The sequence below is a fragment of the Rattus rattus genome, chromosome 14 (genome assembly GCF_011064425.1).
Source record: "Rattus rattus isolate New Zealand chromosome 14, Rrattus_CSIRO_v1, whole genome shotgun sequence".
Lineage (NCBI taxonomy): Eukaryota > Metazoa > Chordata > Mammalia > Rodentia > Muridae > Rattus > Rattus rattus.
In genome coordinates this window covers 62368290-62512468 of record NC_046167.1, presented here as the reverse complement: position 1 = coordinate 62512468, position 144179 = coordinate 62368290, and the positions used below count along the sequence as shown (strand labels likewise).

Here is a 144179-nt window from a genome sequence, read left to right as displayed (position 1 = left end):
CACACTTATTTGATTTTGTTATCATTTTAATGTTTTTTTAAAAGATTTATTTATTGGGGTTGGGGATTTAGCTCAGTGGTAGAGCACTTGCCTAGCAAGCGCAAGGCTCTGGGTTCAGTCCCCAGCTCCAAAAAAAAAGAAAAGAAAAAAAAATTTATTTATTTACTTCATGTCTGGGAGTACACGGTCTCTGTCTTCAGTCACACCGGAAGAGGGCCTCAGATCCCCATTACAGATGGTTGTGACCCAGGTGGTTGCTGGGAATTGAACTCAGGACCTTTGGAAGAGCAGTCAGTGTTCTTAATCGCAGAGCCATCTCTCCAGCCCCATTTTAAATATTTTGGGCCTGGTTCTCTCTGGAGTAGAAAAGGCTATGGCTCTTAAGTTCCTTCCTATGGTGCCTGAAGAATCATTTCGCACACGGGCACACACACACATACACACACACACACACACACACACGCACAATGCACATACACATATATGCATATATACATGTACATAATATGTACACATGCACACATACACACATGCATATATACATGCACATGTGTACACATGCACACATACACACATACATATATACATGCACATGTGTACACATGCACACATATACATGTGCACATATATACATGCATCTATACATACATATACATACAAATACAACATACACAATTATGCACACAGAGCACCCTGAGATTTTCTGGATTTGGTTTTGTTCTATCTTCTGGGCTGGGAGTGACCTTGTTCTCCTTGTCTGACTGCTGCTCTAATAAAACACCACGACCAAAAGCAACTTATTTCATCTTAAAGTTTGCAGTCTGTCATGGAGGAAAGTCAGGGCAGGCACTCAAGCAGGAGCCTGGAGACAGAAACTGAATCAGAGGATGTGGGGGGAATGCTGTGTTCTGGCTCGTACAGTCTGCTTTCGTAGAGAATCCAGGACCAGCTGCCCAGGGGTGGCAGCCTCAAGAGTGGGCGGGCCCTTCTGTGTCAATCACTAATCTGGAAGATGCCCAGTAGTCACTCATAGGCCAGTCTGATGGAGGCATTCTCTCAACTGAGGTTCTCTCTTCTCAAATGACCCCAGCTTGTGTTGAGCTGACAAAAGAACCAGCAGAGAGCACGCTAGAAAAGTATGATACTTTCCGGGTATACCCGTAGCCTTTATCTGCCTTATCACCTTCCATGCAAACACATTTTTTACAGTACTTCTGATCATAATATGTGAGAGAGTAACATACAAGGAGAAAGAAAGGTCTGCGTTGGCTCATGGCGTCAGAGAGTTCAGTTCATGGTACTGGGCTCTTACTGAGCCAAGGCCACAGAAACACGTGCAGGAGTCGGTTGAGCTCCTGGTGACTAAAGGAAAGAAGGAGGGAGGAGCCAAGACACTGAGGCCACCCCAGGACACACCCCCCCAGTGATTCACTTCCCTCAGTAACGCTCTATTCAAGCTTCGCCCCATTGTCCAAATCTTATTTTAACCGTCGTCTTTGCCAAAAAATTTTAAATGACAAAATTCCTTTTAGTGCGTGTGCATGTGTGGTGGGTAGGCAGGATGTGTGCGTGGTGGTGGCGGTGGGTGCGGGGGCGCGGGTAGATATACCTTCATCGAAAGTTAGAGGACCACTTAACAGGTGTCAGTTCTCTCCTTCCATCCTGTGAAATCTGAGGTTCGAACTCAGGTCGTCAGTTTTGGCAGCAAGCACCTTCACCGGATGTGCTATCTCCCAGGCCCACACAGCCCGAATTTTAAACCATCCCCTCAAAATAGCGTTTGCATCAGGGAGCCAAGCGGTCAACACCTGAGCCGATGGGGAACAGTTGACTCTCAAATCATAACTCCGCCTTTTGTGTATTTCTCTGACAATCTTGGATGGTTCTTGAGGGTCCATCATGATCTTTCTCCTTTTGTCTCCTCCCAACGTGATGTGCGTCAGTTCACTCCTTCCTTAAAAAAAAACACCAGGGGTTGGGGATTTAGCTCAGTGGTAGAGCGCTTGCCTAGCAAGCGCAAGGCCCTGGGTTCGGTCCCCAGCTCGAAAAAAAAAAAAAAAAAGACCAAGTAAGGTGACAACTAATGTTTAGACCTCAAAATTGTAACACAGAGCTAAACAGGAAGCAAAGAAACATCCGGGATGCATGTTTTTAATGTGCCTGAAGACGTTCATGTTACGGCAGGCACTGTATATCAACCCTATTATGAGAAACGAATCACCTAGTTTTGCTCCTCCCAAGAGCCAGGCAGGGATGCTAATTATTACAAAATGACCAGTTTGACTGGGTTTCCATCTCTCCGGGCCTTTCCCGTAGGCCTGGGCTCAGAGAGGCGAGTCTCAAGATAGGTCAAGTGAAGGATTCAGAATAAATACTGTGAATTAAGTCCACGAAGGTGATAACCAGGGCGACAGGGTGAGTGTCCTCCAGAAGGAAGCAGGCACACCACACGGAGAAGGGGGCGGGGAGGGGGGAGTGGCAATGTGGTTTTCTGTGAGGAAACAATGGCAATCGAATAAAGAGGCAGCAGCCAGGGGATCCCTCAGATTGGAACTGTGTCAGCAGAGAGGCCTGAGTTTTGTGAGCCTTGCCTCTCTCTGCCCTCACCACAGCTGAGTCTTGTCATCAGCAATCCCCCCACAACACTAAAGAAGCCTCACGAGGTGAAGCTTCGCAGCTGGCGATGCTACAGCAGGCTGGCCTCACTACCCTGGCTCTCTGGGGAGTCACATTCCTGTGTCTAGCGTTAGGCTAGATTACCTCTGTCTTTGTATCGGTTCCCTTTGTAGTTTTCCAAAAGGAAGGCTGTGATTATAATCATTGTTTACCAAATCCGTCCGCTTTGTTGGAAGAAAGGAGGATTCCTCTACCATCCTCTCAAATCCATTCCCCTTGTTTATAGGAGGATAATCTTGCTACGGAGCCCTGGCTGTTCTTGAATTTGCAATCTTCCAGCCTTAGCCTTCTACATGCTGAGACTACAGGTACACCCCGCCATGCTAGGCTCGAATTCCTTTATCTTGGCGTATATTATAATATTTATGCGTGGGCAGTACTCCCTTGAGTAAAGCCCTTATCCATTAAAGTTATTAAACACGTCAACAGTGCTTCTCCTGTGCCAGGCGCGGTCTCTCCTGACCTGTGTACAACTTATTTAATTAGGGCAGAAAACTCTGCACGCAGAAGAGGAGCCTACAGTCACACAGTTGGGAATGGTGTCCTCAACTTCATAGAGTTCTTTTGTTTGGGTATGAGTGTGTGGGTGTGTACAGGATGTTTGTGGGTGCTGCAGCCCATATGCCACGGTACACAAAGTTTGGAGGTCAGAGTTGATCCTCACAGTGTCGGAAGCTAGATGGCCTGTGAACTTCCAGGTAGGAGCCCAAAGTTTGCAGGTAAGTGCACTACTGTGTCTAGCTTTTTAGTTTGGCTTCTGGAAATTCAAACTCAGACCGCCATATTTCTACAGCAAGAGCATTGCCCACTGAGCCATCTCCCCAGTCCTAGATGTATAAGATTTTCAGCCATAAGTGTTGATCCTGCCTCTACCTGCTTAACATACCCATTATACAGATGGAAGGATTGGGGCAAGAAAGGACTCAGAGAAACTCTGCTGGTTAAGGGTTTGATCGATATTTTAATAACTATATAGTAGGAGTCAAAGTTTGATTTTAAAAAATGAAACCTAATTAATTCATCTTACTTGCAAGGGTAGGTGTTTTAGGAGGGGGCTAGAATTTATACCACTTTAAAAAGTGTATGAATTGTAAAATTATTCCTAGGAAAATTCATCCTAGCACATTAAACTAGATTCCAATTAGTTAAGTACTTCCAGATTGACTCTGAAGAGGCACTGTCATGTTCTTAATAAATGTTGATGTCTCACTTATAATCGGGAACAATCGCGTATTAAGATCCTTAAAAGTGAAGAAGAGCTGTCTTTGTTTAGGTTGTCAAGTATGTTCCTTTACAAGTTGTCTTAGTCAAAGTTCTAGTGCTGTGAAGAGACACTCTAACCGCAGACAACTCTTATAAAGAAAAGCATTTAATTAGGGTTTACAATTCAGAGATTTAGTCCATTGTCATCCTGGTGGGAAGCATGGCGACACACATGTGTTGGAGGTAGCTGAGAGTTTTACATCCAGATTGGCTGGCAGCAGGAAAAAAGAGAGAGTATAACTAGTCCTAGCTGGAGCTTCTGAAACCTCAAAGCCCACCCCTACTGACACATTTCCTTCAATAGGCCACAGCCACACCAACGAGACCACACCCACCCCAACAAGGCCACACCCACTCCAACAAGACCACACCTACTCCAGCAAGGCCACGCCTACTCGAACAAGGCTACCTCTCCTTAAGCATTCAAATACTTAAATCTATGGGGGCCATTCTTATTCGACTACCCCAACAGGCCTATGGACTAGCTTGGCAATTGTTTGCTAAGCAGTTTCTTCTTAAATTAACCAAAGATGTCACCACATTACAAATGAGTGTAAAACAATTTAGAGTCCAGGTCAACTCACCAAGGTTTTATTGTCCTATAAAAGGCAAAATCAGGAAAGTTTTCCAAAGGAGCCGTAGGAGAAAAACATGGCAAAATTTTGACAGAATTCAAATTCAGGATAACACAGGGTATGAAGCCTAATTTGACTTAGCATGCCCGAGGCTTTAGGGTCAACTCCCAAATATCACAAAAATTTTAAAAAATAGGTTACTAGACAAATCTGGCCCATGGCTAATTTAAGACAGATTTTCCTTGGGTCTAATTTCTATAATTAACTGTTAAAAAAAGTCTAGAGACTTCCAAGTTAGCTTTTCTATTAAACGCGTGCACTATTGTCACGCAGCTGACATTTGCTGCGTAGTGGGGTAGGTTTTGACCTTCTTAGTCTTTACTGTACCCATGACTCACCTGGGAAGCTAATGATTCTTATTCTAAGGTCTAGGCTGGAGTGGGAGAATCTGGAAATCTAAAGTGCACCCGTGTGGAGGTGGGATTTCTGAGCCGAGGCACTGGAGCCAGGATGGAAATCCCAGCTTCATATTTACAAGATCTGGGTCTTGGGACAAGGCACGGAGGCCCTGTGTGCCTTTGGCTTCCTAGTCTGCAGCCTGAAGAGGTAGAAAGGTGTGTATCGCTGGGGAGTCTGAAACAAATGCTTAAAAAATGCTAACCAGTTCAAGCAGGGGAAAGAGCACCCCTATATTTTTCCTTGAGCACCCCTTCCCCATTTACAATAGTGGCCCCCTCCCCCACTTTTTCAGACGCAGAGACTGAAGATCAGAGAAACACAGTGATGTGTCTGTTGTTATTTAAGCAGCAAAAGGTGAGCTGCGGTGGGACTGACCTAGGTCCCCTGCACATTTGCCACCGCTGTGTAGCTTGGTCTCCTGGGACTCCTAACAGTGGGAGCAGGGGCTGCCTCTGACTCTGTTGCCTGCCTTTCGGACCCTTTCCTCCTACTGGGTTGCCTTGTCCTGCCTTGATAGGAGAGGAGGTGCCTAGTCTTACTGCAATTTGATATCCCATGGTTGGTTGATATCCTTGGGAGGCCTCCCCTTTAATGAGAGAAAGGGAGTGGATTGAGAGGGAGGGGGAAGGAGGAGGGATAGAGGGGTCGGACTGGGAGGAGAGGAGGGAGGGAAGCTGTGGTCAGGGTCTAAAAGGTAATTAATTAATTAGTCATTTAATTATTAATTAATTAATTAATTAAAAAGTAAGCTATAGATAGGTTCATGGCCCTTCCTTTCCTTTATACTCCGACAGGAAAAGGCAGTTCTTAGCATCCCTCAGCAATGTTAGTGTAGAACTTATGGGCGTAAAGAACTTAAAGGCAAGCTGAAGATTCAGATGAATGCCCAGAAGCAGAAAGAGTTTTCACTACATTGTATATATGGGTGGAGGGGCTGGCTCAGGGGGTAAAGGTGCTTGCCGCCAAGCCTGAGAACCAGAGTTCAATCCCCGGAACCTGCATAACTGAACGAGAGATCCAACTTCCACAAGTTGTACTCTGACCTGCATATGTGCAACTGTGGCGTGTGCGTGTCTACGTGCACACAGAGACATACTCCGCAGTACGTAAATAAATAAACGTGAAAAGGAAATCCTTAAAATATCATACCTCTTTTGAGAAAAAGCTTGTTTTGCTTTTAGCTCAATGTGCAGATCTGTTGACCAGTCTCTCTCTGCAGATTGGACCCAGGGCCTCACACACCCTTGCATGTGAACAAGTTCACCACTACCAAGCTGCAGCCCCAGCCCTCCACTCTCATCCCAGGATGGTATGAATTTTGTAGGGTGGTAGTGAACAAACAATACATGAGGAGAAACTCCAGGGCTCTTCTTTCTAGAGGCTAGCCCTGTGCCCAGCACCAGAGTACATCCCAGTAGTACTTCAAGGGAACAAGAGAATTCAGGGGCAACCTCAGCAAAGCCCCTAAAACAGAGAACAAAAGTGAATATAGAGGTCTGATAGTCCCTGGAAAACCAACCAGACAAACGCCCAAGCATGTACACACGTGTCCAATTATTTATAGAACGGGACTCAAATGATCTATTAAAAAAAACAGCAAAAACAATAACAAAAACAACTGTAATCTATGATGGGGTAAAACCCTCTAAAAATGGCCATGATGGCAAGATCTAAAAAATAATTCCCCTTTCCATCTCCTCCGTATGAGGTCTCTTTTGTCTCCTCTTGTTTTTGCCAGAAAGAAAGAGCACTGTGTACGTTTCTCATCACCCTGCCGCACGTGCTTGAGTTCAGGATCATGTTCATAGCTCACGTGTTCTTCTGGCAGCCTGCAAGCATTCCTCCCTGCTTCCATCCCTTAAAGGAGCCAGACGCAGCGGAGTGGAACAGCAACTGTCACACTGGCAGCAGGTGACGGATGTACCGTGGGCGGCGACTGTGTGATGTTGCTCCGCGGAGCTGTTTGGAGGATGTCCGATCAGGGTGATTAGGGAACACTTGACTGTAGGGCAGGGCCCAAAGTCACGATCTTATTTGTAACTGGGAACGCCAAGGAGAGGGGAAAGGATTCTAAGAAAATACACTGGGGGTGGGGGTGGGGTGGGAGTGGAGGTGGGGTGGGGGTGGGGTAGGGGAGAGATGACTCAGTGGGTAGCAGCGCTGGCTGCTCTTCCAGAGGGACCTGGGTTCAATCCCCAGCACCTACATGGCAGCTCACAACTGTCTGTAACTCCAGTTCTAGAAAATCTGATGCCCTCCCACAAATGCATATAACATAAAATTATATTTATAACACACTGATCCAAATATCAAGATTTCCCACCCTGGATGCTTGTTAGTGATTCAGGGCAAGGTATTTAATGCTTCTTCCACCTTGATTAGTATCTAACTTCTCAGGCCTGGTGGCACACACCCAGCACTTTGGAGGTAAGAGGATCAGGAGTTTGAGGCCAGCCTCAGCTATGTAGCGAGGCTACATGAGGCCAATAACGGCAACAGCTAGAACGGAAAACAACCTGTATAAATATCCAACCTCTATATAGTTACTTAGAGATTTTGGTATTTGACACACATCTGATTTGTTATTATAAATAGCGTTGACATTCAAAGCGCGTGTAGCGTCATACACTGAATAGCTCAAAGATCTGCAAGGGGCAACATTCTTAAGGGCTTTCCTACCATCGCAGGGCTTACGGTAGGAAATTGATCCCAATGTACTATTGCAGCACGTGGCGTGACCTCGTTAAACTCAATTCTGTAGCAGAAGACCCTCTAAGCCTCCAACGCTTCTCCTTCAGATTTATTTCCTTTAAAAGATTTTGTTTTTAATTCCGTGGATGTGTGGGTATGGCATACGCCTGTGTGTGCTTGTGAGTGCACATGCCTGTGGGACCCAGCAGGGGGCATCAGATCCCCTGGAGCTGGACTTAGTGGCAGTGGGAGCCTGCGTGCTGGGAACCGAACTTGGGTGTAACGCAAGAGTGATACATGTTCTTAACCACTGAACCGTCTCTCCAGCTTCTGCCTAGTTGGTTTTGTTCTTCGAGATAGAGATGGTCTAATGTGACTCAGGGTAGGCTTGAGCTTGCTATGAAGCACCTGATGACCTTGAATTCCTGACCCTCTTGACTCTACTTCCGAAGCGCTGGGATTGCAGACATGCACAGTCATACTTGGTATCTCCCTGTGGTTTATAAAGTCATTGTGCATCCATGTTCAGTGAAAGTCTCTAATTTAGGGTTAGCATGATGTGCAGGAGACAGAAAAATCTCTAAGTGAAGCTATCCCTCTGTGTTTGCACGCATTCCATTTTAATGGGTGTCATGTATTACACATGTGTCTGTGGTCAGTTGTTCTGGAGAGATCACGATTGATCTTTAATTGCAGTTATTAAACATCCCCATGATATGTTTACCCTCCACACAGTGAGCTTAGCAAGAGAACAAAACATGAACTGGCTAGTGGCCACCCTTCTGGAAGTATTCCTACGCTCTGTTCTAGAGACTGGCTGGTGCCTGTCACCCAACACATGCTGGAAAGTCACTGGGATGCACATCTTCAAGGAAGTTCTATTTACTCCAGGAGAAAGAAAGGGCATACATGAGAAAGTTACTGATCAACAGCAAGCCATATGGAATCAAGAGCTAGAAGGTGGGTGGGTGCAAAGATGTTTGAATTGTAAAGAGGACCCTGGAGCTAGCTGGGAAGAAAAAGGAGTCTCAGAAGCTGGCCCGCGGATGAAGTGCAGTTCTGAAATAACTTAATACAAAAAAATGGGGAAATTGGGCATTTGACACTAAATATGCAAAAGCCTGACCAAGGTATGGAGGAGGGGCAAGGATGGGGACCCACCCCACCCCCTCTTCCTGGCTGCTTCTTTTTTTTTTTTTTCTTTCTTTCTTTCTGGAGCTGAGGATGGAACCCAGGGCCTTGCCCTTGCTAGGCAAGCGCTCTACCACTGAGCTAAATCCCCAAACCCCGGCTGCTTCTTATATAAGGCTTCATCCTTCAATTCCAGTTAGTGAGCTGTAAATTCGTCGACTGGCCATTCACACTTCGCACCATCTGCTGAGGGAATGTTTGATACTCGCTATCATCTTTGGGGGAGGGAAGGGAACTGTAGTACTTACTACAGAGAAATGAAAGACGGTCTTGTTACTTTTTTTCTCCTAGCCCTTCCCTTTCTTCCTTGAGCGACTGGGCTGGAAAGTATTAGAAGGAGCAGAGTGGGGTGAACGTCTTCCTTGCACGGCCAGAGAGTGAGCCTCAGTGAATGGAAGCCATAAAGGTTAGGTGGGGCCTGCGTGTCAAGCAAGGCCTGGCATGAGGGACCATTTCCCATAAGGTGGAAGGCATAGGCACGTATGAAGTGCATGAGTCAGAGCCCAAGTCAGACGACAGAGACCTCCTTACATGGAATGTATTGGTCCAGTTTGCTGTCAGGGAATACTCAAGGCTGGGAAATTGTAAAGAAAAGACATTTACTTAGCTCATGGTCCTGGAAGTTTAAGTACCTGGTTTTGACTTTTTTGTTCAATTCTGGGGTCGTTTTCTGGCTCTGCCCCAATATGGCATATATATATATATATATATATATATATATATATATATATATATATATATATATATATATATATATGGGGAGTACATACAGAAAGCCAGCTTTTCTCTTCAGACTAGAACCCACTCTCTGGGGAACAAATCAGGATGCCATGATAATTACACTAATATGCCCTAAGGGCATAAACCTAGTGACCTACTGACCTTTTACAAGACCCCCACCTCTCCCTAAAACCACCACATTGAGAGAGATGAGGCTTCCAACGCATGGTCCTTTGGGGAACATGTTTAGACCACATTCAAAGCAAGGAACAGGCATCAAAAGCCTGGGAAGAGACTTTCTTAGCTGTGTGACTCCCACTGTTGAAGAACAGCAAAACACTTTTAAAATTTATTTTATGTATATGAGTACATTGTTACTCTCTTCAGACACACCAGAAGAGGACATCAGATCACATCATCGATGGTTGGGAGCCATCATGTGGTTGCTGGGATTTGAACGCAGGACCATCTAGAAGAACAGTCGGTGTTTTTAACCACTGAGCCATCTCTCCAGCCCCCACAGCAAAAATTTAAGACTCCTACCTCTGTTTCAATCCTTCAAAAGTTGATAGTATCGATTTTTTTTTTTAACGCACAAATGTACAAACCTTCAGCACTGCTTTTGGAAAGAAAATGGGAGTATTTATTTTGAGTGTACCGTACACCAGACTTCACGAGAGCTTCTTTGCTGTAGGAAGGGAAATCCACAGCTTTCCAGACAACCTCTAGCATGTCAGGAATTGAATGGACCAGAATTCTCTGTTCCAAACTGTAAACAGTCTAGCCTCACACAAATCCATTGTGCAAACTCTAGCAATTGCTTGCTCTGTGTTCTGAGGTGGGAAGGTACTGCCAGATAGACCCACATTCAGAGTTTGGTAATCATGACCAGCTTCCAAAGCACACATCATTGGTGTTTTGTTTTGTTTTGTTTTGTTTTTGTTGTCGTTGTTGGTTTGGTTTGGTTTTGAGAATCAATAGTAATGACCTTTCTGTTGTGTAAAGCATGATGACCCCACCAGCTTACGGAAGGAAGAGTTTATTTGGGCTTACAGCTCCAGTTTAAGAGTCCATAATGGCAGAGCAGAAGGCATGGCCGGCAAAACGGGAAGCTGAGAACTTCACTTTGTGAACCACAAACCCAAAACACAGAGAGTGAACTAGGGACACGGTGAAGCTTAAGCGCTCAAAGCCCACTCCTAAGAAATATACTTCCTCCCATGCCCTTTCATACAGAGCCGCCAACTGGAGACCTAGGGGAGGCCTTTCTTACTCAAATCACCCTACAGCAAGCTCAGGGTCTCACACACCCAAGGCAAGCACTATGCCTCCGGACTTGCAATCTTTGTAAGAACAACAACAACAACAAATAACAACTTTTTTTTTTATTTTATGAGTATGGGTCTTGTGCCTGCATGTATGTTTTACGTGCCCAGTGCCTATGGATACCAGAAAAGGGAATCGGCATCTCTGAGATGAGTTTCAGACATGTTACAGAGCCACCTGTAGGTGCCAGGAATTGAACTCGGGTCTTCTGGGAGAACAGCCAGTGTGCTAACCTCTGTGCAATTTTGAAAGTCCCTCTTTTTAACATTTTATTATTTATCTAATTATTATCAATAATTGTTTGGTTTGGGATATTTGTTTTGTTTTTCAAGACAGGGTTTCCTCGGCTGTCCTGGAACTCACTGTGAAGATCAGGTTAGCCTTGAACTCAGAGGTCCACCTGGTCTGGCTCCCAAGTGCTGAGATTAAAGGGATGTATCATCACTGTCTGCCCTTGATGTTTAGTCAGGTTTTCGAGTATGTCAGGCTGGCTTTGAGCTTGCTGCGTAACTGGGGCTGATGTTGACTCCTGGTACCTAACAAGTTCTGGGCTCTCAGGCATTTACCACTACGCCTAGTAGTAGGCAGTAACAGGGATTGAACTCAGGGCTTTTTTTTTTTTTTTCTTTTTTCTTTTTTTTTTTTTTTGTGCTGGGGGCCGAACCCAGGGCCTTGCACTTGCTAGGCAATCGCTCTACCACTGAGCTAAATCCCCAACCCCTGAACTCAGGGCTTTATGTAGGCTAGACAAACACTACCAATGGAGCTGCATTTTTCATCCCATATGATTTATTGATTGACATATAATTTACATATTAATCTATTCAATTTATTTTTAGTGTATTCAAGAGGTTATACCGCCATCGACACAATGCATTTACAGACTTTCACCACTGGGAAAAGAAATTTCCACGTCTTCTTGCTTCCATTCTTTCTTCTTCCAGCGCTTGGCAACCACAGATCTACTTTCCATCTCTAGAGGCTGCCTTCCCTGGAGATTTCAAACATGTGAAGATCATGTGCGCTCTCAGGGCAAGCGCCCTTTGAAAATAGCACCGTGTTTTCAAAGTTTTTCCATGTTGCGATGTTGGTCAGAGCTTCATTCCTTGATATTGATGTATGTTGTTCTGCTGTGTGGCTGTACATTTGATTTACCCATTCTACCATGGACAGGCATTGTGGTTGCCTCCTTTTGGGGTTACCGAGAGAATGCTGGCTGTGAATATGTACAAGATGATATGTGGGCATATGCTTTTCTCTTGGGCAGATACCCAGGAGTAGATTGAGTCATATGTGAGTCTATGGTTTAAGCCTTTGAGAAACTGGCTTACTGTTTCCACACCAGCCATATATGTAATGGGGACGGATTTCTTCACATCCGCTCAAACACTTGCTCTGGGACCTTATGTAATCTTGCTTCATAATCAAATCATGAAAAGAATCATTTTCGGGATGAAAAAGGAAGAACCCTCTGTGAGTTAGAAAGAGCTAGAATCAAGTTTTATGAAACAAGCTTCTTCACCTTACCAGGAAGAGCTTAAGGAGCAGTACAGGAGGAACCCACTCTTACAAGGGGCTTTGGTGTTAGTCAGTTGCCCCTGTGACTCAGACGTCCCTGGGTGGGGCAGGGAGTGTCCCCAGATCCTCCATTCTGGTTCTTCAGGATGGGGCAGCATGCCTGGCGAATACGGTGCTTTGTTTTATCCAAAGTAGGTAGAGACAAGCAACAACAGCTTTGGGCTCCTTGGTGACCCAGGCAAACAGAAGACAGATCCAGGACATCTGTAATTGGTTGGCATTTCCAGCCCTGGGGATTCAGAGCCTTTGGGCTACCCACTGGTGACCCATTGGCCAGCCCTGCCTTACACAGGTGTTCTGTTTGTCCTGTAAAGTATTATAAGCACTCCGATTTATGATTTCCTGCCCGCTGGTCTGTTAATTATTCGATACCTGGCTGAGTTCACTCTCGTACCGTGGTTGTCTGGAGTATTTGCATTTGCAATTCTTGTCTGAGAGGATGCCTTAGCCGCACTGTTAGAGCTTCAGCAGTTATTAAATAGGAGAGCACGGCCTCCAGCAAAGCAAGCCCACACGGGTCTGCATCGCAGCAACAAGAAGAAGCATCCTTGTTTAGCATACTTAGAAAACAATAAGCCATGTGACTTGTACCTACCGAGTCACTACAGGACTGAGACAAGCCACCGAGACACAGACAGACCTGTGCGAGGCCGACAGAATTGAACAAAACATACAGAGACCTCAGACCCAAACAGAGTCAGGGTGGAGAGTGTGGGCATGGCCTAGCTGTCCTCGTTCCTCTCTGTGAATAAACAGAATGACCAAAAGCCAGCTGGGGAAGGAGAGTGTTTATCTGGCTGGTACTTCTCGTTACAGTTGAGGGAGGTCAAAGCAGGAACCTGGAGGCGAGAACTGAAGCAGAGACCACAGAAGAATGCTGCTTACTGGCTCGCTCCTCGACTGAGGTTTCTTATACAGATTTTTGCCTTTCTTATACAGGTTGACTAGCCTAAAGAACAGGCCTAAAGCTCACAGGAAGCTGGGTCATCCTACATCAACTACAAGTCAAGAAAATGCCCCCACAGACATGCCCACAGTCTATGCCATTTGACAATTCCTCAGATGAGATTCTCTCTTGTCAGGGGTGTCAAGCTGACAAACAAGATAAGCCGTCACACAAAGCTATGAACCTGGGCTCCTTTAAACCTGGCTTTTAAAAGCTGGTTACTGTATGAGAAATGTGAAGATATTTGCTGGCTGTATCTCCCTGATAGGAGTTGTAAGTCTCAGGAAATCCCCATTCTGTTCAGTAATATCTGTGTCTTTTTTTTTTATTTCTTTTTACTCCTCTCTCAGATATTTATCAATCATCTCTTTGAGATGAAATTAGAAAGTAGCTACAGAATCTTTAAAGAAAAAAAAAAGTTGGAAGAAGGAGACATTGTATCCCTTTGGAGCCCTCGGTGCTCTGAGCAGTACCCATCTGAAGGCTTCTGGGAGTGTTGGTTGCCAATGGCTCCTTAGCCACACATGCAGGGATGCTGTGCCACCCATGGGAGCGATATGGCTTGCAGCTAATGAGTAATTAGTACAGGTTATAAGGGTTTGGGCTCTTACTCAGGGAGACGGGGCAATTATGTGATGTATGTGTGCTCATGAGCTCCCTGAGGGAGGCTAAAGGCAGACTTCCTGAGTGTATGTCTGTCTGGCTACACTGCTCCACACACCGTAGTCTCCTGCTTTCTTCCCCTTCAGATGAATTTGGGGAGCCTCTCTCAAGCACTTCTATCAGATATGCCACGGCAGATCCTGGTGTTCTAGAAAACTGATCTGGAACACCCGGTAGCCCATGATGCTATCCTGAGGAGGTTGAGTGGGTAAGCGGGTAGATGTGCTGTGAAGCACCTAACATCTCAAAGTCTGAGCTTCGGAGCCATGGCAACCTTCTAAGGGTGTCCTGAAAGATAATTTATGGCCTTTAGGCTTCTGCTAGTAGGACATCCCCGCTCATATTTCAATCAGAAAATTACTTTCCCACTAGCCCAGATACTTATATAACCTGCCTCTGTACTAAAGTGTGGAGGAGGGGAGAGAGAGGGAGGGAGGGAGGGGGAATGGGAGGATAGCATGAGACAAGGACTGTTGATCTGCCTTATTAAGTTTCATCATTTAAGTAGCACACTGTGCTCTGTGTCTTACAGGAAGGTACATTTAAATTAAAGCCATTACAACTACAACTCTTTTCATCTTAATGGTTTTTCAGGACAGGGTTTCTCTGTGTAGCCCTGGCTGTCTTGGAACTCACTCTGTAGACCAGGCTGGCCTCAAATCTGCCTGCCTCTGCCTCTAGAATGTTGGGATTAAAGGCGTGAGCCACCACCGCCAGGCTAAAGGCATCACAATCCTGATGGGGGAAATATGGTTATTATTTCACCTTACCTTCCGCAACACATAGTGTGCTTGGTGTTCTCACGAAGTTGTGCACATGCACACCTCTCCCCAGTGTATACAGCACAAGGTGTGCTTGTCTGTATTCTGGCTGCCTTAACAGATTACTGTAATGGAAGTTTACACTACCCTAGTTCAAAAGGCTGGGCATCCAAAATCAAGACGTCACAAAGATGCATGTACTTGCTCCAGCTCCGTAGGAAGAATCCATTCTTTGCTTCCTCTGGGTTAGGTGGGCAGAACATTTATTGGCTGTGGTCACATCTCTCTCTCTGCACCACCTTGCTGTGATTTCCTCTGTGTATGTGGTGGCTTACATGAGACTGGCCCCCATGGGGCCATATATTTGGATGCTTGCTCGGAAGTTGGTGGAACTGTTTTGGGAAGGATCAGGAGGTGTGGCCTCATTGGAGTCAGCATGTCACTTGGGGAGGTGGGGTAAGTTTTAAGGTTTCAAAAGCTAATGTCATCCCCAGTTAGCTGTCTCTGCTTCTTGATTGTGGATTAGATGTCAGTGCCCAGCTCTGGTCCAGGGCTATGTCTGTCTGCTTTGCTGCTATGCTCTCCATTGTGATGGTCATGGACCCCACCCTCTGGAACTGAGAGCCCCAGATTAAGTGGTTTCTTTTATAAGTTGCCTTGGTCATAGGGTTTTGCCACCGCAATAGAACAGTGACTAAGACAATGTATATCTTCTATTTTTCAGTCTCAGATTCCCTTCTGCCTCATTCGCAACAACCCCTGAGTCTGCAGGATTGTCCCTTTTCAAGATCTGTGGCACGAGCACATCCACCAGGCCCCCTTTTCACAGGTTCTAGGCATTTGCTATGCACATCTTTGTGGGGGAACACTTCAAAGTGTGCTTGTGTGTGCCTATGATGATGCGAAGAGAAAAAGATCTGCGTGTTTGAAGAATATAACCAGGAAAGTATGCTGTAGAGGGAGCTCTGGGTGAAGCAGATGGGGTATCAGCATAAGTGTTTAGATCCCGAGAACCCAGGTAAAAGCTGGGCAGGCCTGGTAGCCACATATGACCCTACCACTCTGGAGTCAGATATAGGACATGCCTGGGTAAGCTGGTTACTTAGGTTAGTTGAATTAGCTGAGCTCCACGTTCTGTGAGCAGCCTGCCTCAATAAAGAGTGAGGAAGCTCAACTTCAGACTTTCACATGGAAGCACATGTATGCACACACACACACACACACACAGAGAGAGAGAGAGAGAGAGAGAGAGAGAGAGAGAGAGAGAGAGAGAGAGAGAGAGAGAGTCACATCAACACACACAGAATTGCATCAACCCACAAATACATACACACAAAGGAAAGAAAAACGAATAGTATAGCTGGGAAAGAAGGTGGCGCTCCTATAAATCCAGCACTTGAGAGGTGGAAGCAGGGGGATTCCCAAGTTTCAGTCCAAGCTAGGCTTCACAGGGAGGGTGTGCTGGTTAGTCTCATGTCAACTTGACACGCAGGCCAGAGTTATCTGAATGAAGGGAACCTCGATTGAAAAGATGCCCCCATACGTGTGGTTTTAAGAAACAAAATCCCAAATGTTTGATTTACCAAATGAAGACTCGGGAGCCAGACGCTGTGGTGAAAGCCTCTGGCTCAGAGAGGCAGAGAAAGCACCCAGCTGACCTCTCAGCCAATGTCCCAGAAGGAAAAAGCTGCTCCTCCTCCTCCTCCTCCTCCTCCTCCTCCTCCTCCTCCTCCTCCTCCTCCTCCTCCTCCTCCTCCTCCTCCTCCTCCTCCTCCTCCTCCTCCTCTTCCTACTCCCTCTCCTCCGTCTCCTCCTCCTCCTCCTCCTTCTCCACACTGTCTTAAATACCCTTCAACTAAAAGTCCCGTCTTTCTCTGTCCTGGGTTATCTCATGATCACTCCCTCTCAACTGGTTGCTTGCTCCTCCTCTTGACCTGTGGTTGACTTTATTTAGCTCTTGTTTACAGAAAGTTCTTGGGATAAAGGTGTGTGCCAGGGTTCAGACACACAAGAATAGGTTTTTCCAATTCACAATCTTGGGTTGCACAATATGATCAAATAACCGGCAACACGTAAGATCCAGCTATAAGGCATTTTCTTAATTAGAAATTGATTGGGGAAGGCCCAGCCCATTGTGGGTGGTGCCATCCCTGGGCTGTTGGTTCTGGGTTCTATAAGAGAGCAAGCTGAGCAAGCCTTAGGGAGCAAGTCAGTCAGCAGCACCCCTCCAGGGCTTCTGGGTCAGTTTCTGCCTCCAGGAGCCTGCCCTTCTTGAATTCCTGTCCTGACTTCCTTTGGGGATGGTGAGTGATATGGAAGCAGAAGGCAAATAAACCCTTTCCTCCCCAAATTGCTTTTTAGCCATGGTGTTTTATTGTAGCAATGAAACCCTAACTAAAACAGAGGGTGTTCCAAACAAAACCATAGAATACAATATCCTCAAACCAAAACCAAAACCAAAAAGCTACAAAACCCCCCAAATTTAACCAGGGCAGTATGAGCACATATGTACTCACACTGAACGGCTGTATTCACACTAACTTTTGAAGCAATTCAGAATGTCCTGACTTCATTTTGCGAGTGCAAAGCTCTGAGTACAGAGGATGCTACTCTGCATGGAAGCATGCCCCTGGTTGTTGAGTTAACTAGCCAGCCATTCAACACTCAGTGCCAACATGCCTCTGTAGCAGGCTGCACCCATTACACTGACTGTGATGGTGTGTATATGCTCGGCCCAGAATGGCACTATTAGAAAGTGTGGCCCTGTTGGATGAGGTGTGTCACGGTGGGTGTGGGCTTTAAGACCCTCATCCTAGCTGCCTGGAAGTGAGTCTTCCACTAGCAGCCTTCAGATGAAGATGTAGAACTCTCAGCTCCTGCTGCACCATGCCTGTCTAGATGCTGCCTTAATGATACTGGACTGAACCCCTAAACCTGTAAGCCAGCCCCAAATAAATGTTGTCCTTTCTAAGAGTTGTCTTGGTCATGGTATCTGCTCACAGCAGTAAAACCCTAACTTACCCTGACCAAATTTTATCGGGTAGCACAGGACTCAGTGTGACTGGGGTTTCTCACGAATATCAAAGCCCTGTATGGAGCAAATTTACCCATCACACATATTACCTATGGTTAGTTTCCATGTGGACAATGTCTAAGTGTGTATTTGAGGGACTACTGGTAACTAGTAACACTACAGCAAGTACTGCCAGCCTTGATATAACTGGTGTCCATTTCTAAGTTAAATACCTGTAGCCGAAGAAGAAAAATGACTGATGTATCTGAAAGACCTTCATCATTTTAAAGATACAGATGTTTTAACATCTTTGAAATACTAAGGTTTAGAACATCTTCCACATTGCCGTTCAGATTTCTCCTTGTGACTCTTCGAAGACGCTTAAAGAAAACAAACACAAATATTAAAACCTTACCAAGCATATAGAACCCGTAATGAAAGAAATGATTTCTGAAATGGTTTCACTAAATCACTTCAAATTGTGGTACTTCAAGCGCAAGCTAATGTTGTGCCTTCTTTGAAAGCAACCTGACTTTAAATAAAAAAGAAAATATCCTTCAGCTTCAGCTATCTCTAGCTGTAAACAACATACAAAGAAACTTGGAAAACTTAATTCCCGTTACTCAAAATAATAGGTTAGGTTGGAGAATCCCCTTTCCTGTGATATCAGCCTGACGCTCATGCATTTTGGGTTGTTTTGAGGTGGGTTAATAAGTAGCCCAAACTGGCCTTGAACTGGATGCCCGCTTGTCTCAGCCTCCCAAGTACTAAGATGATAGACAGCTACCACTGCCTGGCTTCCCTGACGCTGCCTTTGTTAGAGCACTTTCCATACTGTGAGAGGCTGATCATGTAAATAACATTCTCTCCCACAAATCACACGCTTCTTAATGACAAGAATGGTAAGTTTAAGAAAAAAAAAATGGTGTTTGGGCCATTGGTGGCATGTAAACCCCTGCACTCGAGAGGCTAAGGCAGAAGGTCCTGGTAAGTTAAAGGCGGTTTAGTTCCAGGATCTGAGCTACAGAGGGAGATCCTGCTGAAAACCGCAAAGCAAAGTCAAAGCAAAACAATGCATTATCCCACTAGGGTCTAGAATTGTTTGTCAGTGGTAGAGCATGTACCAAGCCTTGGGTTCAATTTCCGGTGGACTCCGATCCGTGTGCTGCCTAGCAGTGTATTTCATTCAGTTGGCTCTGGAGAGTTGATGAAAGGCATGCAGGCCGGTTTTTGGGCCAACCCACAGTGGGTAGGCAAGTTATAGCCCCATGATATCTGGCACTTTGGAGAGCTATTTATCATTGCCCTAAAGGACCATCATTTTCTCCTCTATTTTCCTACACTGTCTATTTTTGGCTCCTATGTCCCTTTTCCTGTGTCATCCTTCCTAACTCTGCCTTTGGCTGCCCGCATAAGGGAGCACAGGCTTAACTATAGCACCTCCAAGGATGGCAGGCGCCTTTCCCTGGGGCTCAGACTTTCTGGGTCAGCCTTCCTTGTCTACCATTTCATCGTGAACTTGACCTTTGATCCAGAAGCAGTGAGGAAGGAGACGAGTTCTTGCTTTCTGTTTTCTGTTGCTGCTCCATTTTGAATGCATCCTGCATGTCAGTTAGCAGCAATAAAAAATATAGACATCTGTGTGGAAAAGTGGGTGTGACCTTTTCTTTGGAAAGAGAAAAAGATTAAGAGGGAAATCAGGAGGTTGAGACTGTATGAACTTGTCAAGTCATTAATGAAGATTATCTCATCCAAAATTGTAATTTTTTCTCCAAACTCTTCAAGAGCATATGAATGAAATATGCAGCTTCCTCTAAAATAACTGGTTTTCCACATGGATTTTGTTTCAGAAAAACAGTGGCTTGTAACCATTAAAAAAATAAATAAAAACAACCCATGAATCTGAAATAGCACATTTGTACTGCCCATATGATTGTAGGACTTTTTTTGCCCTGAACCCTGGACCTGGGGAACACTGTCCTTGGGCGTGTGACAATCACCAGCAGTGCCACCCTTGTGTTCTGTCCAAGTTGTCTTGGCAATTCAGACACAGAACCATCCCTCTTCAGAACTTGGTCTATCTGTCCCTGGACTAGAAGCATGGGTTCCTCCAGAAAGAGCATCAGCTGACTCTCAGTCTATCTTTCTTACCACCTGGGGCACTGACTGGCATCAGCTTCACTTGTAATCCCCTTCTCCCCCTTACTCCCATACCCAGCACAGCATTCTATATGTGTAACAGTTGTATAATAAACACCAACCAAAAACTAAGCCCGGCTTGGACCTCTTCTTGCTGTAGTTTCCTACCCTGGGATAACTATTGGCATTCATTTTGATTTGTTACCAGCTAGCTGCAGAAATATACAAGGACTCTTTAGGTGTGCTGTGAGGTCATCCAGGATAGAGGTGCAGTATATATTGTGGGTAACTAATTGATCTTCTTGACATCTGACATCCCTAGTGACCTTGTCTTGCATAATGGACTAGAGCGATTATCACCAACCACATCCTGTAGTGCCCAGTTTGTTGTACATTTTGGTTAAAAAAACCAAAAAGGTTCTATTGACATACAACGATATCCGTTTGCTTATATGATGTCAGTGACTAATTTCATCCACAGGACCTAACATATCAAGTACATAGCTTATTGCACAAGGCTTGTCAATCTCTGATTTAGAATCCGTATTTGATAAAGTTGGAGCAAGTGCAGTCTCCTGGAGTTAAAGGAACTTGTCACAAATGTCAGATTCTATTGTAAATGGCCACATATGTCTAAGTCACTCTGCTTTAATGTGACGAGCTGGCTTAGTGGTTTACTTTTATAGACATCACGGCAAAAGTGACATGGCGTCACCTCCATGGCTAGGCTATAAAACACCATGAGCTTTGTCTTGGTGCTCTCATCTTCTTGACTTGCACACTTTGGTGAAACCAGCTGCCATTTTGAAGAGGCCCACTCTGAGGGCACTTCTGGCCAATAGCTAGCAATGCCCTAGAGTCCTTACAGCTCCCAGGAGAACTGAATCCTGCCAACAACCACATATGCAATCTTAGGAGCAGATCCTTCCCCAATCAAATCTTAAAACGATTCACAGTCAAAGCTGGCACAGTTTGAATGGCTGAGATAGAGTCTGAAGCAAAGGATACAGGGAAAGTGTGGTGGGTTGATTGAGAATAGCTTCGATACATTCATTTGTTTGAATGCTTTAGTGGAACTGTTTGAGAAGGATTAGGAGGTGTGGTTTTGTTAGAGACGGTGTATCTCTGGGGTTGGACTTTGAAGTTTCAAAAGCTCACAGCAGGCCCAGTCTTTCTGTCTCTCTTTGTGTCTCTGTCTCTCTCTGTCTCTCTGATGGGAACTTTCAGATCAAGTTGTGAGCTCTCAGCTATTTTTCCAGCACAACACCTAACTGTCTGCTGTCGTGCTTCCTGTAAAACTGTGAGCCAGCATCCAATTAAGTGCCTTTATATAAGGTGCCATGGTGTTTCTTCACAGCAATATAATAGTAACTAAGACAGAAGAAACTTGGTCCACAGATGTGTTTAATAATAAATTTTAAGTCACTAGATTTGGGAGTATTTGTTATGCAGCAACTGAGAACTAATACAAACCCTAGCCCATATATAAATCTTAACACAAATTTTGTGACAATTTTCAGCACATAGAAAGAGATTATCATGGATATACATGAAGCTGGCCAGTGTCTGGACCTCTTTCTCGATATTGAAGACCCTCTATGCCAAGGGCTCCTTCCCACTAGGATAGAATGCTCTTGACTACTCCATGTCAGGCGATAGTCAGAAAAATGAGATTTCAGATACTCAGGGAATATTATTTGGAAGATGAATTCTGAGGACTCCAGGCACTGCAGGGCTATCCTGAGCCGAAAGCACCAATCAGTTGGCCTCTCTGTAGCACTCGGTTTAATCTGTCAGTCTCTGCCTATCGGTCGTCATTGGCATAGGCATAGCATGAATGGTTTCCAACTTTGACATATGGATGAGTGGTGTGGAGATCAGAAGTCAGAGAACAGAGGGGCTGGCGTAAAGGTGACATTCGGGGGCGACTTCTGTGCCATTCAGGGCCCGGGCCTACGTTTTTAACCTTTGTTTTTCTGGTTGTCCAGATTTCAGTCCATTCTGAGAACCATCCAATAATGTCCATTAGGGTCTCTGTCTGCTGAGGACAGCCAGATTTGGCTCTTACCATTCGTCGCTGAGAAAGTCAGTAGATGTGGACGAATAGAAATATTGTAATATAATATTGTAATGATAAAGATGGAAAATTCTAGACCCAGGAGGAGTGAACAAGTTCATGGCTAATGGATTTTTACACATTGTCTATGTACAATTATGATATTTTGTAATAATTTATTTTTAATTATACATTTTAATTGTCTATCATTGAAACATTTTTTATGACCTCCTTTCATGTCGTTAGGTAATGATTTGGACAGTGCTATAATTATTGGAGAGCCTCTTTTCATTTAGGACATCATAGTCATTTTTCCGTGTCGGTAAAAACCACATTTTTAAAAGGCCATAAAATCTTTGTTTCAGTGTGTGCCCATGCCAGCAGCCTCTAGGGAGTGTGTCTGAAGCAGGGCCTGAGACCCACTGGCTAGCTTGAAAGGGGTGGGGAATGGTGCCTTTATCTAATTGCTTGGCTCTCCTTTGGCAATTCCACTGCCAGAAAGAGAGGCTTTTAGAAAAATAAATTGCACATATACGCAGTACGTGCTTCTGTAACCATAGTCCCATTAAGAAGCATGTGGATAATTTCGTCAACTAGTCTCTTCATGTTGGGTATTTAATTTACTTCCATACGTTCGCTGACCATTAATATTTCCACACTTCCCTTTTGTTGCTTGGCTTTTACTTTTCATTGTCCGCTTATTTAGCAAGGGTGTGTAGGCATCTGTGTGTGTGCTCCCAAATATAGAGAGGCCAGAGTCAGCTTCAGGTGTTTTTCTTCAGAACAGGAAACAGGACCTCTTACTGTCCTGGAATGAACCTGGTAGGCTCAATTTGCTTGTTATCGAGCCCCGGAGACCCTCTTGTCTCTGCCTCTCCACTGGGATTACAAGTATGGGCCAGCGCACCGCCCTTTTTATATAGGTTTGGGACTTGAACTCAGGTTTTCATGTTGTGCAGCAAACACTTTACCAACTGAGGCATCTCCCGAGTCTGACTTTTAGTTTTTGAACAGAGAAGTCAAAAGGTATGGTTATCTTATCCACCAAAGTGATATCCCCAAATGTCCTCTGCCTCCGCTGATGTGGGAAAGTGCCGTTTTAACAATGTCCTCTCACAGTTCATTAATCTTTTGACAATGACTGGAGGACAACCAGTGTCTCCAAGAAAAAGCTTTTGACAAGGATTCAGACGATTCTACTCCCTCAACAATGCCTAGGATATGTAAAAAGTCCTAAGTGTCCTGACAGAAAAATAGTATGCTTCATGAATAAAATCTTATTGACTCCGTTAGGGATGTTTGATGAGGCTTGGAGCCCATGTAGCCCATCTTGCCTACCAACATGTAGAAGAACATGGCTTCCACTGAACCCCCTTTATTTTACTGTAAATGGAAGTTTTAGTGTGTTTTACATTCAATGGCATCATGTAAACATGCTGTGATTTGTAGAAAAAATTTAGAGCAGAGGTTAAAATTATGGCACCTTTTCATTATTATTAATGAACAAAGGAGTATCTAGTGTGGGTAATTTAAGGTGGAAATTAGGCAGAATGCTACTTCTGGCCAGGTGCTATGGCCATGGGAGTCTTTCATTAAATCACCATTGACCGATTCGCTTCAAAAACAAAGTAACTAGTTCTCTGTTCAACCAACCATTCCATGCTTATATGGTCCAATAATAGCCAGTGTATCACCTCGGGAAGCAAACAAGGTGTCAGAACCTGAAGCCTGACTTTCGCCGGGCTAAGGAAAGGGTAAGCTAAACAAAGGGAAGTGTCGAAAACAGAATAGTAATGCTATGTGGGGTCAGAGAGCAACACTTGGCAAATTGTGCCACATGAGTTGACCAAGCACTCTACTGAGAATTGCAAAGTAGGAAGTCCCATTTGTTTAAAACTCTGCTGACCTCAGTAAGTACTTCCATGTTTTTTTAAAAAAAATGGGCATAATTCTCTGCTACCTAACAAAGAGGCCTATGGTGAGAATTAATGAGCTTATAAAATGTTTTGACGTCCCCAGAAGCCCTTCCTAAATGCACACACAGTTCGCGTCCCTGCCCTTTGACGATCTGCCAGTCTTGATTGATATTCCTAACGTGGCTGTTCCCCCGTTAAGTTCACTCGGACTCCTCATAAATTAATTAATTAACGAGAGGGTCACTATTTAAAGCCGGAGACTTCGCCTTCAGAAATGGTTTCCAAGGGCCCTTTATTGACCCGCTTGCGTTAGAGGCGTTAGGAACCCCGGGCTCAGCTCCCGGAGGCGCAGCAGGGCTCGATTGCTCTCGCCTGGGCGCGACGCGGGCTCCCGGCGGCTGAGGGGACGGCGCGACAAGACGCGCCAGGCCGCCGGTCGGCGCAGCTAGGATCCCGCAGCCACCGGAGGCCCGCGCCCGAGCCCGCGCCCGCGCCGTAGAGCCCCAGGCCGCCGACAAGCCCGTCCGCGCGCGCGCACCCGGCCCGCCCCTCGCGCCGCGGCCCGCCTCCTCGCCTGGCGCCGCCCGCGCGCAGCGTCTCGCGCCGCCCGCTCGCCCGCCGGGAAACAGCCGCGAGCAGCGGCCGCCGCGGCCGCTCGCACCCCTTGCAGCCTCTCCGCTTCATCGCGTCGCCCAGGGCCGCGCGCCCTCCCGCCCGCCTGCCCGCGCCCCTCGCCGTCCCACCGCATCGCTCCGGGTCGCGTGCCCGCCAGCGCCTGGCCAACGCTCCCTCGCGCCCTCCCCGTCTGCCCGCCCGCGGCCGGTCTCCTCAACCGCCGCGCTCCGCCGGGCCGCGCGGCCCGCCGCCTGCTTCCGGGGCGGGCGGACTCTGGGCGCCTGGTGCCGGCGGCCGCAGCGACAGCGCCCCCGGGAAGCGCAGGAGGAAGCAGGGACGATTGGAGGTGCCGCAGGCTGAGTCGCGGCCGGGATGTCCGGGCAGCCGCCGCCGCCGCCGCCGCAACAGCAGCCGCCGCCGCCGCCCGCCGCCGGGGCCCCGGGCTCCGGAGTCGCCCTGCCCGCGCCCGCGGCCGCTAGCGCCGGTTCCTCCCCGGCTGGCTCGCCTGGTGGAGGCTTGGGGCCGCAGCGGCCGCCCTGCTGCTCCACCCGCCGCCGCCGCCGCCGCCTCCCCGGCCACCGCCGCGCCGCCGCCCCCGCCTCGGCGGCCGCCCCCCGCCACCGCGCCTCCCGGCCTGGCCGTGGGCCCCGGCTCGGTCGCAGGCGTCCCGGTCCCGGGCCTGGCGGCGGGCAGCAGCGCCGCTGCCCCCTTCCCGCACGGCGACTCGGCCCTCAACGAGCAAGAGAAGGAGCTGCAGCGGCGGCTAAAGCGCCTCTATCCGGCTGTGGATGAGCAGGAGACGCCGCTGCCCCGGTCCTGGAGCCCGAAGGACAAGTTCAGCTACATCGGCCTCTCGCAGAACAACCTGCGGGTGCACTACAAAGGTACGGGGCGCGGGGTCCCGCGGAGAGATCCGACGGTGCGGGGCGAGGCTCTGGGCGAGGGAACGTGAGAGTGGGGTCCCAGGTGGGAAGGAGCTGGACGCTTTGAGGGAATCCGGGATGACCAGACACATCGCACCTTCTGATTTCCTCGAGATAAATCTATGGGCTGGAGTTGGGTTACATTGTTCTCCAGGTGGAGGGTCAGGCCATCTCCTCTTACGCAGCAGGGGTGAGAGGCACGATTCCGAGGTACAGTTTCTAATTAAGGGAGAGCAGAGATACACAGGAGGGGGAGGGAGGCGTGATCGGTGGAGGATTTGTCCCAAATTAGGCCAGAGATTGTCTAGGGGGACAAAAGGACAAGGGGCCCAAGTTGGTCATCATTGCACCTTACTGAAAGCAACTGGGAGGTTGGGAGGGGAACCTCAGGATTCCCTGTTTTCTTCGGGGAGCAGAAACCCTCCCCCCTCCGCATTGGAAATGCCCTGTGTTTCCGGGTTGGTGTTACATGAAGTTTTGTTGAAAACAAGGGTTTTAAAACATACCAATTAGCATTTTGAAGAAAACTAGCTTATATTTTGCACCTGCAGTTAACAAAGTTAACCACCTTAGGCCTCTGCTTTCTCCCATCCCCACTTTTTCCTAGGTTAAAACAAAGCTTTAAGCAAACTGTTTGTATAGAAGGTTATAAATGGCAGTAAGGGGGTTTTGAATTGTCGCTCAGATTAATGGCGTGCGTCAAGTTTAGTTGTGTGGAGAGGGTAAAGAAAAATGCAGTGGTATCAGTTTGAACACATTCTGTGTTTTAGGCCCTAAATCTAAAGCAGGCGAGCTTTTACATTCCTAGCAGGCTCTTTTTGATTGGCTCTAAAGGAAGGGTCTTCGGATCCTAATGACATGTCTGTCGAGGATATAAACAGCCTTGCCGTAAGATTCTGAAAGAATTCAGAACAGGGTTTGCGAAGAATCTTGACAAATCGGCTACTATTTAATTGGAAACGCATATGGCAACAGAAATCTGCTGAATGATTTGGCTGCAAAGAATCTACACAAAGATGGGCCTTGTGGAACATTCCTTTTTCTTCTTGCCATAGATCCAAAGAAGCACTTACTCTTTTGAACGCTATGTTCCTTGATGTGAGTGGCCGAAAATTTCAAAATACTGATTTTTTTTTCTTTTAGTTAGGACATTTTGTTGATTTCGTTGTGGATTATTACTTAATTTTGTTTTTAAATTTGTGTGAACAGTGAGTGCTATGTTATGAAGTGTTCTCTTCTGTTTTGGCTGCCAGAATGCTTTTGTTAGATTTGACAAAACTTTATCATTTTAACTTTGTGGTTTATAGTAAATAAAAAGCTTGTAAGACGGAGACTGCTTGTGGGGAGATTAGTGAACAAAGACCCCTAGCTTTCCTGAGTGCTAGCAGTCTCTGGTGATGTTAGGTATGTTACAGGGGAGGGCCTCAGCCTCTTCTGAGTGATGCGGGAGTTGAACTGGATACCCGGTAAGGGATTTTCGCTTATTTAGTTAATACACCTTGATGAGTTGTGTTTACTTCTTTTATGTAAAAGTAATCATCTGGGCCAGAGACAGATGCATGCCTGTGTGTGTTTGCCTCGGATGTTACGATAGTGTTGTCGCAGTTATTCTCTCTGTTGGCCTTTTTATTACTCTGTTGTGTAACGTTGAGATTCACTTTCTGGAAACATCGCTGTTTCATAAACATGGAGCATGAGCTCTGGAAGGACAGATCGGTGGTTGTCATCCCTTTCCCCATCTTTCTTTCCTCTTTGTCTCCCTTCCCCATGTTACAAAGACAGTGTCTCTTTTCCAAACCTTCATCTAGCTTTGTCATTTTAAAGTCTGTTTTCTGTTGCTGCTGGTTTTACTGTGTGTCTTTTGAGAGGACACCAGATACACTGGGCAACTTTGACTCTGTAGCAAAAAGGAAGTGCTTTGGTAGTGATAATAAAACTTAAAAGTCACAGATAAGGGTAGATGTTTTGTGTAATGTATCCTTGTACTGTGTTGGTTTAAGTTGAAAAGTTACCATTCTGTTTGCATCTTTTGTATTAAAGATTTTTGTTCATACTTGTTTCACAAGAATTATGATCCTTTATTTCTTTTCCTCTGAACACATTCTGTGTTTAAAATGTTTTTCTAAATTGGAAGCAGCTTCTTTAGCGATTTGAAGGTACCATGTTAACATTGATAGATACCTAGATAAAATGGATTGAGTTGTAGAAGAGTCACTGTGTGTGTGTAGAACAGTGTGTGTTAAGTTCTTTTTACATTTTGTGTGTGTGTGTGTGTGTGTGTGTGTGTGTGTGTGTGTTTTCCTGTCTGTGTGACATGGTACAGGCGTGGGGCTCAGAGGTCAACTGTGGGAGTGGGTTTTCTCTTAATTCCATGTGGGTCCTAGGGATCCAATTCAGGTTATCAGGCTTGTTGGCTGATGTCCTTACTACCTTGCTGGCCTTAAGTTAAATTTTTGATGCTTTTTTTTTTTTTTTTTACAAACTTTTACTGAAACACTTGGGATAGCTCTCTTATTTTAAAAATTGTCTATTGATTGGTTTTTAAAGTGACAGGTTTAGACTTAACAATAATTTTATTTTTGAATATTAAAGAATGAATTTAATGAATATGGCATTGGGTTTGGTGAGCCTAAATGTCAATAACTGATTTTATCCCCCCCTTCCCCTACCCCCAACCCCCTTCACTCACTCACTATTAGGATGCTTTACAGAGACAAACAGATCTGACACAAGTAGATGTGTTAAGTAGGAAGGTATGTCTAACCTGAAGATTAGATTTTTCAAGTCCCAACTTAGCTAGGTTTGAAAATTACTTTTGTGGGGCTTAAGAGACAGCTCATCTGCTCAGAGTACTTGCTTACAGAGGACTTGGGGTTAATTCCTAGCACCCACATGGTAGCTCACAACCCTCCGTAACTACAGTTCCAAGGAATCTGATGCCGTCTTGTCATCTCCTTTGGGCACTAGGAACACCTACATGCATATAGGGAAAACACTTCTACACAAAAAATAAATAGATTTTTAAAAAATAAATCTAATTTTGGCTATCTCTAAATTTTGTGGTCATTGCTTCATTCTTACTACATCTTTCCATCGTGTGAGTTACTCTCACATTTCTGAAAGACATTTGAAATGAGAGGTGTTTCCCACTAGGGGAAAAGGTAACTGCTATTCAGTAATGCTTCAGAAAAGTTGGGACTTTGATACTTCTGCCTTAGAATGCTTAGGACAAATGCCAGAGAATTGAAGCTTGGTAGCCCAAGGAAGTGATGAATGGTGAACTACCTTTTTTAATTGAAGCATCCTTAATAAGATCTTAATAAGTAGATAGTGTTTTTAGTGGGAGTGGGGTCAGGGGAGGTATGTGTATGCCTGAGTGCAGTGCCCTGGTGTCCAGAAGAGGGCATTGGATCCCGTGCAGCTGGCGTTACTAGCAGTTGTGACCCACTTGGTATGGGTGCTAAGAACCAAATTCAGCTCCCTTCAATTCCCAGCAGTTACTAGTAAATATAATTACTGAAAAGTTCTGTAGTTTTTTTCCTTATTACATTTTTTATTTATGTGTGTGCATGCAGGCTTATGTGTGGTTGTGTGTTATAAACATGTACATGTGGAGATAAGGGAGCAACTTCAGAAGTTGGTTTTCTTTCACCTTGTTGGTCCTAGGGGATTGAAGTCATTAGCAGCGCTCCTATCCAGAGTGAGCCATTTCACTGACCTGAAGTCTGAACGAGTATTTTAACAAACCTTTGCTTACAAGGAGGAAGGTCTGATAAGGATGGCAAGGGTGCTGAGAAGATGGCTCAGTGGTCAAGTGTTCACTCTCCAGGCATGAGGGGAGGAGCTCAGATCACCATCACCCACTGTGTGTCAGTGTGTGTCAGTGTGTGTCCGAAACTCCTGGGGGTGTGGGGGTGTGACTGGGGACGGGGGAGGCTGGCCAGAATGAACACAGGTGCATCATGGGGAGTTGTCAGCCAGAGAGCAGCCAGTTCCAGGTTCAGTGAGATCATAAAATAAGACTAAAAAGTGATTGAGGAAGACACCTCATTTCCTACATGCACACACATGCACTTACACTCAGATATCACTGTATAGATATAAAAGGGCAATTTTAAGAGTTAAAAATTTTTATTTGTTAAAAATCAAAGAATTTATACTGGGCATGGTGGTAAATACCTGTAATCTCAGGTAGAGAGATAGAGATTGGGAGGTAGAGGTGGGAGTTGTAGGCCAGCCTAGCCTTCAGAGTAAGATCTTGTATTAGAACAAGAAAATGAAAGAAATTAAATGTTTTCCCTTGGATTTTGATATTGGCTTTGATTATATTTAATAATTATACTAAAAAAAAACCCGAAGTGGCAATAGTGATAACTGAACAGGTGCTGTGGGTAGAAAGTTCTGGTAAGTTTGTGTGCCTTGTTTACTCAACCGTTCTCTCACTTAATCTTTCTTAACATATTTCTGGTACTGGTTTTTGGCCTTAAAGATGATTAAAATACTGTCTTTGACCTCATAGAAAATCAAAGAACATAAAATGGAGTAGTTAGAACAATGTTAGAGGGTACAGAGGAAGTTGGAGGCTAACCCTGGAAAGGGTTACTTATAGTGCGTCTCCCTTTCCTAACCTTTAATACAGTACTCATGTTATTGTGACTCCAACCAGAAGTTTATTTTAATTGCTACTTCATAATTGTAATTTTGCTCATCTTAAAATAGTAATATAAATATCCATTTTCCGATGGTCTTAGGTGACCCCTGTGAAAGGGTAGTTTGGCCCCCAAAGGTTGAGAGCCTATAGTTTCTTGGAGAAGTTAAGCTTATTGGTTAAGCTTAAAAGAGAAGTAAGGTGTAGGGTTGGGAGAAGGAAAATTAAGAATATGGGGGAGGCAGTCATTATTCTAAGTGTTTGGAGCTGTAAGCATGAAGGGATCTTATTGAATGAACGTTTATTAAGCGTAGACCTTATTCTGTTGGAGCTGGAGAAGTGTCAGAAGATTTCAACTAGGAAGTACCTGGCTCATTTTTATTTCTGTCAGACCACACAACTGATTGAAAGATAGATTCCAGTTTATCAGACCAAAAGAAAAAGAAAAGAGCCAATTCTTTTTAGAAAAAAGTTGCTTTAAAGATTGTAACTTGGACAGTGGAAGGGGTAGAGAAAAGCAGACATATCTGTAAGATTTTAAAGGTGATGCTGAGATCTGAGGAATAATGAGAGAAACCAAGGAGCGTTAGGTTCCTAACTCTATGAGTTCTTAAAACTAAGCCTTGAATCAAATAGATTTTGGAAGATGTTAGCACAGTTTCAGTATCCCCGAGGATAAGTAAAAATGGGAACCTTTTGTTTCTGGGACAGGCTCTCACAGTGTAGTCTTGGCTGGCTTGGAACTTGCTATGTAGACCAGGCTGGGCTTGAACTCAGAGATCCACCTGCTTCTCAGCCTTCTGAATGTTGGAATCAAAGGTGTGTGCCCCCATGCCAACCCTCAGAAATGTGAATCGTAATCTTCATTCTTTATAGAAACCAGGAGATGCCTAAGGTGGGGCAAGAAAGCCTTACAGAAGGAGCAGAATAAGTGTTTGGGATCAAGGTTCTTTAAGTGATCTCAGCAGTGGAAATTCACAAGGCTGTGCCTATTCTGTAGCTGACAGTCGGCTACAGTTGCAGATTTTGAGTCTTTCTCCTATGACTAGTTTATCTTCTCTGAAGTCCTGGGGGGAAGTACGGTGTCTCCTCAGTTTATTGACTAGAGCTTTTTCTGGGTGTTGCTGTGTGAGTTGGTGATCTTCAGATGGGGTGCTAGTTACTTTTCTCATCACTGTGACAAAAATAACTGACAGAAGCAACATGGGGGAGGATTGGTTTATTTCTGTTCACTCTTTTAAGAGGGTACACAGTCCTCTGTAGCGGGGAAGGCATAGTGGGGTTCATGGTGGCATCTGGAGCATGAGGCTGTTGCTTATATCACTGTGGATCAGGAAGCAGTTAGGCTGGAAGGAGAGCGTGGCGGTGACCTCTGACTCACCCCCAGCCACTCCACTGGTTCCAGCTCAGTGTTCCCACAGCCTTCCCAGATAGATCTAACAGCTAGGACCAATTTCAGACATAAGTACCTGTGAGGGAGAGGTCACAAAACCATAACACCTGTGTTGATTTAGTTTGGCGTGAGGGTGGCTACGAAATGCAAAGTACTGTGGAAGCAACATAGGCTCAGCCCGTTTTTCTTAGGGAAAGGTATGTATGTCACCTGAGGCCTGCGAAGAGGGGTCTCTGTTAGCACAGCTTTAGGACTCCCCTCGAGGTGGTAGTTGAACTGAGAGAGTTTGAGTGTGGAGGAGGAAGAGCTGTGGCGGAGGCAGCACACTTCCTGCATCATTAAGAGGCGCACGGGGCCCAAGAAGACATGGTTTTGAGGACCATGAGTGGGAAGGAGTAGTGCCAAGGGAGCTGAGGAAGTGGGAAGGGAGGGAGAGGCTGCTCATGCAGTGTGTGTAGCTGGATAGGCCAGGGAAGTTTGCCACTGGGTTTGGAATGAGGCCATTGTAGCCTTAGGGAGAGGACTTTGTACTCGACAATGGAAGTAAAACCCAAGTGTCAGGGATTAAAAGCATAAGTGGAAGAAGGGGTTCAAGTGGAGAGGATATGGAAAAATGTTCTCTATTTTTAATGATGGATAGTTGGTTACATTTCAACTGAGGACTAGATTCTGATATCATCAGGGTAGGTGCAAAGCCCACATAATCAAGACTTCTCTTAAAATCTTAAAGCACTGTGATAACAGTTATGTCATTTCTTTTTTTTCTTTTTTTTTTTTAAAGATTTATTTATTTATCATATACAAGTACACTGTAGCTGTCTTCAGATACACCAGAAGAGGGCATCAGATCCCATTACAGATGGTTGTGATCCACCATGTGGTTGCTGGGAATTGAACTCAGGACCTCTGGAAGAGCAGTCGGTGCTCTTAACCTCTGAGCCATCTCTCCAGCCCAGTTATGTCATTTCTAAGTCAATCTTAATTTAGTTTGTGGGTAAAACTGAAGTGATGTTAACGTTGGTATGAGACCATGATTTTAGTTCACTACCAACCTTAATACAACTGACAATGGTAATGGTTTATAACACAGAGGCACAGAACTTTGTGAGAAAAATGTGTTCATTGTGAGAACGTCATAAAAGTTGAGGTGAAATTAAAGCAACATTGAAGATATTTCTCTTGAGGGCTGATGGGGTAAATGTGTTTTTGGAGTACAGGTCTTGGAGATGAGAGTTCCTTCTCTCACTTTCTTAGAGTAGTGGAAGACATAGACTGCTGTGGACACAGGTCACTTTGGAGTAGCACAGTGGAGAACTGACTATGACCACATCTAATGGCCTCCATTTTTCTTCACAGAATAGGCTCACTGAACTTAAAAGCTTACTGTCAATGAAGATGATGCGGGTGAGCCTTTTAGAATAATTGAAACAGGTTGACTGAAGATGTCTGAACATGTTATAGGTAGCCCTGGGAAAGGGGCAGGTGATGTTCTGAGTTCACAGTGTGATCGTTTGCCACATCGTTAGACTCTTCAGTAGAGGGGAAGATGGCTATGATCCTGAGGGAAGGCCCTGGCCCTGGCTTTGCTTGTAGGGGTGGTGGAAGGATAGGCTTATGAAGGGCATTTGAGGCCTTGTAAGAGATTCTCACATAAGCTTGTTCTCGAAGAGGGGAAAAATCCTAAGGAAAGATTCAGAGAGTTAGATAAAGTTTAAAAGTGAAGTCTTAGCGCTTGCCTAGGAAGTGCAAGGTCCTGGGTTCGGTCCCCAGCCCCCCCAAAAAAAAAAAGAAAAAAAATGAAGTCTTGTGTAAGAAGACAACAGGCATTTCCGCTCCAGTGCCTCAGATGCATTGTTGAGAAAACCCCGTTTTCCACACAGCTGTGTGTTAAAAATAACAGGACTCTGGAAGCCTGGGGCTGGGGTAGTTCCTTGGGAGTGTGGAACTTTGTATCACTGCAGCAGAGCAGGCAGCTATCACAGTCCCAATGACCTACAGGCCTACTTCAGTCCCACTGGCATCTATGCCAGTACTGCATGTGGCTGACTGCAGCCTTAGATCCTGCTTCCTGCTTCAAGGTGTAAGTGATTGACCTGTTTAATTGAAATGAAAAACCTTTATTTTCAAAAAAAGGGAACTACATCTGTATTGGAGTGGCTAAACTGTAACGATATAACCTGACAGTGTGCTCATTGCTGGTGAGGATACAGAACAACAGGAACTCAAATTATTGTTAATGGGGATACAGAATGATACAGCCACTTTTGAAATGGTTTGGCAGTTTCTGACAAAGCCAAATATATTTTTACCTTTCTCCCCAGCAGCTGTATCCCCAAGTATGCCCTTACTTACACCTCACAGAAGCTTGCATCTGAACTAGTTTTGTCCCTCCAAATTGGGCATTGGAGGCAAGACTGTAACTGAGCTATACCTCCACCCTGCTCATCAGTGTCTGCAACAGATTTATGTGGTCTTTAAAACCTGGTAGCAACCAAGATACCTTTCGGTAATTGGTGATGGGATCAAGACGTAAGTTTGATTTCATAGGGTATTGTCAGTGACTAATGAAATGAGCCATCAGGTCACGCAGACGTGTGGATTTGAGCTACATAATTAATTCTGAGTGAAGGCAGCCTGTCTAAAGGACCAAGGAGAAAGGGCAGAACTGTAGAGACAGTAAAGGAGAGTGGGCATTCAAGGAATGAGATGAACTAGATTAAGAGTGGAGGGTGTTTTTAGGACAGTGAAAATACCTCGTTTGGTGCTGTAGATGTGGATACACGGTACTGTGTCTTAGGCAAACCATAGAATACCAAGACTCGTGATGAACACATATCATTTAGGAGACAGGCAAAAAGGCCAGGGAGAATGCAGAATGTGATTTACTTTTTATTCGAGTTTCGATGCGTTCTGGATAAATGGCTTACCTCTGTGCTTTATCTCTAGCCTGTTTTAATTTTTGTTTTGAGACAAGGTCTATATAAGTTGCCCAAGTAGTACTTGATTTTGCAAGCCTCTTCTTTCAATACCCTGAGTAGCCAGGGTGACAGGCCAACACCACAACGCCCAGTTTGACAAAATAGTCTAGGTTCTTTTTACCCCCTTTCATTTTCCTTCCCCATCTTCCTTCTCCGCCATTCACATCTCTCCTGTTCTTTCTGATAGGGCAGTGGTTCTCAACCTGTGGATTACAACCCCTTTGGGGATCGAACAATTCTTTCACAGGGGTTGCATATCAGATATATCTACATTATAATTTATAACTGTAGCAAAATTAGAGCTGTGAAGTAGAAATGAAATAATTTTATGGTTGAAGGTTACCATGACATGAGGAAATTGTATTAAAGGGTCACAACTTTGGAAAGGTTAAGAACTACTGTGATAGGGTCTCATATAGCCCAGGCTGGCCTTGAACTCATTATGTAGCTAAAAACAACTTTGAATTCCTGATTCTCTGTCTCTACCTCCTAAATGCTGGAATTGCAGAGGTAAAACACTACCTGGCTTGATAAAATAATCTTAACTGGATAACACATGTTTGAATAACCTTAGGGAAAGGGGAGAAAGTGTTGACCTCAGCAACTTTGGAAATTAAATGGAGTCTTAAATAAAAGCAAAGCAAAACTCAACCTATATCCTGAACTCTAGTTGATAAAAGTCTCTCCTGAGGGATTGTGGGCTAATTTTCTTATGCTAATTCTCACACTTTTAGTTTTTCATAATGTTGTACATGTGTGCTGGAAGTGAGATGGGTGAATTTTTACTCACAGAGGAAACCTTATTAGCCTCTCTAACCTGTGGCCCTTGCCATATTGCCCTTATGGTGATGACTTAACATGGTAGCATGCTTAGTAGTTCCCGAAATGCTGTACTCCATAGGGATATACCTCATAAGATTCCCCGGTATTCTCTTCAAGACCTTTGTTGTATAGTGCTAAGCCTTTAAAATTTTATCAGTTATTGAGAAAAGCTGTGTTATAGACTATGCTAGCACCATTCCCATATTTAGTGCAAGTGAACTAATTAGTATTTAAGAAATGTATTTTATTGTAGCTGAACAGGCCTGGTTAGTTAGAATTTAGTATTTCTGAAGTGGAATAGTTGCAGATAGGTGACAAAATCTAGAGTGGGGGCCTGGGAAGGTGTGCTTTAATTTGGAGTAGAAAGCTCATGATAATCACAAATAAGTACTAGCATGCTAGCGTCATATAAGAGAGACATGTTTCTAGAAGAGTGTATAAAAACGAGGTTAGACCAAGTCAGGTCAGAATTTAGCTGATGTTGGAGGCAGACAAGCTTGAGCCAAGGTCTAAAGTGTAAATGTCACTTTTAGGTCCTCAGATGAAGGGATGAGATGAGAGCTTTACCCAAGCTATGCAGATACACAGCTTGGGCTGAGGCCAGAACATTTCTTTCTCTGTTCTAATTATTCTGAGGCCTAAGCCATGAAGTTCCTAGCCTCTCTGTAATATGATCTTTCAAAATGACTGACTGATTCAATCTGCCTTCTCTTGGCTTCTGACTGAATTGCTCTGCTTGGTTTCATACTAACTTGGCAATGTGTTCTAATCTTCTGGCTTCTCATTCTCTGGCTTGTTCTGTCTTCACTTGTGTCTAGCTTGTTCTCTCTGCAACCTGTCTCTGTAAAATTGTCTACATAAATCCGAAATCTTTCTCTGATTTGTCACTTTGTCTACCCTTCAATTAGGCATCACTTTAAAACATGACTGCTTCCTTTTAACCTTGCTTTCATTGTTAGGGATTAAAGATCTGTACTAAGGGTGTGTCTGTATTCCAGCCAAATCATACTATAATCCATGACGTGTCTGGCCAGATTTTAGAGACCTACAAGGTGTTTGGATGTGATCCCTTGCCAGAGCTGGATTAAAGTTCCTCTATAGTAAAGTGTGAGGAGGACCTGAGCAGCCTAAGGAAGGACAGCTTTCCAGTTGCAGCAGCAGCACACCACACTGGGACTAGAACAGGCTCACATGACTGAGCAGAACAGGAAAAGGAGCATTCAGAGGCAGGGCCCCAAAGATTTGCAACAGTATGTCTTTTAGGCTAATGGGGGAAGCTTTGGAGGGAGTGTTTCAGAGGTATCCCTTAAGGGATTGTGTGAGAAAGGCTGACTTACGATTTCCAGAAAGGCTGGCTGGATGTTGAGGAGTGGGCATTTTCAACTTTCAGTTAAATTGAATCAACAGATTGTTGAATATAGTCTAACAAGAGATAGTTTTGCTAGTTTTAGAGTTTTCAAGTAATGATTTTTTTGTAGCGTTATATAAACATTTAATTAGCATCAAGGGTTTATAAAGTAGCAATAAGATAATTTTTTTCATGGTTGAGGGTCACCAATGACTAAATAGCATTTTTCAAAGGTTGTCACAAATATCTCATTCTTTTTTTTTTTAGAGGAACTGGAATTGGCCTGGGCAGTGTTCTCAAATCCTGTTTGGAATGCAAATGCTTTACCACTGAGTGTGTGTGTGTGTGTGTGTGTGTACTTCCAGGGGTCAACCTATTTACAACTGTTTTAACAGCATTTAATTTAAAAGTAATGAATCAATTTTTATGGTTTTAAATTTTTGAGAACCATTGGCCTAGAGCACTGGGCAAGTTAAGCAAATGCTTTACCACTGAGCTGTACTTCCCAGGAAACCCTGTAACTTTTAAATTTAATAATGAATCAAATCATTTTAATTTTCACACTTACAGAACTTTAATGTTTTAGAAAAGCATAATAAATGATTTTTAAAAGATTTAAGATTATGAAGACCTTACAGGTATTTTGCAAAGTGAAAACATATATGGGATTTTAATTTGTATGGATTTAGTATGAGTCTACCAATTTGGAACAAATCATATCATCTCTCTGAAAGTTTCATTTTAAAAATTGATGATAGATAATGTTTAATGAGAAAATTCCATTCAAAAGTACCTGCCACTTTGAGAAGTTGTATACCTTCCAGTATTCGTTCTCATTTTCTCCTGCCTCGAAGTAGGAAGAATAGATGGGGATAGGGATGGAGTGATTCCCAGAATTCAGCTTTCCATGTCCATAATCTTTAATGTGGGGTCAGAAGTCTTGCTGAGCTTCTTGGATTTAAAATGCAGTACATATCCTGGTTTTAGAACCCCAAGTCATCAGGGTTCTAAAATGAACATGGTTTCTCTCACTTTGTTTTCTCAGTTGTAAAGTGAGGCTGCATAGTAATTCTTTATTGGATTGTTTTGAATATTAAATGAGTTACTAAATACAATTTACTCAAAACAGTGCTTTTCTTATAGTATTAGATAATGTTAACTATTATTCTTAAGTATATCTTGAAATTACTTCTAGAATTTGTGGGTACTACCTGAAACTTTATTTTTCTTTGTTAAAATAAAATTTTTGGTAAATTAAAATAAGTTTTGGTCACTGCCAAAACTTGTTTATTATAAAAACCCAATAATAAAATAATTGATTTAGAATTCCAATTAGAATGTATATATAGTCAGGGTTTTCTTCTCTCTTGTCCCACTCCCACTAACTTCTCTTTCTTGTTCCAATTCCATAATACCTTTGTTATGCCCCCTTTGTATACGTGTGTGTATGCGTGTGCATGCATGCGCATGGGTAACCCAGTGAGTTTCATTAGGGTTACTTACACAGCTTGGGTGATGGGTTATTTACAGAAGTAAGAACATTTTATCAGTGCTACACCTCTGAAGAAAAATGTCTCTCCTTCACCTGATAACCATTAACTTACATGTAGATCCTTTGTGGGAAACACAATGTTGACAGACCCAAGCTTGTGCAGATAATCCTATCTGCTGTGCCATGCTTAGAACACAACAGTTCCATAATATCCACTCCTTCCTCTAGCTCTTCGCATTCTTTCCATAGCTCTTCTGTGATGTTCCTTGAGCCTTGGAGAAGGTAATAGAAATTTCCATTAGGGTTGAGCAGTCAGTGTTTACTTATTCTCAATACTTGACCAAAACTGACATAACATAAGATAGAAGGGCATAAACATAAGATAGAAGCCAATTTACAGGCACATCATGGTCCAGTTAGCAAAACAGTAGTAGTAGTTTTCCCTACTGAGAAGCCTCTGTCCTTCTCAGCCCTGGGCTTTTCGCCAGACTTAAAGAGCCAGGTATGAGTAGACAAACTCTGATCAGAAGTGTGGTTGATCATGCTACTACTCTATTTCACCACTAGGTACAAGGAACCTGACAGGTCAGTACTAGAGCAACGTATAACGTCCACAGTTGAGGAAGACTGTTGGTGACTACTGTCCCCCAGCAGCCTGCACAGCACCTGTTCATAGACTGAACAGTAGGGAGGGCGTTTCCAGCTCAGCTCTGTGTGCTATAACTGAAGCTTGTCTTCAGCAGTAGAGTCTTAACCATCTAGTTTTGATAGGCTACTCAAAGCCATAGTAAGTAATTGTTTTAGGGGCCATAGAGGCCTCGCTGGCCAGCAGCTCATAGGGAGGAGGCCCAATTATGACTGTCTAAATTTTAACTGTGCATTTAGTGTGCATGAGTATTGCATGATAGATAACCTAATTATTTGAATATATTTTTACTGAAAAGCTATTCCATTGTTACCACAATTCAGTAAATGCCTGTTATTGTGTGTATTAGGGTTGGGGAGATAGATAGCTCAGCTGGTAAAGTACATACTACACAAGCATGAAGGCTTGAATTTGATCCTTAGGACACACGGTTTTTATAAGCCAACTGCATGGATGGTGGCATGCACTTGTAGTCCCAGTCCTGGGGATACAGAGCTTGACACACCTCTGGCCAACCAGTGTATTCTACTCTGTTGACTTCCAAGCTAGTGAGACTTTCTTTTTTAAAAGGTTGATGCTACCTTGAGAACAATACCTGAGGCGATCTCTTGCCTCCACACCCTCACATATGTGCTCCATAAATACACATACACACTCGACTGTTTTGCATATTTGCGCAGTTGTTTTTTTCTTGCTGCTCAGTGTAAATCTGTTACCTACATATGCTAAAATCATTGGGCTGTGGGAGGGGAGGCTACATTTTGCTGCTTCCATTTTTGTCTCCCTAGCTGACTTCATTGGCCCTCTTTTGTCATAAGGCTGAGTCTTACTTTGCCTTTATCAAAAGTTTTCATGGCAGGCTGGTGAAATTGCTCAGTGCAGGTCTGAGTTTAGTCCTTAGATCTCACAGTGGAAGGGGAGAACTGAGTCCTGGATGTTGTCCTCTGAGCACTACAAGTGTGTTGTGGCACATACCCATCCCCATTCTTACACATCACACAGACATACAGAAATAAGAACATTTGTTTTAAGGTTCACAGAAAGGAATGGAAACACATATTTAGGCCTCTCTTTGATCCCTGTCACTACCAGCAGCAGCGTAAAAAAGGAGTAGTCGAACTGAATCCACTCAATTGGGTTTCTTTTGAGCTGGTGAATGTGTGGTAATTGACATTGCAGTGGTAAACATGGCTATTTAAGTAAGGTGTGCGCTAGTAATTAGGTGGAGTAAATGCTGAGTCATATCACATACATAAGTGTTGTGTGTCACAAGATACAGTGCTTTACTTGAAAGCAGTATCTAGTTTTAGAGCAGCTGTGGTGAATTGGAGATTGAGGACTCCTGTCTGAAGGATAGTCACTGACAGTTGGACTGCACGACACATACCTACCTACAGCTCTGGAGGCGTGGCGGGGAGTACTTCTCAAGCAGTCCTGCGTGGGGATGACTCACATTCTGAGTATTTCTGATGGGCTGTTGCCCAGTCCTGCCTATTTTGTAGGTTTTTCTTTTTGTTGTCGTTTTGCTTTTGTTTTTAAATTTTATATTTTTGTTTTTACACTGGATCTTAGCCAAAAGACCAAGAAGCAATTATGTTTTGATTTTTATTAGATACATATGGATACATGTGTATAAGCGTCTGTCTGTGAGTCTTTGTGTCTTGGACAAGAGCAAGTGTGTGCTTTTCACTGCTGCGCCTTCTCTAGCTGCTTCCTTTGTAATCTTCTGGACATTTTTTTCACGTGCTCATTTTACTTACTTTAGGGTAATTTAAATCTTGAGGAGTTAATAGTAAATAAAGTAAGGTGTTTGAATGATAGGAAGCTTTGGGATGAGGAAAGGCAAGTTTAGAAAGTTTAAAAGCCATTACTCAACAGGTGGTTTACACTGTTAACAGTAGCATTGTCTTATATCGTTTCTTAAAAACAAAAAACATAGAACTGTACTTTTCTGCAGACTGTTCTTACTCAAGAATTGTGGGTCAGTCTTTTTAGAAATTCTAAGAATATATCAAATAACGGAATTATAAATTCTTAGTGAGTTGTACCTATTAATGTAGTTTATTTGAAATTATGCACTCCTATAACTCTCTTCAGTTTAAAAAGTGGTCCATTTTGCAGAAGAATGTATAGGAATGTTAAATCAAATGCAGATTTAGATCTGATAAAAATAAAATCATTATCTTATATGCTTCCAATCCAGAATAACTTAAAATGTCACCTTACGTTGTTTAATTTGGAGACCAGAGAGACAGCTCGCTAGTTCTTGCAGAGCACTTGGGTTTAACTTCTAGTACTCACATGGCAGCTTCACAGTAACCTTTTTTTTTTTTTTTCTTTTTTTCGGAGCTGGGAACCGAACCCAGGGCCTTGCTCTTGCTAGGCAAGCGCTCTACCACTGAGCTAAATCCCCAGCCCTACTTCACAGTAACCTTTAACTGCAGTCCCAAAGGATCCAACACCCACTTCTGGCCTTTGGCAGCAGGCACACAGGTCGTACACAGACACACGTGCAGGCAAACACTCACACAAAAAATTCCTTAAAACAAACCCAGAACTGAAATTTTTACCAAGGGCCGCTGCCAGACTCAGTGTGTTCAGATTCATCTTTATTTTCCAAGACAGGGTTTCTCTGTGTCACCTTGGCTGTTCTAGAACTTACTCTGTAGACCAGGCTGGCCTTGAACTGCCTTCCAACTGCTAGGATTAAAGGTGCGTGCCCCCACCGCCTGAACAGGTTCTGAACTCTTAATAAAGCAGTGACAGTGTGAAGAGTGCCTTGGCTGCTGCAGCTATTTTCCATATTGGACTTGTTGTAATGGTAAATGTTTCATTAGGTCTTCAGTTACTTGAAATGATAACAGAAATTAAATTTTATCCAAGTGCCTTATTTTCTTGAATTGTGACTTGTTCTTCTTTTTCACATGCAGGTCATGGTAAAACCCCCAAAGATGCAGCATCTGTTCGAGCCACGCATCCAATACCAGCAGCCTGTGGGATTTATTATTTTGAAGTAAAAATTGTTAGTAAGGGAAGAGATGGGTAAGTGCAAAGTTTGGTTGGCATAACCATTTCTATTCCTGGATAATTCCATTTGAAATGATTCATACATGTATATGATATAATTGGAAAGTTAAAATCTTGAAATTCTTGGTTTTGGAAAAATAGACTCTAAATATTACAGTACAGCATATTGGTTCTGGTTAAGTACTAGTTGTACTTAACTGGAGTACATAAGCTGGAGCTCATGATTTTAACAGTCTTTCTGGCAAGGTCATTAAAACTGAGAGTTGAGATTTAAGCAATAGAGTGACTTATTTTTCTGAATTCTGCCAAAAAGCTAGGTCTTCTAAAACCTGATTAGCCAAAACCAGTAAGTGGCTTGTTAGGTATCTTAAAGGACTTGGGTTTTGGATTTGAGGTATAACTTGGAAAGTGGATACTTGTGTGTTCTTGATTCAGAGCTTCCTAGAGGAGGTTAGTGTGTGGTGTGGAAGCTTCAGAGTAAAAACTCTCTGATTGTAGAACCAACTTCGGTTTATTGCCCTTATGATATTATATGTACATGAGAGTCACTTATTGGACTATTAAAATACAGTTTGGGCCTTAACCAAAATATTATTTATCAGAATTTTTAGAAATAGAGCTTTGGTAATGATGTAGGTATTTTGAGAAGGTCCACAGAGAATTTTGGTACACATCTCTAGTTTAGAACTATTTCTCTCAAGTCGTTATTTCCTGATACTTGGGATAATAGAGAGTCCTTTAAACAACCATAGGGCTATCTGTCCAGCTACCAAGATATTGGACTCTTCATGTGAGTTGACCTGTTTTATTTATTTATTGAATCCCTCTTGTTGACCTTCCTGTGTTTGATTAACAAAAAGTGTCTAATATATTATTCTTCACTTTGCTGGACTCAGTGCCGGCAGTACCAAAGCAGAAGGGAAAAACTTGGCCTATGTTGAAGCTTTTTATTGCCTATTAACTAAGGTGATCAAACCGAACATAAAACCAGAGATTTCCAAGAGAAAGCCTAACTCTGTAGTTGTCTATTCAACCTGTTTATTCAGCTCCACAGTGCTGGTATTGCTTTGATGATTGTCAGAGTTCTCTAGAGCTGTCAGTCTATGAATCCCATCTGTGAAGGATATCAACCTTATGTTCATGGCTACAAACACCCGGAGCCTTAAGTCTAATTTTCTGTCTTATATGATCCCCGAGCTCCAGTCAGCTACATCTACCAAGATGTTTGCAATTGAGTGTTCCACAGCATTGCATTTCGCCTGTTTGAAATGCTTTTCTCAGAACCAGTTAGCTTAGTGCTTCCACTGTTGGCGTACACTTGAGTGAGCATTTCTAATCTTTATCCTTTTCTCATTGTCTCTGCTGCATCTCCCTTAGTTGGGCCTTGGTAGTTCTCTCTGGAGTTCCCAAGGTGGTTGGCAGTCGTTGTCTCCCAGGTGCTCCCTGTTTGTAACTGTTGACAGTGTCTGTCTCAGACAGACCTGACGTCGTGGCTCTGTCTTTTCCTTAAAATCATTTGGAACATATGCTTTAGGGCTAAAATAGGAAACTTTTTTTTAACTGTCATTTATGATGTGACAATTCTATGTATGTAATTTTTCATTCTCATCAGTTTATAGCTAGGATTTCTCACCCTTTTCCTTTTATGTTTAACGCATTGGGTACAAAGATCTGTGAGATTCTACAAATATGTGCAGTCATGACCACTATATCTAGTGAGTAGACTATTCCGTCACTCTGTCCCTTGGTAGATGGCCCTTTTCTATCTCTAGCCTGGCAACCGTGGATGGGTTTTCTGCCTATATACCTTTGCCGTTTCTAGAATGGCATGTAAATGGAATCATAATACGTAGCCTTCCAAGTCTGTCAACATTTGCTCTGCATAATGAATTCAAGATTCCTCCTTGTTGCTGCATTTTTTGGAGAACAGTCCTTTTTATTGATAATACTAACCCACTCCCTAATTGAAGGGGCAAGTTTCTACAATTACAAATGTAACCAGTATCGACATTTATATGTGCAAGGTTTTTTGTAAATGTAAGTTTTCATTTCACTTGTGTAACTATTCAGGAACAAGATAGCCATATTGTAGATAAAACGCTTTATAAGGAATCTGAGATAGTTTCGGCAAAGTAGCCGGAATCATGTGTCTTTCCACCAAAAGTGTGAATATTCTCTTGATTTGCCTATTTGTGTGTTGCTTTTTTATTTTATTTTATTTTTTTCCACTTTAAAAATCAATTTGATAAAGTATACGAACCATTGTGGCATTTTTCATACACATACACCATTATTACTTTGTCCTTATTCTCCTTAGTTTTTGTTGTTGTTGTTTTAACTGTTGTAATGATGTCTGGCTTTTCCTATGGCTGAGTCTTAATTCCTGTCTGCCTCTTCATCTGTGAGCTTGTCTTGTCACTCTCTGATTGCACATGTTTCTTAGGTTTCTAGTTCTTTATAGTTGCCCTTTCCTTTGCCCCCAGGGTTAGCTTTCGGTTCTCACTTCCTCTCTGCCATTCTAGCTAATCAGCTATTAATTCCTAAATTCACGGAATCTTTTTTGTGTGTTACTGCCTCTTCCCCAAAATAATATGTCATCTTTACATTTTGATCAGGCTAATGGTGGTACATAAACCTTACATACTATTGACCTAAGGGTAGGGAATATTTCAAAGCTAGCATTCAAGTGAGTGAAGAAATGAATGGTTTTCTGTCTCTACTTCTGCCATTTCTAAAATGGCACATAAACAGAACCATGCTGCCTAAGTACTCTCTTAACTGTGGCATCTTCAACCTACAGAATGCATGCTAGAAACACTCATGCTGCAGTGTGTATTGAGAACAGACCCCAGGGAGCAGACCGGTTCACTCACCACTCTGCATTTTCCTCGAAGAGATGTGCACTCATCTGTTTATGTCACCTCAAGTAGAATTTTCTTTCAGATGTGTTTATTTAAGAACAGGACAGATAAAATTTGAGTCCAGGGTATTAGTTTTCTGATGAAATGACCAGTCTAGTGTGGTTGTCTCTTTGGACAGATGACAGAGCAGAGGATCTGTGTCGTGTGTGGGAGCACTGCTCTGACTCTGTGTCTGTGTAGTACGAGGCCTGCTGAGGAGAATGAAGACCGTGACTGTGACGGGCATTTTGTTTTTCTGCCTAGAAAATAAAGGCTTAAAGGAAAGTTGTTTAATTGCGTGAAAGAATGCTTAATTTTTTTGATTTAGTTTCTCATTTAAACTAAGCATAATTTTTATGCTTCTATATAAAAAATAAACATAATTTATAAGGACAATTTATCTGATCAGTAACTTGTCAATTTTTTTAAATTTAAAAATAAAATTTGAACACATCTTTAAAAAGCTAAAATTGTATTACTTACATGACCATTTTTTAGGAGACATATTAAGAGTATATTCTTACTGTGTGTTTTTATTAATCAGTGACTGGTGAGAAGTTTCTAAAAATAATTTTATGAATGTAATTTCAGCTCAGGAATTTGATTCAAGTTTTAAATTATGCATACTGATAGGCACAGAGGTAGTAGAGAAACTTAATTTAAAATGTGAGAGAGAATAACATTTTATTGAAAACTCATACATATGATCTTTTTAACTCTTCAAACAGAATATTGATACTGTTTGACGATTGTAGAAGAATTGGCAAAACTTTTAGTCTTTGTTCTACTTCTCAGTTTTTCTGCCTGTTATATCCCTTAAAGTGTTCCTTTTATGCTTATGGACTTACAGCTTTTTGTTTTGTTTCTGTTTTTTTTTTTTTTCAAGACAAGGTTTCTCTATACAGCCCTGGACTGTCCTGGAACTCTGTAGACCAGGCTGGCCTCAAACTCAAAGACATCTGTCTGCCACTGCCTTGAGCACTGGGACCAAAGGTGTACGCCACCACTGCCTGGCTTTAAAGGCTATTTTTTTATGAAGAGTAGAAAAGAAAGTTTCCTATCTAGCTTTGAGAAAATGGAAAAATAAAATGTAAAGATAGAAGGGCTGGGGCTGGAGCTATGGCTCAGCGGTTAAAAGCATGTACTGCCCTTGGAGAAGTCCCCACTGTGGCTCCAGGTCTGTCGGTTTCAGCGCCTTCTTCCGGCCTTCTCAGGCATTGACTCAAGTGCACACACCTGCGTTCAGACACACACACACACACACACACACACACACACACACACACACACACACACACACACAGAGTTCAAAAACAAAACTAGAAAGGCTTCCTCCTAGTTTCAGTTGTTGTCCTCAACAAATGAGTGCTCACAGAGGAAGGTGTGAGCAAAGAGAAAGCCATTTAAGTAGGCAGCATGGTTATCAGCTCAACATGTTTGAACAAACGCTCAGTGAGCCTGAGCAGCATGACTTTTTGTGGTTGTCTTACTTACACTTCCTTGTGGGCTTTCTGAATGCAGCAGAAATTCAGGAAGCATATTCAGGTTAGTATTTGAAAAATACAGTGGGGAAGGATAGAGAGCAGTCATTATACAAGAAACTTTAGATTAAGACATTCTATAGTGAATGAAGATTGAGATCATATATGGAAGAACTGAGGAGGTAGTTCTGACTCGAGAAATAGTATTTGCTAGTCCTTTAAGATTAGTAAGAAATTGAGAGGCTTTGTTGGGGGAAAAGACTGCAAAAGCTGGTAAATGGCTGAGGTAGTCTTGGGAAGAGAATGAACCTGTCTGGTCCTTGGCAGAGGCATTATGATAGCTCAGTGTTACTGGGACTTTAGGGGACTGCAGTGGAACCTGCAAGAAGTAAGAATGGATGTAGGTATGAGAGCCTCGATAGCAATTCTAAACTCTGTAGGTAATAGCAAGCCTTTGTTATCCTTAATAGGAAAGTGAGACGATATCCATATTGAGCAGAACCAGCTGGAGACTGGGAAAGAGCACCTACCATGTGTAAGGCATTGTGCGAGGCACCTCAAAAGGCGTGGCCTAGGAGGAGATTGTGGTAGAGACTAAAAGCAGAGGTTTCACACGTTGCTTACCTGTTATGCACCAAAGACTGGGGTGAGAGTTAGGATTAACAAAGCTTGCCAAGGATGAAGACAAGCATGTAGACATGTTGAACATAGGTACCTACTGTCTAGATATTTATGGGACAGAGGAGATAGGCTTGTAATAAATAATCAAGTATAAAATAGTAGTGATACATGTGAGCAAACTGAAGGGCAGAGCTGTTGGGAGACAGTGGTGATCAGGACACGCTTGGTAACATTTAACATTGCAGACTAGGAAAGAGGTAAACATTAGACTTCTGGCTTCCCTGTCCTTCAGCCATCTTCACACCTTACTGTAGAAAAGATTCTTGGGCATCCTTCTCTAGCTGGTGTGTGATTTTTAAAGTAAATTCCTGTTTTACAGGCTGGGTTACTTTTGTTGAGAAGCATAGTGAACATTTAAGTCTTCCTTTGCTGTTCACTGATTTTTTTTTTTTTGCTCCCTCCTTTTTTTAAAGGATTTTTTTATTTATTTTTTTTTTTATTTATTTATTTATTTATTTATTTTTTTTTTTTTTTTTGGTTTTTTTTTTCGGAGCTGGGGACCGAACCCAGGGCCTTGTGCTTCCCAGGCAAGTGCTCTACCACTGAGCTAAATCCCCAACCCCGGATTTGTTTATTTAATATGAATGCACTTAGCTGTCTTCAGACACACCAGAAGAGGGCATCGGATCCCATAACAGATGATTGTGAACCACTATGTGGTCTGGAATTGAGTTCGGGACTTTGGGAAGGGCAGTCAGTGCTCTTAACACTGAGCCATCTCTCCAGCCCCTGGTTTTGTACTTTTCAGTAAATTGTTTCAGTCTGAGTCCTGAACAGGAAACAGTACGTCTGGCCTCATGGGACTAACATAAATGGTGCACTTAAAACGTGTGTTAGAGCACCTGGTCCACGGCAGCTCATGGCCTCTTGCTGCTGTTGGTGACGGCCGCCTGGTGCTCAGAAAGCTGGACTGTGTGCTGGTGATAACCTTGGCCTGGAAGAGAGTCAGAGGCTGAAGGACCTGAGGTCAAGGATAGAGCTCCTCTACATAGTGAGTTCCTGGTCGGCTAGAACTATATAGTGAGGCCCTGCCTCCAAAAGAATAAATGAATAATATAAAACCGTTAGTTGGTTGTGTCAGCAGTTTATATACACCAGGTGCTTGTGTGTACTGATTGATTAAAAGGCTGGATTGTGTGCTTGATACAGAGTGGAATCAAGGTGGGCTGGAAGAACAGTCAGCTGAGATTAATGGTGATGGTGTGTGTACATGGACTGTTTGGGTTCTGGCTGAGTACGGAAGGAGAGATCTATGAGTAGACTCAGGCCAAACGAGAGATTTAGTATATATTGTTATTTTTAGTAAGGTTTAAGAAGAGGAGTCTGTGTGGGTTGTGGTGATTTGCTAAAGATGCCAGGGGGTAGACATCACAATGAAAGATGACTGAAGAGGAGTAAAGCTTCCTGAGAGGGTTTGTGGTGTAGACTCTGCTTCTGCAGGATACAGCACTAACCAGATACCCCAGGCACATACATTACCTGAGGTAACATGGACAGGGCAAATGTTTTCTTTTGTCCACTGCTAGAACTGAGAGCACTGCAGAATTTGAATGAGTACATGTAAGCTATGGGCTTTGGGTACTGCCTTGCGTGTATTATTAAAAAGAATTTTTATTGCATATATGAACTCAAAGAGACTGACAGCATGCACAAGACCTGCAAAGGTTTGTTTCAGACGGGATTCTAGTATGGAGCAGTAGACGTGGACACACAGTCCACTCCTAACCACGGAACTATGCAGCTGATGCCTGCTGGGAACACTAAGCCTGTCAAGTCACACTCCGAGGCAGGCTGCGTCCTCAGGAGTAGTTGCATCACACAAAAAAGGAACCAGTGGTATTTGGGTGTGTGTGGGAAGGATCAGGATGAGTTGGGAGAGGAATGTATATAGTCTAGTGAAAAATTTAAAATAATAAAATGGTTTGTTCAATTTAGTCTGTGTGCGTGTGTGAGTGTGCATGTGTGCATTTGACCCATGTCCTGTGTGTGGAGGTCAGAACAGAACTTGAGGGAATTTAGTCAGGTACTACAATGACCCTAGAGATTGAATGTAGACAGTCAGGGTTTCAGCAAGGACTTTACCCACTTAGTTATCTTGCCAGTCCACATTTTTAATTGATCATTGAGCCTCTTTCACTATGAAATATCCTTATCTTTTAAAAAATTACATTTATTTATATATATGTATGTGTGTACATGGTTATATGTATGCCATGCATGTGTGTAGAGACCAGAAGACAGCCTATAGAAGTAGGTTCTTTCTGTGTGGATCCTAGTGGTTGAACTCAGTCATCAGGCTTGGTAACAAGAACCCTTACACGAGCTCTGCTTTTCTATTTAGGACCGGATGTGGTGGTGTAAACTTATCCGAGCCTGTGCAAGGCAGAGGCAGGCAGATCTTTGTGAGTTAGTTTAAGGCTATCCTTGTCCATGTAACCAGTCCTAGGCCAGCCAGGGTTATATAGTGAAACCTTATTAAAAAAACAAAACAAAATAAAACCAAAACCTCCCACAAAACCAAAACTCAAAGAGTTTTATTTAATTAGCTTACAAAAGATTAGGTTTCTTTATCCATTTTCATCCTTACTTGGCTTTTGATTGATGTCCCCTCTTTATAGCTTCCTGCCCCAGCCCCAGCAGCCTCCCATTCCTGGTAGTTTCCTTTTCACTTGTGCATCTTATGTGTTCTACCACCCTTCCTGCTCTCCTGGGAAGTTTCTTTTTATGTCTCTCATGGGCCCCTTTCTGGTTTCTACGTGAATGCACATACAGAAGAATTAAAAGATAGAGTCTGCGTATGGAAAACATCATGCAGTGGTCATCTTTCTCAGCTAGAATTAAGAGCCAGAATTAGATCATTTAATGAAAAATTTCAGTTCCATCCATTTTCCTTGTTTTCATCAGGTTCTGTGTGTATTTGTACACACACACACACACACACACACACACACACACACACACACCTGTTCTTGTCTTGAGGGATGACACTTAGGCTGGTTCCGATTCTGTTTCCTGACTGTTGTGAACAGAGCAGCAGTAAGCATGGGTGCACCAGAGTCTCTGGTGTTTTGGACTCCTTCGGGCATATGCTGTGTTGTACTTTGAGCTTTTTTGAGAGTGCTCCACAGTGACTCCATGGTGACTGCTTCAGTTCACGCTGCTGTCAGGAGAGAGTGAGTGCTCTCCTCTCTGCCTGCACCAGCGTTTGTTCTCTGGATCATAGCCGCCCTGACTGGGCCGAAATGGAGCCAGTGGAGCCTTGTCGTAGTTGAGCTTTCCAGATGGCGAGAGCCATTTCTTCTCTGGAGAATTTTATCACTTCTGTAGCCATGCTTTGATTGGATTGTCTTCTTGTTTTTGTTAATTTTTAAAAAGTTCAGTGTGTATTCCAGGTATTGTCTGTCTGCTAGTTTGTAGCTAGCAAAGATTTTTCCTTCTGTAGCTTGTCCCTTCATTTGATTAACTAGTTCCTTTGCCATGAAATTTCTTTTTCATTCTGCAGTGTCTTGTTTGTGCAGTGTTGAGCATTTCTCCTGCGAGCCTAGAGACCTGTTCAGACTGCCCTTGCCTCTGCCAGTGTACAGCCAGCCCTTCCTCACTCCTCTTGTCAGTACCAGAGTCTCACTTTTTGATCTATTTGGAATTGTTTTTTGTGCACGGGGAAATAATTTCATCTTTCAATTTCCTGGTCCTGTTTGTTGAAGAGTCTGCTTTTGTTCTCTCTTAAATTTTTGGGAGTTAAAAAATTAAACTTTTGACATCCTGTTAGAAGTCAGGAGAGTAGCTGTGTAGGTTTATGTCTGCTCCACTGATTTTCTTGGCTGCTTTTATGCTAGTACCAAACCTGGTCTTTTCCAGTCCTGTGATAGGAACTGAAGTTTCTATTGCTTACAGTCTGTTCCAGTCCTGTGATAGGAACTGAAGTCAGGTATATTGACACCTCTAGCATTGCTCTTTTCTGCTGAGGATTGTTTTGGCTGTCTGAGGCCTTGTGTGTTTATCAGTTTTAAGGTGAAGTTGTCTATTTCTGTGATGAATGGTGTTTGTAATTTGGTTGGGAATCTCTAGATTGTTTTTGCTTACTTACATTTTGAAAACATTAAGGAGGGTGGAAGCTGCATTTTTAAAAGTTGGAGAACAAGATGAGTTCTTTGACAAGGCACTTAATTAGTGTGTGAAAAGTGACCTGAGGTATACAAGCAGTGTTTTCCTTAAACGTTCCTCATTTGCTTTTCTTCAGTACACTTGGAATCTCAATTCAGTTCCTGCTGTTAACAGTAATTTTATGCATAGCAACTGCTGTTTTTTTAAATTATAAAGTATCAATATTCTTAATTCAGAGATGGAAATCAACATCTTATGAGACAGGAAAGAGCATAAATAGGTGTAATTAGTATCGATAACGCGATTGAACCTAAGGCTTCATGCTATTTGTCCAGATTAAATATGTTTGAAAACCCCTTGGTTCAACTCAAACTATGCTGCCATTTTATGTTTTGTTTTTTTTTTTAATCTTGTTTTCCTTTATTCAAACTGATCTTAACAGCACTGAGAAATAGGGTTTAAGGTGTATTTGGATCTCCAAAGAGAAACTTTAACATTGCCATCATGATACCCAACTTGCGTTTTGTTAAATTCATTGAACTGACCGACCAAGCTACTTTTCTTTCCTTTCTTTTCTCTTTTCCTTCCTTGCCTCCCTCCCTCCCTCCCCTCCCTCTCCCTCCCCCCTCCCTCCCCCCTCCCCCATCCCCCATTTGTTCTTTTTCACAAAGGCAATGTTTATCTCATAATGTTGAGTATTTGCTGTTTGCTTCTGGACTCAGGTGAGAGGAGAAATGGGCTATTCGGCATTAATCTTTGTACTTTTAATGGATGATTTGGTGGTTGGTAGAAGTGTTGTAAAATGGTTAAGGATAGTGTTTGTGGCTTGGTAGGAAAGAATTGGTAAAGAATTGAGCTGCTAATGGGGAAGATGGCTCAGGGCTAAAGGCGCTTGCTGCCGAGCTTGATGACCTGAGTTGACTCTCTAGGCCCTACTTGGTAGGAGAACCAACTCCCACAGGCTCTACTCTAACCTCCGCATGAACACGCTGGCATGTCTGTCTGTCTGTTTAATGTGCCAGGTGTGGTGGCACATTCCTTTAATTCTAGCACTCGAGAGGCAGAGGCAGGTGAATTTCCATGAGTTTGAGACCAGCGTGGCCTATACAGTGAGTTCCAGGCCTAGCTGGAGCTACACAGTGAGACCCTGTTTCAAGAAACAAATAAAACCAAAAAAGGGGCTGAAGAAATGCTTCTACAGTTCAAAGCAGGAAGCTGAAGGCTTACATCTTGAACCACAAGTGTAAAGCAGAGAGAACAAACTAGAAATGGTGTGAGTTTTTTAAACTCGCAAAGGCTCTTTCTAGTGCCATACTTCCCCCTAAGGCTCTCTGAGACTGTCACCAAGCTCAAATGGCCAGGACGAAGGAGGTCATCTCTTTTAAAGCCCCACACCTGCCACCTCTGTGTCTGTGTCTTCTTTTCACAAATAGGTGTTTTGGACAGACGCCGCTAGGATATCATACACTAGTCTTTGCATGTGCGCCGACTTTTATTTTTTTAATAGTTTTTCCCATGGCATTTAAGTTTGGGATCTTCCTGCTCACAAATTCTGTCTTTGGTTTGGCTCTACTGATCTCAAGACACGTTCTTCATTTATTTGCATATATGTAATGTCTCCTGTTGAGTTCAGTGCTTCCTTGTAATCCATAGCACATTAACCAGTTGTTTTGAATTCCCAGTTTGAGCTTTCAGATTCTGTCATACCTTTGCTTTTCAGACTGTTTGTTCTCTTGCCTGATTCTGATTCTTGTTGAAATACAGGAATAAATTTCTGAGTGTTAGAAACCCAGCTAAGTATGTCTTTAATAGAAGTCTCATAGGAGTTGGGTTAACAGCACACACAAAAACTGTAGTCTAAGGAAGTCTGTTTTTTTGTTTTTGTTTGTTTGTTTGTTCATTTTTCTTTTCTTCTGCTTTGGATATGAGACCTAAGAGGTCACTGCCTAAGACCAACTTTATAGTTTGTTTTTAGTTTTAGCTTCCTCCTTTATTTTTTTTTTAACTTCATGTGAGTTCGTTTTTTATCTGCATGCATATCCAGTTGTTCAAACCCCAGTTGTTTAAAAGATTGTTCTCCCCTGTTGAGCTAACTTCTTCCCTTTGTCAGTGGCCAATCAAATTGTCATATTTCTGAGCATGTTGCTGCACACCTACAATCACAGTATTTAGGAAGTAGAGGCAGGAGGATCAGGGCCAGCTTCAGCCATATAAGGAAATTAAGGCTAGTCTGCATTACATGCGATCCTGTCTCAACAAAGCCAAAGACAAGCAGAAAAAAAATTAACGTAGATTAGATGCTAATTTCTGTTCTGGATCTATTGCAGTGATCTTAGACCCAATTATAGGAGTATTTCTTCTTAACTACTGTATTCTGTAGTATATTTTAAAACTGAGAACTGTGAATTCTCCAGTATTGTTCAAGATTGTGTTGGGCTCTTGGGGACATCTTGTGTTTCCATATGAATTTTAGGATCAAAAAAAGCAGATGTACTGGCTGGTTCTGTGTGTCAACTTGGCACAAGCTGGAGTTATCACAGAGAAAGGAGCCTCCTTTGAGGAAAAGTCTCCATGAGATCCAGCTGTAAGGTATTTTCTCAATTAGTGATCAAGGAGGGTCCAGCCCATTGTGGGTGGTGCCCTCCCTGGGCTGGTAGTCTTGGGTTCTTTAAGAGAGCAAGCTGAGCAAGCCAGGGGAAGCAAACCAGTAAGTAAGTGACATCCCTCCATGGCCTCTGCATCAGCTCCTGCTTCCTGACCTGCTTGAGTTCCAGTCCTGACTTCCTTTGGTGATGAACAGCAATGTGGAAGTGTGAGCTGAATAAACCCTTTCCTCCCCTACTTGCTTCTTGGCCCTGATGATTGTGCAGGAATGGGAACCCTGACTGAGACAGCAGGTTGTATTTTTTTTTGGGAAGGGCCAATTTGAATCTTTAGGTTAATTTGCCATCCTCCTGTTAAATCTTTAATTCTTGATTGTCGTGGTCATTTATTTAGATTCTCTTCAATTTCTTTCATATTCTATTGTATATTTTAGTGCTTAAACCCCATATCACTTTAGTTACATTTATCCTATATTCTTTCTCTGCGTTGTAGTAGTATTATATCAATTATGTCTTTATAGGTTTTCAGAGGTTTTTGTTTTCATAGTTTAATGTATTTTTATAGCAAACCTTTACAGGAACAGCATAGAAGACAGACAATAAAAACATGTACTTGCATGTAGGACAACTCCGTTAGGAAAGTACAGTGAAAGATGCAATCTACTATAGGAGTAAATGCTACAAACACCATTTAGTCGCCGTCAATAAGAAATTTGCTTATTTAAAAAAATCCAAACGCTGGCATTGTCCAGATTTATTTACAATTGTTATAAAGTTAAACTGTTGAGATGTGTTCAGCTTGCATTGATGCTTTATACCTTGCATTTATATTAAAAATTCACTCACAAATGAACGTGGAGTAACTGCCAGGACCTGGTTCCATCCCTTGTGTTTCCACTCGCAATCATATACTCAGGTACCTTTGACTCCTTGGAAAAATATCTAGCATTCAAAATTACTGATAATAGGAAGAAAAGGAAAAATAATTTTTTGAGAATTAAATGTTTCCCCCTCATAGGACTCTTAAGCAATGCGTTCTCCACGACATGGGCCGACTTGAGCTAGATGTCTTTTTTACATAATTGTTACACATTTATGGATAGCACACAGGTTGGTATCTTTCAAAAGGCCAACCAGATAGGCCTCACTTGTCTCCGGCAAAGCACCAATAGCTGCCCTCTGGGGCACAGATCTGTTTTGAGGTCCTGAGCAATTTCTTGCACCAGACGCTAAGAGGGGAACTTGCGAATCAGAAATTCAGTGGACTTCTGATAGCATCTGATTTCACAGAGTGCCACAGTACCAGGCCTGTAACGATGAGGTTTCTTCACCCCTCCAGTAGAGGGCGTACTCTTGCAAGCAGCTTTTGTAGCCAGTTGTTTCCTGAGTGCCTTGCCATTGGTGGATTTGAAGGCAGTCTGCTTTGTACTAGCTATGATATGGGCGCCTCCTTACTTACCCCCTTCTCCTTTGGCTGGAGCTTGGTGGTGCTGGTGTTGGAGAGCAGCAGAAACCCATTTTAACAGTTTTATGATTACTTCTCTGTTTAAATCAGAAGACAAAATTATAAAAAACCATATTTTACATACTTTTCTATAAATTTTCTTAATTTTTTTTTTTTTACATTTTTATTTGGGGTTGGGGGGAACAGAACACATGTGTGGAGGTCAGAGGACAGCATGGGGAGTTGGTTCTCTCCTTCACCATGTGAGTTCTAGAGATTGAATTCAACTGTTAGCCTAGGTGACCAAGCATCTTTTCCTGCTGAGTACCTTGTCCACCCCATTACTATTTCTTGGAGAGTAGAATGACAAATTCTGGTTTTGTTTGAAAATTACTTCATCCCAAATATTGCCCCCCTCCCCATCCCTCCTCGAGAGGACTTCCTCCCCCACACCCCTTTCCTTCCCCTCTGAGAGGGCACCCCTAATCCCTCCACTAGGCACATCCTTTCCCACTAAGCCAAGACAAGGCGACCCTCTGCTACTGTGTGCCAGGGCCTCGGACCAGCCCATGTATGCACTTAGGTTGGTGTCTCAGTCTCCAGAAGCTCCCAGGGGTCCAGGTTAGTTGACACTGTTGGTCTTCCTGTGCGGTTGCCGTCCCATTCAGGACCTCCAATCCTTCCTCTAACATTTCCACAGGGGTTCCTGACCTTTGTCCAATGTTTGCCTAATGGGTCTCTGCATCTGTCTCAGTCAGCTGCTGGGTAGGGCTGCTAGGCTAGGCTAGTGTGCAAGCACAACATAGCATCACTAATAATGAGATATCTGCCCATGGGATGAGTCTCAAAATTGTCCAGTCACTGGTCTGCCATACCTTCAGTCTCTACTTTTTTTCCCTGCATTTTTTTTTTTTTTTTTTTAAAAGACAGGACCAGTGTTTGGTTAGAAGTTTTCTAGGTGGGTTGTCCCCGTCCCTCCACTGGAGGTCCTACCTGGCTACTAGAGGTGGTCTCTTCAGGTTCCATGGGCATTTCTGCTTAGGTCACACGCATTGACTCTTGGGAGCCTCTGGGACTATTTAAAGAATTCTTCCATTCCAGACCCTTGGCAGCTGCATAATTTCCATTCATTCTCCTGGTCCTCTGGTTCTGATTCTCCCCATGCCTGATCCTGCCTCCCTATTTCCCTAGCCATCTCCTCACCCACCGAGGTCCTCCCTACCTCTGCCTCCCATGGCTATTTTGTTCCCCTTTCTAAGTGGGATTCTTTTGAGAATTTCTTAATTTCTCCTTTTTAAAAGTATAGTTTAGCTTGATATAGTTTGCATTCTTTTCCTTTCAGCAGTTTGACTACATTTTCCCACTGGGAGCTGGTTTTCATAGTTTGGTTAAAGACTACTGTTAATCTTGTCAGGTTAAATTACACTAATTGTTTAAAACAATAATAACAGAGTTCTGTGGACATGGCAACATGAAGGCATGAGAAATGGTGAGAATAGCAAAAAATAGTGTGAGGAAGTAAATAGGCTTTTAAAAGTTATGTCTTAAATGACCAGAATGTGATAAATAAACTAATTAAGAGTGTAATATCTGAAAAATATATTTTAAATTTATAAGACTTATAGTTTAGTAGTAGTCAAGAAGTAAAAATAACAAAAAGATAATTGGAGGTGAGAATAAATAGAACAGATGTGAAGATAATGGGTAAGCATCTTTTATCCTGGCTGTTTCTAGTGTGCAGTGTTGGGCACAACTTAATTAAAAAATACTGACGAATTAATATCCTGTCTCACAATATTGATCTGAAGAAAGCTTTGTGACTGTTAGGTTTTCTAAACCTGTAGTGCCACAATAATAATTTTTTGCTTGCGCATGTAAGAAGATCTTAATATTTTGTTGAGTTTGAGCCTTTTCTGCTATACAGTGCCTCGAACATTTATTTACCAACTGATCACTTATCTGTGTGTTACGAGCCATACTTGTGCTCGCAAGCTTCCTTTTGCCATAAACGTTTCTTCTTGTCACTTCACAATAACTTTAGTTCTGTGTTCTGTGTCTTAGTCGAGGGTTTTATTGCTATGAAGAGACCGTGACCACAGCACCTCTTATAAAGATAAACATTTAATTGGGGCTGGCTTACAGTTCAGAGGTCCATTATCAACATGACTGCATGCTGGGAGACATGGTCTGGAGAAGGAGTCAAAAGTTCTGTCTATGGATCTGCAGGCAGGGCAGAGTGGGGATGGGGTTGGGGAGGAGAGGTGACAGACAGACAGACAGACACTGGGCATTTGAAATTTTAAAGTCTACTCTCCTTGACACACTTCCTTCAACAAGGCCACACCTCCTAATAGTACCACTCTTTGAGCCTGTGGGGGCCATATTCATTTAGGACACCATATCCTGTGACTGCTAACCTAAACATCAGGCAGTTTCAGGATAAAGTGTCTATTGTATTTTATAATTTTAACATAAGCCAAATCATATTACTATTTTTGTTACTTTTTAACATGACAAAGGATTTACATATTGTCCCCATAAGACGACCTGTAAGTATCCTTTAAAACATGTTTTCCTTTATGGGTGTTTTGCCTACATCTATGTTTGTGTATCATGGATATGCAAATACCTGCAGAGGCCAGAAGGTGTTTGATCCCTTGGAACTGGAGTTAAGACTAGTTGTAAGCTGTGGGTGCTGGGCATTGAGTCCAGGAAGAGCATCCAGTGCTCTTAAGCACTGAGCTGTCTCTTCAGCCCCAGCACTTTGGCTTTTATTGTGTAATTTCATATAGTGTGATAGTTTTTAATAACTCAAAATAAACTATAGAAGTTGAGGGTAATTGCTTTATACTCACATAATTTCCCTATCCATCCTTTGATTCATCTTCTTTTTTGATATTTTTAAGGTCAGTATAACTCCCTAATAACTGTCAGAAGCATATCTTAGCTGGATCTATGTACCACCTTTTAATGTGAACACTGTTTTAATTGTCAGCTTGATACATGTGACATGGTCAAATTGGAGATCTGTATCTGTGTTTCTCCTGGTGGAACTTTAGGTAATAATATAGCACAGAGCCTTGTGATGCTGGTTCTGTCTGTCCTAAGTAGTAGCTGTTTGGTGCTGTTTGGCAGTTCCCTGCAGTTGTAGTTTGCATTTTCTTGATGACTAATAGTGAAAACACGTGTTCATGCTTGTGAGCATTTGAAGTGGGAACAACTGTGACTTTCTTTTTTTCCCTACCTTATGGCTTTTCTTTGTATTTTACTTAAAGATTTATTTTCTTTTGAATCAACATGTTTTTCTTTCCAAGTTTGGGAGATTATTATGAATTATTTTTTTCTGCTCCATTCTCTTTGTCTCTCTCTTTGTCTCTTTCTTTCTCTTCCTTTTTTCTTTCTTCTTTCTTTCTTTCTTTCTTTCTTTCTTTCTCTCTTTCTTTCTTTTTCTTTAGATGGAAGATCTTATTTTCCTCTTTGAATAATAGATTTTAAAATCTCAATAACATTTAATATCATTTGAATGATGTGCTCTTTTCTCTGTTCATGGTTGATTTGGCCCATGCACTCATTCATCTGCTTCTGCTGAAATAAATCCATAAAACATTCTTTGGTAAGAGTCCGTGGTTCATAAATGATTGGTTTATATGCCTTGATACCTTTTTCTTTTTTTCTCATTCTTACTGCTTTCCTTGGGCATTAAAGTTCGAGGCTGTCTGTCATTACCATCAGTACTTTGACCTGTGCCCACCACTAGTTTTTGTCATGAGTTGTTGAGAATGGATGTCAGGTGACAAATGACAGATGCCTATCCTCCTTGGTAGCTTTTTACATTATGCTTTTCATTGATTTTTCTCAATGTATCTTAAAGGTAAGTTAATGTTTAACCTTCTCATGTTATACATTTTAATTCAGCAGTACACTTTAACTTTGGAAAATTACAAGATAAGTGAACTCAGCAGAGAGTGTGTGTGATAATGATTCTCTTTTTATATAAAAATACCTACTTATTAATAAAAATAAGGTGCTGTCAGGTTCATAGGTCAGTGGGCAAAAGGTATTTGTGCAAGACTGAATCCCCTGAACCCACTTACGGAGAGGACAGCTGTGAGATGGTCTCCTCTGGCCTCTGTGTCGGCTCTCTCACTGCACGATGGTGGTCAGCAATAAGTGCCGCAGTCCACTGAGTTCATCATCCACAGTGGGTTCTTGGTGCTCTTGATTTTGTGTTATAGTTAGGACTTTGCAACCTCAGTTTGATTAGGAAATTTAATATTTTATCTTTGTCATAGTTAAATTTATGTGTGATTAGCAGTTTAATTTTTATTTTAGTACAGTTTATACTTGTTCCAACTCCTTGGACTCAGACTAGAGCTTTGGTTCTCAACTTTCCTAATGCTGCAACCCCTTAATACAGTTTCTCACATTGGAGGGGCCCTCAACTATAAAATTATTTTGCTGCTACTTAATAACTATAATTTGTTAACTGTTATAATATAGTAACTTGAGAGGTAGGTTATTTGATGGGACCTCAATGAAAGGGTCATTGACCCCACACCCACACTAGGTTGAGAACCATTGGTCTAGAGTTCTTTTTAGAGTTTCTAGGACTTGCCTCAGGATAATTTGAAGTGTTGCAGATTTAGTGACCAATCCATTAATAACTGGTTTAGATCCTTATCCAGATTTCTCTCATTCTCTTGCCTTCTAACCACACCATAACATCTAATAAGCTCAGGTTACAGGCAGCATCTTGTTTTTCTTAGTTTTCTTTTAGTATGAGAGAGGTTTGGTCTAGTCTTTTTCATTAAACAGTAAGTTTGGTGAATACCTCTTGAGCTGATCAGTTGGTTTTGACTAGAGCTACTTGGGAAGAAGGAAACTTAATTGGGGGATTGCCTCCATAGGTTGGCTTGGGGGCAAATCTGTTGGACATTTTATTAATTAGTATTAATAATTGATGTAGATGAAACCACCAGCCCATTCCTACTTTTGGACCACCTTTGGGGGTCAACTAAGACCATTGGAAAAAGTGGATATTTGCATTATGATTCATAACAGTTGCAAAATTACACTTATGAGTAGCAATGAAGATAATTTTATGGTTAGGGAGTCACCACAGCATGAGGAGCTGTATTAAAGGGTCTTAGCATTAGGAAGGTTGAGAACTCTGTTTTAGAAAGACAGTTATTCGTATTGTCAAGTTATCTAGATACATGTTGTGCCTATAGATTTGATAGATTGCTTTTCAGTTTTGCTAGAAAACTCTATTACTATTTTGGGATTTCTGTGACTGTAACACACAGTACTTCCTATTTTCAGCTATCTATTGCTGGAATACAAAATTGATTTTCTTAATACCCAGTTCTTTTAAAATATCTAGTTAATTTTAATGTTTTGAATAGTTTCTGTGGTTTTTGTATGCATTTAATTATATCAATTACAAATAAATACATTGTTTTCTAATGTTTTACTGGTTATTTTTTGTTTTCTATTAGGGTTTTAAAGACCTCTGAAACAATGTTTAATAGATACAAGCAACTCCTTGTTACTGTTTGAAATGGAAATGGCTTCACTGATTTTCACAGTATTTTGTATGGGGCTTGTATTGGAGTTAGGAGGAACAGTGTCATACTTAAGTAATTTCCTTTTTTTAACTTTACTGCATGCTTTGTAAGGAATGGTAGCTGAACATTATCAAATGACACAAAATCATACAGCTGTAGACAAATTATAGACTTTAACAAATTGGATTCAATCTGCTATTTCAGTTTTTGCACTTGTAGGTGTTTTGTGTTAACTTCTGTTTCAAATCTCAGCTTTTATTGGTGTTTATAATTTTTTCAAATTTGTGTATTGTAGAAAGCCTTTATTGTCAGCTTGATAAAGCCTGGAGTAATCCGAGGCTAGAATTGTCTAAGTCGTACTGACCTGTTTGCAGGTCTGTGGGGAATGTCTTGGTAAATTGATGTAGCAACCTTTTCAACTCAAAAGTCAAGAGAGTACAAGAGGGGCGGGCTGTGTGGGGAGAGGACTGAGATCAGCAGGGTGGAGCAAGACAAGAAGGGTAATGTTGATACACACCATCAAATAATGGTGCACATATGAGTGTGTTCTAATGAAGCTGTCACATAGCATTAATATATGCTACTGAGCTCTTTCATTGTCTCTAAAACAGCCATTTAGGATTACAATTTTTCAAAACCAAGTATAGAGGAACTCATGTGAGAAATATGAAATAATATAAAATACGTTTCCAAGAGGACATGGTGAAATTTCAGAATCCCCAAAATGAGATATGACTTATTTGCATATAATGTTAAATTAATGCAAAATATTTGGAGTTGTTAATAAGATTATACTATACTACTGCTGGGGCTTCTGTATGCTCTAAAACTGAGCAAACTGACAATCTACCTAAACAAGGGACTCTCTTCCGCTAATTTATAAAATTAGAACAGAGTAATCTCCACAGAAGAATGCACGTGTTCTAGTTTGTTAGGTGATCAAATACTCTGAGCAGAAGCAGCTTGAGAGGAGAAGAGTTTATTTGGCTTCTACCTGAGGTCACAGTGTCATGAAGGGAAGTAGGGGCAGGAGGCATGGAGGAGCCTTGCTTGCTGGCTCACTTACCTCAAGCTCCTGTTTGTCCAGCTGTCTCCTGGCCCTGGGCCAGCTGTCTAGGGCTCATGATGGCCTTGCCCATACCTGTCATCAGCCCTCAGTGCTAGTGCAGTCATGCTGTATCTCTGAAGAAAATGGCTCCCAGGTTGTTGATAGCTCATTAGATAAAGTTACTGTTCTCCAAGCATGGAGGCCTGAGCTGAGATCCCAGGAACACATGATGGCTTTTGTCTGCTACTCCTCTGGTAGTGTTTGGTAGAGGTGGATCTTGAGGGTTCACTTGTCCACCACTCTAGCTAATAAAATGGCAAGTTCAGTGAGACCCTGTCCCAATATATAAAGGAAGATCCGATACCATTTGCCTTCAATGACTACTCAGACTGCAGCAGTAGAATCTCTAAAGTACTTTTGATTTGCATTTCCCTCGTGACTGAGAATTTTGAACACTTTTAAAAAGCATTTATTGGCCTTTCGTATTTCTTTTTGAGAATGCCATTCAGTTATGTAGCACATTTTTGGATTGGTTTTATTGCCTTTGTATATTCTAGATATTAATCTGTTGATGGTATAACTGGCAATGATTCATACTGTACAGTGCTCCGTTAACTGTTATCTTTGCTGTATGGAAACACTTTTTTTTTAATTTCATGAGTTTCCATTCGTCTGTTTGCTGGCCTTTTCCCCCACATGACTGAAGTCCTGTTTAGAAAGCCCTTGCTTAAGCCTGAATCTTAAAATGATTTACCTATTTTGTTCTTCAAGTGTTTTCAGAGTTTCAGGTGTTGTGTTAGGGTCTTTAATACATTTGATGTTTGTTTTTGTTCATGGTGAAAGTAAGCATCTAGTCTTACTCTCCTACATGTAAACATCCACTTTACTAAGGGTATTTGTTAAAGAGGCCGTCTAAAGAGGCCGTCTTTTCCCGAGTAGTTTTGGCTTCTTTGTAAACAAACAAGTCAACCAGGTCTGTAATGAGTCTGCCCCTGGCTCTCCCGTCTGTTGACTGCTTTGGTCTGTATGTTTGGTTGTTGCCGTTGGTTGTTAGTGCTGCTGCATTACTAAAGCTCTGAATGTAACCTAACATCAGCTGTCGTCATAACACACAGCCTTAGTTTTGCTGGGGAATGCTTTGATTATCTATCTCAGTTACTTTACATTTTGCTAGGACAGAATGGCTGGCTAAAACAAGGACAAGGAAGGGAGGGTTTGCTTTGTTCAAGGTCATGGCCACCTCCTGGTGAAGTTTTGGCAGCAGGGCTTGAGGTTGATGGTGATACTTCCTTCAAAGTTAGGAAATGAAACAATACTCAGTTCTCCTTGTTTCTATTCAGTCTAGAGCACCAGCCCATGGAACTGGCCACCCACAATGGGGAGGTTGTTCCATCACAAGCCCATCTAGATAATCTCTCACAGGTGTACTTTATTATCCAAGCAATTCTTGATTCCAAAAGGTTGAAAATAGCTGTCACACTATCTGAGTGAGCTCTTTTTTAATGTGTATTGTTATCATTGTGTCTGTGTCGAATGCTTGTCTGGTGCTCTTGGAGTCAGAAACAGAGCATCGGTTCCCCTAGAATTGGAGTTAGAGGCAGTTGTGAGCTGCCATATGGGTGCTGGGATTTGAACCTAGATCCTCCAGATACTCTTTAGCTGCTGAGCCATCTCCAGCCTGAGTAAGATCCTTTAAACTTATGAATGAAAATTAGGATAGATTTTTCAACCTCTATATAAAGAGTGGCATTGAAATCTTAATGGAGTTTACATTGAGTATCTAGATTACTTTTGGTTAGGGGAATCATTTTACAGAATTGATTATTTCAAATCCATGAGTTTGGAAGGTCTTTTCATCTTCTCATATCTTCAGTTTTGAGTGTTTGAAAGTTTCCAAGATTGATGAAAAGGTTCATCAAGTAAGGGTGCTTGCCGACAACCTGACTACTGCATTCATTACCAAAGACCCACGTGGTGGAAAGAGAGGCACCTCCTACTTATTGTCTTTTGGTATCTATATGCACACTATGTTACAAGTACCTGCACAAACAGAGATACATAAAAAGTAAATGAGTGAATAAATATCCAGTTTTTCTTATAGAGTTCTTTCACTTTGGTTAGTTGTTTTTCAAGGGGTGTGTGTGTGTGTGTGTGTGTGTGTGAGAGAGAGAGAGAGACAGAGAGAGAGAGAGAGAGAGAGAGAGAGAGAGAGAGAGAGAGAGAATGAGAGAGAATATATATGCAGTCATGAATGGGATTATTTCCATGATAGCTTTATCAGCATTTGAATATACAAAGGTGATTGGTTTTTGTATATTAATTTTGTTTGTATATTGCCACTTTTCAAAGTTTAACACTTCTAAGAGATTTCTGGTGGAGTCTTTAGGGTCTCTTACATAAAATCATAACCTCCAGGAATAAGGATAGATTGACTTCTTTGCTATTTGTATCCATTTTGTTCAATTTTTGTTTCACTGCTTTAGCTAAGACTTCTAGTACCATATTGAATCAGAGTGAGTTCAATAGAGGAGAGCCTTGTCTTGTTCCTGGTTTTAGTGGAAATGCTTTTGAGTCTTTCTTATTTAGTGTAATGTTGACTGTAAGTTTATCATACATAGTATTTATTATGTTGAGTTATATTCCTGGTATGTTCAAGACTTTTATCATGAAATATTTTCAAAGGCTTTTTCTGCATTTTGGGGGCATGGCCGTGTGATTTCTGTATTTGCCAGTTGTAGTGTTTATTATAACCAACTATCCCTATGTCTCTGGAATTAAGCCAACTTGATCATGGTCAGTAATCTCCTTGGTGTTTTAAAAAACTTAGTTGGCAAATATTTTGGTGACCTCCACCCCCTTTGTATCTTTGTTGTCTTAGTTACTGTTCTTAATGTGAAGAGATACCGAGACCAAGGCAGCTCTTAGAAAAGAAAGCATTTGTTGATAGTTTCAGAGCTTGGTCAATTGGCAAGGAGTTTGGTGGCACACATGGGGCTGGAGAAGTAGCTGAGAACTTTAATCCTGATCTGCAAGCGTGCAGGCCGAGGGAGACTGGGCCTAGCATAGGCTTTTGACATTTCAAAACGTCTAATACCCTCCCCCAGTGACACTTCCTCCAAGGCCTTACTTCCAAATCTTTCTAATTCTTTCAAAGAGTTCCACTCCCTAGTAACTAAGTATTCAAATGTATACACCTAGAAGGCCATTCTTTTAAGACACTGAGAATATAACAACATAATAAACACTGTATGATAAACCTATAGCCAACATTACAATGATGGGAAGACTGAAATCACCACATATGTCCATCAGAAAGATTGTTTTATAGTTTTGTTTTTAAATGTTTTTTTTTCTGGTACTGGTATTAGAATTAATACTAGCTTCATAAAAGTAATTTGCTATTTTTCTGTCCCTTAGTTTGGGGAACTTTGGTGTTTGCTTTTGAAATCCTTGTAGTACTCAGCAGTTAATCTGTTTGGACGTGGATTTTGGGAGTTGTCTTTGCTCTCTTATGTGGGTCGTGGCGCCTTCGCCCGCTGAGCCATCTCATTGCCCATGGAAGGTTTTTTCACCTCAGTTGTTTCTGTCTCACCATTTGTTATAGATCTGTTTGAAGTATTTATCTCCTTTTGGTTTAATTTTGGTAGGTCATACATATGTAGACATTATTCCTCTTAGATTTTCCAATTTGGTGGAGTGTATGGTGTTTTTAAGGTATATCTTTGCAATTTTTTGAACTATGATGATTTATGTTGTGAAGGCTTCCTTTTCATCTCTAATTTTTAAAAATTGAGTCTTTTTTTTCTTTTGATTAGTTTGATCAAGGGTTTGTTCTTAATCTTTTCAAAGAACTAACTGGTTGTCATTAATAATGTGTATTATTATTTGTTTCTATTTCATTAATTACTGCCTGATCTTGTTTCTTTATACTGACTGATTATAATTTTTTTGTTCCTGTTTTCCAAAGCCCTAAGGTATATTGTGAGATAGTTTGAGATCTCTCAGATTTCTTGGCATGTAGAATGTGGTATTGGCATTCTGTGTGTATGGAGTCAGAGGAAAGCTTGTGAAAGGCAATTCTCTCCTTCCACCATGTGGATGCCAAGGATTGAACTCAGTTATCAGGCTTGGCTGAGCCAGCTCTCCAGGCATCACTAATGTTTTTAATGTGTTTATGATTGGTTACTATTGTTTATGAATCTAGTCTTACTGCTGTTTTATAGTGCTCTTTGTTGCTATGGAATACATTGTAATAATATTTCTGTGGCTACCGTAGGAGCCTCAGTTTGGGCTTGGTTCTAGTTATGTTTTAGAGTGTTAGTGATATGTCCATATCTGACTATAATAACCTGCATTTCCTCTCCTTTGTTCTCCAACAGCTACATGGGAATTGGTCTTTCTGCTCAAGGTGTGAACATGAATAGACTACCAGGTACACTTGCAAGTGAATTATAGTATGGTTAGAGCCTGACACTTAACGACTGCTTAAAATTTTAAGTAATTGAAATAGTTGAAAGGTAAAAGCTTTTTAAATTTTGATTGCTTATTATGAATTCTGAGTGGAAGTAAGTTAAATTTCATGTTCCTCTGTAGAATTTGCATCACATAATACCTATGCTTTGTTTTTTCTGTTAATGTTTCATCCTTTCTAACTATATACTTTTAATGTCTCTGGCTCTGTTGCCACGTCATATCCCGACCTTTAACCTATGTGAATTGTGTGCCCTTGTGAGAGTAGGAACAAATAACAGACATGAGCTCAGGAGTGTGTGGGTGATGTGGAACACTGTGTGAGAACCATTTAGAAGAAGGAATTGCGTCTGTTTCTTGATGTTAAAAATCAATAGTAGCAGAAAGGTTTTATGTAAAAGCTAACTGACCTCTGCAGAACTCTACAGTAAGTGCATTGAGATGGGAGTATTGCAGGCCAGTACTGCTGCCGTCTAATTGTATCCTGTGTAACTCGATGATTTCATTGCGCTTTCGATAAAAGTTAGAAAAGTTTAAGTGAGGTCTTAATTATAAATAAGAATGTGTGTAGTTGAGTGTATAAAACGATTACAGATTACATGATTTTTTTCTATGGATCACCTTGAGAAATTTGTGGTGACTGAAAGTTATATTTTACATAAGCATGTGTGTGTTATTCAAATTAAAGCAAATTTCCTGTGCTACATTAACTAAAGCAGTACTGCATGCAAAAACATGCCCTGTCATTACTGCTGTGTTTATGTTCACGTTCCTGGTAGAAATCCCTTCTCTTCAGCACTTGTTTTTACTGTTCTGGGTGGTGAGTTTCTTTTCCTTAACGTTGTAGACAGCATTTTAATGCCGAGATCACTGTATAGTTTAGTTGTTGAGAGTGGACATTTGGAGATTTTATCTATAATATCTGTTGTGCTGTCTGGGTTATCCTACAATGTTAGTAATAACCGACTGCTGAGGACCCTTGTTCATCATTGTAAATATACTGAACCTGTCTCTCCAGGTTGGGATAAACATTCATATGGTTACCATGGGGATGATGGACATTCATTTTGTTCTTCTGGAACTGGACAACCGTATGGACCAACTTTTACAACTGGTGATGTCATTGGCTGTTGTGTTAATCTTATCAACAATACCTGCTTTTACACGAAGAATGGACATAGTTTAGGTACTGAGATGTTGTTTTGAATACAAAACAGCTAGATACTGTGACTGTTTTACTAAGCACGATGGGTTTGTTTGTCATGTGGTTCTGTTTAATGGGTAGACACCTTTTTTATTCTATGTCCACATTAAGGAAGCGATAAAGACTTGTATCCAGGGAAGGCTAACTTATGATGTACAGAAGCAGTGCTAGAAGTACTACCTAGTACAGAGCCATTTGTTCTACTGCTAGGAATGCTAAACTTGGCTTGGAAAAAACTTTATTAGTTATTCAATTCTCTAGTACAATTAAAAAAAACCCAGTTTTAAGAATAGTTGGGGGAGCAGTTAAAAGAAGTGGACAGCTCAGTAAAAAGAAGAGAATGGGCATACTTAACGCTTAGACCTGCTGATGGTGTTGCTGAAGGATGGTGTCCAAGACAGATTGGAGGCACAGGACAGAGTTAAGTAAATAACAGAAATAAAAAGACACATGGGCTAAGGATGGTAATGAAACAAAGACTCCTGTCAGAATAATAAAAGGCTCCAGCTGAATGTGCATTTGCTCCTCAGTTAGCATATAAGTAGTTACTGTAGTTTTCCCTTTTTAAAGTGTGTTTTACTGTATTTATATGTGCACACGGGCATGTTTGTGAGAATGTTTGCCGTGCGTGTTGGGTGCTGGAGGAGGCCAGAAGGTGTAGAGTCTGCCGAAGTTACTGTGGTGTGAGTTGATGAGCGTGGGTGCTGAGAACTGAACTTGGGTCTTCAGGAAGAGCAGGCCGAGTTCCTAAATGCTGAGCCATCTCGCTAGCCCACTCTTCTTTTCAAATTGCAAGAAATATAGAAGATGGTAAAACTACTGCTTTTTAAAACCTCATGTTTTTACTATTGGAAAAATCATATGCTCATAGCAGATTATTTCTAATGGGCTCAAGTGGATAGAAGCAAAACTTCTTTACTTTTGAACAGCATTTTAAAAGTTAGACTGCAAACAGTCTGCTTATTTGTGTAATGTAATAATGGCAAGCATTTGTGTTCCATTACATAGAAGACGACTCTAAAGGTTTAGTTACATTGTGCAGCCAGTTTCTGTGGTGCCGCAGCACAGCCCATGTGTAAAGTCTTTGCATTCCTGTCCGGTTTAAAAGTTTTGCTTAGATCGATCGATTGATCTTTCTTTTCTTTTCTTTTTTCCTTCCTTCCTTCCTTTCCTTTTCCTTCCTTCCTTCCTCTCCTCTCTCTCTCTCTTTTCTTTCTTTCTTTCTTTTTTCTTTCTCCCTCTTCTCCTCCTCCCCCTCCTCCCCCCTCCTTTTTAAATTCTGAAACTCTTCTCTTTTAATGTGACTTAAAAGTTGTTACAGGTCTGCAAAAAAAAAAAAATTATTCTGATCCAAGTATCATGTTAATGACCCCAGGCAGATTATATGCAAAGTAGTTAACTGATACTAGTTTTGTACTGACTGCTTAAAATGTTAAGATCTTAAACTTAAGGAAGTCTGCTTTTGGGTTTGACAGCTCAAACATGCAAAACAAGACATTTTTAGAAAACCACGATTAGCCTTTTTAACACTAATTTTTTAAACTTTTCAGAGAAGAAATTTTATTTTGGGAGATGGGAAGATCACAGGTGATGTGATTTTTTTCCTATTAGATTTTCAAAAACATTTAAATCAAACCCTTTCATTGAATAAGAAAGCCATTTTAAAAGGTAAGATGCTTAAGAAAAGGGTACCTAATGATGGAATTACATTCTAATTTTTTGTAAATTTGAAATGTTTGATGGTATTCATAAATTCATAAATACTGAGCATATAGGTAATATAATACTGGTTAGTCGGAGCCCTGCAGTCAGTCTTGACTGGGTTTGACTCAAGGCTTCTTTGCCATGTGACCTTAGGCAGCTTACTGACCACTTACAGGTTTATGAACAGTGTTTGTAAAGCTGCCGCACAGGCTCCTCAGAGGAAGTGAGAGAGGTGCCTGAGCGGTCACAGACACAGGCGCCTCTGCTCTGTCTGCGCTTCAGGCTGGGGCCAGGGCTGCAGAGGTGGCCTGGTTAACAGAGGTTATCCCTGTGAACCAAGCATCCCTAAGAGTGGCCACTGAACACAGCCCTACCCATTTATTTACATCAGTTACAGGTTTTCTGTGACTGTTTTCCTGGGGCAATGGCCGAGTTGACTAGTGGTGACAGAGACACTTCTCGGAAAAGCAGAAAGTGTTACCTAGCTGATCCTTTACAGGAAAGGTCTTCATGCTTTTGGTCTGGACTCTAGAAATCTAGAAGATAAAATGTTACTCGGCTCCTATCCCTTCCTCTTCCCAAGGGCATCTGTAGAGAGATATTAACTTTTTTTTTTTTTTTTAAATCAGACATCATTTGTTACTTGAAGATAACATTTCAGAAACTTCTTGGCAAGTCAGGAACTTGAAAAGTGACATTTACTCTACCAGCTTCCTTTCTAGGCATCTGTTTATGGCTCTGAGTGTGGCCCTGAACTGCGAAGGTCTGCATGCTTATTTGCACACGGCCAAAAGTGCTAATCTCTGGAGCTACTCTGGAATTTTTATTACCATTCTTGATAAAGAGCAAAACCTTTAGTAACTACTGACAAAGTTTTAGTAAAACAATGTAAGTTTAGAGACTTATAAGCACATATCTTTGAGAAAAATAATTAGGCTACATTAAAAATGTTTTTAAAATGATACAGTTATATTTTGTTAAGATGTCCTCTTATTTTTTGTATTAAGATTTTTGGAATAAGTTTTTATATTTGGCTCCCATCCACTAACTATAGTGAATGAAACTAACTATAGTGAGGATATTTTGTATGGGAAGAAAAAAACAAAGCACCCAGCTTAGCCTTCCTTTTGACAGATGCACACAGCTTACTGATTGGTAAAAGTCATAAAAACAGAGCTTTACCAACCACAAAGCATTGTTTTTATATTAAAAAAATAAATCACAAGTTAAATATCTCTTATCTGAAATGTTTAGGACCAGAAACATGGAAGGTTTGGGGTTGCAGGATATTTGTGTGTGTGTATCTGTAGGGAGATGCCTTGGGATGGAACCCAGGTGTAAACAGAAAAAAAATTACTCAAGTTTCATATGTGCCTGACACACACAACCTCAAAGTAATTTTGCCCTGTTGTTAGTATGCCTGCATCTTGAACATGGCCTATTGCATGTGTGGTAGTAGACCTTGACCCTAACAGTACCATTAGTTTTAGAATTTGAATGTTCAGCTTAGAGTTGAATTGTTCAGCCTGATATTTATATCCGCCGTGTCTTTTAACTTTATTTTTATAATAGAGTCAGATAGCTTAAGGTGAGATTAGTTTTCTTGTGGCACAATGTAGTACTTGATGCTTGTAGAACAAGAGAGGTGCTGGTGTTTGTATGCTTCCTGCCGTGTATACGGACAGTTTCATCGGCCTTGAGATGGTATAGAAACCCTTGCCTCGTTCGTTGTGGTCTTTTTAGTTAAGAATACCTGTATACTTATGCCATTACTGATGTTCCAGGTATATCTGGCACATGGCTGTGTTGAATTCTTGTTGGGATATTCAGGAGCACTCTCCATTCTTCAAGAAAGAATAGATTTGTTGTGTTTTGAGACAAGGTCTCAGCATGTAGCCTAGACTGGCCTCATACAGAGCTCCTTGTAACTCAGTTTCCTGAGTGCTAGCATAACAGGCATGTATTTCTATGTCCTGTCAAGAAACTGTTTTGTTTTGTTGTTTTAGAAATAAGTACAATGCTTTCTTGTGTTCTGCTTTTCTTTTTAATAGAAAATGTCTATTCTTTTACCTAAAATCGTTTTTATTTTTGATTTTTGGAGACAGTCTCTTATATCACAAGCAGTGTTGCCACTGATGACTTTAAACTGATCATCTTGCCTCTGTCTTCTGTGGGATTACAGGCATGCACTACAGTGCTTGGTTCACACCTAAAACTTTATAAAGGCTAAATCTAGACCAGCATTTAGTGCTGAGGTGGATAATACAGCTTTTGGGTGAAGCTATGGAATCCGACACTGTTGCAGTCAGTGTTATCATAGAGCTCTGAAGGTTTTCTAAGATTGCTTTAAAACTCAGGAGTTAGTGCCTGTGTCTCAGAAATCGTGTGCATGACCAATAGGACCGATGACTTCTATAGGACAGCAGTCACACAACACTAGGCTTTTCTTTCTCCTTTTCTTCCTTTCCTGTTCTCGCCCATTGCTTTAGTTAGATACTCAGCTTTTGTTATTACCGCCTCTGACGAAAGCCACTAATGCCTTTCTTTTTGTCTTGTAGGTATTGCTTTCACCGACTTACCGGTAAGACACGATTTTTTTGAAAGATCTTATTTATTTTTATTTTTAACTAAAAGAAGCTCAAGAAACCAGAACTAGACATGTGGAGCAGCCTCACTCGTTCTAAGTGCGTGTGCTGGGCATCAAACAGAGGCCCCTTCTCGAGTCCTGTGGGGCTTCAGAAATAAGGCTCCAAAATGCACTGCATCCTGCTGCACAGCATAAGTGAGATGACCTAAGCCATACCCAGAAAGCTTCTGTCTTAGTTAGGGTCTTATTGCTGTGAACAGACACCATGACCAGTGTAAGTTTTATAAAGGACAACCTTTAATTGGGGCTGGCTTATAGGTTCAGAGGTTCAGTCCATTATCAAGGTGGGAGCATGGCAGCATCCAGGCAGGCATAGTGCAGGAGGAGCTGAACGTTCTACGTCTTCACCTGAAGGAAGTCAGGAACAGACTGAACATCCCCAGGCAGCAAGGAGGAGGGTCTCCAAGCCCACCCCCACAGTGACACACTTGCTCTAACAAGGCCACACCTTCTAATGTGCCACTCCCTGGGCCAAGCATATGCAAACCATCACAGCTTTGCTTGGGGATTGGACCTGTGGCTTCCCATGCAATGGACATTCCTTTGCACTGAGCTATGCCCCCAGCTCCAGACACTCTTTTGTTACTATGTGTTCTTTTAAAATGTGGTTCCTGGATATGTGCGAGCTTTTCAGCTAGGGGTGCACACTTGTAACTGTGCATTCACCTAAGGGGTATTGGCACCTGTCATTGTCAGCTCCTGTGCTTCTGGGCCAGTTAGCAGCCAGTAAAGATTTCAGGAGTTGGGTTTTGAGATTAGTGTTTAAGGTAAGGAAATTTACAGAGTAAACACATGAAAAACATTGCATTGTATGATCTTTGAAGTTTATGTACTTTGGAGAGAAAGAGTTGTAGAAGTTGTCTGCTTTGCTCAAAGTGGGACTTGAACTGAGACTTTGACAAAGTAGGTCAGTGGATATATAGGACAGGAGTATTTAAGGGGAAGACAAGTGGTCAGGCAGAGTCCAGGACAGAATTTGGGGGCTAAAGAGATGGCTTATCAATTAAGAATATACACTGTTCTTCCAGGGAACCAGAGTTTAGTTCCCAGAGCTCATGTTAGGCAGCTCATAACTCCTTGTAACTTTAACTCCAGGGGATCTGACACCAGTTTCTGGCCTCTGTAATCTTGTATTCATATACATAAACATAAATAATCTTTTTTTTTTTTTTTAGAAAGAGGACTTACTTTAAGATGGTAGGCTGAGGAACCTTTGAAGAGTTGATGGTGGAGATGGGAGTGCTTGGTGACAAGCAGAGCAGTCTTCTTTGCTTATTGCTTTGTATCTGAGAATCAAACCCCAGACTCGTGTGCATGGTTGGTAAAGGCGCATCACCGAGCTACACCTCAACACTTTTCTTTTTAAGTCTTAAGATGGTAGCTCTCCATGTTGCTCCATCTATCTGCCCCTAAACTCTTGCTTAGGCATTCTTCTGCCATAGCCTTCCTGGTAGACACCACAAGAGGATTGGGTGGAACATTTTATGGGGTAAGGTAAGCAATTTAGTTGAGGATAGGAGTTAAGTATGGTCACATACACAGTTGGGTTTGCAAACTGGAGGAATTAAAGAGAATTATCTGCAGTAAAGTTGGGGCCATTGACAGTTACGGTGTTCAAGTTTTAACTGCATGTGGACAACTGCAGAAGTGTGTTGACACAGAAGAGAAGTAGACAGCTTTCTAGGACATGGTAAGTTTAGGAGAAAATAAGGAACTATCAAAAAGAAATTGAGAAGTAGTTAGTGGGTTAGAAAGACAATTTAATACCTTCTCACTGAAGGCCAGCTGAAGGTCCAAATCCAGTTGCTAAGATAAAGATAAGTGATAAAAGATCACCATCAAGGATATCATATGGAAGCTCTTGTTTTGGCTTCTGGTTCCAAGGGATGAGAGTCTTAGTCATGGCAGGGAAGCTGGGCAGCAGGCAGACAACAGGAACAGGCTGAGAGAGCACATCTTCAACCACAAGCATGAAGCAGAGAGAACTTGAAAGGGATGGGGATTGCAAACTCTCAGAGCTTGTCCCCAGTGACATACTTCTTCCTGAACTTCTCCAAACAATACCACCAACTGGGGACCGCTCCAGCAACCACAGAAATCACCAACTGCATCCATGCTGTGATGAGTCCTGTCATGTCCTAACCCAAAACTGACCGTGCACTAGGTAGAGTAGAGGTCCCTGGTAACACCGACAGGAAAGTTTTAGCAGGTTGGAGAAAGTCTGATAGGAGTGAACCTAATAGAGACAGGAAGAAGACTATTGATGACTTTGGAGAGAGAGAGCCTTGGTTAAAATGGGAGGTAGAGACATAGGGAAATAACTGGTGATGAAAAGGGGGTGAATAGAAAACAATCATTTAGATTTAAAATTCAGTTACATTTAGCACAATATTGTTATGCTAGGGGTTGGGGATTTAGCTCAGTGGTAGAGCGCAAGGCCCTGAGTTCGGTCCCCAGCTCCGAAAAAAAGAAAAGAAAAAAAAATATTGTTATGCTATTAAATGATTTCTAGAAAAAGGAGTTGATATATACTGTAACTACTGTAGTGACCATATTCTTCAATAAACAAGTGTGTAAGTGAAGGGAATTAGCTTTTGATTAGAGCTTTGTGGTGGTGACAGGCAGGGTAGCAAAGTATGCACATGTAAGTTATTTTGTGTGGGAGAGTATGCATGCATGTACCAACACTCACGCACGCACACCACAGCAAGCAAACGTTAAGAGCCTTCCTCTTGCTCTCACTGAGCCTGAAGCTTGCTGTTTTCCAGTGAACTTCTACAAATCCTCCATCTCTGCCCCCTCACAGAGATCACATACACATATATCCATGCCCAGCTTTCACACGGATTCTGGGCACTTGAACTCAGTTTCTCCTGCTTTCTCAGGAAACTGTCTTACCTACTGAGCTTACCCAGCAGGTGAATCCTGCAGGTAAGATGATGGCATCCTTACCTGTTGGGGGATCGTTCATAGAAACACGTGTAGCTCTTACAGGCTTTTGTTGCTGGGCATTTTGCTTGTTGATGCTCTGAGCCTGTTAAACTGCATCACTGGGTGGGCTGTGCTGTAGTAGTTCTCTTTGCCTATTGGTTGGCAGTGCAGTATTGACCTATCAGCAAAGGCATACCTGGTTTCTGTCTACTTGTAGTGGTTTTCTGACCCACCTTGGTGATATGTGGTAGCCTCCCCCACCCCCATGTAAGGTGAAACAATGGCAACTTTGTTATTACTGAGCAAGATAAATATGGTGGGGGTCTTACAGGTTTCCTTTGATGGCCTGCGTCTCTAGGGCTCTAAAGTCTTCTAGGACTTCCGCACGCTGCACTTCACTTTTCTACTGCAATAAAAAAGGAAACACTAGTCTTTCCTGTAAAGGGATTGCTTAGAAAATATTTATATTTATATGTCTATGGCTTCTTTTGAGTTATTTGGAGCTTTGAGCCCTGGGGGAGTATATTTGTGAAAATCTTAATTGTCCTTGACTGTATTGTAACATTGGTCCTAGCATCTTCACACAGTACTGACAACCTTGCGTCCTCTTGCTGTTTGAGACCCAGCTCAGCTGGGACCCATGATGATCCTTTTCCAGCCTCCTGGGGCTTTATATAGGTTCCTACTAGAGCTTATATTTTTAAAAACTTTTTTTCTTGTTTGAGAAATATCTTTTAAAAAACCAATTCAGTTTGAAATTGGGTACACATTGCTTTTGTTGTTATTAGCTATTCTCCTTTAAGATTTGTTTTTAATTTTATGTATAGTCGTGTTCTGCTTGCATGCGTATCTGCAAACCACATGCGTGTTTGGGGCCAGCAGAGGCTGCAAAGGCATAGGATCCCCTGGAACTGGAGTTATAGACAGTTGTGAACTGCCATGTGGGTGCTGGGAACTAAACTTGGGTCCTTTGTAGAAGCAACAAGTGCTTTAACTGCACAGCCATCTCTATAGCCCCCGTCCATTTAAAACAATGCTACTTTCCAGTGCTGACTGAAAATCTGGTTGCCACAAATAGGTCATTTGCTCTTGCTTTTTGTTATTGCTGTTGTCTTGCTGTTGCTGTTTAGAAGAAATATTTATGATAGACTTAAACTTAAATTGTTAAATATTCACTTGAATGTGTACATTAGTAGGAATAAGATGTTTAAGACAGGGTTTCTCTTTGTGTAGCCCTGGCTGTCCTAGAACTCTCTGTAGAGCATGCTGACCTAGAATTCACAGAGAGCTGCCTGCTGGGATTAAAGGTGTTTGTCACCACTGCCTGGTGGGATAATAGTAACTTTTCAAAAAAGAAATTTCCTATCTATATTCTAAATGTATATAAGTGCATGGCAAACCATGCCTCCTTAAGTTTATGGATTTTGTCCTAAAATTACAGAATTGTCTTGCCTCTTTGTTGATATCTTTGGTTCCTTGTATTTTTGCTTTAAAAATATCTAATAATTCTGTGATGGATTTCGATGAAAAGTTTGTCATGCTAGAAGAAATTTCTTTTTTCTTTTCTTTTTTTACACAATGCCATTAACAAGCTGTGTGCTTTTGGGTTGGGTCTCGTCTCAAGTTTTCTAACTGTTGAAATGAGAAGACTGTACTAAGTGTCTGACCTGCTTTGGGCTTAAGTTTTTCAGTGTGTTAGTTCTGCTGATTATGAAGAGTTAAATCTGGGCACGATGAATCCCACCTGTATCCCACTTGGGAGGCTGAGTTCAGGGCCACCCTAAGACTTGTCGTAGTAAAGTATAAAATACATAACCATAGTCTCCCCACCACAAAGAATCAATACTTTGTCTTATCTTAACAGATATCTATAATCTAATAAAACTTTGTACTTATTTTGGCATATTACTTTGTTTCTGATTTGTGTTGCTTATTGAAGTTATTTTTAAATACACCCTCAGTCTGCTTACAAAATATCTATCTTTACTTTGTTTTGTAGTGAAGATACTTGTAATAGCTACAAATAAAAACAAAGAAACAAGACACAAGCCCAAACAGTAAAGTGTGGGATGGTTTGGCATCCTGGGAATAAAGATGAAACGTGTTCTAGTCTTGGTAGCCTGTTTTCTATGTTTGCTTGTTTGTAGTAGAACAACTCTGCACAAGTTATTTAACCTCTGGTTCTCAGTTTGTGCATCTGTGTAATGGCAGCAAACACCTCACAGGTGACTTTAAGGAGTGAAACTGGCATTTAGTGAACACGCAGTACATGATCTCTTTAGTTGCAATAGTCAGTAACAGCAAAAGAAGGAATCTGGCATTTTGGCTGTGTGTATTTGAAGATAACTTCTTTTTACATTTGATGTTTTTTTTTTCCACGATAGTATCTTAGAGTATATTTGAATGCATTTCAGTTTGAATATTCAGACTTGTGTCTTTCTTTGAAATTATACATTTGAGGTTTTAGTTTTGCATTAAAAAGCCCTAAAGTGTGCTCACTCGGCTGCACATGCACCAAAATTGGGATGATACAGAGAAGATTAGCATGGCTCCTGGGCAAAGATGATGTGCAGATTCGTGAACTGTTCCGTATTTTGGGAGAGGGGGGAGGGAGGGGAGGGGGGAAGGAGAGAGATGTGGGCGGGGGGGACTGACTTTATGGCAGCGCTGTCTTGCTTAAAGCAAGTCTTGTCACTGTCTTTGTAAAGGCAGGCCCTATAAGTGGTCTGGTAGTGATTGTAGTAAATTTTAACTGGTACTTTCTGTGAACTAGTATAATGGACAATTTTTAGATCTATAGCTTATATAGAGGCTGATAATTACTTATAAAGCTTTATAAGTGTTCTGATAATCTGAAGAGCATGGGTTAGATTTCCATGGTGCCACGGGGATTTAGCTCAGTCGTAGAGTGCTTGCTAGGCACAAGGCCCTGGGTTCGGTCCCTAGCTCTGAAAAAGAAAGAAAAGAAAAAGAAAAGAAATACAGTGCCACATAGATTATGCAGCAGGGTCCAGAATTATCCAAGTGGGTGAAAAAAATCTTAGTTGTTTACATTTTCTTGATGGTTAGAAGAAAATAACATTTTTTTCATCCAACATGTAACGTGTTTTGTTTTAGTTGTCCTCCACTCATATTTAGATTGAGATTTTAATATACTCATATAAATTTATGCTTCTATTCTTGCACTGCGAAGGTAATGAAGTCTTTAGTGTACCATCAGTAGATATTTAAAGAAATATGTTGTCTTACAGCCAAATTTGTATCCTACTGTGGGGCTTCAGACGCCTGGAGAAGTGGTTGATGCCAACTTTGGGCAACATCCTTTTGTGTTTGATATAGAAGACTACATGCGAGAATGGAGAACCAAAATACAGGCCCAGATAGACCGCTTTCCTATCGGGGATCGAGAAGGAGAATGGCAGACCATGATCCAAAAGTAAGAGCAAGGAATTTTTGAGTGTACAGATTCAAACACTGAATGTTTATAGGCAAACTATTAGCTTTGTATTCAAATGTATATGCAGAAGTCTAGTTTAAATCCTAATCATTTGTGTGCACTAGTGATTATATTTTAATCTCAAAAAGTAATTCACCAGTTGGAGTAAAGTAGCGTTGATTTAAGCACACTTAGAATTGCGTTTGTGTGACCTAACTCGATGGAGGTAGTAAAGTTAACTCGAACATAAAGTAGCTTAATTCACTTTTACCGGTAGTAACATGACTCATTGAAGTCTGCCCGTTGTGCAGTCAAACTTCTAAAAATGTTGACAGAGAAAGATGAGTTTAGAGGGTGACCTAGACCATCTGTTGGGTTCTGTGATTTAGGAGCATGACCTAGAGCATCTTCATCAGCTATAGTTCTGATCCACATGGAGGGAAAAGATGGTGGTCCAATGCTTACTCTCAATGTGGAGGAGTATGAGTACAGCCAGAATGGGCACACAGCGTGTTCCAGGGCTGAGGGTGTAGGGTGCTCTCTCTGTTAGCAGGGTATTAGCGGGGTGACTCTAATGATTGGAATGAACCCCTTCTTTACTTTGTATTTAGCATTTCAATTCAGGGAAACTTCCTATCCAGGAATCTACCCATAGGCCTCTACCCAAAAAACTTCAGAAATTAAAATTTAAACACTTGGGCAGGAAAGATAGCACCACCAAGATGGCAGAAAGATGGCTTGCTGCCAAGTTTTTTCTATTCCTGGGACCCACATACTGGAAGGAGAGAAAAAGCCCCTACAAAGTTGTCCTCTGACCTCCATGTGTGTGCCATTGTGTGTGTATGCAAACTCACAGTAAGCAAATAAGTAAATTAATTTTAGAAATAAAAAAGCCTTAGTAACTATTTTTAATGCTATTTCTTATAAAAGTTACCATTAGACACTTAGGATAAGATAAAGGGAATGAAGATCAAGGAGCAGTGGCTGTGGAGTTAGCCCAAGGGCAGCGTAAATACTTTGAATTCATTAGTAGTAATGGATGATGGCCAGCAGCAGAGAAGAAAGTAAGTGTTCCGTCTGAGGCAGAGCTTTGCAGTGGCTTTGTTTGTTTTATTTCATAGACTCATAAGGAGCAGCAGGAAAACTGAATTCCTTTGACATTCAACTCTGTCAGACTGTACATCTGTCAAAAGTCTAGAGACTGCCTAGATCCCACTGGTACTAAGTGACAGTTGTTAAAGACGGATGATGTAGATTGCATATATACAAAAATTAAGTAACATTAAATTAAACATTCTGATTATACAATCTAGGCCAGGAAAATAGCCAACATCTTCAAATATATCATCAGTGTGCTGCCATGGTTGTGAAAGTATCTTTATAATTGCTTTAAAGGTTCTTCAATTTAAAATTTTACGAAAACCTTTCTGTGTATTGTTTAGGGAAGATAGTGGTTGAAGGTAACAGGTTTTTTATTAATGTTGGATTACCAGTTTTGCTAACTATATTTTAAAGTTAGTGGCTTTTAAAATACAATCAGAATGGTTTAATTTAATGGTACTAAATTTTTGTATATATGCAATCTACATCCGTCTTTAACAACTGTCACTTAGTACTAGTGGGATCTAAGCAGTCTAGACTTTTGACAGATGTATAGTCTGACAGAGTTGAATGTCTTAGAAATGTATCACTGTCTTTAAGTCTTGCACAATTAATTTTCTGTCCAAAAACATCAAATTGGTGCAAGACTGGTTCTACATTGTTTAACTGTTCCCTTGTGGATTCTGTTGTGGGCTAACATCAGTGTCTCTCCTCACACTTGTGAGATCTCATCTTATTTGACAGATGAGCACAGAAATAATTGGAACTGCAGAACACCAAATATTAATCAGTTCTCTCACAGTCGGGTATTTTACACCAAACTACTATGTTATTGGATGTCTATAACAAAGGTGAGATAGAATTTTTGGTTAGCAGGATTGAATAATGGGAACATGGCTAAAGAACTTGGGTACTAGGGATCCAAGAGTTACATTTAAAAAGACGATTTTAATGCCTTTCGTCTTATTTTAAATTATCTTTTGGACTATTCATAACTAGAGCAAAATGTACTTTCAACTTATTTTAAAATTGAAGCTGGAAGTGCCTGGCTTCAAGGAGATAGATTGATTCTGTAGCACCAAGTCGTACTTTGTTAACAAAAACTGTATCTGAAGCATGTGTTCTCCTGACTAAAAGATGTGTTTCTTCTTTTTGTTTTAAGAATGGTTTCATCTTACTTAGTCCACCATGGGTACTGTGCCACAGCAGAGGCCTTTGCCAGATCTACAGACCAGACTGTTCTAGAAGAATTAGCTTCCATTAAGAATAGACAAAGTAAGAATACTGTGGTACACAGCAAATACTTGTTTTTAAATAATAAGTTTGGTTGCTTTAACTTTTAGAAAATTATTTTTTATTGACCATTTCCCCAATGTATCCCTTTAAAGTGGATACCTCCAAGTTTATTTGCATTGACTTTTTGAGTTGTTTGTTTTTGTGTGTGTGTCTTTGTTTGTGGCAGGGAGGAAGCTCTTCTGTTTGAAGCAGGGTCTCATGTAGCCCAGGCTTGACCTTGAGCTTCTCATCCTCATGTCACACTCATGACCATTTGGAAAATTTGTTTAACAAATTCACACTGGAGTTCTAAATGTAGAAATACATCTGAGAACATTAAAAAGAAATGCTTTTATTTTGTCTCCATTAAAAAAACAAAAACAAAACTAGACGTGCTCTCCTGTGGGTTGGGATTGAGGTTGTTTAATGAGCCTCAGGCTCTGGGTTTGGTGTCAGCACCTGGTAGGGCAGGAAGGCCTGAAGCTGTACGAGATAAGAAGCCCTTGGTACAAAGAAAGGTTCCCTTTGTTGTTTTGGTACCGGTCTTGATGAGGTAGTGGAGATAGTATATGAAATAAGTATTTTCTTTGAGAGAAATTTAAATATCTTCTAATTTGCTACCTAAATGTAAGGTGGTGTTGGTCATGAAATACACTACTGCATAGGGCCACGTGGCTGGTGCTGTTTTCATCAGCACGGCAGCCTGACACCCGACGTAAGTTAGACATGGTAGATCCCACCTGCTGGGCAGGGTGGAATGATGGAACAGCAGACTGGCAACAGTATGCTGGGTGAGCGAATCTTCTCCTAGGTGAGAAGGCCAGCCTGCTGTAGCACACACAGCAGGTTGTCCCTTAGCAGAGCAGGTCACTTACTCAGAGTTGGTCTGACAAAGCTCCAACCCTTTCAGAGGCTGCTGCTCTAGTCCCGGGTCAGAAGGTCCAATAAGACATCTAAGTGCTGTTTCTTAGAAGTATAGTCTTCCAAATCGTACTGTTCAAAAAGATAATTCTGGTCAATGGATGTTTTCCCTATAATATTTACATATTTATTCATGATATTTTAAAGTAATCTCTGAAATAACTTGTGCTTTCTAAATTTTTTTCTTGAATTTCCTAATCTAAACTTAAAAATTTTAGAAAAAGAGAGTTTAACAATAATTACTTAGAGGTTTTCACTGTCGCTTGTTTTCTGGAGAGGTTTAAGGATGTCTCTGCTTTTTAGAGGTTAACATTTTTGCTTTTTTTTTTCTGAATAGGAATTCAGAAGTTGGTGTTAGCAGGACGAATGGGAGAAGCCATTGAAACAACACAACAGTTATACCCAAGTTTACTTGAAAGAAATCCCAATCTCCTTTTCACATTAAAGTAAGTTTTATAAATGTCGTTTTATGTGTTATACATCCTTTCCTCCCGTCCCCTTGTGTTATACATCTTAATTAAAATTATCTTCAAAGTCGGTAGTTCTGATTGTGCTTTGCCTTGCTTCAGGTATTTACATATAAGATAACACAGCACATGTAAATGATGTTTTTAGGAACATGTGAGCAAGGATGTGTGGCAGAGCAGCAGAGCAGATGCTAGCGTGTGTGAACAGACAGGGTGCTGTGTGTTAGGGCCTCTGCACACGGTGCCTGTGTGTGATTTTATCATTCCATCTTTCCTAAAACGTGAATGTCTCACTTAGTGCGAATGTCTTCTTTAGAAAGCAGTAATCTCAATTTCCTCTTGAAAGAGACGCCTAAAATTAACTCTCCTGGATATATTGAAAGTCATGTAAACTAAATACAGTCTACCCATTCTCAGACATTCAGGTACACTTGCGTGTTTGTGCATCAGTGGGGCTTGTCTGTCTTAGACTGCCCATGACACACTAGCTTCTCCCTGTTCACTTGCCCAGAGCCCTCAGTATCTGTTGATTTTTGTGACTGACTTAGTCATTTAGCAAACTGTCCGTAAGTTTCATCTGTACTGTAGCATCTGTCAGAGTTTTCCTTAATTTTGAAGGCTGAAGATCATCCCATCCTGTGTAAGTAGTGTGTGTTGTTTATAGTCTTCTGTCCTTCTGTCTGTTGATGGAGTTGCTTCTGTCTGTCTCTTCTACTGTGAATAATTCTGCTTTGTACAAGCATCTGCTTAAGTCATAGCTTTCAATTCTGTGATTATTTACCTAGAAGTAGAATTGCTGGCTCATTTGAGGACCCTGTGTACTGTTCTCCTGTGTACTGTGTCCTCTGATTTACTTCCTGAATAGTAGAAGGTTTCCAGTCTTTCCACATTCACCGTTGACACTTATTTTCTGCATTTTAGGTTTCTAGATATCCTAATTTGACATTAAAAACCAAATCTTCATTGTTTAAAAAGAATGCCTTTAATCAATCCACCATTCATAAGACAGAGGGGTGGGTCCCTGAGATTTCAGAGCCAGCCAGGGCTGCAAAGTGAGACCCAGTATCAGAAAACAAAAAGGAAGTTGGGATGCTACTGAGCTGAGGATTTCAATCCTCTAAGCAGTACAAAGTCAACTGAGGTCCATTTTGGCTGGGAGTTTGGAATGCGGCCTAGGCTGGGTAAGGAAGGGCCAGGAGAAGGCTGTGCAGGTCCATGTGTGCCAAACCTTGCTTACCTGCTCACTTGATGTGATACCAAGTAAAATACTGACTTTAAGTTTTAAGAATTGGCCTAGTTTAATGTAGCTACATACAGATGTAATGTTTATCCCTAAGTAAACTTTCTTTTTTTCTTTCAGAGTACGTCAATTTATAGAAATGGTGAATGGTACAGATAGTGAAGTGCGGTGTTTGGGAGGCCGAAGTCCAAAATCTCAAGACAGTTATCCCGTCAGTCCTCGGCCCTTTAGTAGTCCAAGCATGAGTCCCAGTCACGGAATGAGTATCCACAGCCTAGCGCCAGGCAAAGGCAGTACTGCTCATTTTCCTGGTGAGATGACAGCTTTTCAGTTTTTTTATTGTTTATGTAATTTTGAGTTAAAAACTTTTTAATCTAAACATTTTTGTACGTTGTCCAGTTGTGTGTGTACAATGTCATGTTTCACATGAGAGAATGTGGACAGGACACTAACACCAAGAAGTGTCATAGAAAATTGAGACTGTTAATAGATCTCCACAAATACATGTCATCATTCAAAATAAGTTGTCACTAAAACCATTGACAATAGTGAGAAAGTAATTATGGATTTTAAAAAATATGGATTTAAATGTGATCTGGCTATGCTGTCCCACCTATTACCAAACCTAGCTGGGCTTCCTGTCTCTCTTGACTCATTCCTAACCTGTTTTTTACAAGTTCATTTCCTTCTCTGTCTCCTTTTCAGCCTGCTGAATACTCACTCTGGCCCTTGGTGTTCTCGTAATTAAAATTTCCTTTGTTGGCTTTTTGCTTTTTGAATATCTTGAATTCTTTCCCAACATGAACTCTTTTTTTTTTTTTTTTTTTCGAGCTGGGGACCTGAACTCAGGGCCTTGTGCTTGCTAGGCAAGCACTCTACCACTGATCCCCAACCCCAACATGAACTCTTAGCTCTATGTATTTAACTTTATTTTTGTTGTTTGATTTTTCATTCTTTATTCTTGAGTCAGTGGATTAAACAAGTAGTATTACCCAGGTACTGATTCAGAGATGTTAAGAAGTACCACCAAGTTTTACAAAGTTTGACCTCTTTTTTTTTTTCCCCCCTTTTTCTTTTTTTTCAGAGCTGGGGACCGAACCCAGGGCCTTGTGCTTCCTAGGCAAGCGCTCTACCACTGAGCTAAATCCCCAACCCCAAAAGTTTGACCTCTTTAAATGCATTTTAACCCTTACTTATGAGCTATGTGTAATATCATTTAGTGTAGAAAGCTAAACACACACACAGTCTGCATATCTTGAACTACAAGAGTGCTGTGAATAGCCACATACAGTTTTATTTAGGTATACATTTCCACAACGAAAGTACTTACAGTTATGTCAGTAAAACACTACCCCAAATATTGGTGCTGTTATTCTTGCTACTGGAAGCATTTTCTTTCAAAAGCTTTAATTTCATGAAGGAAATTAAAGCTTAACAAATATGTTGTAAGCACAAGAAGATTTTAAATCAAAAGGCTCCTCAACACAGAAGTCTTAGCATAAAACTTTTAGTTCTTTACAAAGACAGAACACTGCTCTCCTGAAAAGAATATTAAAGCAAAGGATCTATTAGTACAGATAAACACTCTAACCAAAATTTGGTTCCTTAAGAAAGGAATTAGTCACTCTATTTAACAACCTCTCAAGCCACTGTTGTCTAAAACCTTCAACTACATAGAGTACAAGTCTCAACTTTGATAGTCAAAAAGGACACTTAGAGTTCACAAGTAAGCACCTATAGACATAACTTGCAATGCACAGATCTGCCTAAAGCATAAGTCCCGCTTCCTTCTACATGTGGGACCGCATGCTCTGCCGTACTTCCTGAGTTTGGTCATTCAACTCCAGAAAGCAATTCAAATATGGCCAGAGAAGGCAGGGTGTTAAAAGCTTGGATTAGGAATCTAACACTGAAGACCTTTTTTCATTGCATGCCTATCAGGACTACTGTGGAAAACAGTTATAATTTACAGCTTCCACAGAAAATATCATAATTTCGGAAACTATTAATGGTGTCAAGATCTTGACCTTAAAGCGTTTCCAGCCCTTTTGAATTCTTTATCCATTTAAGTCTGCAGCTCTAGTAAGCTTCCTTGGGTCCTTTTAAGACAAACAATTTGGACTTGGATTTGTCCTCCAGTTGGCATTGTCTTGTGGGTGATTCTCAGTGATGAACTCCCAACAAGCTTGTCAGTAGCATCCACTGATTCCGTGTAAGGACTCTGCTCATCCCCAAAGCCATACACATACATAATTGTTTAGAAAAAGAACTCTTTCTTTTGTTTGTCTACTTTCTGCTTCTCCAGTTTCTTTCCTGTTCATCTGCCATCCTCCCAGCTCAGGAGCCTGCCAAGCCTGTATTTAGTCTGTGGAGCAGAGCAGGTACTCCCCTCTTCCCATCAGTGCCACCTCTCTTCTTCCCTACAGTTAGGCTGCACTGCTTTCCCAGGCTTATTGAGTCACTGTCCCGTATGATGATAACAAGGCTTGCATGATAGTATCCTCGGGATGACACCACTCTTGAATATCGTACAGTTGGTATATTCATAGATAAAAGGTGATGATTATAACATGCCACATAATGACATTGCTGTTAGTGACAAACTATACAGAGTGGCCTCATGCATCTTGATGGAGCAGAAAAACACAAAATCACATGGTATTTTTTATTGTAATCTTTTTTATATTAAAGTATGTAAATATGTACCATTGCATTCAGAATTCTTTCTTTAGAGAAAAATATTTTCATTTTAATGTGTGGATATTTTGCCTGCATATATGTATGGTTGTTGTACCATATGTGTACATTGCCAGGGGAGGCCAGAGAAGGTGTTGGATCCCCTGGAATTGAAGTTATCAGATGATCGTGTGGCACCATGTGGGTAGTGGAAATTGAGCCCAGGCTTTCTGCAAGAGCAGCTAGAGCCCTAGACTGCTGAGCCATCTCTCCAGCCCTATATTATGATTTCTTATAGCATATATATGGTATAGTAACATGCTGGCCAGATTTATAGCCCAGGAGGCTTAGGCTATCCCACAGTGCCTAGATAAGCTGGACCATCTAGGCATTTGTAAGAGTGTTCGATGATGTTAGCACTGCCGTGAAATCATTAACCCAGTTCTTATAATCTGTCCTTATTATAAACACTAGTGATTGTGTGGATTAAGCGAGATCTGTAATTAAACTCAGAGGAAATACTATTTTATAATGATATTATCAAGCTTTAAAAATAATCTCTATTTAAATACCCCATTGGCTTTTCTATATTCTAAGATTGTTATATATAAAAGTATTTTTTACAACCTAATCGATTTGTTGTTTGTTTCTCTGTTGTACCTTTTCTTCTGTTTTCTTCTCAGGTTTTGAAAGTTGTAGCAATGGTGTAATATCAAATAAAGCACATCAATCATATTGCCATAGTAAACACCAGTTATCCAGTTTGAATGTACCGGAACTAAACAGTATCAATGTGTCAAGATCACAGCAAGTTAATAACTTCACCAGGTAATAAGTGACTTCCCTAACTTCTGTATTACTAGGAATGGCCATGGCATTGATGGCATCTTTACTGATAGTGTCTGAAGAACGTCTGTAGTCCATACTAAGGTCTGCAGCTCTGGGCTCCCAGAAAGTAAAAGGGTAGGGACTCTGTTTCCTATAGGCTTTTAACGTCCTTGTGGGTAGAGCTCTGTTCTACAGAGTAAGTTCCAGGAGAGCCAAGGCTAAGTACAGAGACTCTGTCTCGAAAAACAAACAAACAGAAGATATATCTTAATGAACATACTATGTGCCTCTACACACTCAGATTTAACATTAATGGGTTCTTAAAAACCATGCAGTGTAATCACTTGAATACAAGCATTAAAGAGCAAATTTATAAGCATTCAGCCTGCCCAGTGATGTAGCCTTTCCTGTAACTAGAGCAGTGTTCTGAGTTTCTTACTGAAAGAGAACCAACTGGTAGCATGGAATCTCATAGCAAATAATATTTTAAATACAAATATAGTTTTTAAATTTATATTTGAAATTTTGGAAAGAGACTGAAGTTTCTAGGGTTATCTATTACATGTGACAAAAATTGTAAGGGTAAAAGGTACAGGATCATGGGGCAGGGCACAAAACCCTGAGAGCGTAGGAGAGAACTGCTGTAAAGGGTGGGCGCTTTCTGACAGTCAGTGACCTCTTAGAATAAAAATAGACAAATTCTGGATGCAAAACCCAAATGGTAATTAGGACTTCAGAGTTGGCATTTTGATTGTTGACGGTTCTGCCTGCCTTTGTTCCGTGATAGCTTTCTGTTAGTCTGTGACATTTTCTCTTCGACGCTGTCCTTTGACAGGAGGTTGCTCAGCAGACCAGTTAGTACCTGCGTTCTTGCTTAGCCACAGGGTTGTGATGAAACGTCCTGTCCTCCGGTGCAGTAAAGAAGGAAAGGCAGTAAACTTAGCAGCTACTCCTAGAACTGCTAGTTAGTAAGAAGCATTTGTACTTGGGTAGTCTTTTTGCACTAATATTGTGAAGTTGATAAAGATGGCGTTAATGCTTTAAACCGTTTTACAGATGTCTACCTGAATATCAGAAAGTAAATGCTGTTTCTGAAGGTCACTAATTAGGCAGTAAGTTGCAGAGCTGAAAGTTCTTACCAGGATTTCTGACTTAGGAACTTGTGCTTCTCTCCCATTGTCTGAAGCGCTCTATTCACTCCTGTTCTGCCCTTAAGACCCAGGTCCAGGTGTCACCTCTTGTAGGTGTCAGTTACCTAGTTGTTCTCTCATTTTCCCGGCCATGTGCCCTCCCACCGAATGTTGTACCACTCCTTTTGATTGACCTTTTTCACAACACTGATGGACACCACTGGATACGCAGACTAGCTAAGCACAGGCCATTTAGTCTTGGAGAGCTGTGTGTCCTTAGTGTTCACCAAGGCTCTCTCAAATGCGTGTGAGTGGATGAGTAGATAAACATGCCCCTTAAATACCAAGTCGGGTTGTTAAAAAACCACGACAGTAAGGATTTTAAAGTTTAAAATTTGTTTTCCTACTTAGGATATTTTTCTAATAAACAGACTTTTTCTTATTGAATCAGTCTGTTGTGTAGTTCTGAGTCCTTTGCCTCACTCTGACTGGTCTTTCTTTACCTTATAGATTTGTTGCACAGGGGGAGGGGTGGGAGAGGTGTTAGGTATGATGTGCACATGTGCAGCCCTATTCAGCTGTGAGGAGTGGGTGATCTGTACTAGGGTTTGGCTTTTGTTTTGACACAGTGCAGGGTGAGCAAGGATGGGGCCTGTTCAGAACACATTTGGGTGCTGTTTAAAAGTGTTGAGTGGGTAAGTGGTGGCGCACACCTGTGATCTCTCGTATTTAGGAGGTGGGGCCAGGGGCATGGTAAGGTCAAGGCCTGGGCCACTAGCCAACAAGACAGCCCGGACAGTAGCTGTGCTGCCTAGACCCTACGAAGCTGGAGATTTTGTTTGGTTTGTTTTCCTATTAGTTACTTTTGAAACAGCATAGTCTTAAATAGCATGGAAGGGTAACAAAAGGAAAATTTTAGTAATGTAGATATAGAAAAGTCCAGAAGCTTGTAAAAAGTCTAGAAACATACCGAATATTGAGGACAAGGAAGAACACTGGGCTCTTTGAGTCAGGTTTATCAGTTTGGAGGGCAAAGTTTCTCCATTAAATGCTGGAAATGATTCTTGCGGGCAGTGGAGAGGGTTGTCTCAGAAAGATTCAAGCACAACGATAAAGTATAGACTTGTATAGTGTAGTATAGATTGAAAGTTTGAAAACTACGTATTATGCCAAAGCATGGCTTTCTCATACCAATGCTAAGCACAAGAACCTTTGCACTTGTGCATGTGCCTCTGCCCCGTTACCTCCAGGAGCGCAGATTTGTTAAAGGTCAGTCATCATGGGTGTAGTTTGATATGTGTGAAATTTAACCTCATTTCCCTCATTTGCAGATTGCGATTGCCTTATGAAAATTAGCCTCTTACAGGCTAAGTTATGTAGTAATAACGTACCTTAAACTAATTTCTAAAATGAAGTTTGTTTTCTTCATTTTCAGTAATGATGTAGACATGGAAACAGATCACTACTCCAATGGAGTTGGAGAAACTTCATCCAATGGTTTCCTAAATGGTAGCTCTAAACATGACCACGAAATGGAAGATTGTGACACCGAAATGGGTCTGCAGTGATATTTCTTACATTTTAAATAAAAAATGGTGGCTACAAGGTTATGTTTTTACTTGGACTGATTCACAGCTAAGCATAAGCCAGATTTCAGGATGAAATATCTCACATACACCTGTGAGCATGGGTTGCTGGAGCGAGCGGGCCCTTTGGCTCCTGATGGAGGTGCCGGTCTTCCTGGCTCAGCTATCCTTTGTACTTCACTACCCTAGGGATGAAGGTTGGAGACAGGAAACATTTTTACACCGATATCAGTGTAGTCAGTGAGTCCAAGTGGGTAGAAACTATGTTGTAAACTAATCTCTTAAAGTCAGTAAATGCAAACATGTGAAATGTCTAGTCCTATCCATAGGTGTGACTTCTTTAAAACAACACCTGATTGCCTCACTTTTTTATCAAATGGTGAAAATGATTGAGTCCTATAAATTATTTGTTAGAATTCGCTGCAGTATTAATTTCTTTGTATTTTGAGACTGAAAGGTAATCACTGAAGTTGTTTAAGGGACAATCTGATCTTTCCTGCTGGGAAGACCCTGTGTATCTAGAGACACTTATACACATTGGGTAGGGGCAAGAGTTCTAGAGTCAGATTTTCCTGGATTTGAAAGCTGCAACTGCCACTTACTAGCTGCTTGACCTTGGACAGAATGCGTAGCTGCTCTGTGCCTCAGTTTTTTCATCTGTAAAATGGGTAAAATAAATCTCAGTCACTGTGAAGAGCAGATGAATTCATCTCTAAAAAGCTAATTATATCAAGTACTCATTAACATTAGCCGTTTTCTTCATCATCATATGAATGCTGCTGCCAATAGTGATTTTTATGAGTACAGTGTTTCAGTTACCAAGTGTTAGTCAACATATATAATATAAAATACTTTTAAAGGTAACATTTTCCTTAATAGTGTAATTGGTCTTTTTCATTAGTAAGATAAAATATCATCTGTACTTCTACTGGGGTCTTAATTCTAAGAACATTTTAATCTATTTCCCTTTGCTGTCTGTTAAAGCCCGAGAGGGGAGTTACTGTTTCATATACCCACCCACCCCCATCGTGTTTCGTGGAGTGTAGAGAGTTACACTCAACTTTCCATGCAAACACTGGACAGTTCTCGTACCACGGCTGCACATTGAATGTCGGAGTCCAAACTCTTGAGACACATAAAATATAGCTTTGAGCTACATGGAAATTTTTGACTTTTTGTGTTCACCAGCCAGTCATGGTAGTAGCAGCCTGTAACTCCAGCCCTTGGAGGTCATTGCCAGCCTAACAAGACCTTGTCTCGAGAATATTCATAGCTATCTGTATTTAGATGAACTAAAAAGTCGTTACTGAAGAACATGTGATATGTTAAAAAGAAAACTGGTTTTTTTGTTTTCTGTTCAGTAAGTAGTGAACTAGCTGTTGTTTTGCCTACAGAAGTTGACTGCAGTCAGTTAAGACGCCAGCTGTGTGGAGGAAGTCAGGCTGCCATAGAGAGAATGATTCACTTTGGCCGAGAGCTACAAGCCATGAGTGAGCAGCTGAGGAGGGAATGCGGCAAGAACACAGCAAATAAGAAAATGCTGAAGGTAAGAATGTCGCTTGCTTTCTGGGAGGCTTACTGGAGAGGTTTCAGTCCGTTCCCACTTGCCACCGTCGTTCCTGGGTCTGTGGTAAGAGAGAACCTCAGTGCAGGGAACTCAGTAGAGCAGGGCTGACTGGGAGAGAGAGGACAGGGCCCTTTGCAGGCAAGCATCCAGTGACCTTCACTGACTTAGGTTCTACATGGGGACCTAGTCTTACACCCATGAGCTTTTGAGAGAATATTTCATAGTCAAACCATATCATATGTTTTCCCTTGAGACATAAATGTGTCAGAGGTACCCGATGTAGTTTTATTAAACATTAAGCAAAGTGGTAGAAATTCTGGGGAATTTGCACTTGGGGTCCCTCAGTCGGTGCCCATTTGTGAGTCAGAACTCTTGGTGGCATAGGCAGTTCTGATCTGGAACATTGGGTTTCACACACGCAGTCTTAAGTGCCACCTCTGCTGCACCGAGACACCGTGTCCCCTGGTACTCCCTGTGCAATTGCCGTGCCTGCTGAAACCATGAACTTGACGTGCATATTTTGGTAAACACTGTTTTAGGGTTGCAACAAGTTAAATTGGTTTTATGGGAATCAGTGAAGGAGTAGATCCATTTATTTATGTCTAGAATGGTTAAAATACATTTTGAAGTCTCTTCTGGACAAGTCCATGGTGGGTGAAAAGGATAAAATTTCAATAAAAAGTTAACCACAGTTTGAGTTTTTAAAAGTTAAATTGTTACAGATAAAACACCACACACCAAAACTACGCAGACTCATTGACTGTGGTAAATCTCATTAACCGTTGGTATAGCACCTGTTCTGATGCTCTGGGGCTTCACATTGGATTCTTATATTTTCACCATCAAATATATTTTTATGTATTCATGCACCACCATAAAAACCAGAAATCTGTGAAAGAAGTAGAACTAGAAAAATAGCTTTCTATTCTCTTTCATAACTCCTGTTACCTGCATTTACCCCCAAATCCTATTGATTCTGGCCCTTGATAGGACAGAATACCGTAAACAGGAGCACATGGAGGAAGAGGCCTTCATCCCATGGCAAAGGAAAGCAGAGAGAAAGGAAGAAACTGGGATCATCTATATCCTTGAAAGACACGGTCCCAGGGACCTACTTCCTGTAACTAGGTCCTGTCTCCCTAAGTTTCCAGGACTTCCAAAAATAGCACTGCCTGCTGAGATAGCCTGTGACAAACATTTCACATCCCAACACAGCACCTCCCAGAAAGCAAAGGGAAACACACTTAATGGGCCTTGTGACCAGTGATTAGAGATTACCTGAAAGGGCAGATGACTGCTTATATTTGTTCTGAACCTGAACTGAGAATGTAGTGATTGGTAACTTGTAATAGTACCCACCGTATCAGTACCTTATGCTTAGCAGAAATCAGGACTAGTAAGTATTTATTTGCACAGTAGTCTCAATTAAAGGCATTGTTTTACATTGCAGTAGCTGAGGTTGGAAGAGCAGTGTCATTACCCACCATCTGCTGGGTCACATGACACTTGAGTTTCTAGCGGTAATCCTCAGCAATCAAGAGAGTTAAATTACTAGATATGAAAGAGTCGGTAGAAACAAATGTCATGTGTCAGGAAAGTGGCTGTCCACGTTTGCCTTAGAGGAGTTTCTCAAGGTCAGATTATGTCTTTATAACTCTCCAGTGGTAAGTATCTGTCTCTTGAGTACATTCTAGTCTATAGCATCACTACCTATCCCTGTGCAGCTCTTGAGAAGTACCCGTTGAAGAGTGTTGTGAAAGTTAACATGGTGGGCCTTTGTTAAATTTCTAGGCATCTGAACAGTACTTTGCAAGATGCTAAGGGCTGTTTTCGGGCATTAGTTCCTAATATTTCTGATATTTAAAATTGTTGATGGGGGCCAACAATTCAGCTCAGTGGTCTAGTGCTTACGTGTGCTAGAGGAGGCTCTTGATTTTACACAAGCACTGACACACACAGAGACACACACACACACACACACACACGGGGGGGACAAACAGATTTCTAACAGTTTTTGTTTAAATGTGTTACATCTACTGGTATATATGGTAGAAGTTTAAACTAAATTTTTAAAAACTAGAAATTCTCAATTTAAAATCTTTATGAAAAATGTACCCCCACTTAAATGGGGTCTCTAATGTAATAATAGATGAGCTATATTCTCATACCTCCTTTTGCATCGAGTCCATAAATCAAACATTTGGGCTACGAAAGTGAAAAGGGCAAGGAAATGTTAGTGATACAATGAACAGTTTTAAGCTTGACACCTCCTTGAAAGGAGCCCAAACACTGTCCCTGGACTGCATTGATGGAAATGTCTCGTGTAAGTGATACTTGAGAATATGAAATGTGCTCAAGAATTCTTAGGCCTCCTTATTTATATTCATCTGACTGTGTAGATTCTCAAAACTTTGTGCTAATTGACCTGGATGAAGGAATGTGCGGTAGTCTACTGCCTTGGAATATTTAGGATTATACTCCCATAATCTCACTGTGTCTTTGGTTTAACATGACACTCAGAAAACGTCCTTATGTGACCATACTTTAGAAGTATTTCTTGATTACACTGAATTATGTGAAAAGTTCATCTTTGCTAAAGAGGATTACACTTCTGACTTCTTTCCTCTTTGTTTTCCCAAATTTACCTTGCTTTGGCTAGGGATGAGTGACACAACTAATTTATAAGAAGTCAAGAGGATAGAGGAAAACAGAAATATAGATGAGGCTCTGAAATTATCACCTGTCACTCTTTATTTGGGGCCATATTTGATTACGGGTTGTTTTTCTTTAGTGTTTGGAGATTTTGAGAACCTTCTAGATCACACATGTAATTGTGTGTCATTTGATGAAGAGGATATGTTTTAAGAAATACACTAGATAGTTTTGTCCTTGTGCAAACATTGTACACATAACACAGACCTAGATGGTCTAGCTACTGCCCAGCTTGCCATTTTCCAGTGTGTGTGCACTGTGGCACACACTGTATATTTCCTCACCACAGACACCGAGTAGTACTGACATGACAGGAGTGATGTCAGTAGGTAATAGATGCCCATTATAGTCTGAGGTCACTTTGTATGTGCAGGCTGTCAGTGGCCTAGGCATGCTTATGCAAAACAGCACACACAAAGAGAATGGTGTGAAGTTAAAGGTAAAACTTTGCTAATACGTTTTTGATTGTATGGAGTAGTATTCTGTTTCCCTTTATATGCACCACCCTGAAGTAAATGGCTAGGGAGTTCCTATATCTGTGGTTGACCCAAAGTGTCTTCTGAGCCTTTGTCCTTCCAGGTCTCTAGTCTTGTCATCTTTATTTATTTTAGTCTTTCTTTCCTCTTTTCTTGTCATCTTTATTTTTTGTTCCTAGGAGCCTATTCCTTCCTATATCTCCCAGGGAAACCGCCTGGATTGGTTGGTTTGCCAACCATTCCTTGAATGTTAGCAGTGTGAATCAGTCTGGTCTCAAGAAGCTTTCAGTGCAGCAGCTGACAGAGAGAGAGCCAGCCACGATTGACTGTCTAGGAAACTTCTCTGGCTCTCAAAATTGGCGAGTCTCGCTTCTCTCAGAGTTACTTCCACTGAACAATCTTTTTTTTTTTTTTTTTTTTTTCTTTCTTTTTTTTTTTTTGGTTCTTTTTTTCGGAGCTGGGGACCGAACCCAGGGCCTTGCGCTTCCTAGGCAAGGGCTCTACCACTGAGCTAAATCCCCAACCCCAATCTTTTTTTTTCTTAATGGCGCTTTTTTAACCTGTAGTGGCACTGTATTTCCTTCAGGTGTGTGTCTTAGGCCCCCAAAGCGTTGACAATTACAGTGGCACCTTTTAGAACAGCGTCTCACTAGTATTTCTCCCATTTATCGACATACAGTTTTGAAGTGACTGTATGTGTGTGACTTGCAGTTTTCTGTGCATTGCTGTTGTTTCTGTGATAACTCTATGTACATGCATCTTGGTTTCTTTGAAGATTTTCCATTGAGATAAATGTTAGACATTACTGAAGAAGGCTCTGGGTGGCTCTACTCTGGCTCATGCTGCACGTTGCTAGGCTGCATCTGGAACCTTTGTACTAGGGAACCAGAAGTGGAAGTGGATTACAGGAGTAGCACCAGGGCCTTAGTCCTGTCCTAGTGGGCAGCACTTGCTACAGCCCTGTAAGTAGTTACCTAACACAGCATTCTCAGCAGGGTAAGGACATCCACTCTGCTCTCCTCATTTCATTTGTCTTCCTCATCCTTGAACTCCTAGGTGTTTATGTTTGGGAGTTTGTTGCTGGTTTTCTTGCTTAGAACTTTTCTCTGCTTCTAAGCCAACAGTTCTCAATCTGTGGGTCACAACCCCTTTGCGGGTGTACCTGTCAGACATCCTGCATATCAAATATTTATATTAACAATTCCTAACAGTAGCAAAATTGCAGTTACAAAGTAGCAATGAAGTAATGTTATCACAACAAGAGGAACTGTAAGTGTCACAACATGAGCTAGGTTGAGATCCACTGAGCCATATTTTGTGGTGTTGCTCTGTGGATCTTCTCAAGTCAAGTCTAATACCTGTCAGGCTTCTTTTTCTAAAGTCCCATTGCCTCTCTATGGAAAACATGTTTTCATCATGTGCTTTTGGAGGATTTTAGGACCTAGCTCCTCCCTAGCCATGCTTCCCCCCCCCCTTTCTCCTACCCTCAGTTTACATGTTTCCATTAGGTCAGTAGAAATATGCTAAAAGAACTGATTAGGTTCTGGTCATTGCTGTTTGTGCCCTGTCTAGCAGCTATGCTCACCAAAATATGAGTAAACTTTTAGCTCTTATTAATGTGTAGACTGGTAATTCACAGGGAACCTCTATCTTATGTCACTGTGTGATCTTCACCTCTCATTTCAAACTAAGACGCCTCAGTTCAAATCTGTAGGATGGGTATACCAACCTCAAGTGAAAGCAGTTGGGGTGATCTTTGAGTGCCTGAAATGTAGAATATTGGCTAACAATAATTTCTTACAGTTATCATTTCTGTGAGTTTTTATTTTTAAATACTAAAGGGGGTTGAGATTCCTGCCCTTTTTGGTAGTGTCAGTGTGTAGAGCCATGTAGTTTAAATGAGTCTATGTACCAGTTGCTCATTGGACATATTCTTGGCAACTTTTTAAAAAATTTTGTAATTATATTTATGTACAGAAAACTTAGTGTACATTTAACCCAGTTTAGTGGCGAGTTCTTTAGCCTTTGCCTTTTCCAGCTTGGCAATGCAAGCCACAGACTTAGGACCCAGGATGTTGCCTCCCCAGTGGCGGCGGATCTCGTCATATCTGTCATTATAATTGGTCCTAACAGCTTCCACCAGCTTAGCCAGAGCACCCTTGTCTTCCGAGTTCACCTGTGTGAACGCAACAGTGGTGTACGTCTTCCTGTGGACCAGGCCGCCCCAGCCTGGCCTTTCCCTTGATGATGCAGTAGGGCACCCCCATCTTTCAACAAAGGGCTGGCAGGAAAACCACCAGCTCCATGGGGTCTACATCATGGGCAATCACCACCAGCTGAGCCTTCTTGTTCTCCACCAAGGTGGTGACTGTATTGACCCCTGCTCGGAGGACAGGTGGCCTCTTAGTTGGGACATCCCCTTTGTCAGCAGCTTTCTTCTCCACATGGGCCAGCAGCCTTTGCTTCTTCTCTTGCTTTGTCTCTGGCCTGTACTTGTGGGCATGCTTAAGCAGCTGAGTCGCTGTTTGCCTGTCCAGGGCCTGGGTGAACTGGTTGATGGCAGGAGGTACTTTGAGCCGCTTATAGAGGATGGCTCTTTGCCGCTGCAGCCTGATGTAGTGGGGCCATTTCATGAAATTGTGAGATCTCTTTTGGGCTGGATGTCCTGCTCAATGCTGAAGTTCTTGGGTCTTTTCTCAAAACAAAGGACTGACGACCTTTTTGTTTCTTGATGACGGTGGGGGCTGGGGCTACCTTCTTCCGCTTGGCCTTTCTGTTGGGCATCTTGCTCGGCTGGAGGAGAGAGCTCTTGGCAACTTTTAAAATGTAGCTGCACAGTGAGGGTGCCACATCTCATCTGATGGCTGTAGTTTGCAGGGTAACATAGTATTGATAAAAGTCTTGGAGATAATATGACTAATAAGTTAGCTCTGTGGGATAATGAACTGTTCCTTGAACAGTAGGCTAGAAGTTGAGTGTTGGTCTGTTGGACACAAAAGCATGGTCAGTATCATTAAGAGCAGTCACCGTTACCACACAGGTACATAGAGGCTTTCTTATACCCAAGACCAATGAGTAGTTTCTGGTAACTCTAAATTAAGAAACTTCTGTGTTTCTTTAACTTTCATTTTGATTGGGCAGTCTAACCTGAATGAAATAGTCAGTAATATAGGCCAATGGATGAGTCAGGTGTGTATTTAGAGGCATGTGTGTTCCATTTTTGTAGCCTCAGACTACCTTCAGATCCTATCATGGGCTGTGTGGAAGACTTAAGCCTGAATACAACTGAGCAAGAAGCATATCCCTGCCCCAAAGCTGCTTTAACAAAGACACGCAGTAATGTTGGATGGGGGAAATATGCTTGAGCAGCTAAGTCTAGATGTTCTTCAGAAATTGTAGCACTCACCATTTTCAGGGTGCTGTGGATTACAGTTAATAAGTTTACAACCTCTGTGCCACCTTCATTTGTCTGTGTCTGCACTGGAGTCTCTTGTCTGTTTCATATTTATTTCCTTGTATATATGCGTGTGTGGAATAGTACTCTGGGGCAGGCTATTGGCTTGGCAAATACAAAAATCCTGGAACTTTCTTAGTTATCGTAGTTACTGTACTGTTGCTATGAAGAGACATCATGATCAAGGCAATTCTTACAGTTGTACTGGGTGCTGGCTCACAGTTTTAGGTTATATATAGTTCATGATCGTCATGTAAGCAGCAGGCAGGCATGGTGCTAGAGCAGTAGCTGAGAGCTTTACATCTTGATCCATAGGCAGCAGCAGGGATACTGGGCCTTGGTGTAGGCTTTGAAATCTCAAGGTCCAATCCCAGTAACTACCTCTTCCAGCAAGTACCCCTAATTCTCTCTAAACAGTTCCATAACTGAGTACCAAGCTTTCAAACATAGGTCATTTTTTGAATGACCATTCTCATTCTAACCACAGAACATTGCTAATTTCATTGGTTCTCACACAATTCTGTGCAATAACTTCTCTTTGTAATAACCTGTCAAATCATGAAACTGGCATTTAAGGCAGACTGGCTTTTTTAGTTAAGGGCCACAAAGCTAGCAAATAGTACAGCTTGGACTTGAAGCCATGTCTGAAACTATCATGTACCTTCCATGGTAAGACAGGAGAGTAAAAGGAAGCTGTGTGCCAGTTGTTTCAAAGTTTAAGACAAGTTGCTTCAGGACAGTTGGCAATAATATTCTGGAGTCTACAAGATCCATCTTGGCTTTATTTTTCTACTACTAAACTTGAGATGGTATTCAACGAGATCTCTCCAGTTCCCACATCTGTGTAAAAATAAGGCAGGCCTTATTCATTAGTGTCAAGTTTACATCAGTGATCACATGCGATCAAGCACCTGAATGTTTTGTCTCTGTTCCTTCTTCATTAGTATTAGCCCATTCCTTCAGAATTGGTTTAATTTTCCCCATTTTGCTTGTGTTATAGAAGTGGTGGAGGAATGGCAGAAATGAACAAGAAAACTCAAAGCCAGTTAAACTTTGCTGTGTTCTGAAACATTAAAACATGTGTTTAAAGGATTTAGTCACCTATTGTTTTTAAAATGTATCTTAATCTTTCAACATGGAGCCGCTGTGAACACACTGACATTGTTTTCAACAGGATGCATTCAGCTTACTAGCATATTCGGATCCTTGGAATAGTCCAGTTGGAAATCAACTTGACCCAATTCAGAGAGAACCTGTGTGCTCAGCTCTTAACAGTGCAATATTAGGTAAGTAACTAAAGCAAGTCAGCTAGACTTCAGCTACATTCTCTCACGAGTTGAGAGGATATTGTCCTATCATTTGTTTCATTATCATAGGGACTTGTCATTCTTTTTAAAATGCAGAAAATTTCCTCCATACTGGACAGATTACATGGATTCTGATAGAATAAAAGTAGTAGATTCTGGAATGCAACTTAGAAAAGTTTTTGCCCGCATGTATGTACTTAACAAATCTTCCCATTTAGAACGAGGTGTTTAGGCAGTCTTTGTGTCTAAATGAAAAACCACACTATAGAGGCACTCTGTAGCCATTTTGGGACTGGGAGTCACAGACATTGTTCTTTTAAATTCTCTCATCCACTTGGCCTAAACTGCTGCTCTCCTATGTGGAAGAGGATGTGGACATGGCTGGGAATAGCCTCTTTTGTTTTTCCAAGTGTATGCTGTTAGGAAGAGGTACGAAAATACTTGGTTAACCCGTGACCTTGACTAGTTCAGGTGAGAAAGGTGACGTAACCACAGGAAGGTACAGAACCTTCCTTTGTCAGTAGCTATGTTTAATAGACGAGCAAAACTTGGTTTGGCTGCTGTGAAAGAAATGTGAGCATGTTTCCAGTGAGCTCTGATAGTTGTTCCACAGGGAAGCGAGGCTAGAAGGGAGTAAGCAGATTACTCAGGACTCACACACAGCTCAAGCCACCCTGGTACCTTGTGCACCTTTTGACTCTAAGGTGTTTAAAGGAGCAAAGATACCTGAGCTTCCCTTATCATAGCTCCTGTGCTTAAGACATAAGCAGTACCCGCAAGCCCTCGACTCAGACATTTGCTTTTAAGTTAGGAAGTGGTGAGGCTTTTTTGCCAGTGTACATGGGAAGTGGGATGCTGGTCAGTTAGTTTCTCTGTCACTGCAGTGATGTTAATAGTAATTATATACTGACTACTTTTATGCAAATTCTCTAGTTACACTCATATAAAGTGCCACAGGGTTGATCTACACATAAAGTTTAATTTCTAAGCTGTTTTCTTCAAAGTTAAGTTAGATCAAGGGTTACTTTACATCTGACTTTTAGAGTCTTAACTTCCCCAATAAAACTCCAGTGACTCCAATCCAGTTTGGAAGTTTGTGCTGAATTTTGGCCTGGTGAGGTTTAGACTTCAAACTGTTTCAGGAGTAAATAGTAAATTAAGACATTGGTACTTGATTGAAGGTACTTAGATTCATTACAGAATTGTAAAGCAAGCCCGAGTTTATCCGTAATCTGATGAGGATCAGTACAGCCATTTGAGAGGAAGAAGAGTGGCTTCTGTGTTGCTGTTTCTTAAGATTTGTGTGTAGAGTATACAAACCTGGTTTGTGTGTTGTGTTTTCATGGCTAAATAAGATCAGCTATGTCAGTAAAAATAAGAAAATGTAGTTAACAGTGCTGACATGGGGGAATTACAGTTACTGTAAATTTTTTTTTTTTTTAACTACTGCATTGCAGGGAGTCACAAACATCTGATTGCTGTTTTACACAGTGAACTTAAAGAGTTTCTGAAGTGGCTAACTTTCTTGTGGCAGTTTTTATTTTCTGGAGTTCTTCGAATCAAATGCTTAAGAGCTGAGGCAAGCAGGCAGGTCTCTTGAGTTTGAAGCCAGCATGTTTTACATAAGAGACTTTCTGGCCAGTCAGGACTACGGAGTTACACCTGGGGTGTGGTGGAGGTGGGAGGAATCTATGAAGAATGCTATATTTGTATTAAAAATGATGAATTTAAACAATTCTGTGGATGACTGCATCTTTTTGCTACTCATGAGCAGACCCATATGTAATGCATAATGTACTGTGTATTGTATATATCTTAAAAGCTTAAAGATGATTAAACCAGAGGCCTCCTATGGTCAAAGAATAATGAACCCGTGGTACTCAGTTGAGTGAACAAAAGTACTTATTTTCCCTTTGTATTTATCAGTAAATGAGTACACTTCAATAATCTTAGCCCTCAGAGTACTTTTAATTAGACTGTATTTTCTGACCAGTCTGCTCCCTGCTTTTATTTTCTATGTGCTTCATTCCTTCAGAATTTTGTAAACTCTGAGCTGAGACTGTAGGTAACGGGAGAATAGAGAGCTTGGCAGCCACTGTCACTGGTTTTGCCCCTGTGAATTTTGCCAGCAGAGGACTGATTAGTTTCACTAAAGTTTGGACCCCATCTCCGGAGAAATTTCTAGCATCTGAGTTGGGTCCTGTCAGCCTTAGTTCATGCCACCTTTTGTAATGATTGCACATTAACTCCCAGCACGAGGGAGGCAGAGGCCAGTCTGGTCTAGAGTGTAACACACAAAAACATTCTATTTATTAAAATATCTGAACTAATTAGAGGTTAACCTCTTTGGTTCTAGGGTGGTTTTGCTCTGTGCTCTGACAGACATTTATGAGCACACCTTAGAGGCACCTCCAGGGGTGGGGTATGATCACTGGAAACCTTGAATGAAAACCTTTTCTTGTCACTGTCAGCTGACCTTGTCCATCAATGTTCACAGAGAAGTAAAAGGTTAAGTATATACTTCAGCAAGGATCTCTGAATTTCAGGACAGACAGGAAAACAAAGTGAGACCATGTATCAAAAAATAAAAATGTAAAAATATCTTTTCTCCAAGAACATTTCTTAGAAATATCTGTCTGCTTTGCTAGTCAGATGGTTCAGCACCTCAGACACGGATAGAGCAAATGTTTATTGCCCTGATTGAAAGATTATTTTTAAGATGGTTGTTAATTGCTGTTTTCATTCTCTAATCCTTTTTCCTTAGAAACCCACAATCTGCCAAAGCAACCTCCACTGGCCCTAGCAATGGGACAGGCCACACAGTGTCTGGGACTGATGGCTCGAGCAGGAGTCGGATCCTGTGCGTTTGCCACAGTGGAAGACTACCTACATTAGCTATGCACTTCAGGAGCTCACACTTGCATTGTGGCAAACAGTCAACATGGAAGTAGACCGGCTCTGCTGATTTGAAATTTAGATTTTTTTTAATTATGTACTGGGGACAGGTTTTTGTCGCTTTACATTGCTTCCTAGTTTACAGCATGATGCAGATGATTTTCTAACTTAGTGTTAGGAGAAAATATTTTCCATCTTTTAACCTCTTAGTTGTCTAAGAGTTAAATATTACTGAATTTCAGACGTTCAAATTGATCATCAGAAATCCTTTAAAACAATTACCTAAAAGAAACCAAAAATCCTGCCTTCTTTGTTGGGGGGAGAAGGGGGAAGGAAATGGAACAAGTTGTGTTTGTGTTAGCATGTGGGTGATGTAAACTACAAATTGGGAGCTGTTCCGACCCCCGCTCCTGTGTAAGCATTCAATCAGTGTAACTTGCAAAATGCATAAACATCCGACAGTTTGAATTTAATAGTGTTGATGGAAGAAATCATTTTTAATGTGTACTGTAAAACTTGAAATACTCAGGAGCTGAGTGAGTATGTTTGTTGCTACTTACAATCCCAACCTGTTAGTCCCAGTAGTTCTGTTTTAACATGGTCTTTCTCAACTTTGTTTCCTGTTTAACTACAGATGACTTCTGTTGTAGACTCACAAGTTTAACTGTTGTATTATAACAGTATTACATGTCAACAGTGTGGTTATGACCTTTATTTATATAAAAACCAAATATTTAGTCAATTTACCGTGTCTTAATTTAATCTTTGTACACCTTCCATTTTTAAGTGCTTAAATGAGTACTATATTGCAATAAAAATGTAGTGATATAATTAACCAGCCATTAAAAATTTACTTCTACAGATATTAGTGTCAGTTGAATTTATATATTAGGTTCTCATTATACTTCTAGAGCGATTAATATTATTGGTTCTTACTGTCAGTCCTAGTTCTACAGTCTAACTGCATTAGTTAAAACCTGACACTGTGGAAATAGAAAAACAGGAATTTAACAAGTAACCGTCAACCAAGCAAAACCCGCAAACTAGTTAAAAATAAAGTTTGTAAAGCTGTTCTCGAGCTGGCAAGATTGCTCAGCAGGCAATGGCATTGGAACACACATGGTAGGGGAGAACCAATATAAATTGTTTCCTGATGTATGTGTGCAACATGTACACTCCTTTCTCCTTAAAGAACAAAAAAAAAACCACATGTCAGATGAATTTAGTCCACGGCTGGGCAAAGGTGCTAGCTGAGGTTTAAGTCTTCTCCAACAGGTATTTACCTGCTCTTGGGATTTTGTTTTTTTAAAACCCTGTCCTCTTATTCCTTGATGACAAGACTCACATCAGTAACACCAGAATAGCTTCTCAGCTGAACTAAAAAGACTTCACAAACGGTTTCTCTTTATCTCTCCCTTCCTGTAGCCACACAAAGATGAAAATTCCTCTTTAACCACTTTTCCCTCCAGGACACTCCAAGAAATGTAGCCAGCTGTTTTACCAAACAAAAACGTTTATGATTTTTATAGTCCTTTACAATGATTTATCAATGACTAGATTTTGAGAAATTAATCCTCTCCATACCTAGTAACCTTAAAATCTATACATACAAATACAAGTTCTTCATTGATTCACTTATAAGTTTTCTTTTTCATCTTTTTGGCCATCCACCGTTTTTTAAACCTCTTGGCATTTTGTTGTTTTTGAGTACCTACAATAGAACAAAAGGCTCCGATGTAAAAACATTCAACAGGTATTCAAAACCCAAGAAACAAAATTTGAGCATCTAGTTTACATGAGTGGATGCTATTAAAGTAGATCTTTCAACTTACAATCATGACCCACCTCCTTCAAAAACCACTTCCTTTGTAAAAACTACTAAAGCCAACAGACGAAAGCTCCCTCTTACCCCAGGTGCTATTCAGAAACTGGGCTGCAGCCTTTTTCACTGGTAACCTCTTATTGTTCAGAGACAGGAACTTGTTCACTAAAGGAAAGAATCACACACCATTGCTTTGTCATTGTGAGAAACTACAGGAAAGACAGACATAGTGCACAAGAGAATTACCAGTTGTCCTCCTGGATCCTGAACCGTACAAACACGTGTGGATGAAGTGCTTGGCTGCTTCTTGCCTTGAGTCTCTGAGGTCTTCATCTTTAAGCCTTACAGCCAAGTAGCTTTTAGTCTGACTGGTGATCAATATAAAAGGTCAAAATCAATTAGACGGCACATGCTTGCTCTACGTAACTGTGTGTGTGATGCTGGGGAGAGGTCAACCCCAGCACTGTACCATCCTTAACCCAACCTTTTCCTTCCTTATGGTGGGATGGGGTCAGTGTGGTGTCAAACCCAGGCCTCAAAAATGCAAGGCAGGGAGGGACTCTACGACTCCTAACCCACACTACTTCACTTTGAAATCACTTTGTTCTTGCTCATCTAAGGTGTCCATAACACAGTAAAGCCACATGCTTTTCTATCAACACATTTAAAGACAGCAAGTAAATGTTACTATCAGAACGGATACTTTTCTACAAGTAACCCAATGGGATACACTACCTTCTCCTCATAAGCCAAAACTAATACTGAAACTGTATCCCACTGGGAAAAACAGAACAAACTCTTTACCCGACAGACTGCACTTTCTGGATTTTAACTTTCTTGGAGTTTCTTCCTTTTGCAGCAGGTTGTTCACGTTCCTTTTTCAAGTTAACTGAAAAGAATAAGATTCACTTTGTGAATAGTATTTATATAAATGAACACTTAATGGATGTCACTTCAGTGACTACGTGTTACATGAGTGCAGGTTTGATTTTGAAGAAATAGTGGAGAACAGGCTTAAACCAACTTTGGTCAGGCCTAAGGGCCACAAATAGCCAAAAATATCTGCAAATGCACTTTATCTTTACATGAAGTTACTTAACTAGGACAATTCATACCTTTTACATTTCCTGGTGACTTCTTTATGCTGTGGAAGAGGGGAAAAGAAAGATGGGAATGGGGATGGCAGGCAGTAAAGAGTACTCAAAACAAGTACCCTAAGATCCCCTCTGGCTTTCATGACCTCCTCCCTAACTAACCTTTACTCATCGAGCCACAGGGCACTGCCACCATCCCCCAGCACTAGCATGGAGTATCTCCTCAGAACTTAAATCTCAGTGCGGTTAGTAGTAGGCATCCAGAGAGTATGCTTAATAATGGGAAGCTCGGAACTGTCTGTATAACTCAGCATTCCAAATACCAAGTAAAGGGCGGTGCTAGTCTCAATAATGAGAGACCGCATTTGGTCAACAGTCTGAACCCTGGACACAGGGCTGCGAGTTCAGATTACTGACCGCTAAAACTGCCTGAAAAAGAAAGCACAGAAGCAACCATTACAGATGGAAAGTTATGGGGTGTGGGGGGGAGATGTGGGGGTAGGGGTGTGTGTGTGTGTGTGTGTGTGTGTGTGTGTGTGTGTGTGAAGGATGACACTTGAACTTGGTTAGGAAATAAAAAGGACTTCACCAAACAGCACAAACATCTGCTTATATGCCTCATAGATTAAAGATCTGTATAATTATGGGAAAATAACCAACAATTTGGAATTATAATTCTGATTTAAAAAAAAAAAAAAAAAAGACCAGAATTTAGAATGTTCTAAGGCCCGGTGGGGGGGTGCATACCTTTAATCCCAACACCAGGGGGCAGAGGCAGGCAAATCTGTTTGAGGACAGCCAGGGGCTACACAGGGACCCTGACTAGAAAAACAAAGAGTGGGAGAGGAGTAAATTCAGCAGGGCTGGTTACTTTGTAGCTTTTAAATTAAATTTTAATTTCTTCAGGTATACAGACTATGTAAGAAGGCTTTATGCACGCAGAAACCCCGTTACTTACTCTGCCTCTGAAGCTGTAGTTAGCTGCTCTAAAACAGCATCTGGAAGCAGCTTTCTTTTCTTTGGGGATAAAGACATTTGAAGACAAGTTAAAGACACTGTCCTGCTACCTCTAAGACAACAACAGAAAGACTGAGCTTAGGAAGCCCAGCACATTCTCTGAAATTTTACCCCAAGTAGCACAACGTTCAAGTACCCCTGTTATGTATGAATAGAAAGGCATGGCTATTTGAAATCAGATCTCTGGGGTGCGAAGTAAGTAATCATTAGCTCCAGTTTAGAATTTTAAAAACTCAAGAAAACCTCACTACCGCGGCAAGCATATAAGAACAAATATGTCCGGGCCAGCTGAGTGTCAGCGCTTCCGTGCCCACTTTGAATTAGGGCAGACTCCAAGAATTGTCAGTGGCTCTAGCCCCGCTCCAACACCCTATCCTAAAAGGAGCCTTTAGCATGGAACGCTCTAGCCCCGGCCGTGTTTACAAAGCGACACGTCCCGCCTCCAACCTTCTGTTCGATGAACAGCTCCTCACGCCGCTTCCTCTTCTCCTTTAGCAGCGTTTTATCCCTGGAAGAAAAGGAGTCAGGTAAGCGCGGGCTGAGCCCAGGGAGTCGCTAGGCGCCCCTCTTCCCGGGCGCCCGACCTGCGAGCACTCTCGCGCACGCGCAGCTCCTCCTCCCTGGCTTCCGCCTGGGCGCTAGCGAAAGTGAGTTCCTCCGGGGCCTCGTCGTCTCCGTCCTCCTCTTCGTCTAGTGGCTCGGCGGCCGCGCCGCTGCTGGGTTGCGCGAGCAGCAAGCCGTGCTCGGCCTCCTCCTCCTCCTCCGAGGCCGCCTGGTCCTCGTCTACCATCGCCTCCGCCGGCGCGGGAATACGCGACGAGCGCGGTCTGAGCTGCACCATGGCCAACGGAAAGACGGCTGTCTGACCCGTGACCCGGAAGCAGACGCCCTCAGTGCGCGGAGCGCACTCTCCACTCCCCCTGCTGGTGCGGAGGCCGCGAAACGTGCCGAGGCGCATGCGTGGGAAGGAGGTGCTTTTCATTTCGGTGACCCAGAGACTGGGGAAGAGGGGGCGTGGTTTCGTGCTGCTCATTGTCGCCGCCTTCCCTCCTCCCCTTTTTTTGGGCTCCCAGGTTGCTTTATCTATGGAACTCCGGCAAGGGTATAATAAATATGGAATGAATGAACATCATTGCTTATGCGACACCCCCCTGCCATATATATTTTCTGGGAATACGTGGCCCGTGTTATGTCTTTTACACGTTATACAATAGGAAATGATTCTTCATTCCCTAATCTATCCGTGCATTTAGATGATACGTGTTCCCCTACGCAGAACTCTGGACACTTTCCAAGTCCCACCCAGAGACCATAGCCTCCCTGGCACGTTACACTATTCTCGAAACACTCAGTTCACCTGGCCGTTGCTTCAACCATTCTGATGAAGTCATTGATGTCTAACGTCACACAGTATATGTTGAACAAATGGTTAGTTAACGCCATATATACTTCATACTTCTAAGCCGTTTTTGGTTTTCTGTTTTGTTTTTGTTTTTTGTTTTTTTCCCCCTCTCTCCTCTTCTTTAGAAGCAATTTCCAATTTAAAAGGAACAATGTGTGGACAAAAGGATTAAAACAAGGCCTGTAGGTGGCAGTGCAGGCCTTAAATCCCAGTGCTCAGAGGCAGAGGCAGGAAGATCCCTTTGAGTTTAGGCCAGCCTGGTCTACAGAGTGAGTTCCAGCACAGCCCTTTGAGTTTAGGCCAGCCTGGTCTACAGAGTGAGTTCCAGCACAGCCAGGACTACACAGAGAAACCCTGTCTTGGAAACAAAACAAAACAAGAGCGGCTAGAGACAGGGTAGGCTGAGATGGAAGGGGAGGTTGTGAGCCGGATGGGGAGGGAGGCTCTGAAACTTCTGATAGAAAATAACAAATGGAAAACATTCTCGGAGTCAGGCAGAGTAACACACGTCGGAAATTCCAGCACTCAGGAAGCTGAGGCAAGAAAATGTTAAATTCCAGGCCAGCCTGAGCTAAAGTGAAGCCTACCTCAAGAAGACACAGCCTATCTCAAGTTTGCATCGGCGTGCTGATCCCTACAGTAACTAGCACTAAGACAGAAGGGTTAAGCTGGAGCCCGGTGACAACCTACTAAGCACATGATGGTCCATGCGTGTAAAACCCACATTAAAAAGGTCACAGAGGGGGCTGAGATTTAGCTCAGTGGTAGAGCGGCTTACCTAGGAAGCGCAAAAGGCCCTGGTTCGTCCCCAGTTCCGAAAAAAAACCAAAAAAAAAAAAAAAGGTCACAGAGGGCAGGAGAGCTGGCTCAACACTTAAGAGAGCCTGAACTTTCTGCTCTTCCAGAGACCAGAGTTCGGTTCCTAGCACCCACGTCAGGCGGCTTATAACCACTTATAACTAATTCCAGAGCTCCAACACACACACACACACACACACACACACACACACACACACACACCCCTTTTTCACACACACACACACACACACACCCCTTTTTCAAAACTTATCACTAAAATTAGAACCAGCTCCCAGGCTTTGGCTCGCCACCTACAGCGTGACTCTCAGGGTGCCCAGCTAGTTCTCCAGACTCCCAATAAGTTGGACAATCTATCTTCTTCACACAAAGGACTTTTAGGATCTGTTATAGATGACTGCCACCCATGATACCCGCAACTATCCCCTGTTGCCTGTGATAGGCCATTTCAAATGTCAACTTAATTGGACTAGCCAACACCTGTGGGGAGCCACGGAGTCCTGAGTGAATGAGTATTGTTGACATGGACCCAGCAGCGTCAGTGTCAGGGACGCTAATGCCAATGGCAAAGGCTTCCTGTGTCAATGTTCACAGAGTGTGACTGCAACCTGAGACTGGCCCCCTCGGTCTTCCCACGGAGACGGTTGAACCCCTACTCCTTGCACCACACATAGTAAACTTACTGAACTCCAGAGTTGCAGACAAGGTGCCCTCTGTCACAGTGACACAGCCCACCTGACCCCAGCTTGAATGCACGTCTTTCTGACATTTGTTCATTGTCATTCCTTCATTTCCAAGTTGCTCCCTTCAGCTTCCTAGCACCCAGCCATGCAGGATTCGGCAAACACCTAACGCATCAGTGAGGCACACCTTTCGATGTGCCAATTGTGAGTTCCCAGAGAGGATTAACTGAGGCAGAAGTACCTTAAATGTGAAGAGCGGACTGCATTCTTAGGGAAAAGGGAAAGCAAACAGAGTACTGGGAGTGCCTGTCTCTGCTGTCTGGGCAGCCACAGGGCAAGTCATTCCCTCCTCCATGCCTTACTTGCTGTGATGCATTCCTCTGAATGAGCCAAGATGGACCTTTCATTCCCTTCCATTCGTTAGGTTTTCTCGGGTACTTGGGTCTTAGCCATGTGACTACTGACAGAAACCCAGGGTATTAAAACAAATGGAATTCTGAGAGGGGCTGAGGTGAGGCAGAGCAGGTGCCCAGTCACCTGGAGAACTGACTGGATGCAAAGGAGAGCATTTCCCACGCCTTTTATCCTCTTTGTTAGTGGCCACAGCATCCCTCTAGGCCTCTCATCCCTGTCATTCAGGACCCTGCTGTGTCAGCGGCTGGAGCTCAAAGACCTTACAGCTACTTGCTACTTTATTGCAAGGTGAAAGGTCATCCTTTCAGAGACCCATAGCTGCTGCCGAGACTGCACACTCCTTCATTTACGGCCTTCAGCAATGACCACCCATCACTCCCTCCCTTAAAGGCATCATAGCTGCTTCATCCTGGGTTTGCAGGTTTCCTGTCCTCAGCCTCTCGCCTTCCTGAGTCTTTGCCGTAAGTTATTCCATATTCTTTAAGATAAGACATCCAAGAGAGGTAAATACCGCAAAGAGAAGGGAAAGAAGCCCCTAGCCAGGGCATCTCTGGGAGGAACATCCTTATGCAGTAGCCACCAACTATAAAGGGTAGTTTCACTTCTGTAAAAAATGCGTACAAAAAATAAGTAAGAGGGTTTGGGATTTAAATTCTCTATTTCTGTCTTTCCCAAGATGCAAAGGTATGATCGGGATAATTCCCATCTTTTCAAACAATTTGATTACAATTTTTTCCTTTCCAGTAACTAACCAAAATATCAGATCCAAAATACTCAAATCAAATAACATGGAAGACCTTGACAGCTTCTTCCAGATAAAACACATTTGCTGTTGCTTAGCAGATTGTCTGCTAGAGGCTTGGAGGGTATCTTTAGATTTTTTCCGAAGTTCAGCTCACCAGCCACAAAACCACTTCTCCTGTCAGTGCCCTGCATCTGTTTTCCAGGATCTTCTCCTCTTTCCATGGGGCAATTAAGAAATCCTTTCAGTTTCATGGGGAGCAAGGGCTTCAGGAAGAGTTACCCCACAGGGTCCGGGAAAATGAAACCTGAACGTAAGAAGCCATACAGCAGAATTAGGAGGTGCAAGTTAGCAAAACAAGCAACAACTACAGCCAATAACATACAACTAATGGTGTTTAAAGTTTTTAGTAGACTTTTTTCTTTTGATAGGATCTCACTATGTAACCTTGGCTAGCCTGGAACTTGTGTAGACCAGGCTAGCGTTGAACTCACAGAGATCAGCCAGTCTCTGCCTCGCAAATGCCAGGGTTAAAAATGTGTGTGGTGGTTTGAATATTCTTGGCCTAGGGAGTGGCACTATTAGGAGGTGTGGCCTTGTTGGAGGAAGTGTGTCACTGTGGGGGTGGGCTTTGAGACCTTCCTCCCAACCACATGAGAGCCAATAGCTGCCTTTGGAACAAGAGGTAGAACTCTCAGCTCCTCCAGAGCCATTCCTGCCTGGACACTGCCATGCTTCTCATCAGAATGATAACCTCTGAACCTGTAAGCCAGCCCCAAATAAATGCTGTCCTTTATAAGAGTTGCTGTGGTCATGATGTCTCTTCACAGCAGAAGAACCCTAACTAAGACAGTGTGCTCCACCAAACCTGGCTTTCTTGGACTTCTTTAAGTCAAGTTCTGACAGTACAAAATGTAGCACATCACAGACAACCGTCTGAAGTCTGTATGTTGTGAGACCTTGAATCTAACAGATGAAGGAGGCATGATTGCAGTGCATTTTGTCAATGTAATGCCAAATTCATAATTGAAATAATATGTGTCTATATTTATATACAAAGACATAGATGGATAGAAAGATATCCTATGTACATGGATTGGAAGAATTAATGCTGTTAAAATATCCATACTACAATTCTTATTCCAATTCCAATGTCGTTTTTCATAGAGATAGATAAAACAACCCCAAAACTCATAGGCCTCACAAACCCCAATAACTGATAAGCTCTCGAGCATAAAGAATGACGGTAGAGTCTTTGCAGGGGACGAGCTCCTTGCAACAGGTATAAAGTGATAGAAATTAAAACAGCATAAAGACAGACACATCAACCAGCATTACCGAATATAGTCCAGAAATAAATCTGTAAGTCCATGGTCGAGTGACTTCACAAATCCACCAGTGATACGAAGGAAAAGGGAGGTCTTTCCAATACATGGTATAGGGAAATCGGACATCCATATGCTGAGAAGTGACACTGGACCCTCGTCTCACTCAATATACAAAACGCAATTCAAAACTACTAGAAGAAAACGGAGGAAGGAAAACTCCACAACACTGGTGGTGACTTGAAAAGGGTTGCCCCGGGGCTGGGGATTTAGCTCAGTGGTAGAGCGCTTGCCTAGGAAGCGCAAGGCCCTGGGTTCAGTCCCCAGCTCCGAAAATAAGAACCAAAAGAAAAAAAGAAAAGGGTTGGCCCGCACAGACTCCTGTGTTTGAAAACTTGGCCGGTGGGGTGTGGCTCTCTTAGGAGATGTGGCCTCATCGGAGTCAGTGTTGCCTTGTTGGAGGAAGTGTGTCACTGTGGATGTGGGCTTTGGGGTCTCAATGCTCAAGCTCTGCCCAGTATGGAATTCCAGAGCTTCCTCCTGGGCGCCTGCTGAACACAATCCCCTTCTGCGCTTGCAAATCAAGTCATAGAGCTCTCAGCTCCCCCCTGCACCATGTCTGCCTGCAGGCTGTCAGGCTTCCTGCCATGACATAATGGACTGAACCTCTGAACCTGTAAGCCAGCCCAATTAAGTGTTGCCCATTATAAGAGTTGCCTTGGTCATGGTGTCTCTTCACCACAATAAACTAAGACAACTCTTCAAGGCAATGGACTTCTAGATTTGAGTCTCAAAACGCGGGCCACAAAAGCAAAAGTATACAGATGAGATTATATAAAGTTAACATCAGCCTGGAGAGTAACCCAGTGGTTGAACTCTGCTGTGCTAGCCTGGGCTACATCCCTGACGCTGGATGGAGAATAAGCCACCACTAGCACATGAGATGGGCTGTATTTTAGATAGACTTGGTGAGCATTGCCTATAACCCTGGTACTTAGGAAGCTAAGGCAGGAGAATCATGAGTTTGAGGCCAGCCTGGGCTACATAGGAAACTAAAATAAGATACATATTTTGGGCCAAAGAGTTAGTTCACCGTTAGACAACTTGTCTAGCAATGCACAGGTTCTGAGTTCAATCCCCAGCACCATAAAGTAAAATAGGAAATAAACCAGGGGTCTAGAGAGATGGCCCCACAGCTGAGAGCACGAGCTGCTCTTGCCGAAGACTAGGGCTCATCTCCCAGCACCCACACTTTGCAGCTCACAACCTCCTGTCATGCCAGCTCCGAGAGATCCAAAACCTCTGGCTTCCACGGGCATCTATCTGCATGTGTACACACACACACACACACACACACATACACACTTAAAACAAAGGAGTTCCTGTCAAGAGCCCACGGGCCACTTGTTAAAGCAAAAACAGCTACCTCCAGCTGTCAGTGCTGGTTCAGGAGTCTGGGTGTCTACCCTGTTTTATTCATAAGGGTTGGGGTGATCTGGATCTTCGGGAAGATTAAGGGGACCCCAGGAGAGTTATGGGAATGAGGAAAGGTGGGCTCCTATTAGCCAATTCCATCTCAAATGGAAGGCCTGTGTGCTAACCAAAAACAGCGAAGGTAAAGCTAATGGGCATTCATTTGTGCTTCATAAGGATATAGATAATGAAATATATATATATGTATACATATCATATATAATATATACATATTTTTTTAAAGATTTATTTTTGTATGTGAGTACACTGTAGCTGTCTTCAGACACACCAGAAGAGGGCATCAGATCCCATTACAGATGGTTGTGAGCCACCATGTGGTTGCTGGGAATTGAACTCAGGATCTCTGGAAGAGCAGTCGGTGCTCTTAACCCGAGCCATCTCTCCGGCCCTAATATATACATATGTAAAATTCAAGGCATACATTTGTCCTTTTTCTTTACACTTCTCTTAAGTAAACTTTCAGATTAAGAGACCAATAGGTACCCAGCTACACAGGCAAAGAAGGCCTAGTTGCCTACTCGCGATGGCACTGCCAGGGGCACATTCGACTATCTCGTCAAATGTGGCTATGGGACTTAAAGCAAGGGCTCTTCAACCCCTCGATGAGCAACTGCTTACTCATTGGTTTTCAGGCGAATTACTCAGACGTCTAGCCTCCACCAGCAATTAGTATTCAGCAGCGAGTACATTTCCTCACCATGTGCCAATGACTGACTTTGTTAGCCCTAATCACCTCTCCTGGACTCTCCCTCTGACCATCCCTGCAGCCATGTGGACACCCTGGCGGTCCCCACACGACCCAGTGTGCAACTATCTTGGGCCTTTCTATCAGGTAGTCCCAGAATCTGGAAAGTTCTTTCAGTGTGTGTGTGTGTGTGTGTGTGTGTGTGTGTGTGTGTGTGTGTGTGTGTTAATCTCTTCGGGCTTACCCAGAGGACCCCAAATCCTAATGCCTGTCTGTCCCTACACCCAGCCGTGCCGATGCTCTCCTTGCTGCCTCCGCACCCCAGAAGCTGGATAACGTACTCACACACATATCACTTACTGCACACCTGGACCGCCAGCATCTAATCTTCACAGGGTAGCTTTGGATTTGGGGTACTGATCTAGCCTATCCTTGGGACTAAAGCAGTGTCTGGTACACCGCAGCGTACCTCAGTTAAGGTCTAAAGATGAGGCAACCTGGTGGCTGAGGGCACTGAGGGGTCCAAGTGCTAAAAGGCCCCAAGCAGAGCTGTGGTGAGCACGTGTACACCATCTCTATCCATGTCAGCCATATGCAAATCTGATGTTGCCGGACCCCCGGGGTTCAGTCAGACAAAACAATGAAGAAATCAGGAAATGCCCCGCATTTTCTGTAACAGCACTCACCCAAGAAAGCCATTCTGATGGGGAAGTGGCGCCTGTCACCTACATGTAAAGGCTGTTACTGCATCTAGTTGAAAACCATAAAGTCTAGAGAAGGAAAATGAGACTGCCAATGGGAAAAAGGAAAGCTCTATGGGAAACTCCCGTGTAGTGAAACACAGTCTGCAGTTAATGGCATTTTGTTCTTTTATAAAAGTCAAGTACAAAGACACAACTCTCTTTTTTGCCTGCATTCTCCTCTCTGGCCTCCATGGAAATCAGAGCTGCACAGTGTATTGGGATGGCGTCCCCCCAAGCCCACCCTCCACTTCCCATCACCCAGCTTGGTTGTTCCCGTACCTGAATTTGTTGGTGGCCGGGGTAGTTTCCATGTTAAACTCAGCCACCGGGACGCCCCTGGAAGCCACCTCAGGGGCAAACATGGCAGCTGGGTAGACCACAGAGGACGTTCCCACCTACAAAGCAAGGGGACAGTGACTGTGGTGAGAGGAACGGAAACACCAGGGAAACTTGCTCAGGCAGGCCTGGGAATGGAGGTGTGATGAAAGGTGCGCTAGATGACAGGGGGTGCAGTGTGGAGACAAGTGTTACCTGTCACTGGGAGTGGGCAAGAACAAGAACACAGAAGGACAGTTACACAAATGGACAGAGATCAAAGAAATGGCCCAAGGGACATGATGACTCAAGGGTCACTTTTCTTCTGGCCTTTGAAGTTGTGCGAATGATCCATGTTCTTTTTCTAAGGTGGGAAATAGTCACCTTTAACCTTTGACATGCAGTCACCTTTAACCTTTGACATGCACAAACCCTCCCTAGGAATGCAAAGGCCAGAACACATTTTGAAAAGTGGGTTTCCTCACTAATAACTGATCTGGCCACAGAGGATGTGTGCAACATGGGATATGTGCAGTAAATGCAGGATGGAAACAGACCCACCCCAAAGGTTCTCTGCTCTTAAAGACACACTAAGGAAACTGTGACGTCTGTGTGCATTTTCCAGGTGATTTCCCATTCAGGGAATGTGTCCTAAGGAAACTGCTTGAGGGACATGCTAGGAGCCCCATCTTCATCAAATGCCAAAATGTGAAACAGGTGGGTACAGGGTACATGCCTGTAATCCTAGCATGTGGGAGGTAGAGGCAGGAGGATGAAGAATTCAAGTCTGGGTTTTAGTTATGTAGTGATGTAATACCCTACTGGGCTACATTTGCTGCTATTCATAAAAACAGCCTGAAATAACCCAAATAGCCTCCAATAGAATTTTCTCACGATATGATCTGTGTACCAGAAAAATCATGCAGTAAACTAAAAGATGTGGCAGCTTTGGATATGTTGACATGGAATAGTGGAATATGTTAATTATATAAATAAAGCAGTCACAAGACAGAGCGTGTTATGTATTTTACACACACACACACATACACAAACACAGACACACACACATACACACACATACACAAACACAGACACACACACATACACACACACATACACATACACATACACACACACACACACAGTGGGGTTTAGATCAGATGTTGCCAACTTTTTTTTTTTTTTACAAAAAGAGCCAGACAGTTAAACTGTAAATTGTTAGGCTCTTTAAGCCTTCTAGACTCTGCCTCCAGGACTCAACTCTCATACTGTGGGACAAGAGTAGCCACAATCAATGTGTGGAAAGGCACAACTATTCTAACACAACTATTCACACAAAGCTACAAATCGCGCTAATCCAGAGGCTGCAGTTCACTCACCGCCGCTCTAGAAGATCGAACGGCTGCTGGTGATTATTTCCGGATGGTATAACGTGGTGATTGCTATTTCCTTCTTATGCTTTGATCCTTTCATATTTTATCAGTGATGTTTAATAATAAGTGTGCATCATAGTTAAAATCTAGGCCAGGGCCAGCGAGACGGCTTGGCAGGTGGAGGAGTTTGCTGTAAAAGTCTGGCAACCTCGGATCTGTCCTTAGAAACCATGTAAAGGTGGAAGGAGAGAGCTGACTCTACGAGTCTGTCCTCTGACCTCCACAGCTGCGTGTGGCACATTAACACGCAATCATCATGCGTACACGTATGATAGATTAATAAAGAACATCTGATGCTCCCCAGAAGACATGTATGTTAGAATATTACATCAATAAATGTATACCGCTCTAAAAAAAAAAGCGTGTTCCTTTTGTTTTGTTTTTGTGGGGGATGCTCAGAGGATGGTCGTACATAGTTTCATGTTTTAAGATCAGTTCTCGGGGCTGGAGAGAAGGCTCAGTGGTTACAGTTGCTGCTCTTCCAGGTGACCCAGGTTTAGTTCCCAACACCCGTGCCAGGTGGCTCACAATTATTTGTGACTCCCGTGTTCCAAAGCCCAGGCCTCCGAGGACGCTGACCTTATGTGCACATGCCCACGAGCAGATACCCACACCTAAACATAATTAAACATAATAAAACAAGTCTTTTTAAAAGATGAGCTCTTATTGCTTCTTGGTTTTTCTCCAGGACACTATAGACTTCCCACACATGCCTTTCAGAGAGGGAGGGAGGGAGTAAAGAAGAAATGGAGGAAGAGGGGGTGGAAGGACAAGAAAGAAGGGAGGAAGATGGAAACCAGACACTCCACCCGAGTCTTCCCAGGGCCTGAAGGCTGGGGGCACCCGTGACCTACCACTAGACACAGGTCACAGCGGGCGAGCTCTTTGTCCACCTCTTTCATAATGGCAGGATCCAGGTTTTCTCCAAACCACACCACGTGAGGTCGCAGCAAGCCTCCACATCCTGCCTCCTCGCACCTGGAAGAGCGTCATCCTTAGATTATCACTGGGGTCCGGACTATCCAGGATCCCGGGAACACTAGGCTGCCACGCAGGCCAGTGAATGGGAACTTGCCGGGACGTGGGCACCGAGGTGACTCTTCTCTAGAGCTCTTACCTTGTCTTCATTCCCTGAGCTGTGTAGACACTGTTTCAACTAAGCTTGACCTTGCTAAAAGCTTGTTTCTCCCCCGGTTACCGCACTTGCTGGCGCAGACGCACTCCCGATGGCCAGACCAGAGCACAGGGCTGCCCTTAACACGAGGACCACCTCTTTCCACCAATGACCTCCATTTGCTTTCTCAGCTCTCTTGTTTTTTGAGCCTGGTCTACAGCCATGTGCTCTGTGCCTAGATCCTCTCTCTCCTCTACCTTGTTCTACCTCTCCTTTAAACCTGGGCTCTGCAGGCGGTAAACAGGTGGTAAAGCAGGAGTTTACCAACAGGCTGACTCCCCAAATTCTTTTTGACTTTTTGCTCCTAGGCTGGCTAAATTGCCCCGGCTGACCTTGAATACTCTTGTGGGGCAGGCCAGCCATGAACTTGTGATCCTCCTGCCTCTACCTTTGAAACAGCAGGGATTACAAGCCTGGGCCATCGGGATAGCTTTGAAAATCTCACTTCTTGGCCAGGTGGTAGTGGCGCATGTCTTTAGTCCCAGCACTCCGGAGGCAGAGGCTGGCAGATCTCTGTGAGTTGGAGGCCAGCCTGGCCTACAGAGTGAGTTCTAGGACAGCCAGGGCTACAAAGAGAAACCCTGCCTGGAACTCACTCCCCTAAAAAAGAAAAAAGAAAAGGGTCTGTGGTTAAAATAAACCAAAGAAGTATCAGTGGAGTGTATGTACGCTGTAGAGAGCAGCGATGCAGGGTTGGAGTGATCTCTGAGTGAAGAAGAGCCCACACCCCAGCCAGCCTAGTGGCTCACAACCATCTGTGACTCAAGCTTAAGATCAAATGCCTCTGACCTCCAAGGGCACTGCGTCTCAGGTATACAGACCCACATACTGGCACATGTGCATAGACATAGTTTTAAAATCGAAACCTTGTTTTATTTATTTATTTTGTTGTTGTCGTTGTTGTTGTTTTGTTTTGTTTTGGCAGGGGCATGGGGGACGCTGGTTTTTAGCTCCGGCTATCCTGGAACTCACAGAGGTCTGCTTGCCTTGTTTTGTGCATGTGCACACGTGTGCTGAGGCTCTGGCCTGTGTATGTGGAGCTAAGAGGTCAGCTAGGCCATCTGCCCCTATTGCCTTCCATATGATCTGTCGAGATCGGGTCTCTCATTGAACCTGGAAGTTGCTGGTATGGCTAGACCGGCTGCCCAGCAAGCCCCAAGGATGTGTGTTGGCATTGGGTTTTAGGTACCATGGCAATGCCAAGCGCTTCTGGGAGTCTTGAGAATCCACACTGAGGTTCTCTTGCTTACCTAGCAAGCATTGTAGCACCCATCATCTTCCAGGCCCTGAGGAACTCTCTTTGGAAGCACTGCTCCACTGTCTGGTTTTGAAAAACCCACAATTTAAAAATCTAATGTACTTTATAACATACAAAAACTATATCTTAATTATTTTAGACGTATTTATTCTATGTGTATGAGTGTTCTGACTGCCTTTATCTATGTGCACCAGGAGCACGCAGTGCCCTCAAGGCCAGAAGAGAGCATCAGATCCCTCGGAAATGGGGTTACAGGCAGTTGTGAGCTATCATGAGGGTGCTAGGAATTGAACCCAGGTCCTCTCGATCGCAGCCAGTGCTCTTAACCACTGAGCCATCTCTCCAGCCCCATTTATCTATTTATTTATTTTTAGTTCTGTAATTTCACCTTTGCAAGACCTCTGTCACCTCCTTAGTCTTGGCCTGGGAGACATACTGAGGAAGAAGAAGAGAGCTACTTACTAATTCTACTATAAATGGTCTATGATGGTAATTATAGGGTGAGTCCAGTGCACAGATCACCTTCTGTCACGTAACTGCTTCAGAAACTTCCCAGACCCCGCAGGGATCTGTCAGGACTCAGAGATCAAAGTCAGACAGGGCATTTGTAGCTGCTCGGGCACCTGAGGCACAAAGATCACTTGAGCCTGGGAGCTTGAGACGAGCTTGGGTAACATAGCAAAACTGACTCTCTAAAAAGGACCTGGAAGATGTTTCATCTTTTGTCCTTTCGACCTTGCACTAAGAGGTCAGGGGTCATTGCTACACTGAAAAGGCATCTCCCTAAACCAAAAGAAAGTTAAGATTTTGATTTTTACATTTTTTTTTTTACATTTTTTAAACTTTATGGACATTGGTGCTCTGCCTGCATGTATGTCTGTATGAGGGTGTCAGATCCCCTGGAACTGGAATTAGGATAGTTGCAAGCTGCCATGTGTGGTCTGGGACTCGAACACTTGGAAGAACAGCCAGTGTTCCTAACCACTGAGCCATCTCTCCTGCCCTTCTTTCCTCCAATCCTGAACACCAGATAGACAACAGATTTTTACCTACCGGGGAAGTTTATGGACTGGGATTCTGGACTCTTGAGCATCTGGGTCTGGGGCCCTGGGGTAAATAGAATGAAAGAGAATGAATGCTAATGGTAAGATCAAGGCACAGAGGGAGAACACAACATGGTCCTTTGTGCATTTGCCTGGCAGCATGAGGTACGAAGCTTGCTCATGTGTGCTGACTTATTAGGATTAGCCCGCAATACTGACTATTGGCTTTGTTTCATAGGGAATTTGTGTAGGGGAGTCTGAGTGGGAAAATTTGATGCTTCTCCAATGACATCATGTTAAGATTTTGCTTGTGTATTGCTCTGAGATGGTCCAGAAGATATTTTGTTTCCAGTACTTTAAGTTGACTCCTAAATTTTCCAAATTATAATCAATAATACACATCCATCATAATAATGTTAGGAAACTCCCTATGATATGAAGGAGAAATAAAAATTCCCCACAGTCTCCCATTCCTCAGTCACAGTTAATCTTTTCCTGTGTTTCTTGTGGTCTTTGCACTAATATCCAGATATGTGGAGACAGTGTTAACTTATGTGAATAAGACTTTGGAATCACAGCTCAGCAAACAACTCGACACCTTACAGTTTTTTACTTAGCACAGCAAATGAGTCAAGTATTTCTTTCATCAAATATCTGTACCATGCCTGGTCTTACACTTCAGAAATAGCCACTGGAAAAACAAAAAAGAAAGAAAAATATCCACTGGAACCTTCAGTGAGCATCCAATATCCTCATGGTCATGTTTGATTCTAGGAGAAAGGACATTTATTCTGATATAATTACCCTTTTCCCAGTAAGGCTGGACAAATCGGACTCTTGTAGTTCTCAGCAACATTGCCACACGAGGTACACCGAGTTTTAAATAAGGTTCCTGAAAGAAAGGACACGTGTCAAGCAAGTTCAGAGCTTAGTATCGTCGGAGCAAAGCCTCCATGTCTGAGAGGCCAGACAATAAATGTCATCCAATGTTCATTTTTATGGTTAGGTCCACCCTGGGAATCATGGGGAATATAAAAACGCGCTGTCTTAGTCACTGTTCTATGGCTGTGACGAGATCAAGCAAGTCCTAGAACAGAAAGAATTTACTTGTGGGCTTGCTTACAGTTTCAGAGGGCTATTCTATTATTGTCATGGTGGGAGCACGGTGGGGGCATGGCAGCACTCATGGCATTAGAGTGGATCCACAGGCCGAGATCCACACTGGCCTAATACAGGCTTTTAAGACCTTAAAACCCAGCCCTAGTAATACATTTCCTCCAACAAGGACACACCTCCCAATTCTCCTCAAATAGTGCCAATCCTTGATGACTAAGAGTTCAAATATATGGGCCTCTGGGCGCCATTTTTATTCAAACCACCACATATGCACTGCTATTTAACCAACCAAAAAACAGATGCCTTCAAGGAAGGACATCATGACCTAGAGGGAAAATAACCATGTGGCTAAACACCATGCAGCTGACCCGGAGTGATGCCCGGATGCAACTGGAGTGGTCCAGGGGGAAGCAACTGCTCGACCTGAAGCTAAGGGTCTGGGTTACTAAGCGCTTAATTACAAAAGGTCAGTGGTCTGGGGAGACAGTGCCGCTGTCCAAGGTTTAGGCTCACGCCTAAAAGGTCAATCGTTCGTTCTGAGCGTCCCAAAATCTTACCTTTGGTTTAATAGAACTCGAATCTCTTCTGGCAAAGAAACTCAGTAAGTGAGCAATTAACAAGAAAGACCTGCCAGTAAGGGCCACCATTTGCACTGCTCTGTGGTGGCCACAGTTCGGTTGCTGCCTGCACAGGGTGCTGAGGTACACACTCACCACAGTACACGACAGTTGCAGTGTGCCTACTCGGCCTTCTTTAGGGACCATCTCCCCTCTACCCCAGGCTGAGCAGATGGCGCTAACCATCGCATGACAAACATGAGCTCGTCTTCAGGCTCCTGACTAGCACGTTCAGGGTGTCTCTCTGGCAGTGCGTGCGACCCCAGTGGAGCACCCCAGCGGTATAATTTTCTGAGGGGCTGGCTGGGGCGGTTTAGCTTGACTGTCATCTCGATACACTTTATAGTCGCCTAGCACGTACACCTCTGGGCATGTCTGTGAAGATGTTTCCAAAGAAGTTTAGCTGAGGGAAGTCCAGGCTGGAGAGATGGCTCAGTGGTTAGGAGCACTTAGTGGTTTTTTTTGTTTTTTTTTTTGGTTCTTTTTTTCGGAGCTGGGGACCGAACCCAGGGCCTTGCACTTCCTAGGCAAGCGCTCTACCACTGAGCTAAATCCCCAACCCAACATTTGGTGTTCTTGCAGAGGATGTAAGCTCGATTCTCGGCACCCACATGGTGGTGCATACGTTTCCATAACTAATGCTCCACAGGATCCCAACACCCTCTTCTGGACTCCAGAAGCACCAGACACACACAGGGGGTGTGGCATGCATGCAAGCAAAATACCCACACACATCAAATAAACATCTCCTTCAGATCTTGGCCCCAATATGACCAAAATAAGAAGAAACAGCAGTGGAGACAAAAAGGGGCCACAGGTGTGTGCAGCCAATGCACTGCACATACATAGGCCAGTGCATGCCCAAGGACAAGGCGGTTGTCACTCAGACAAAGCAGACGTGGTTTATTTGAGCTCACGGCTTAGGATGGCACAGTTAGCGTGGGTTTAGTTTGGCTGACAGTGTGAGGGTCTGGTCATATCACTTCTGTGCCCAAGAAGGCACAAACATCAGGGGCTTTCAGAAGCGAGTGTCCTCAAGACCTGCGTGCTGTGTGAGCTGAGCCATTCACATCCAAGTGGCTAGGAGTTAACCTCATGAACCCTACAAGGACCAAACACTTTCACACAACTTAGATCTGTTGGTACTGACCCACAAACTCCACCGAAAGCCCATCAGAAGAGTTGGCTTTAGAAAGACAGAAGGAAAACAATCGGGGAGGAAAAAATAAAACAAAATAAAAATAAAACTTTTTAAATTAAAAAGAGGGAGGAAGACGTACCTTAAATACAAGGGGCAGCATCCTAGATATGGGGTTATGGACAGAATAAAAGGAGAGTTCAGGGGTGGTGGCGCATCCCTTTCCTCTAGCACTCAAGAGGCAGAAGCAGGTGCTTCTCCGAGTTCGAGGCTAGCCTGGTCTACAGGGTGAGATCCAGGGACGCAGAGGGTAGCACAAGAGAAGCTCTGAGGTTCAACCCTCTCTGCCTCTCGGGCACAGAAGTGATATAACCAGACACCCACATTGTGAGCAAAAATAAACCCACACTTACTGTGTCACCCTAAACTGTGGGTTCACGTAACCCATCTTTCTATGAAGGCAATTGGCCACAGTGACAAAAAATGAACTATTTCAGGGATTATTTTTTTTTTTTAAAGACAGGCATTGCTATGTTGCTCAGTTTGGTTCCAACTCTAGACTCTCACCATCCCCCTGCCTCAGTATCCCACTTCTCTGAGACTGTAGCTTATGCATGTTAAAATCATAATTGAATTTAATGAAATGAGGGTGCTTTCTTTACTTTTACCTCAGGAAAAAGTTCTTCTCATCATCTGTAATAGAACCCCCACCACCACCACCACCAATACGCTCATGTGACCTTTTGTAACTTTTCAAAGAACCCTGTAAGGCAGACGCATTAGCCATGTGTTGTTGGAAAATGGCTCATGTGTTGTTGACGTTGCAGGGAAATAAGCAGAGACATGTGACAAATGACAGCCAGCCAGCAGAGTTAAGTGTTGACCGGTGTGGTGGTTTGAATAGGTATGGCCCCCATAGACTCAGACGTTTGAAAGCTCGGCCTAAGGGGAGTGGCGCTATTAGGAGGTGTGGCCTTGTTGGAGGAAGTGCCTCACTGTGGCGGGTGGGCTTTGAGGTTTCCTGTGCTCAAGTTATACCTAGGGTAGTTCACAGTTGCTTCTTCTCCCTGCTGATCAAGATGTAGAACTCTCGGCTCCTCCAGCGCCATGTCTGCCTGCGTGTTTCCCGCCATGATGATAATGGACTGAACCTCTGAAACTGTAAGCCAGTCCCAATGAAACGTTTTCCTTTATAAGAATTGCAATGAAACCCTAACTAAGACAACCAGAGAAGATATTTCTGTGTCAGATGACCGTAAGCTGGCTGAGCGTAGCACTCCATTGTACCTGTACAGAATAGACAACATGAGAGGACTGTTTCTCCGCCTGTACACGAGGAACCATTCCCTGGGTTTGTAGACATTGAAGCTAATGGTCTTGAATGGAAATCCACAGAGTAAAGAAGCCAGAGGGATGCAAGACAAACTTCATGGACGCTATAACAACATAGTGGGCTTCATGGATGCTATAACAACATGGTGGGCTTCATGGATGCTATAACAACATGGTGGGCTTCATGGATGCTATAACAACATGGTGTGCTTCATGGATGCTATAACAACATGGTGGGCTTCATGGATGCTATAACAACATGGTGGGCTTCATGGATGCTATAACAACATGGTGGGCTTCATGGATGCTATAACAACATGGTGGGCTTCATGGATGCTATAACAACATGGTGGGCTTCATGGATGCTATAACAACATGGTGGGCTTCATGGATGCTATAACTACATGGTGGGCTTCATGGATGCTATAACAACATGATGGGCTTGTTGCAGAACAGGATGACTTCATTGGCAAATTCCCTACTGAGGACAAGGGATAAGTAAATGCCCCAGGATGCTGAAGTCACCTCTGGCCATGTCCAGCCCTGCTGAAACCACAGTGATGCTAGCACCCATGCCAGTCTGCTTCCCTCCATGGACATCTGTGTCAAGCACAGCCTCCTCCCATAGACACCCCAGGAATAGGGGCTTGTGGTTGTGTAGGCAGCACATCTCCATTGGATGGTGGAACACCAATACTACCCCATCTGCGGCGGGGGCCGTGGGAGAAATGTGGGTTTGTTTTGGTATGTCCAGGTAAGGCCTATCTAACTGAACCCAGGGGTGTTGACACTATTGGTCTGAGTCCATTCTCCAACTACCAAGTTGCAGGAGACAAATGAGCTGTGCCGATGGGCAAGGTGTCCCTTGTTACCAACTGTTTGGGTGCTCTTGGGCAACGCTGTGTCCCCGAGGGAAGTGTCACAGCATTTGGGGGAAGGACAGGTGTCTAGCAGAGTGGACAAGCTGTGTCTTAAAGTCTTAGTTTCCTCACCGTGGATTTCCAGCAGGTTCTTGGTGCCAGCCTTTCGATGTAACTCATCAATGTTCTGGGTGATGACCACAACCCGTCTGCCCTGGTCACGCAGCCGGGCTTCACACTGGGCAATGGCCAGGTGCCCAGGGTTGGGTTCCTTGTCCCGCATGACCTCCCTCCGGTAGTGGTAAAACTCCCACACCTGTGCGGGGTTGTCAGCAAAGGCCAGAGGACTCGCCAGGCGCTGAGGGGAGAGAGGCAGAGGTCAGTGAGGGACCTGTGGGGGTGGAAATGAGCAGCAGTAGGCCAGGCTAGACTGCATAGCACCGGCTTAGATCCCAGCCCTGGGACCAACAGGTCACTCTTAACTTTCCTACTGATGAGACAGAAGCAACACGACCCCCTCGCTGAGCTCACAAGTTATGAACAGCAGGTCAAGCGACATGGTAGGGAAGGATCTGGGGTTGGAATTTACTCCCATGGAGCTCTGAGAAATAGGAAATCTATTTCATTGTGTGGGATCTCCAAGAAAATCATGAAATGAAAAATGCCGCAGTAAAATACGTTGGGTACAGGAAGGAGCTCAGACATACAACTACACACATACATGCACAGACACACATACCTGCACACACAACTAAAAACACAGCACATATAAGCACACAGCACACAACTATATACATCTATACAACTACACACATGTGCATGCATATATACAGAGCTACAACCGTATGGGTATTCATATTTATATATACACAATTATACGCACACACATAGTTACATGTATTTATGCTAAAACTACATGTAGTATTTACATACACACAACTGCATGCATATATACAGCTACATGTATATAAGTATACATAAGCTACATACATATGCATGCATAGTCATAAGTACACATAAACATACAGTTGTGCATATTTACATGTAAATCAGACACATACACACATATACAATTATATGCATGTAGCCACATACAAACTACATATGTATACACACTTAGACACAATTATACAATATATTCAGCTATATACATATGGCTACATATACTTAGAGGTACACATGTATACATGCATACAACTAAACATAAACATGAATTTATGTTACATGTATTTATATATGAACAAATATATACACACATGCATGCAACTATATGGATATATGTTCAATCTACACACAAATCACATGCATGTATGTAATATAAAAGCTACATACACACACACACACACACACACACACACACACACACACACGACACATGACTGCATTGCTACAACATGGCCAGCAAGGGAGAGCTCCCAGGAGCCCGTAGAAAATCCAATTAGAGACTACAAATTAGGCAGACTCCCGCCCCCAGGGCCCGTCCCAGGAAGAGGTTCCCCTCTGGAACCTCAGGGGTCTCTGCTTTCACTTTGGGGCAGGGCAAGGCATGTCCCTGCTTTAGATCTCTGGCTGTCACATACTCTGTCAGCGCCCCCCCCCCGTGTATGCTTGTGTGTGTGTGTGTGTGTGTGTGTGTGTGTGTGTGTGTGTGTTTGTGTGTTACTTCACTTTCCTGTCCCTTCAGGACATACAATTCTTTGTCTGTCCCATGAAATGAACTCGGCGGTACCCCTGGATGATCACCCCTCACCCAAGACACCCATAACACATACTCATGCTTACAAAGAGCTATATGTACTTACAAACTACATATATAAATGCATACACACAGAGCCATACACATATATGAGCCATACTGCACACACACGCACACATGCGCATAAGAACAATATGTATTAACAGAATGCAAAAATATCTGGACTTAAGACACTCTCCCTCTTCTGAGACAGACGGTTCGTCCCTGTGGCAGAGGCACATAGCACAGCTGTCCCGGTTGGAAGCTGACAGGAAGTGCACAAGGAAACTGTTAACAGTCACGGAAATGTCCCATATCCTGCCTGTGTCACCTCAGGTCCTTATTGAACTGTACAGACAACCAACTTAGACTGGGTTCATTCCAGTCTATGTTACTGTTGAAAACAAACACATCAAAGATGCCCCCCGCCCACAAGCACCCCCAACCTGTGCAGTAACCTGGGAACTGTAAGCACCTAAAAGGGCCCTCGGGGCAGACTTGGAATCAGATATGCCCTCTGACCTCTCACCTTACTGGCAAACTCTTGAGCTTCCTCTGACACTGGAGCAGCCACATCCACCCCGGCCCCCAGCACTTTCTGCCCCCAGCTGCTGTTCCCCAGGGATGCCTCTGGGGACCTTCTTTCTTCCTGGACTCTAGGGGCTGCCTACTCCCTTCTCCCCTCCTAGGCCTGAGGAAGGCCAGAGCATCTCACAATTTCACCCGCTTCAACCTTTGGGAGAAGGAAAGGTCAGTGCGTGTGCTCTGCGAGCGAGTTCTGCAGGCCTCGCTCGCACTAAGGTGGTTCATTTTGTCTTCATCTAACCAACCAAAACATATGAAGCCCACATCCTGTGCCAGCCTTCTGGGGCTGGGAGCTTCACAATGGACACAACACACGAAGTTCGCTGCTCTCTAAAACTAGGGATTTCCAGGATGAGAAAGAGGTCTAGGCAGTTTGGGTTCAAGCCCAGGACCCAAACCCCACATTTGGCTGCCCCCGAGCTGTAACTCCAGCTGCAGTAGACATAACGTCTTCCTCTATCCTCAGAGGGTACGAGTGTATGTACCACCCCCACCCACACGCACACAACTAAAAATAGAAACAAAATAAACATTTAAAACTGAGGATTTTCGCTTAACTGAGGAAACGGTGCTATCGTTTGGATCTGCAGTGTCTTCTAAAGGCCCGGTTGTTAGAGGTATGGCTGCCCGGTTGGCACAAGTGAAAAGCTGTGAGCCTTGAGAAGCGGGGTCTAATGGGAGAGCTCAGGTCACTGGGGATAATGCAAGCACTGCGAGAGGCTCTTGCCGCTTCATCCATTTTCTTTGGTTCGAAGCCGTGAGGGGACTAGCCTTATCTGCTCTGTGTTTCCCCATGCTCCCAGCCATGATGTGTTTTCTCATCATGGGGTCCCAAAGCCACAGGGCCAATGGAACATGGAGGAAAACTCCCAAAACTCTGAGTTAAAATCAACCTTTTCTCTTTACAAGTGGAACAACTCAGATATCTGTTAAAGCAACAGAGAGGGCTCATAGATGTATAGTTGGTGGATATGTGCATATAGTGTGTATAGATGTATACATGTGCATATATATGTGTGTGTATATATGTATGCATATAGTTTATAAGTACCTATAGCTCTGTGTGTATATGTATGTATGTATATAGTTTATAAGTACCCATAGCTCTGTGTGTATGTATGTATGTATGTATATAGTTTATAAGTACCTATAGCTCTGTGTGTGTGTATATATGTACATAGTTTATAAGTACCTATAGCTCTGTGTGTGTGTATATATGTACATAGTTTATAAGTACCTATAGCTCTGTGTGTGTGTATATATATGTATGTATGTATGTATGTATATAGTTTATAAGTACCCACAGCTCTGTGTGTGTGTATGTATGTATGTGTATAGTTTATAAGTACCCATAGCTCTGTGTGTGTGTGTGTATATATGTACATAGTTTATAAGTACCTATAGCTCTGTGTGTGTGTGTATATATGTATGTATGTATGTATATAGTTTATAAGTACCCATAGCTCTGTGTGTGTGTATGTATGTATGTATGTGTATAGTTTATAAGTACCCATAGCTCTGTGTGTGTGTATGTATGTATGTATGTGTATAGTTTATAAGTACCCATAGCTCTGTGTGTATGTATGTATGTATATAGTTTATATGTACCTATAGCTCTCTGTGTGTGTGTATGTGTATGTATGTATGTATGTATATAGTTTATATGTACCTATAGCTCTCTGTGTGTGTGTATATGTGTATGTATGTATGTATGTATATAGTTTATAAGTACCTATAGCTCCGTGTGTGTGTGTGTGTGTGTGTGTGTGTGTGTGTGTGTGTGTGTAGCTGTATATATGTGTGTAGTGGCTAGTTATTTATTGACCTGCCACAGCTAGAGTCATCTGAGAAGAAAGATCAATTGAGCAAAGGCCTCCATCAGATTGGCCTATAGGTAGTCTGTAGGACATTTTCCTGATTAATAATTGATATGGAAGAGTCCAGCCCACTTGGGGTAGTGGCGGCCCTGGGCCGTTGGTACTGGGTGACATCTGAAGCAGCATCCCCATGGCCTCTGGATCACTTCCTGTCGCCAGGTTCCTGCCTTAGGCTCCGGTTTTGCCTTACCTCAGTGATGAACTGTGACCTGAGAGTTATGAGAGGAAATGAACCCTTTCCTTCCTCAAGTTGCACCATCGTCTTTATCACTGCAATAGAAACCTAACCAGGATAATATATAACACAGAAGTGTCCTAACATAACCATGGTGTTGATGACACAACTTTATCCATCTGCTGAAACTCACTGAACTGTACACTAAAAATGGGCACATTTGACTGTGTCTATTTTAACAAAAGATGAGTAATAAAACAGCAAACTAACCAAGCAGGGCTGCAGAGACAACCCAGTGGTTAAGAACACTTGCTTCTGTATCGGAGAACCCAAGTTCCATTCTCAGCATCCACACTGGATGGCTCGCAACTGCCTTTACCTCTAGCTTCAGGGCATCCAGTGCCCTCTTCTGGCTTCCTTGGGAACCCACACATAATGTGCATATACCCACACACAGATACACACACATACACATAAAGAAAATAAAATAAAAATAAAGCTTTATAGTAATAAGTCCATTCAACCCCATGGAATTTATGTTGTCATTTTCTTCGTGTAATTGTTTAAACACTAAGCTCTAAGCTTTCAATAAAATTCACAGTTTTATGATGTTTAATACTTAATTCCAATTATCTTTAGATATTTATATCTACATTTTGAACTGTGGTAACCAAGGTTTTATGATTGTACCTTAAGGCCATTCCTAAAGAACTGAATTGTAAAAAAAAGAAAGGAAGAAAGAAAAAGAAAAGAAAGAAAGAGAAGAAGAAAAGATACAATCTTTTCACATCTAGAAGGTAAAGAACGTCTCTTGCTCAGCTGTGAGATCCTGCAGATCCAACCTTCCCCAGGAGGGAAGGAGGGACCCCAAAGCCTTAGGTGGTGAACGGGAGGCAAACAAAAGGTCACATTTCCTAGACAAAAAACTTGAAAGACCTTGAAGACCCAACCTCAGAGTATAAAGGGAGAGAACAATTGCTGTGAGGGGAGACTGACCACCTAGCTAGAAAGGTGCTCCCTCTGGAGCTGCCTGCAAGCCATGTAGAGAAGCTCTGGGGTCCTATGCACCATGGACACAGTTCTGGGGTCACATGGGTTGAGGTAAGCTTTCTAGAGATGCAGCCGATTTTGAGTTATCCTGTTCCTTGTAAGTAACCCCTCATCCATAGTCCCGTTAGCGACTACAATAAAAGACTCACTACATCACCATGGACGGTGGGGTGCAATCATTACTATATGGTCTGTCAGGGGTTCCCTTTCTGGTGTGTGTGTGTGTATGTGTGTGTGTGTGTGTGTGTGTTTCATACGCATAAGTATGTGATTTTATACACTTATGCAGCAGAAGTATTCAGAAGCCAGAGGAGGACACTGTTGCTCTCTGCCTTCTTGCCTTGAGACAGTCTCTCAGTGAACTAGAAGCTTCCTGTTTAGTTCAGGCAAGCTTTCAGGAGCTTGTGTCCCCTTCGCAGTGCTGGGAAGCATACGGAGCTGTGCCCAGCTCTTTCTATGGATGCTGGGATTCAGACCGAGGTCCTCACGCTTGATGCTCGCACAGCAGATGCTCTCCCGCACTACACCCATCTCCCTGGCCCCAGATTTGCTACTATAGTCGTTCATCGTAGATAGTGTGTTGAGGGCAAAACCAAGGGGACAGAGTGGTCACTGCCCATCTCAAACACTGTCCCTGTGCTTCTGTATGGACGCTCGATCAAACTCCATAAGGGTGTCATTCAGAAAAGCCTGTGGTATTCTGGAAGCATTACCAACCTGAGCTTGCCATTTTCTCCAATAGCCTCCGGTTCCTGTGAATGTTGGAACCCCACTCTCCGCACTAACACCAGCCCCCGAGATGATGACTATGTGCTTTGCGTTCGCAAAACACTTCCGAAAATCTGCCATATCTAAACAGAAAATAAAACCCGTGTCAATCCAGGGTACCAACTGGGCATTTATATTCCACATCACCGGTGTATGAACCTTGACACTGAAAAACAGTATACTGTACCCTACTCCAGTAGGGGCCGAAAGACCGTTCAGCTAATGAGAGCACTTGTTGCTTTTGCAGAGGACAGGGGTTCAGCTCCCAGCATCTGTAACTCCAGACCCGGGAGATCTGGTGCCTTCTTCTGATCTCCGTGGCCACCAGGAGATCATGCAGGCAAACACTCACACCCATTAAATAAATAAATCTTAAAAAAAAAAAAAAAGATTTTGGCTATTCCAATGAAAAGCATTCCTCAGGGCTGCTGGGATGACTCAGAGGAAGGGCACTTGCCACCACGCCATGACCTGAGTTCAATCTCTGGAGCCACGTGGTGGTAGGAGACCGGATTGCTACAAGTTGCCTCCTTCTGACCTCTACACACGCCATGACACACACATGTCCCTGTCCCTTAAATAAATAAATAAATAAATAAATAAATAAATAAATAAATAAATAAATACAGGCTTGCACACTTGATGGGTGGGTGCATGGCAGCCTCTCAAGGAAATGAGAGCTTTGGGCACACATGGGCACAGCATCTCAGCTACACCTCAGATACCTCTTTGTGGCCTAATATACTTAGTCTCTCTATACACATTCTATAGAAGTTCCCTGGGCTGCACGGTGTGCACGGCCCATTCTTAAACTTAAAAGGGTTCAAGGGTCCAAACTTCTTGTGGAAAGTCAAGACAAAGCCTTTGTGTTTGTGACCAAGCTGAACAGAGGCCCACTAGGTACCAAATACCTAAATTCCCCCTCCTATTCACATGCCCCTGTGAAAATCATGCCAAAGTTTTCTCGGCACCATGGCCAACGTAGACATGGATAAGGATGACTTACTGGAACTTGGACGAGCCATGATGAGGCAGATCTTACTCTGTGGGGAGGCTGAAGGCTTCAGTCCACAACACAGCTGGGAGATGAGACGGCCGGGAGCCACCGGGAGCAGTCGCATAGGTTTTTGTTACTTCCCTGGGCAGGCTGTTGAAAAGTTAAAAAGCGCATAGAAACAATCACAAAACATTCGCATACGGCGTGCCTTAGTCTCCCTTCAGGTGTTGTACATGTACATATGTACAAACACGTGCTAGTCGACTCAAGGTGACTGGTCGTATGTGGAAAATCTCATACGTATACTCGCCACCAGCAGAACGCTGTTAGTCCAGCCCAGTTCAAACACACCGTGTAATGTGAGATCTATGTTAGAGTGAAGTATCAAACATGTCACAATTTCTAATTTTATTTTGTGTTTTGAGAGTCTGGTTATATATTTCAGGGAAGCGTCGAATAATGTTCCTCCCACTGCAGACTCCCAAAGCTGGAGATGACAACCTGTATGCCGCCCTGCTGGCAATTTTAAGCTTTTGGGGATGGGTGAAACCCAGGGCTTTGATTGTCCCGGGCACCAGGACCTACTACACTCCAGACCCTTATCTTGTGATTTATTGAACATGGAACTAAAAAGGAAACCTTGCACCAATGGAGCTAAAAACCCCTGAGTGAGGTCATAGGTTAAGGTAACCAAGGGACTGACTGTATGGCTAATACCCTAAACATGGGGGACTCTAGAAGAGAGGGAGTTCAAGGTCATCCTCAGGGAGGTCAGAAAGAACCAGTCTCAACAAACCAAACCAAACAAACAAACAAAAAGCCACCACCACAAAAACAAGACAAAATGAAGAAAGAGAAAATAAAAGGATTCCTTTCACTGACGTGGTTGGCAACAGAATTCTGATAGACATTTAGCCTGCTTGTTTTTGTTTATCCTCTGGACTGAGACTTGCAGCTCTCCTCAGCTGGACTGCCTACCTGCAGTAGCCTCTGAGAGCCTGAGGGATGTGAAGCCTCCACCTCCACCCCAGACCAGAGTCAGACACAAGGCCAAGCCCAGAGGCACTGGGTTATCTGTTTTGTTGGTTTTTCAAGACAGGGTTTTTCTCTGTGTAGCCCTGGCTGTCCTGGAACTTGCTCTGTAGACCAGGTTGGCCTCGATCTCTGACTCTTAGCCGTCTGCCTTCCTCTGCCTCCCAAATGCTGGGGGTTAAAGGTGTGTGCTTCCACACACCATCATCACTGAGGAGAGGGGGGATAGAAATGGCCCGCCAGGCAGCCTCGCCAAACTCTGGTCACCTGAGTTTGATCTCCATGGTAGAGCAAGGGAACTGACTCCTCCTTTAGCTGTCCCCTGACCTTCACAGTGTGCTGTGGTGTGAACACTCACCCCCATACACAGAACTGTTCTTTAGAAAATTTAAATAAGTTAGCAATAGAGAAGGGTAACCAAAAATGGCCCCTGGCCTCCGCATGCCCAGGTACATTTGTGCGTGCACACTTATACACGCACGACTATGTATATATACATACATTTGTTCACATACATGACAATTTTTGTAGAATTCGTGGTTGTATTTCCATGCCATTCCAGAATAGATAAAGCCTATCTCTGTGATCACAAGACGTGGCAACTTCATCTGCCTCCCACGGATGACTCAACAGGAAGGGTAAAGTTTTGTTTCTGTGTGGTTTTTCCTCCCACGAAACATTATGTAATTGTCGCAGGGTGCTTGATCACACCGCGAACCCCCGAGATTGTGTTATTTGCTGGAAAACCCGGTTTTTACTTGCGATACGGCTCAGCCTTAGCACACACCTTTAATCCAAGCATTTTCTGCTTGATTATTGTAAACAGGATTAAATAAAGTCAACCGAAGGTCAAGAGGCGGAACAAGCAACCGGTTGACAGGAAGTGAATATAATATTATTTAAGGAAAAAAAAAACAGAGTAAGGCTGAGTCAAGAGGATAGAGAGACGCACACAGGAAGTAGAAGGGAAGGACATTGAGTTTGAAGGAGAGAATTTGAGTCATCATGAGAAAGGGGCATTCCTGAAGGGACTTCAGCTGAGAAGCCCTTCTCTGTCTCGCTGGGCTTGCAGGGTTTCACCCCAGCCTCCGGCTCCCATATCTTCATTGGTAAAATAGAATGATTGAGGTTTTGTTTAAAAAAACAAAACAAAACATGTAATTAGGGCTGGAGAGACAGCTCAGAGGTTGAGAGCACTGACTGCTCTTCCAAAGGTCCTGAGTTCAATTCCCAGCAACCGCTTGGTGGCTCACAACCATCTGTAACGGGATCTGGTACCCTCTTCTGGCAGGCAGGCCTGTATGCAGGCTGAACACTGCATACATAATAAATATTTTTTAAAACTAGGTAATTACTAGAAATAGCACCCAAACCCAGTTGAAGGGGACTATTTCCAGAATAACCAACAAAACTCATTACACAGTTAGCAAGGTTACGAAGGGTGAAACTTGGAAGCTGTCTCCAGTGGGACACACACCTGAAAATGGACCCTGCCTGAGACGTCTAGTAAAATGTGAATATCTGTCAGTTAGACGTGTAGTTACACTAGTAGGTAAGGCACCTGTAAATGTCCTAATTCAGATCACTGTACTTCAGTTAGGTAAGAAGTAACGTTAGTGAGGAGTGAGTGAAAAATACTTAGGAGGTCCTACTATGTTCACATTATTTCTGGAAGCCTTAAACTCCTTCAAAATTAGAGTTGCTTTACACAAAATAAGCAAATAAAAACATAATGCTAATGGGAGATGGCTCGGCATATGATATTCTTGCCCAAGGATTCCTGAATCGGGGAATGCAGAAGGAGATTGACACAGGTGCTCACTCTGTACCTCAAACTGGCTTGGGACTCAGCAGCAATCCAGGCTGGCCTGGAACTCACGGCAGTTCTCCTGTCTAAACTTCCCAGTTGCTGGGATAACACATGTGAGCCACCAAGCCCAGGCTCCACTGTTGTTTGCCTCGCACAATATAAACATCAATGACACGAGGATTAAAGACTTAGACATACCACCTGTAGGTGGTGCTATGTGGAAAATGAGAAGATGGAAGCTCTAGGACATTGCTTGGGCTATGGTTTCTTAGCTAGGACCCCAAACACAGGGAATCAAAGCAGAAACAAGCAGGGTGGTAAAGGAATCAGTCGTTTACACAGTGGGAAAAAATATTTCAAATTATACATCTGATAAATGCTAATGTCTAAAATATATGGAGGGGGTTAGAGAGCTGGCTCAGCAGTTAAGAGCACAGACTGCTCTTCCAGGGACCAGAGTTTGATTCCTAGCATTCGTTTGGTGGTTCATAACCATCTGTTACTGTAATTCTAGGGAACCCAACACCCTGTTCTAGCCTCCTGAGACATTGGACATACATAGTTTGTAGAAATATATGTTTTAATCTCAGAAAATGTTAAATAACTTAAATAAAATAAAATATATGGAGATATAATATATATTTTATATATATTATATAATTATAATACATTATATAAATATAATATATAAATTATATAAATTTATATATTATATATATAATTTTATATAATATATAAAATATTTATAATATATTTATATATAATATATTTTATATATAAAAATATATATGAGATGACTCAAGGATAAAGGCATTTACCACAGCCTGAAGACCTGAGTTCAATCCCAAGAGTCAAATGTTAGAAGGAGAGAACCAATTCCTGCAAGATGTCCTCTGACCTCCACACGTGTGCCATGCCATGATCCTGTATGTATATACACACACACACAGTATACACAGTTTACACACACAGAATACATACACACAGTATAAACATGCACACACACATACACACACAGTATACAGTTTACACACACAGAACCCACACAGAATACATACACACAGTATACACATGCACACACACACACACACACACACACACACACACACACACACACGGTGCAAGAAAGCCATTTAATTTTAGAACCCTAAATTAAGCAGCAGGGCACCTGAATGGGTATTTCTCAAAGGAAGACATCGGGACAATGGAATTAAGCCACAATGAACTATCGCCACAAATCTACTGGAAGTGGCTGTTGTGAAAAAGACAAAAGCTAACGTTAACAAAGGGTGTGGATGAAAAGGAACTGTGACGGGCTGGAGAGATGGCTCAGCGGTTAAGCCTGCTCTTCTAGAGAACCTGAGTTCAAGTCCCAGCAACCACAGGGTGGCTCACAACCAACTATAATGGGATCCGATGCCCTCTTCTGGTGTGTCTGAAGATGGTGACAGTGTATTCACATATATAAATAAATAAATCTTTTTTTTTTAAAGTCCAAGAAAAGGAACTGCGTCAGTTAGCATAACTGTGTCAGTTAGCATAGCCATTTTGATAAACAATATGGAGATCTCTCAAAAACTTCAAACCAGAATTAGCATGTGCTCTAGCAAGCCCCCTCCCTCCTGGCTTGTTCTGAAGGGATTGAAGATCGATGTGGGCAGGAGGCATCTGCGCTCCGATGTTAATTTTGGCGTCACCCACACGGAAGCAATCTAGATGTTAACCAACAGAAGAAGAGGCAAGTGTAGCAATGCAGTATCAGAAGAACGGGTTCTATCATTTGGGTGACCCTGCTAGCATAAGTGAACAAAGCTAAGCTAAGCACAGCAGGGCAGCGGTACCGATTTCACAGGAGGAGCAGATAAAGGTCACCGAAGCAAAGAGCAATGATGGTCAACAGAGGCTGGGTGTGGGGAACAAGATGGAGTCATGGGGATGTCTGTCAAAGGGCACGGACCCTGGGCTGGAGAGAATAAGATTGACTGAGGTTTTGCAGGGCACAGCAACCATAGTTGATAATGAAGCGATATGTGTACATTTCAAAACTTAAAAACGAGTGGACTAGAAAGGTTCTTGCTAAAACATTGCGAGATGACAGACATGTTAGTTAGCTTGGCTCTCTCTTCATATATATAATATATGCGTATATTAAAACACCCCATTGCGGCCCAGAAATATACACAATCAACTGAAACGCAGTAGTCATGGGACAGAAGACAAGGCAACTGGACTGCAGGAAAGCTCACAGGCCTTCCGTAATGGCTTTTAGGACACCACAAATGAGATCAGTACCCCAGTAGCCCCAGGCCCTGACGCCGACCCGCTCAACTCACATCTGCTCCTGTCAGGGGTATCTAACCCTGCCATCTAACCCTAAAGAAGGGTACAGCCCAGGACCCAGCTGATCACTTCTCGAACACCTGTGTGCCCAGCCTCCAGCCCCCACCCTATGAGGGTTTTCGGCCTACCTCGCTCCTATCTCCCATCTGGAAAACTGCGCCACTCCCACCCCACCCCCACCCCACCCCCACCCCACCCCCACCCCACCCCACCCCCCACGCAGAACTTTGCGGCGCCATCCTCCCGGCTCCTGGCTTGATTTTGACCTTTCCCCCTCCCTCTGGTGCCAAGATCATCAAATCCTGCCGGCTCTACCTTCAGGCTGTGTCGCGATCTTACCCCTTCGGCACTCCCACCCCCACTACTACAACCGGCCCTTGTCACCTTAGCCAAAGTGCCCTTCCTTCCGGTCACTGCCTTCCCGGGCCCAGCAGCTCTCTTGGCTTTCTCTCCTACGCGTAGCCCATCCAGCCGCCCACAAGGTCGCTGCGGTACCCACCCGCACCCAGACGCGCATGCGCGGGATGCGGCGCGCGGAGCCGTGACAAAGCTGGGAGCCCGAACAGGGCGGGAGACGCACCCGCAAAAGGCGGTGGGGGCCGTACAGGGGGAGGAGCGCACCGAGTCCTGGTGTCGCACCCCGGCTGCAGCGGCCCCTGCCGGAGACCCGGAGCGCGGCATAATATTGGTGGGACTGCGGCAGTGGAGGGTGAGGCGACTTGGATGTGTCTTTGTGATCTTCCAAGATCCATTCCTCTGTCCAAATAGGTCACGAACTAACGCCTACTCTGTTGCCTCCTTGAGCACGCTGGAGGATGGCAGTTTCAGTACCGAGCTTAGCAAAATCAGAGTCGTTTCCCCTGAAATTCTGCGGCAAACCCTGGCGAGTAGCCCTCCATCACCCACGGGTTCTAGCATTCGTGCTATTGTATTTCATCAAAGTCCTAGGGACTTCCCCCATATCCCAGCCCTGATGCACCGTCCACTCCAACCTTTTTTCTAGGCTTGGAAAGGCCACCTTTCCCCAACCTCAGCACTCAAGAGATGGTCTGTAGTGGAAGTTTCTGTTTGTGTCCTGTGTTGCTGAGGCCAGACCCATGGGAGGTCACCGTGATGTTTGGAGAGCAGAAGGACCCAATGGACAGTGATGAGGTGCTTGCCTAGCTAGCTTTGCAACGCTTGGTTGGTCTCACGTCTGCTGATTTTTGCTTTGCTGAGGGAGGCGCAGCAAAGAACTCTTCCTGGTGTCCCAGCGGGTCCAATTTGGCGGAGGCCTGGCAGTTTCTGCTGGATCGTGCTGCCACTGCTGACTCGTGTTTGGTATCCTAAAACTAGTGAACTGGACTGCTGGTATCCTGACAGTGGAGATGAGAATCACTGCAAACAACTATTTCTAAACGAGTCCACATCTCCTTGTCCTTTTTACCATTGTTTTTCTCCCCAACCTTTGGACAGTGGGCTAGAAGGAGGGTCAAAGCATTTGAGAACCCTTATTAAAAGTAGGTTTTGAAAGATCTCAGCCTATAATGTTTCCTCAATATTTTGGAATCAGTGGCCAAGAAAGTGTCAGAGGGCAGGAAAATGTAGTGGCTGGGGTGAGACTTCCCAGGCTCAGACTTTACTCAGGTCAGACTTTAAACTTGGTGATCCATACCATGGTAGGTGCACATGGTAAAAGATGCCACCAGAAAGGCATCTGGGGGAGCTGGGAGGATAATAGAGAAGAGTCTCACAAGCAGGAAGGATTACAGACCTCTGAAAAGCAATCTCTTCTAAGGAGAGACAAAGGCATGTTGAGCCGCTGAGTGAGAATCAACGGTGCTTCTGAGGTTTGGGGGAGCAGCAGTTCCAGGCACTGTATGGTTATGGTTTTTGACCATACAGGTGCTTGAAAGTGGAAATGGCTGATATAAAACTAAAGCTCACTGGCTCACTGAACTCTGCAGTGCTTAGATTCTGAGGAACTATTCTAGGGCCTCTAGAAACTTTAAGGAAGCTGGATTCATAGCCAGGCAGTGGTGATGGACACCTTTAATCCCAGCAAAGGCAGAGGCAGAGAGGCAGAGGCAGAGAGGCAGAGGCAGAGAGGCAGAGACAGAGAGGCAGAGACAGAGAGGCAGAAGCAGGCAGATCTCTGAGTTTGAAGCCAGCCTGGTCTATAGAATGAGTTCCAGGATAGCCGGGGCTGCACACTACATAGAGAAACCCTGCCGTGGGAAAAAAAATGGGAAAAGAAAAAGAGCTGGATTTGTAACTCATTATTCAGAAGCTCTTGGGAGACACTGCCAAGCCAACTGCTGACAGAGGAGTGGCTCAGGGCTTGAGCATGCTCCTTGCCCTCTCCCTTGGAAAAATGCAATGGAAAAGAAACCCTAGGATGCTGTACTAATGCAGTGTGGATGTTTGGCTGACAGAAACAAAACCATTTAAGTGATAAAGTGACCTTGTTTGTTCCCCTCAGATGATATTTGGGGGCAGGCTGGCTCAAGAGGAAGAGCAATCTGACCATGGCGAACTACAGAAGCCACTACTGAAGGGGTGGTTTAATTAGAAAAAGGCTTTATTGATGCAAGATAACAGCTGTTCCTACCCTCCCTAGCGGAAACAACTTCTCTCAGTCAGGGTTCCCTAAAGGAACCGAGAGACTGAATATATATTAAAGTGGGACTTATTAGAATGTCACCTCATCACGAGTTAGGGTCACCTGGGATGACGGAATCTAAATTAAGAAAATGTCTCTATCGGATTGTCTTGTAGACAAGTCTGCTTAAGGATTGATGTGGAAAGGGCCCAATCCACTGTGGGAGGAATCATTCACAGGCATATATGAGAAACTAGCTGAGTGGGTCTTAAAGAGCAAGCCAGTGAGAAGCATTCCTCCAGGGTCTCTGCTTCAGTTCCTACCCTTCGTCCCTCAAGGACAGACCGTGATGTGCAAGTGTAAAAGCCACCCCACCCCCTTTCCTTTCAAGCCGCTTTTGATCTGAGTGTCCTCACACAGCAATAGAAAGCAAACTGATAGGACGATAGAGCCAGGACGGTCCAACAATGGCTGTCTTCGGATTGGAGAATCGGATAATCCATCAGTTGCTCCGCCCACTGGTGAGGCTGGATGCTTCAACAGTGCTGGGGCTAAAGGCCTTGAGGATTCCTGGCAATCGTCTTCAGTTTGTCTACGAGAGGTTGAAGAAGGCAGATTCTGGTATCAGCGAAGCCAGCACCAAGACAGGAGAATTTGCAAACAGAGTAGACAAACTTGCAAGCAGGATAGATGAACTCTCCAATGGCGAGAGTCAGCAGAAACTTCTCTGACCTCCCCACCCCCACCCCCCCAGCTGCCACCAGAAGGTGCCATTCACACTTTGGGTGGGCCTTCTCACTTCAAATACCCTGACCATGAAAATCCCTTACAGGTGCACCCAGCAGTTTCCGTCTTGGTTCCAGTCAAGTTGACAACCCAGATTAACTATTACACTACTCAAATGTCTCCAGTGGGTGAGGGGTGTATCACAGATCGACTCTGCCATAAGAGAAAATGGACGACTTGGATGAGTCTGAGCACACCAGTCACCAAAGGCTACCTAACAGTTGTGTCGTCCTCCTTCTGAGACACCGTGAAAGGAGAACTTTGGAGACAGATTACATATCAGCAGTTTCCAGAGGTTAGGAGTCGGAGAGGGTATAGTGACCATAGCAGAAAGAAGTCCTTTGGGATGCTGAAATGTGTTCTGTAAGGTAGTGCGAAGGTTAACAAATGCACGCACGTATCAGAACTCAAACACGGCTCGGTTAACAAGCTGGTGACCTGAGTTCTGTCCCTGGGACTCACATGGTAGGAGAAGAACCGTAGAACCATCTTCTACAAGTTATCCTCTGACCCCCACAATACATATGCCGTGCCATTTGTATTCGAGAGAGAGAGAGAGAGAGAGAGAGAGAGAGAGAGAGAGAAAATAAATACAGTAAAAAAAATGTGTTCTTTCTTTCTTTTTTTTAAATAAAAAAAAGGAACTCGGCTCCAGAAGCAAAAGAAAGCTGTTACTTGAATGCGGTTCAGTAGTGGCGAGCTGGTTTAGCATGCCCATATCCTGAAGTTGATCTGCAGTACAGAAGAAGAAGTTCGCTTGCACTCTCTGCCACTGCTGGAGAGAGCTCGTTCTGGGTCCTTGTTACCACTGGTTGGTTCTCTTTCAAAGTCCAGAGTAGACACCTCTGACTGGCAGAACCTCTATGCCCTGGGGAAGGGAAAAGTTGACAGTTGTACTTTCTGCTATGAAAGGAAGACTGCCACCCACTAAAGCCCATAGGAAGGGGATACAATACTTAGCTTCTAAAAGAGGGGTCATGGCGCTCCTGGTAAGAGCAAGCAGCACTCCTTTAAAGCCTTGGCTTTAATCCCCCCCCTTTTTTTTTTATCTGGAAATATTTCATGCCATAGTAACATGGCTGCATGTTTTTGAACACTAGACAGGCACGCCGGCTGTCCACTTCCTCTACATGCTCCACCAGAGTGGCTGAAAAATCACACACTTCTACGCTGCTCTGACACGTTCTTTCTAGTCCACAAACTTCGCTCTCTTCCTCATAGCCACAAGAGGTCAAAAGAAGGGCTGGGGAGGCGGTTCAGGAGGAGACGTGCTTGTTGCTCTTGGATGAGAGCCTGAGTTTGGATCCCCAGCACCTACGTAAAAAGTGGGTGTGGCAGTGTGTGCCTGTCAGCCCAGATCTTGGGAGGCAGAGACTGCAAGGTTCTTGGGCCTCGTTGGCCAGCAGTCTTACCAAATTGGTGAGCTTTGAGACAGTGAGAGACACTGTCTCAAAAAGTTAAGCTGGATATCAATTAAAGAAGGCACTTGATTCCAACTTACACACACACACACACACACACACACACACACACACACACACACACACTGCTGATATATATAAAATCAGCCATGTCGAATTGCAAATTGCTTTGATACCCTCAGAGGGAATTGAGCAGAAGGCAAGCTCAAAAATATCCACTTACCCACTTAGATGTATTTGTCTTTTGGCAAAAACCTTGCCTCAAAAGAAGGTTTTCCTCAATGCTCTAAATTACACAGAACATCAAATCAGAACCTAAGTGCTTTATTTCCGTGAGGGCAATGGGCCATCACGATTCACTTAGCTCTCCGTACACTATCGTAGGAAGACTTTTTTTTTTTAATATAACACTTGATACATCCTAAGTGCTTTCAAGTCATTAATAAGCTATCTCTCCGTGAATCTCCAGGTCAGTATTGACTTCATCCACTTCGAGGGCAGCTATCCAGACTCAGGGTTAAGTGGCTGGCCCAAGGTTAGAGAGAGAGAGCCTGGGAGTGCAGGATTCAACCAAAAGACAAAAACCCAACGCTGCATTATTCATTGGGAAAAGGCTGGATTCAGTCAGGCCACTTTAAAAGTCAAAGGCAAGGGGAGGATTAATTGCAGGCTGATTTGATCCCTTTTAAGACTTGGCCTAGGGTCCTGCTGACCAATGTTGATTACCTGCCTGTCCCAAGACTTCTACATCAATCCAGCAGGGTACCTCAGTCACACACAGCACAGTCCCTGGACACCTTGCTCTGGGTGTTTATATAGTAGTCACCTCTACATTCTAACAATAGCTTGTTCTTGCTGTGGCTGTTTGAGGCAGGGTCTTACGTGGCCCAGACTGGTCCCAAACTCACTATGTAGCCAAGGCTGGCTTTGAAACACCCTCCCCACTCCAGCCTCATCTCCCACCATTCTTGGCTATTCAAAGTCATCTTAGGGATTAATGGAAAAGATATATATATATATATATATATATATATGGAAAATATATATATATATGTATATATATATATATATATATATATATAGAGAGAGAGAGAGAGAGGGAGGATATTAGATATTTGATTTTTCTTATTTTTCTATGTCTCTATCATTTTGTGTGGATATTTTCATATGAATGTAGGTGTCAAGGAGGCCAGCAGGGCCAGATGCCCTGGAGCTGGAGTTACTGGCCTTTGAGCACTGCCAGACAAGGATACTGAGAACTGAACTTGGGACTTTTGCAAGAGCAGTGTGTGTTTTAAACCTCTGAGCCATCTCCCTAGTCTAAATCATGTTTTAAATGAATCGAATAGCCAAATATTCTACTTATCATTTGTCAAGGCATTAGATAATCCATATTCTAGTTAGTACAGACAGTTTAAAATATATTTAGCTAAAAGTTATACCTTCGTGTAGAATTCTCAAAATGAGGAGAGACGCCAGGCATAGAGGCTCATGGCTGTAATCTCAGCTCTTTGAATTCTAAGGCAGAGTGATGATAGTGATTTTGAGGGCAGTCTGAACTACAGAGTAAGTTTGAGGCCAGCCAGGGCTGTCTAGTGAGACTCTGACTCTAAATAATAATAATAATAATAATAATAATAATAATAATAATAATAATAATAATGAAAGATTGCTGGGCGGTGGTTCCAGGAAAGCCTGGTCTACAGATCGAGTTCCAGAACAGCCAACACTGCTACACAGAAAAACAACAAACAAACTAACACAACAACAAAAACAAAAATAGAAGAAAATAAAACCTGAAAAAAAGAGAAAGAATTCTTGCAGGAATGTCACCCTGTTCCCTAAGCTTGGAGGGCTTTTATGGATCTTAAAGTGGACATTGGATGGAGACCGAGGAAATCTTTTGAGTGTCATTTTTAACGCATCATGGGATGAGGCAGTAAGGAGTCCACATTATGCATGTGCCTCAGCCCACCAGAAAACTTCTCCTTCCTTCAAGAGCACACTTAGCTGGGCTACATGACTAGAGCTTGGGCTTGCCCTTACTGCTAGGAACAGCCAGTTCCTGAACCAATGGGCAGCAGCTACTCAGGCATACAGTGTGGGGATGGTGGCGTTCAACTGTTCTTCAATGTATAGATGGAGGTGGTGTTCAGTTATTCTCCTTAAGACCCTGGAGATTATGAAGGAAGCTCTAAAAGGCATTTCAGTTCAACTTCCGTATGCTCCAGATTCAATAAGAATTGCTCGTCTTAACTGCGTTCTAGCCTTTCTGCACTGACCAATACTGCTAGCTCTTTTCTGTCTCTGTTTATTTCCCAGAGAGCACAAAAGTGTAGGACAGGCAGGGGTAACCCACTGTGCCACACGGATAAGTCCAGCAACTGCGCGTCAAACACACACAGATATCCAGAAAACAACTGTGCCTGCACTGAACATTTGATTTTTAAATTACGTTTTAGTAATTATTAGTGTGTCTGTAGGGGAGTGCATGTGTGTGTGCGTGCGTGTGTGTGTGTGCATGCATGTGCGTGTGTGTACACTCAAATATGGAGGTCAGAGAGTGCTTTTCAGAGTTGTTTTTCACCTGCCACCTTCTTGAGGCTGTGTCTCTCTTGTTTCTGCCACACTGTGAGCTGTGTTCCCCAAGCCAGTTGGCCCACATAAGACCCTGTACAGAAAAATAAAAATAAGTCCTGTCAGGAATGGTGGCATACATTGCCAGTCTGGTTCTGCTTTTACCCTTATTGTGTCTTGGCTGGACTTGAAGGAATGAAGT

General features: G+C 42.8%; 3 protein-coding genes and 1 non-coding gene across 4 annotated transcripts; 2 read left to right on the top strand and 2 right to left on the bottom strand.

Moving 5' to 3' along the window:
* Positions 1-24866: 24866 nt before the first annotated feature.
* Positions 24867-102581, top strand: Ranbp9 (RAN binding protein 9). The gene is given in 16 exon segments (XM_032884826.1): positions 24867-25102; positions 25105-25157; positions 25160-25472; positions 41769-41880; positions 66073-66125; positions 67182-67349; positions 71630-71652; positions 77901-78085; positions 80349-80461; positions 81720-81828; positions 83210-83400; positions 86449-86593; positions 89159-89280; positions 90704-90855; positions 98693-98804; positions 101590-102581. Coding segments are annotated over 16 exon segments (2124 nt in total). The 5' UTR covers positions 24867-24960; the 3' UTR covers positions 101721-102581.
* On the top strand, positions 77141-77246 carry LOC116884117. Its single transcript, XR_004385848.1, has one exon. It is a non-coding gene; the product is annotated as a U6 spliceosomal RNA (small nuclear RNA).
* A 634-nt stretch (positions 102582-103215) lies between the features above and the next one.
* On the bottom strand, positions 103216-106583 carry Nol7 (nucleolar protein 7). Its single transcript, XM_032884828.1, has 8 exons — positions 106238-106583; positions 106101-106161; positions 105595-105653; positions 104658-104686; positions 104347-104431; positions 103789-103910; positions 103630-103707; positions 103216-103431 (listed from the first exon to the last, which is right to left on the bottom strand). Exons 1-8 carry the CDS (start codon positions 106492-106494, stop codon positions 103352-103354), a joined length of 771 nt encoding a protein of 256 aa, XP_032740719.1. The 5' UTR covers positions 106495-106583; the 3' UTR covers positions 103216-103351.
* A 3024-nt stretch (positions 106584-109607) lies between these two features.
* Sirt5 (sirtuin 5) lies at positions 109608-137195 on the bottom strand. Its single transcript, XM_032884501.1, has 9 exons — positions 136997-137195; positions 131440-131580; positions 130383-130516; positions 124376-124601; positions 119985-120072; positions 119191-119244; positions 116560-116683; positions 114237-114352; positions 109608-110017 (listed from the first exon to the last, which is right to left on the bottom strand). Exons 2-9 carry the CDS (start codon positions 131552-131554, stop codon positions 109942-109944), a joined length of 933 nt encoding a protein of 310 aa, XP_032740392.1. The 5' UTR covers positions 131555-131580; positions 136997-137195; the 3' UTR covers positions 109608-109941.
* Positions 137196-144179: the final 6984 nt, after the last annotated feature.

Excerpts from the sequence above, each read along its gene's own strand:
- Nol7 (XM_032884828.1), bottom strand. The coding sequence starts at position 106,494 with ATGGTGCAGCTCAGACCGCGCTCGTCGCGTATTCCCGCGCCGGCGGAG. Across the intron at positions 103,911-104,346 it reads CAGAAAGTGCAGTCTGTCGG|TCAGACTAAAAGCTACTTGG; the intron begins GTAAAGAGTTTG and ends ATTGATCACCAG. Across the intron at positions 103,432-103,629 it reads GTTTCTGAATAGCACCTGGG|GTACTCAAAAACAACAAAAT; the intron begins GTAAGAGGGAGC and ends GTTCTATTGTAG.
- Sirt5 (XM_032884501.1), bottom strand. The coding sequence starts at position 131,554 with ATGCGACTGCTCCCGGTGGCTCCCGGCCGTCTCATCTCCCAGCTGTGT. Across the intron at positions 130,517-131,439 it reads CATGGCTCGTCCAAGTTCCA|ATATGGCAGATTTTCGGAAG; the intron begins GTAAGTCATCCT and ends TTTTCTGTTTAG. Across the intron at positions 114,353-116,559 it reads GCTGTGACCTGTGTCTAGTG|GTGGGAACGTCCTCTGTGGT; the intron begins GTAGGTCACGGG and ends CTTGCTTTGTAG.